General features: G+C 37.3%; 1 protein-coding gene across 7 annotated transcripts; it reads right to left on the reverse strand.

Moving 5' to 3' along the window:
* Nucleotides 1-2697: 2697 nt before the first annotated feature.
* DOCK9 (dedicator of cytokinesis 9) lies at nt 2698-115867 on the reverse strand. Of its 7 annotated transcripts, XM_050979969.1 has the most exons (55): nt 115605-115867; nt 77906-78022; nt 70221-70310; nt 68394-68476; nt 67232-67301; nt 63155-63250; nt 62414-62548; nt 58657-58831; nt 57307-57374; nt 53411-53485; nt 53178-53318; nt 52614-52814; nt 52357-52479; nt 49885-49967; nt 49314-49436; nt 47627-47706; nt 47352-47539; nt 47168-47233; nt 46539-46631; nt 46167-46290; nt 45667-45788; nt 44214-44300; nt 43502-43591; nt 42115-42230; nt 41911-41980; nt 41647-41772; nt 41435-41506; nt 39009-39155; nt 38242-38325; nt 37489-37600; nt 34954-35132; nt 34037-34153; nt 33223-33343; nt 32605-32737; nt 32098-32137; nt 31798-31971; nt 29386-29500; nt 28442-28508; nt 26987-27034; nt 25108-25244; nt 22262-22377; nt 20423-20560; nt 19928-20110; nt 19157-19270; nt 18801-19016; nt 17058-17115; nt 15262-15368; nt 11855-11977; nt 11385-11498; nt 9753-9899; nt 8771-8981; nt 7817-8007; nt 6536-6636; nt 6196-6334; nt 2698-3922 (listed from the first exon to the last, which is right to left on the reverse strand). In XM_050979969.1, the coding sequence occupies exons 1-55, from the start codon at nt 115716-115718 to the stop codon at nt 3800-3802; spliced, it is 6483 nt and encodes a 2160-aa protein (XP_050835926.1). In that variant the 5' UTR covers nt 115719-115867; the 3' UTR covers nt 2698-3799. The 7 variants fall into 7 exon arrangements, with proteins under 7 accessions (XP_050835926.1, XP_030089845.1, XP_050835199.1 ...); XM_030233985.2 differs by lacking the exons at nt 25108-25244; nt 31798-31971; nt 32098-32137 and adding an exon at nt 24549-24592 and having other exon boundaries at nt 32604-32737; XM_050979242.1 differs by lacking the exons at nt 31798-31971; nt 32098-32137 and having other exon boundaries at nt 25108-25175; nt 32604-32737.
* Between the last annotated feature and the right edge of the window lie 28312 nt (nt 115868-144179).

A 144179-nucleotide genomic window follows, 5' to 3' on the forward strand; every position in this document is an offset into this window, starting at 1 on the left:
CTTGGCTTCCTGCTCCGTGCAGAACATGACAGACTGGTCAGCAGAGTGATGCAGTCGAGTGGAGGGCTCTCTGCTTCGGTCAGTCCCCAGATCCACAGACCCTCTCCTCCCCTCAAGGTTCCCAAGTAGGGCTTGGTAGCCAAACATCAGCCCTGGCAGAGTGTTAAGCTGTGTTTCTGCCATAGCCAGGACATCCTTTTTTATCAAACATTTGATCATCTCAAGATCCTGCACTTGACTGCCAGAGGTGACAATCCTTGTCACCCGCCCGTATTCTCCCACATGCCTTGCTACCCATGACCATTCTGCCTCGGGACATACCCCTGTGTGATATTCTTGAATTAACCTTAGGAAAAGCTGGAAAAATATACTTGAAACATGCCAGTAGGAATATCTTAGTTACCAAAGAGTATCCAATGTACTAAAGAGTTATTGTAGAAAGGGAGAAAACATCTACCCCACAAAGAAAGAAGGGGAAGGTGACATTCTTTCTTTCATTCACCAAGTGGTTCTTGGAAAAGGGAAAATGTCTAATTGTTCATTGTCCTCATGAGATTGTTCCCAAAATGCAGGAGAAGGCAACAATGCAGGGCCATATACCAGTTTAGGTTCAAGGCCAACTCTTTTATCATAGTTCTCCCAAGCAAAACACAACCAAATGATACCCTGTAAAATTCAGCCTTCAACAAGCTCTCAAACGGGAAAAAGCTCTCTCGTACAAGGAAAAAAAAAAAAAAAAAAAAAAAAAAAGCATGGCAGCCATTAGATAAACTAATACTGTGAACAAGTAAATCTAAACCATGACCAACAACTGTAAAACCGATAATAATTACCAGTTCCTTCTATAACACACTGTGGTCAAATCTGTTATCTCAAACCACTCAAGCCTGACACTGGGTGCCAAAACAGGACTGTTGTGATTCAACTTCATCCAGCTGCTCCCTCAATCCTCTGCAGCAGGATAGGGGACACAATCAGAAGGGTAAAAGTGAGAAAATTTATGGGTCCAGACAAAAACAGTTTAATAAGTAAAAAAAACAAAACAAAACCAAGAAAAGGAAATTATGCAAAAACCCCTCAATTGCTTGTCAGCAGTTGACCAGCCACTCCCTGAGCAATTGCTGCTCTGCTCTGGCAAATTTTCTCTGCAGTTTTTATTGCTGCACATGACACCTATATGGTAACAGGACATCCCTCTGGTCAGTTGGGGCAGTTGTCCTGGCTCTGTTCCCTCCTCTCAGCTCCTTGTGCACCCCCAGCCTGATCACTGGTGGGGTGAGAGGCAGAAAAAGCCTTGACTCTGTGCAAGCACTGCTCAGCAAAAGCTACAACATCCCTGAGTTATCAACAATGTTTGCAGCACAAATCCAAAACACAGCCCATACCAGCTACTGTGAAGAAAATTAATCAAAAACCTGCACAGAGCCCAAGTCTTTATAAATAAATTAACCCACACTGGATAATTAATTTATATGCTACAGAAATAACAACAGAGGAGGGTACAGCTGGTACAGAAGGAATTATTCAGGAGGGAAACACCCCCAGTTATTACTATGTATAAAGCCTAAACAGTAGAGGGTGTGTTCCCTCATAGAAACGCATCACAAGAGATTAAGTCTATAGACATGTCATTTATGGGTTAATCATTAATGATTTAAGCTTGTGTAAACATACAGCAATGTCAACTACAGTTTGCTGGTTTTCATAGGCCAAGGTTCAGCAAAGCAGTTACACATATATTTAGATGCATATGTGCATGTGTGTGGGCATATATACACATACATATATACACACACACACATACATACATACATGCACATACACAGATACATATTCACTTCTGAATACACAGGACATCTATAGCTTAGTTGTCAGATGCATCTTAACCCAAGAGAGGTCTCAGTGCAAAAGGGGAGCTGTCAGTTCTGGTTCCAAGGCAAAGCGGAAAAAGTCAGAAAAAATGAGGCAATTGAAAGAAGCCATTGTGATATACACAATAGCTCTTAATACATGGATACAGAAGTCTTCCTGAGTGGCAAAATAGCTTTACAGGATATTTCTATATCCTCCCAGTAATGAAACACCTTTTGAGGTAGGTGTTTCTACACCCATTTCCACAGATGAACAGAAGTGTGAAGCATTTAGGGCAGAGGAGAAGAAAATGCCTGTTACAGCATTGTGAGTTCACTGTCTAGAAGTGTATGATTTTTTTCCTCTTTAAGGGAAAGAATTTTAAACCATGAGAAATTTTGTTTCAGAAACATAGAGAAAGCAGAGTATATGCAGCATTTTACTGCCAAGATGAGCTGCTTTAGAAAAAACCTTTGATGAGTAATGGCAACATATGTGTTTCACACTGTGCTACAGAAAAAATGACAGCAAACCTTATGTCATAAAGAAAAGATGATTTCTACTGTCATGTGATGAAAAATTTTGAAGAGTTCCTAATATTAACTGTTCTGGTGAATAACAACCTGCAGTTACAGTAACATGGTACTAGAGTCAAATGCAAGGGACTCGAAACTGGTGTTTCAACCAATAATTTAATTGCCTTTACTGACAAGGAATATGAAATAAGACCTACAAGTGTCTGCATCTCCCATGCAGGATGCAAAAAGCCGTTTATTAAATTCAAGCTTTCATTTTTCCCAAATATCAAGGGTGAATCTAAAACAAAAAAACGCAGCACACAGTAAGAAAAGTAACTACCTTTTTTCTTTTAATATAGATGTAGTACAGAATGTTTAATTACAGCAGGACATTGCTTCCAGTTAAATAAAATTAAAAACCTTTATTTTCCCCAAATATAAAATTACTAAATTAACGTCTTAAAAGAATAAGAATATGGAAAAAGCTTTAAATTATACCACCATTTACCACAGTAACCATGATTACCAATTACATACTCCATTGCTTTGGCAAAAAAGGTTTTTCTTTTAATAACTGCATATAAACCTAACATAGCAAAGACTGTATACATCTTTATATTGCACTTATTTATATACAGGGATAAATGAACTGTAAAGTCTGCATATACTTGGAATGAGCAAATTTTCAAAATAAACTGAAAGAAGTATGGTAAGAGCAGGTATGAATATTAAAAAAATGCTTAGAAATGTAATACATTTATGTACAGACTGTACGGACTGTATTAACAAACAATATGTACATAACAATTTACTACTATTGATATTTTAGTATAACTCAGTGTTCATTAATACAGACCTTTGGCTGTATTTAGTTGTTTAGTAAGATCCAAGCTCACATACCTCCAAAATGCAACAAGGTATAAAATAAAGCACAACAATTTGCCAAGTGGTACAAAAACTACTATTGTCAGTTCCATTAAACCCCAAAAACTAGTGTCTCTGTCTAGCCCCAAAATAGTTCTTGTACTTGGAATCTCTATGTGCCATACACAAAAAGAACACCTGAATGTTACATATCTGCAAAATTACATCCCACAACACTTTTTTTTGTAATGTGCAATTCATTTTAATAATACTTTCTAATGAAAAACAGAAGCTAACTTCATAATTTTCCAACACGCACTTCTGCAATGACATTGTGAACACTTTTAAATTTTATCAGCAAGATTAAAAAATATATATGTGTGCCTCCCTTACTCTAAAAGACTATTACCAGTAACTGCTATTTGCTAAGTGTGCTCAGACATTCGTATGAACTACGCAGTTTGCATGTGCCCAACATTTAGCTTCAAGGTCATCCTGAGTTTGCACACAATGAAGCAAATCCACAAACTTCAAAAGAAACAAACATACTTTCCTTTACAAAACAATCATGCAACTGAAGAAGAACTGGGCATCCCGTGAACTGTTGTGCTTGTTGGAGTTCCACTTATGGCGTTGAAAATGTGCAGTGAGTTGGGCATGACACTGGCCTTTTCTTCCACTGGAGTAATCTTAAAATGAAAGACATGGATTTACCAAAATGTTTCAAAATGGCACAGGCATGTCTAAAACAGCTAACCAATTTCTTGATGTGCTGCTTATTGACTCAACCTCCCAGTACTTTTTCAACTGCACAAAACTTTGGAAATGGTTACTCTTTTCAGCTTCAGGAGAAGTTACTTCTCCAATATCAGCTCTCCTAACTCAGATATTACACTGTCTTCTGCAGAGATTGCTTGGACAGTTTCTATCATTCCTCCTGTTAACTTTCAAAAGGAGTTTCATAGTGACAACAAGCTAACTTTTTGCCCTTTTTTGGTTGTCCTTTTTTTGACTTAGAGGTATGATTTGAGCATTTCTTACAAAAAGCTATCAAAACACCGAAAAGATTTCATTCTTAACAGCTATAAACAAATTGATGCTAAAATTAGACATACCATTAAAAAAGGAATTACATAAAGATTAGGCAAACTAATAGAACAGAAGTAGAGAAAACTAATTACCATCCCATCTGATCATATTGGCAAGCAGCAGAGGAGAAAAAAAAAATCTGTTAAGATGCTTTTATGCATTTTTATCACAAATTTTTTGCAGTTGTTAAGACCTTGTATGGTTACATTACAGCTAATAGTTTATTCAGTGATGCAAAGCTCTTCCCCCAAAACAGCAATAGGCAGATACATAAAGGAGACATTTAAAAAGATTTAAGTGAAGACCTTCATGTTTTTAATTCCTTCAGGGGAATTATTAGTCTAATTGAAAAAAAAAAAAACCAAAACCCTAAAGCAAAACCACTAACAGCATGGCATGTTTTAATTATGTACAACTAATTACATTTGTATAAGAACACAGTGGTAGGCTTATAGTACATATTACTGCAGTCAGTGCTGTACTTTGATATTCTGCTCAGTATCTTATGCACAGTATCTTACGGATATCAGTTGTTTGTCTAAATGTAAACCAAGAGAAGTAGGGGCAATGTGATTTACTCCTGAAGTTTCAGGACATGCTTTTTCTTATCACCAATCTTTGGAAACTCACACACATCAGCATTTTAAAAACATCTAGATCTTCCATTGAGTTCAAAGTACTTTTTCCTCTGTACAAATTTTCATTATATTCTTTTACTTTTTCCTATGCCAGGGAAATGCTAATCTTGCATTTATCATTAAATTCTTTGACCAAAATACTTGCCTCTCCTTTCTAAAGGGGTATTCTGTATAATTGTCTAATTCTCTCATGTACTTTGTTCATCTCAATCAGCTTTCCAGTCAGTTATCCTCCATTCCAAATCCTCCTCTGCTTATCAATAAATCACACTGAAATATAGTCAAACTGTCCCACTTCTGCTAGCTAAGCAAATTCTTTTCCTGTTCCACAAAACATCTTTCAAAACTGTTTCCTTCTACTACTGTTTTTTATTAAAAAAACAAATCCAACCACATATTTCTGGAATGGTATCACTTCCTATAAATTTTGGTTCACAATGTCCTCTATTGATGGTAGTTAAAAAGAGTTGTGTCATAAGCTTGTCTCTGTGACAGGATATCAAAACAGGTGAAGGAAAATAAAGCCAATGTGCTTAATCATAATTATATCACAGAGATATCATTTTATATATATATATATATATATATACTCAGAATACAGTACCTGAGAAACCACATTGGGAAATAATGGAAAGCAAGAAAGCACGTGAAGTGAGCTTTAGACAAGTGGCACATTTTTGAATAGAAAAAAAGTTCCCATAAAAGTTTTGGGTACTATCTAAGCAAAGGTTGAATAAAGGCAAATCTCTCTTAAGAATTATAAACCATTCAGTGCTTCTGGGGAAAGGTTATAAAAGTAACAGTGGACAAAAGAAAAGGGAGCTGAAGTGATGAATACGATAAAAATGTCAAGCATGCAGGGATTGAGCACTGAACTTCAGCTCTTCCTGTCCTCCTGGAAATAATATCTTTGCCTTTGATGTCCTGAGATATTTCTACCATGGAACCCAGATGCAAAGGTTGAGTGGTATATCTCACTCCACAAAAGTTCCTTCCTGGTTTTCCTTTCCTCTGTATTTCTATCTTGTCAGTATTGGACTTCTCTCAAGAACATGTATTGGAATACCTCTTGAAAGACATTTAAATCTTTGATTTCATGACAGGCTTATACTCTGATAGAAAGAATTAAAAGGAACAATACTTTTGTGTAAGGCATTCCATACATTGCTCCTATTCTTTTCACATTATAGCTACATTCTGAATGATAGTGTGTGTAACTTTATTTCAGCACATACTTGTTCATGCATTATTTCAGAAAGCTCTTTTGCCATTTCTCTGTAGTTGGCCTTCATTTCTTCTTGATATTCCAACTGATCTTCCTTTATCAGTCGTTCATTTACACCCAGAGCATGCCCACAGGCTTCAACAAATTGCCTGATACAGAGAAGATAAGAAAGTTCTCAAACAGAAATCCAAATGATTGATTTAAAATGTCAGCTTAAAGTATGTTATTAATGAATCAGAACACTTTAAAAGTTGAAAGTTTCAAAAAGAATTTTTATGAGTCTTGGGAAAAAGGTCTATTTTTTTCCCTCTACCCCATCCCCAAGAAATCCCAAACCTTCCATGCCATACCTAAAAACTTCTTTTAGGAGCTTTACTTTATTGTCTGGATATCTTTTGGTGTTTGTGTCATCTAAGAAAGCTCTTGCATATGCTAATGGACCAGCATTAACCTAAAAAGAACAAGAATTTAAGAACAGTCAGATATCTGCCATACTGTCTTAGCAATAACAGGTGCTACAGGTATCTATTGGATTTGATTTTCTTATGAGAATACATTGATTTCAAAAAAGCTGGACTAGTTAAACAAGAAAACTGCTAAAGGTGGAGCATTAAAGCAGGAGAGGTCTCTCCAGTGCTGTAAATCTGTCCTGGCACAAAGAAAACATTTCAATGATGTGGCAAAGGAACTGCAGATATTGCCACTCTGTCATCTCTGTTATACAGTTGGGGTGGGAAAATGAGCTAACCTACTACTGTTTGGTCTGTGTATCTATTGAAAACAGATTTCCAAGCTGAGGATTCTGCAAAAACCTGCAGAAGTTTAATTGTGCTCCTAGGGCAGCTACAGGAGAAGTGGTTTCAGTGACTTATGACTCATCCTTATTATTCCTTCATATTTTCAACAAGAGCCTCTCCCTTCTCATCCCATAATACTAGCTTACAACTTACTGACCCTGGAACCTTGGTTTGGTTTTTTTCCCTTTTCTGCTGAATGAGACAGCTGGTCATGTCAGGTGATTGCGTTAACAGCTCCTTTGTTTCCAATCAATTTAAAATAAAAGAGCAGCACATTTGTCACTGCATTTTTTGAAGATCCTTTCCATACTGACTTGTACATGCTACACCTGCTTCAGGTACCCTATTCTGGTGAATCTGATGGCTCCTTTATATACTCCACTTCCTGCCTGCCTTAGGCAAAAAGGCACACACAATGAGATTTTCTATGGTTATCTTCTTCCTATGTGTTATCACTCTTTATCTCTGCAGGCTTCTTACAAAAATATCCTAGACCTACTGTGGGCAGACCTACAGCTGGGCAAAATATGCTAATTTATCTTCAAATTCATCTATTATCTTCTAGCAGTTGCAGCTTTTCACCAAAATCTGCTGGGGCTTGGAATGCAACATATTCCAGAGATGAATCTTAATTCTTTTGTGTAACTGTCTCTGACTAGTTATTTATATTAAATACTTTTATTTCTTTTCCTATTCAGGAAATAACTGCAGACAGTGAGCATATTTCTAATTTAGGACACTCCTGAATGTGCAGAATAGAAACCAACTATAAAATGCTACTTATATAATTTTTTAAGGACAGAAGCAAATGAAACTGCATGGCAAAGCTCTTACCTGAACACTGACACTTCCCTGTAGCTTCAGCTGCAATTTGATCATATCTACTTCAGCTGAAGAGCAAAGCTGCCTAAGCTCTGCAACTTTTTTACTCATTTCATCAATGGCTACTTCAATTGGGTTTAAATCAGTGTGGTGCTGGTACATCACTGGAATGCGCTTTTTCACGTATGGGAAACAATGTATGGCTGTGGACAGAAACAAGTTTAACTTAGTAAGGAAAAGATTTTTTAATCAGGTATGCTTTGAGAGAATCTTGTGTTAAAATCTTACTTTGATGTAATCAGCTGCCCAATTTAATAACTTATATAATTAGAAATATTACCAAATAGACGGGGAAGCAAGACACTGAAATGTAAATATGCACAGTGTTACATGCATTACAGCAAAGAAAGATTGCTGTCATTACTGCTGCTAATAACCACCAAGAAATAAACCACTGGAACTTAATTTATATGAGAACGCTGAAAAGAATTGCTTAACATTCACAAATCTCAAAGAAAAGAAGAATCAAAAACAGTGAAGCTGTATTTTCTATTTCCTCACAAGTACTGGCTATGGACAGCTATAAAGTCACTTTTTATTATAAAGTCACTTTTTTATTATAAAGTCACTTTTTTATTATAAAGTCATTTATTTGTTTATACAACTATATTAATATAGAAATTCATACTTAACAGAGACAAAACACAAAATAGTCTTTTTCTAAGAAAAAGGAAATCCAGAGTCCAGATTCAGAATTCTGAAAGCTTAAGGAAAAGAAGATAACGATATTGAGGATTCCTCATTGAAGAAATCAACCTGCAAAACCTAGTTGTGGCCAAAAATATGAAAAGGATTTTAGCTGACAGCTATAAAGGACTTGGTTAGATGAAATGAAAAACCCATACAGAACAAAATTAGAGCATTTGAACTAATGCTTCCAGTGAAAGCATTCCATTCCACCAGTACCTGTCAAAATCGTCCTTCGTTTACATTGCTCTTCTACTCCTCCTTGTCTTTTGCCACCTTGAGTAAAAGGCATCTCAAACATGAAGCGACGAATGTTATGAGTCCTTTCAAAATCTGTTTTTCTTTCCTGCAGCTCCTTTTCTTCAAAGTATGGAATTACATGTGTAACTTGAATATATGCATATTTTGAATCTAAATCCTTAGGATTTACCTTGAAAACAGGACAAAAAAAAAAAAAATCAAGTAGCTACATTGTGGATCTAACAGTAGTCACACAACTTCCAGAAATTAAATTAGGTCTCTTAATCTCTAAATTATTGAAAACATGGGAAATGTTCATGCTTTCACAGGGGTTTTCTGTATTCAGTTTTTAACTATTAGGAAGAAAGACTGCCAGATGCATTACAGTGCACTGTGGATTTTTTGGTTTGTTTGGTTTTTGGAGGTTTTTAACCACTTGCAGTCATGAAACCCAGCCCTTTCATCAAGTCTTCCTTCCCTTTTAAAGTTCAAATATTGAAATGCCCACCATTGCTGTACTTTAAGGCCAAAATGCACAGAAATTTTTGAATCAAGGGTTAGAAAGGATCCTTATCAAGGAACAAAAAGAGCCATGACACTATACCCAGAGGAAATCACCATAAAGTCTAAGGGTGAGGTGTGGAAAAGGGGAGAACTTCCAAAAAATGACTGTGCATGAATGGGCAAGAAATATAGCTAAAGTTAACACAGAATATGATCATAATACAAATTTGTTCTAACATACAATTACTGTTTTGAGAGGTAACACTACAGAAATTAAGCTTTTTGGTTGCTCTAAAAGGCATACTTAGTAGGAGATAATATTCCTCTCATGCCTTTCCAACAGCAGAGCTTTTAGATGTTTGTGTGCCAAATGAGTAACAGCCAGTGATGCCACAGTATTTCAAGTTAACTAATGAAAGCACTATATTAGATTTTTTAGAGAGAATAAAGATCATACTTTGCCAGAATCCTGAATCATTTTGACATTTTCAGCTCCAAATTTGTCAGAGTAGAGTTTCTGGAGTCTTTGAGAAATTTCTGAAAGAGGTGTGAGTTTAGGCTCTTTATAGATATATTCCTTTCCATCTTCATCCTCAAAGAAACCCTGTAAAAAATAAAGTAATCAAAATCTTGGGGAACAAAACAAAAGGGAAATGACTAAGATGGACATAATGTGTGTGGCTCAAAGGAAATATAAACATTTAACATTAGTATTCAAGCAAACATAAATAGACAGAAATTAAAATACAAGTAAAAAGATTTTCTAAGAGAATAAAAGAACAACAGAAAAATGTAATTCTCTACTACAATATGAGCGAAAGATAATGGAAACACAGAGTTTAAATTTTAAAAGTTTGTAGCAATTCTATGATGTGACAAGCCTTTGAGATAAGTTTCCTTCACTTTTACTTAAAAGTGAACTTGCAGCACTGTTTCACTTGCCAAAATTGGTAGTCTTGCCCAACAGGACTATCTGATTTACAAGTGACTATTTTGGCAAAAGTTTACATAAAAACAATCTCAAAATTTTCCTTAGGTAGTTATAAAAAATTAATTCCACAAGATGAAATATAATTATGCAAAGATCTTAATTTTATGATGTACTACTGGTATATACTTCTTTATTTTATTACACACAGTACTGTTTTTAAAACCGAACCTAAATGCACATGGAAAGTGAAACAGTTTGTTGGTTTAAAACAACAAGCCATGTTGAGTTCATGTTTGAAACCAGAAAATAAATATTTTTGTCATAAACGAAACAGACAAAAGAGAAAAGCACAACATATCATGTATAAACACAGGCTAGATTGACAAAAATACCCACACCAAACTGAGGTGAAATGCAGTATCTTGTACTGCATTGCTTGCTTTGTAAGCAATTACTGTAATTACCTCAACATCTGTCTCACTGTCTGTAAACTGGTATTGCTATAAAGTCATAAAAGACAACAGAATACATGTAAAATTATACTGCTCAGAGGATTTTACAATTCTCCATGCTCAGCTGGACAATTAAGCAACTGGGCTATGCATGTAGAGAGTGTATTACTGGATACTGCGTGATATCATAGGGATACAGAGGCATTCTAGACACGTACCAGAGGATGTGAAGCTGCCCCATACACAGCCAGAACTTTGGTTGGAAGCATGCAATACTGATGCATAGAAAAGAGTGATCTGTTCTCTAAATGGAGCTTGATGTTACTTTTTGACTTGCAATGGCTATTAATGCATACCAATCTAAGAAGCAGCCTTGCAAACCACACCGTAGCACTACAGACATTGAGTCAATGCATTGCTAAAAACTGACATTGCAGAAAACTTACCGCTGCCTTAAGGTAGTAAACAAAAGAAGAAAAAAGGAAAAAAGGCAAAAAAATTTACTGAGGAAAATGATAAGAATTTTACTGGAATTGATAAATGTTTTAAAAATAAATTACTGATGGTGTTTCTTTACTTCATACAGAACACATTCCTTGTGCTTTTTATGTCACGGTATTAATACAGATGATGAAAGAATAAACCTTGTAAAATAAATTCAGGTTTTTCTCACTGCATAGAGCAGGCCAGTGAAAGGAACACTTACTTGTCCAAAGAATGCTACCCTGAAATAAGTCCCCAGCAGCCTCTTGCCTGTATGCATAACTTCAGTAACTTTGCTGTATGCTCGATGAAGGGTGTCATATAAATGAGCAAGCCTCTAAAAGAAAAGAAAAGAAAACAATAATGAGGGAGAAGAACAAAGCACAACTTTCCTATCTTAAAATAACAAATTATGTCCTTGTAGCCAGTAACAACTGAAAGCATTATTTTATTGAATGGTAGTATTAGGTTTAGCACTTGTATCAGGATGACAATATGTAAGACTAATTTTTAATTATTTATATTTAAAGAAAAGAATTTAATTATTTAAAATTGAAACAAACATTTCAACACATTCACATTTCAGTTACAATTTTATTACTCTGATTATGTGATGTCCAATATGTCATGCAGTTAGACTTGAAAATTCAGGGTTTTTTTCTTGCTCAAATTTACTTTTGATGAATGAAGTACCTCAAAATCTCTCCGTTTTTCATAAATGGGAATTATAAGTTTGTATATATCAGCAATGAGTTCATAGCGTTCTGCCTTCCAGAGTCCATCAGCACACTGCTCCAACAATTCCATCAGCACATCCTAGATTTGGATACACATTTGAAAGTGTAAAACAATTCAGTACTCATCAAAAGCACAGCAAATAATTGTACCAAAATCTTTCGCTGTGAAAAGGGAAATTGCCTCAAAACAGAATTATGTACACTTTGTAATTTAAGTTATTGTGGCAATCAAAAATTGCTAAAAGGAAATAAAACAAGACAGAATTGTCTCAGTTTACACACATACTCCTGGTATTTACAAACAGCATGTATCTTTTAGATATTCTTGAAACCTCTATGGACCTTCTTTTATCACTCTTGCATCACAGTGGTGAAGCAAGAAGCTGAAAAAAACTCCTTTCATACTTAGAAGCTACTCTATTCCACCTCATTTTTCCCTTTGATAGAGGATTAAGTCAGCTTAAAGACATTACTAAGAAAATAAATTTTTAACACTGCAAGCAGACTAAAAAATGGTATCCTTCTCCATGTGCTGTAACAGACCTTAAAACATTTCCTCCTTTCCCCCACTCATTATGGGGCTGTACAGACTCCTCAGTACCTCCACTCTCAGCAGCCAAGTGGTGACAAGTGACAGACCAGTGTCACTGCTGGACCACAAACAGTGGTTTGTGACACAAGTCTTAATTCAGACGCCAGAGGGCATCCAGGTGTAGCAAAGTAAAATTTTGTTTACAAAAGGAAAAGAACATGAAGAGCACAAGCCTCAAGAGCTGATATGAAGGAGCCAAGGAACACAACATTTTTTGAGCCACATGTCTCAATATTTACCTATTCTCATGGGAAAAGTTCTTTTCCATATATGCAATGTTTCCTTTGACCTGTGAGAACAGCCTCTTGCTCCTAGTGGTGCTTTTCTTGGAAAACTCTGATTCTGAACTGGACTTTTTCCAGTTTGTTGACACCTGTCTTGACTTTTGGGAGTCAGTGCTGGACACAAGGTTAGAGATAGGGTTCCACAAATGCCAGCAGAAAAGGGAAAAACTCCCTTCCCTCTGCTTCTTGAGTCAATCCTCTCAAATACAACACAACCTGCACTGGCTTTTGTTTCCACAAAGCCACACTGATGATTCCCATTCAACAGGCACTCCACTAGAACTTCCAGGTCTTTCTGCAGAGTTGCTGCTTAGCCTGTACTGAGATTTTTTTGCTGATTTTTTTTTTTAAAGGTGCAAGGCTTTGCACTTGTCTTTGTCCAGCCTTAGAGGACACTGTGTTCCTGGAGGCTTCTTCATTTACCCATCTGCAACCCAGGACAATGCCTGTCATGGAATGTCACAGGCAAACAACTGTTTTGATGAAATGGACACAGTAGCTTCATTAAAAAGCAAAATCCCAAACTAAATTTTGTTTCTTTTCATCTGGCTAGCTTAGACAACCCTGGCCTCACACAGAATTCTTTTAAAATGAGAATTAAATTGAGAATCCCAAAATTTCAATTTTTAAAAAATGAGAATCTATGTAAGTCTTAAGAAAAATCTGACTTAATTAGGAATAGGTTTTATAAACTGAAGAATATGAAAGACATTTGACCCTTTTAAAAACATGAAGGGATACTCTCTGATCTTCCAATACTTGTAAATGCTCCTTTGGAATTTAACTCTAAAATAACTAGCAAAAAAGGACATCACAAGTTTTAAGGGAAGCAATTCCACATGGCTTGTTACCATGTATAAGAAGAATTCTCATCACAGCATCATTTTGCTAAATAATAGTAAAATACAACTTGAAATACAACTTTCTGCTTTTTGACTTCTGCACCCAATTGATCTCTTTTTTTTCTCAGACAATACAGTTCTGCTTACTTATGAACACACTGAGGAAACACTCCATTTATGAATAATGTTCCTATTTCTGTTCCTATTCCTGATGGGACAGGGCTACCTGTTCTGAAGCACTTCTGGAATTATTTTTATTCTGGTAAAGCCAAACAGTTCTTCCCTTGTTATTATTATTATTATTTCTCCCCTATTATTACTTTTCCCATGTTTCAGATGACTTTCAGAAGTTATCTGAAAAATAGTAACTTTTTTCAATATTTCATCAGTTAGAGTACTACATGGTTAAGTTTAGAAAGGGTTGCATGCAGGGAGAAAATGAAATTTGGCTTGGTTTGATCCTTCTGCAAGCTGTACAGGCTTCTATTTTCACTCTTGGCTTACTTCCGTTCCACGGAAATACTGAGAGATGGAAATAAATTTGTGTAGGGTTCAATGACCCAGAAAAATCAGTATATTCTTTTTGCAGGGAGTGACTAATGAGAAAAAGAAAAAAGACATTCCAATTTTTTTAAAAATGCATAATAATTTAACTCTGACAAATGGTCTGGCAGGATAACAGTGACAGAAATTTCCAACAAAACTTTCCATTAGCAGTAGTCACTAGAATTCCTGATCTTCAGTAACTTAGAGCAGCTTGCATGTTGCTTTGACATGCTACATTTCATGCTGGATCAGAAGAATCAATGATTTTAAAAAGACAGCACAAAAATTGAAAAAAAAATTACAAACCACAAAACAATTTGCACAGTCAAGTAATACTGTCATACAGCTTTCCCATACACTAATGAAAACACAAAAAGAAAAATATTTTTGTTGCACCATTACACTCACAAACTAGAGGGTTTTCCAACATGACTGCTGCCAATTGTGGTCTGCCCCTCTCTGCCACAACTATACCAGCAAATACAGAGTGCAGACACAGCTTCTCAGAAGGAAGATTATTAACATTTTCATATAGTTCATAGGCTGCTTACTAAATTTTACTGTAGAGCCTGCACAGATGGATCAGCAAAGACACAAGGAGTGAAACTTAAGCCAGAAAAAACACATGGACACGAGTCTGGTGTCAGTAAAACTACTTTCATTGTTATGGCATATTTGCTTTGGGAAACTGTAAACAGTAAAAAAACCAGCGAACACATTATTCATGATTTCTGGTGGAGTAATACTCTAAATCCAAGTCAGTTTTACAAAACAACAGATTTTGCTAACTCTAATAAGTAACCCACATTACTGCTCATCCTGTCAACCAGAATAAACCCCCAATTTGCTTTTACTCCAGAAGTGGAATAAAAGTTGAATTGATGTGCTAGCACTATATTTAAAATACATGTCTACAGTAAATTCTATAAATCTAGGACACCTCATAGAATTTTTTTATTTCAGCTTTAGGATACAAATAGCAGATCATAAAACAATCATTATATTCCTTGTATCAGTAATTCTCCAGACTGAAACATAAAATTTGCAAAAAACCCCAGCCCTTCCATGTATGTAAATTTTAACATTTTTGTTTACTTACTTCATTGAAGTGAACATCTTGCATTCCAACATCCTCCATCATTGAAGCCTCTTCATCTATATTTGGTGTGATTACTCTGAAAGCAGTACAGCCTTGCCTGAACATCCCTGTCATTGAAAAAGAAATAGAGACAAATTTCATTTTCTCCAGCAGGATAACATTGGGCTATTTTGTGATTCTGGGTAAAGCAGAAGCCATGTTTAAATATACCTATCACCAAATAAAGAAATAGATCAGCCTCCCACTGCATGGTTAAAATGCAGAACCTTACATTACTGTGAATGTGCAAATGGGTTTTAAAAAACCAAAAAAATGTTAATATCTGGACCCTTACCTACCAAACTAAGTAGTGTCTGAATCTTTCTACTTTATCTTAAATTTGTGTCTAATCTACCCCACCCTAAGTTTAAGGTACTCAAGGTACCTTTACAGTATTTAATTAAACTGCCATGAAGTCATGCTGGAACTGAGCTCAGGGGCAGGACCTGGCACATAATGTTTTCCAGTCTGAACAATATGAATGACATTAACCATAAAAAAATGATCAAGGGATGGCAAACTAGATTATTCAAACACAGAAAAACAGGAAAAAAACTAACAAAATACCAATCTAACTCCCTTTACTGAAAAAAGATACTTAACAAAAATGGAGTATAGAATGTTCCAACATGAAACCCATGTCTTTTACTCTTGCTGTTTAAATATTCATTCCTCCAAAGATTCTTGCTGCTCAGTGAGGAGTTCTGACCCTCAGAGGTTTTATTGAATGACTGCCTCAAATGCAAGGGGCTTTTCTGTTCTTAGGAGTACCACAGGTAGGATTTGATCCTCTGTATCACTGAGAGGAAATGAATTCTATATGACAGTATACAAAAATAGCAGAACACCCAAAGGACTACAAATCAATAGAGACTGTCTCTAGTTCTCAGGTATCATCAGGCTTCCAACTGGACACAGTGATTTGAATTAGCAGCTTATTTCAGATTTGGTCTCAGAGAAGGTTCTGAAATCACTGGGGCAAAGAAAATAGCCTATACACTGCACAGGCATTTGGTAAGAAGCACAACAAGACTAGAGATAAGTCATCTTTTAGACTCATGATTTTACTTCATTTTGAACTGTCAGGCAAAGGCAAAGCTAAAAGGATGCAAACATAAATTTGCCCACAAATCCAAAACACTGTCTCAACATCATAATCAGTTTTAACAGATTCCTGTTTTCTTCAACAGAGCTCTTTCTGTTAATTTAAGTCATATCTCAAATCCCTGACTGAGAATTCTTCTGCTCCTGAAGATGAAAGGTAATTTTCTACCCTATCTCAAGGGTCATCAGAATCCACTTTTACAAACAGCTGCTGGCACAGAATATACCACAACAAGGTGAAACAGCCTGAGCATTTTTGTCATTGATTGAACATCTGAAAATTTGTACAAATTTATTTTGACTCCTCTGGCAATGCCAGGTTTCCCTAGAGGCAGTGAGAGACTGACTGCTTGTAGAAACAAGAATATTCATGGATAACTGCTTTAGAAAGGATCTGATTTGAACTATTAGCAGCTCTGGTATATAATTAAAATTTTTACTTCCCAAAAATTTTACTTTGCCTTCACCTGAAACGCTGCCCCTTAGATATGCAAGTTTACTCTCATGTATGTGAGTTTGCTACCTGGTTAGGTCAGAATTTTTTCCCTAGGGAACACTGAAATGCCTACAACTTCCTCAAGGAAACGATTGATTTTCCCAAACTCTGATAAAAATATATTTGAATACATTAAGATAAGGTTTTGAAATCATACCTTTTCGTGTGAGATATTCTGCAACCAGTGCTGCTACATGGACATAGCACATTGCTGCCTAAAACAGAAACAGTAACAATCTTTTAAAATACAATTAAAATGGGAATGTTAAAAACAAGGTATATAAGGAGAGCAACAGTATGAGACAAGTTCTTCAGTTTTGCTTTTTGCTGCTTTGCAGAGGATATTCTATGACTGCTGCAAGAATTCTCCACCTCATTTATGTAAAGCAGTAACTGTGCAAGTGCACTCACTCCCTCTTAACTAGAGCACTGAGTGGCATGGACAGCAATTCACAATCTAAGAGTGACCCTGGGTCACAAATCACAAGGTAGGAACATCATGCTGTAATAAAAACAAGTGAATCTCTCTTTTGTGGGGAGGTATTTTAAGTGTCCAGCTATTAATGATTCTACTCAACATTTGGTAGCCCTTCTGCTAACCTGTTGTGTCTGCTTTTTAGCTCCTGACCAAGAAAAATGCAGTGACAGGCCATTTGAGAGCAGCAAGAGAGATCTAATCTATGAATGGAATTTGAAGGAATTAGTGCAGTTTGGAAAACAGAAAAGCAAAAGAAGAGGGACAGAATAATTTTCATATATCTGAGATTTTTTATGGATTTGATACTGACCACTTTTCTCCAAAAAAAATAAAAAGATTTCACATCCTTGTTTTATTAAAAAGGCTTAGGCTTTCAGCAAAGTAACTATCAGTTGAACAGCTCAAATATGGAGGCTGCACAGCCTCAAACAATGCAGGTAAAGAAAAAATATAAGAATCTGCCAGAAATTCTTACTCATACTTTGTATCAAGGTGATGATTTGCAGACATCTTCATCTAGCTGTACAGTTAAAGATTCTAGGATTTTACCAAAAAAAATGAAAATCATAACTGAAATGAAATGAAATCATAACTTGTCTTCTCAGCTGGTGAAGCTGTTCAGTCCAAGAGAGAAGCTAATAACACAGCAGTGTGTATGCCTTCTGTGTTGCTACGATGTAGAAGAAGAGAATTCTAGTACCAAGAACTGAGTTTGGAAGATACCTTCTATTTCTTGGAGATCTTTACTTGCTTATATGATGCTCATTTTAACAGATGTTTATGAAGTGCAATGATTTCATACAAAGCAATTTACCTTCAGATGGAAAAACCTTCTAGAAAGAGACTAAATTAATCTGTATCCAGTTAAAGTGTTAATGTCTCGTTAAGACATAACAATCCCCAATTCTGCTTTTTGCTTGGGCTGAGTATTTTAAGAGCACAGCAAAAACAGAAAGCTTCCCTTTTTTTCAAATAACACAAGAAATTATTTGTCAGTTTTAAGAACATTAGTAGTTTTTTTAGTAAGCAATTTGGAATAAAGTCAAGCTAATTCTGTAAAGGCAACTGGAGGAGAATTCAAGGAGTGGCTTTAAGTGTTTAAACAAGTAATAACAAAGATATTTTTAAGCAAAAGGCCTCTCTTCCATGGCTTGCATTGTGCATTCCATTCTTAGTAGTGTGTCAGCTATAGCAGTTAAACATGTTCCTTACATTAACAACCAGAAATTACTTACAGATGTACTTGGGTAGGACAGAAACTTATCAGCTATTGAAACCAATCCAGCAACAACTCAAAAATGGTTAAAAAACCTTATTATGTTACATGCTAGCAACTACATACAGTACATTCCCTTTCTATAAAGGGAAGCTTAAGCTTATTACAGAGCTACAACTAACTTGATTTTTTTTTTTTCCTCTTACCTCTGAAAGATCTCCATTTTTAACATGGATCCTTGCCATGCTGTCTAACCATGTCTTCCTCAGTTCAGGTGTACTTGCATAAGACTTTGCCAAGCTGTACTGGAGGTCTACAAGCATTTCTGGATCATTCTCATGTTCCTTCATCTGAGCTGTAGCCATCAGCACCGTTCGAATCCGCTTGGTTAAATCCTTCACATCAGAAGGGAATGTAGTGTGCTAAAACATGGAAAAGTCAGGTTAGCTACTGTGCTTTCCTAGTCATTGCACAAAACAGTGATAAAGCATAACTGGGAAAGATGCTGTGAAAGAGTCTTCAAGCATCCTTCTACAGTGTGGAAATAGGGATAAAAACAGACCTTAATAATTCTGTCGTTATTGGCACAATTGTTGATGATGGAAAGAGACTGCTGGAATCTAGTTCCTCCAATTCCAACCACATCAGCAATTAACTGGCTTACTGAAATAATAACCTTGACAGAAACAAATATCTTGTTAGTGCATATTTCATTAAATACCCTGGAGATGTACCTCTGATGCAATTACAAAGGAAGTTTTGTTCTTTTTAATTGAAAAATCATTATCCTAAATAAAATAGTGTTTGGGCGTTCTTTTCCAATTACATGTCCCATAACATAGGCAAGATAAAACAGGCTTGTGTAAATTCAAGACACATGACTGACTGCTAGGTGAACTAGCCAGAGGTCATTAAACTGGCAAACTACTGCTCCAAGCTTTGTCAAGACACACAATTTTAAAATTATTTATTTTATTTTAGACTTCAGAGTGCTTGTTGCTGCATTCTTTTCCTTCTTCAGATGCAACAGGATACAGCATTTAACAAACAAAACATCTACAAAACAGAATGTTTGCACTGACAAATAAAATTTATTTCCTACAAAACACAGGGTCATCCAACTGTTTCTAAGTATTTCCTTGTACTGAATATATTTTTATGGCCATCTTCTTACCCTTAGTACCAGCCTTGCTTGAACCCCAAATAAATTACTTTAAGTCTATCTGACAGGGCTTTGCACACTGGTATGCAACTGTGTATCTACAATATTAAAACAAAAAAAAAAAACAAAAAAAAAAAAACCCAAAAAAAAAAAAAAGGGAAATATACTAACTTGCAGATGTGTTCGAACAAAAGACTTCTTCCCTGTGTAGTCAAAATTATTTCTCATCAAAAAGTACAGTAACTGTGAAGCTTCATTACGAATTGAACTCAGCTTGGAATTACAGTACTTCAGAATTTCATAGCACAGTGCAGAACACATATCAGCTCTACCTTCATAAAATGTAGAAGGAAACTGAGGAAAAAGAAGAAAACAAAGAATTTATTCATTAAAACTAGGGTCAGATCTTGATAAAATAAGCATGTCAAGAAAAACACAAATATATTCATATCCTCAAACTGTGGAAAGAGCAAGAGTTAGAGTAGGTCACGACACAAAACAATTTTTACAGCAAATCAAAGGACAAGCATTCCACCCTGTTGAGATCAGATCAGTCCTTATTCACCAATTTAATTTTAGGAAGTTAACTCTTAAATTCTTATATAGTATATTGTTAACTAAAGAACTGGACAAGTACTTGAAGATGAATTTTTTAAAACTTTTTACCTTGTAAATAAGTGCCCTTAAAGCACTGAATACATTTTTCAATGCTGTTTCAGACTGATTCTTTTGAAGGAAGCAGAGGTATACATCAAATACTTTCTTCATCAGTGGATTATGTCCATGATCAGTCAGTAGCTGATTCTTTAAAACAAGAGCAAGGATTTAGGAGTTTTGTACAGCAATACATTTCTACTACTCTAAGAACATATACAGATCATCAAAAAGCAGGACTTTAAAAAAATATAACCTCTATGGCATTACCAAGATGTATAACACACACATATCTGAATTCTAACTAGGTATTTCTAACACTTCATTAATTTTGCATATAAAGGAAGTGTTGCCTTCTGAATAGACTATAGAACATGATTGTTTTTATCAGTTGCTAATGAAATCCATTACTATTAGTAGCTTTTTGAGGGGCACATTCAAAGTATTAACAGACTTTGCTTACACTGGCTTTAGCAGCCTACACTGGGGAATTTTCTCATGGCAGTATCTCCTACTAAAACGTGATTCTACAAGATCCTGCCTCTTCTGCAATTCACCTCAGTGCACTCCACTCTTCCTTGTCACTACTGCATATATACAGGCATATACAAAGGAGTGGAAGAGGCTGGGTTCAGACTGGACATAAGGAGAACTTTTTCTACAGTGAGGGTGCTGAGGCAGTGGGACAGGTTGCCCTGGGAAGTAGAGGATGCCCTTTCAATTCCTTGAAAGGTTTTTTCAAGGCCAAGCTGGATGGGGCTGGCCTAGTAGAAGTTGTCTCTGCTCATGCAGAAGGGTTGAACTAGATGATCTCTCAAAGTCCCTTACTATCCAAACCATCACCTGCCTTTGATTTTATATATTTTAGTGCAGTTTATTGAATAGAAGCTCCTGATTGTCCTGTTTTATTTGGACCTTTGAGACTATTCTGGCATACTCTTGCCTACCTTCTCAATATACAACACAGAGATAACCTTGAAGGATTGTCATTCCAAGCACAATGGGTTGATAATTGAAGGAATAGCGTTCATTCCTCTTTAAATCTTTACAGCTAGTTTATTAATTTTCAATTCTGTAACCAGATCTGTGGAGAGAACTGGCTCTAAACTCTACTAAATTAATTACCAGAAAAAAAGGAAGCTCATTGTAAATAAGCTCATGTTTTCATAACTAGATTAAAGATAAGACACTAAATTTGAATCTTCAAGCAAGAATCTGGATACACTGCCCCAATTAAAGGAGCAACAAGCTAGAGTTATCATCTCTCCTTTTTATGGCTTCAATTTTAAAGTCTGAAAAAAACTCAGAAAAACAGCCAAGAGGGGTAAGTAAATGGGTGTGCTATGTAAAGATTCCACAGCAAAGCTACAGCAACTGATACAACTAAAAGAAGACTTATGGACATATGGAAAAAAGCTACAGAAGAGAAACACACAAATCACTATTAAGGAGTGCATTACTATAATAAGCAGCCAAGTTCAATATGAAAGTCTGAGAGTTAAAACCAATTATGGTTTTGCCATAGATCTTTCACCTCAGATGGCCTTTAAAAGCCACTTTTACTACTACTATTAGGTAGACACTAAACCTCCTAGAACAATTTTTAATTTAGGCTGAGGAAGGAACTTTTCCCACAATTACCTCTAGTGTATGATGTGCAGCTGAAGCCAAAGCATTTTGCTGTGAGATATTATCAGTTTTACATGAAAATAATAAAATACAGTGCTAGAGAAGCTAAAAATAGAAATGCTATTTAACTAGACTATAAAATGTAATTTAAAAAATAGTTTTTAAAAGTGTTTCTTCTCAAAGATACTCAGGGGAAAAGTTAACACCAAGTCATGAACTAACCTTAAAAGCCATTGTAAATAATGATAGAGTGTCCAGAATTGTAATGCAAACTTCGGTGGCAACATTTGCTTCAAGTAAAGACTGGTGAAGGACATCTGCATCTGAATGGCCATAGCCTATAGAAATTCCAAATGAAGTGTAAGTGCTGGATACACTCATTTAAATGTTTCTTATTTCCAAAAGACTTGCTGAACTAGGAAAAGATTAACGAGTAAAAAGCCTGACAAAAGTTAGTATTCAGTACAGGAAAATAATTCATATGCATTTAAATAGTTTCAAATGTGGTCAGACAATTATTCTAACATAATTTGCAAAGGACTATAAATAAAGCTACACAGTTTTATATATATATATATACATACACACACATATATTGGTAAGTACTGCAGAAGGATGAAGTTACAGCCGAGAAGATGCAGTTTTGGCCATTTAGTGATGTTACAGTGGTCCCAAAGTTAATGACAAGTCAACCAGGATAAAAATACAAAATAGTAAGAGTAGAAGGAACGCAACCCCGTACTTATACGCAGTTTATCACCCCAGTAATGAATTCTGCTCTTGTAGCAATACAGTGCAATATCTTCATATTTAATAAAAACATTCTAGCACTTCTAGCTCTACAGTGAATTTTAATAATTTTAAAAACGTATCCTGCATCAGCACTGATAATAACGAGTCACTTATGTTCCCTAACACTGGTCATGAACACCAGATTGACAAACGTGACTGGGCTGCTTTATAAACATTTGGTCTGGGTCATGTTTATATGTCAGAGTTACAAACAACTTAGCATCACTAAATCAATGACAAGGATGACAAACTTGTCGAGATCAAGTGAAGAACAAAAGAAATACCAAACTCCTTTGCAACGACACCTGGCCACTTCTTTCTGCACCTTCTTGCTTCCCTGGCTGAACATGGAACGAATACCATAACCACCAGTTTCTTTAGATGTATATGTTCTTTCTTTAAGCACAATACTACACTGAAATTTCTCAGAAATGAAAGGCATCATAGCTTTCAGGTATGATAGGTATTGAAAAGGTATATATGAACAGGTATTTCAGTTCTATTTCTAGCTTAGGTGGTTAGAAAGGGAGAAAATTAGTTTATAATTTACACTAATAAACAACTATCTTGCCAAAGAATCTTGATTTTAGAAACAAGTAAAGGAACTATTTCCACCAGACACTTCCTTTCTTTATGTATCCTCCACAAAATACCTGCAAGATTATTTAAGCTCTGAATGTTAGTTTGGATACATGATAGAGGCAGACTGACAACTAAACAAAACTGGAAGTTAACAACAACAAGAACAAAGAAATAAAAATCAATTTCATACTTGATGTGGTTTTTACAGCAACATATTTTCGATTTGTAAAACCTTGGTCAATACCATGTGCAATATCCTGATATTTATATTAACTGCCCATTAAAAAAACCCACCTATTATCAGTTTAGACAAAGTTATCTGAATAAGACACCTTCCTTCATAATTTCCTTCAGTGGGAAAAGAATGGAAAGTTTCTTTTTACATAAGCATGCATTTTTTAAAATCTTTCAGCTCATTGTTTCCTAAAAAATCAGTAAACATTGCCAGGTTCTGAAAGCATGAAATCTGTTTGCACAGGGACATGTTATCTGTTTCTCAGGTTTTTTTTTTTAAACCAGTCTTTATTTGCAAAGTATTATACTGTACCAAATGTGTAGCCACATAGTGTAAAGCCTTTCCTTTATGTATCAACAACCATGTAGAAATTATGACAATACAGCAGAAGCAGACTGATTGCAAGGGAAAAAAAAGTAATTTCCACATACTTGTCTGCTTTTAAAAGCAGGCAATTGCATTTCTTACATTGAAACAGATGTGATAATGCATTTATGAATAGAGAGGTTTTGGGGGGTTTTTTTTTCCACTTTTACACAAGACAGTGTGATGAGTCTTCTGCAATTAGGCTAAATTTTGCTTTATAATACAGAAAAAGAGCTAAAAGATTTTAAGGGACAGTTAGATACGCTTTGAGAAATCGAAGAATGAACACAGTGAAAATAGTTAACTCAAGTTTTACTGCACACAACTCTTCAATACCAGTGCTGTATTTTACTGAATTAGTCAACCAGTGTCATTGTTTTTTGAAGCTGAAATTTGAGAAATGGTGCTTTAGAATACTTTACATACAGTATGTTGCAATTTAGAAGCAGAATGTTTAAAAAGATAGGCCACAAGCAGATTTAGTTTTCAATACAGCAGTCTATACAAGCTGACTTCAACCTGATTAAATCTTACCATTGTCTACAGAAATTCCAAGAATACTTGATATCTTTCTCACACTGAAAACAGAAAAATCACTTCATTATTGGACGCTTTTTCACTTCCAGACAAACTAAATCATGGGCTCGCAATCTTTGTAGAAATTCTAAGAAACTTATTTCTCCTCAGGGGATGTCAAAACATGGAGATATGGTCAGAATACATATATTTAATTTGGGACTAGTAATTTATAAGACCACATAGGAGAAAAAAATTGAAGCTTAATAAAACAAATAGAAAAAAAAAGTAAATTTTGTAATTATGCGCAGCACAAGTCTGAGGCGTACGTAACTAAAATAAAATATGAAAATACAGTTTTAAGTTAGACTGTAGCTAACCATGCTCCATGTTATGGCACCACCCAGCAGTGATTGTTCTATCACAAAGCAGAGAACAGACCATGGACTGCTTCCAGCTGTTTGTTTGACCTGGAACAGTAAAAGTCATTGGGATGCACTGGTGTGGCTCTGGGACCTGTCTCTGGTGTTGTGGTACTGGCTGAGGATGACTGATGTTATCATGTCATGAGACTTACTGTGGTTAAAAGTGAGAGAGTTATCCAGGCTGCTCAGCTGCTGCAATCTGGCATGCATCATTCCTGTTCTGTTACGGGAAACAGGCAATGTCTGAGATTTTCGATCATGAACTATGGATCCTAACCCCTCCTGGTTCCTGCAAGATGGGTGAAATGGGATAGAAGCAAAAGTTAGACATGTCAAACTGCAGCAAGACAGGAAGTGCTGTTAGTTAAGCACAAGAAGTTTTATAGAAAGAATTATAATGCAACCTATTCACTGTTTTCTTTAAAAAACAAAAATAGGTAGCTCAAAAAAAAAAAAAGCATCACAGCAAACTCTTTCTTAAAACCTCAAAGCATGAAAGCAAAAGCACAAAAGCAGTCACTCTTGAAGTGCTAATTTTACTTCAGAGCTTTCAAAAAATAGTATTTGCAAACATAAATATTCTGAAAATATTCAGAACCCAAAACTGAATCCTCTATTTTGATTTCAAAAAAATTAGCAAAAAAGTTAGGACACACAGCAGAAAAATTAGAAAGCAGACATGCAAGGGAGAGCAGGAATTAACTGAGACAGTATCATATACTTCTTACCCAAGCAGGAAGGGAGAAGAGCCATAGACTTTGTTAAATTTGCAGCAATCAAATGAAGAAAACAGAAAAGTGATCTGTGTTAGCAATCAGTACAGGCTAACTTCCTACTGTGTACCACCACCAGAGCTGATGAAAAATGAAAACCAGTGCTTGAACTGCAGATTTCCCTGTTCCCTCTCGTTCTCTGTCATTTGTGCATTCTAACAGTACGTGCATTGACTGTGATCTACTTCAGTGTAGTGACAGTGTGAAAGACATGACAGTTACATTTACTAGGAAAATTCACAACACCAGATGCTTTCCACAGCTCAACACTTTCAACATTCACATGCAGCACACAGACCAGGTGATCAGTAAACAAAAAAGAAGTGTAGTAGTGTCCTCTACAAACTCAGCAAACAAAGCAGTTGGAAAAATTTTACAAAAAACCTGAGAATTATAGCCTTCTGTACAAGAGTTAGATGTACATTTGAACACAAAGATTACAATCAAACCCTTTCGAAAGCCAGATTTATTTTTGAGATTTTTACATTACGTGAACCCTTCCCCCCCTCCAAAAAATCTCCAAGGAGATAGTCAAGTCTGTAGAAGAAGATTCACATTATCTAAATTAAAACCAAAAAAAGCTAACATTATAGTTAGAATGTATTACCATCCAAGCTCAGCAACAAATTTCTCACTGAGCTAAAGAGGACCAGTATTTTAACCATATCAGTTTAATTATAACACTATTACCATGTCAACAACTGTGTTAAGCCTAAAGAAATTGCTATCTTTTACTCCATTAAAAACCACTTTGTATTAAAAAAAAAATACAAAGATATTAAAATAAGTTAATACAAGTTTCTGACTCCCACAGAATTTCTTCAGACTCCAAATTTAAAAACAGCAGTCTTGGCATGTTCACTACTTATCTTCAAGTAAAAACACTAAATATATGAAATTTCTAAAGCACTTCGATTTACATGGTTTTATGGCCAACTGAATAAACAAAACATCATAAAATTTCTTTCCCAAAGACATTATTTCAATGAAAAAATGGTGTAAAAGATAGCATTTAAGGGGTGCCTTCTCAAGTCATCATTAAAAAACAGCTCACAGAACATTCTTAAAAAAATACCAGACTTCCAGACAGGATAGAGATTTGTTAATACGGTAACCAGTTACTTACTTCAAAATCTTATGCATCATCTCACAATAACTCTTCTACTTGGGCAATTTGTTTGTTACAGAGCTTCAAGGCATATCTTACCCATGCAATTATTAACAAACAAGACAGTGAAATTTAAATTCCACACAGTACCTGGCTATGTATCGCTTCCCCATGTACTGGAACTGATGTAAGCACACTCTGCAGAGAACACAAGTCAGAGAAGCCACACTTAAAAAGACCTTTTCTAGATTTATGTACACTGGAATTATTCAACATATATTGTTAACTTTAAACTCTTGCATCATAAAAGTTCTTTATTCCTCCCAGCCTTAAAATTCCCTTCCAGACCCCAAGCCAAGAAAAAGTAAATGTGTCAGTTATTTACACATGGACAACAAGACAGGGCAACTAACATGGAAGAGGGAAGCAAAGAGATAACCAGACATCACCTATTTACAGAAATTTTGTAAATTGTCTGTAAGTGTTCAAAATAAGGACAAAACATTTTGCTTCCCCTCAGCCTAGTCTAAACTCACTTGGTTACAAATTGGCTTTTTTTGTTTTGTTGGGTTTTATTTAAGGTCTCCAGATTCCAGGATAATAGCTTCTGAAAGAACTATTTTCAAAAGGGAATATGCTTTACAACAAGACGAGGACAAAGCCAAATTAACAACAAAAAATTTTCATTAAAAAAGTAATCTATATTACTGGTAAGTGCACAGCACTAATGACTAATTAACTAGAAGTCATATTTTCAAATCAAGAGAAGTGGTGTGAGTGGAGCTGTAATACTGATTTTATTTTACTCTTTTCATACTGTAAACATTTATTCCAATAATATGGAAAACAACACAACATCCCTTGTTGCTCCAATAAGATGTTCTAAAAGTTCTTCTTTCAAGTGTAAAGCCAAAATGAAAGCCAGTTTTCAGGCTCTGTCTTCCATGACAGCTGAGAATAAGAGAACAGACTGCCTTACTGACTTTTCAACTCAGCTTCATTTTTTCCTGAGACCTTGAGTAGCTCAGCTGTCTCCAACCTGCCTGGGCAGAATGGTGTTTGCCTTCCCCAACCTTGTCATCCTGAGCACAAAATAACCTCAACTCCCCCTTCTGAGATCTTCTTGTCTTTCAGACTAGTGGACTCATAGTGGAATAGTGAACTCATCCTACACCTGTTCCCTTAGGGAATAACAGAGGGCACATGAGGAATGCTAGGAGCACGGCTCTGAAGTTAGGCAATTCAGTTTTGCTAGGCAACCATGTATTTGCTATTTAACAGCTGCTATTATATGACACAGTTCAATGCAGAAGGGTATCAAGACAGTTGGTTCCTCCTGCATGAGCACTGCAATACTCTGAGCACTGCTTCTTGTTCAAGAACCTCCTGAGATCCCTCCTGTATAGCCTGATTCCAGGGACTATCATGGACTTGGACAGATATACAATTGAGGACATCAAGTTCATGACTTCTGAACAGACCAGAACAATATTATTTAAAAAAAAAAAAAGCCAAAAGAGCATTTACACATACTTATATCCACACTCATGTTGTTCACAGAACAGCAAAACATACAGCTGCATGACAAGCACAATAAAAACTTACTCTGTAATGGTGAAAAAGTCCATGAGTTCGGATTTTGTAGCCTTGTTCCAATAGGTAAACAACGCATCTAGGAAAATGAAGAACAATTTAAAAGATAACAATTACTATCTGAAGTTTTACAGAAAGTTGATTATACACAAATGCACATATCAGTCCTTCAAATGACTCAAATGACTTTCTGCAATATGATATTAATTAATAACCCATAATATTCCCATCCAATTTCATATTTTACACAGTAATATTTGTGTAGCCTCTAGTGCCAACAGTCCTGTAACAATGTAAGACTTCAGAATATTTCAGACTGTTAGTTCTATAACCTGCTTCTCTACAGAAAGGTCCCAACATTTTTTTTATTAAAATTAATTATTTTTTTCTTTGATCACAGATAGGATGATTCCAAGATGTGTGATCCTAACAAACAAGTAAGATGTGCCATTCCTGCCCTATTTCTATACCTATGTAACCTTCTCCAGGATAACATGACTCTTGGAAAAAATTCAATGGATCATCTCACAAACATCCCAGGAGAATGAAGAAGCACTGACATCCCCATATTCCAGAAATGGAAATATATACAACAATCAAATCATTTGGTTCTCCTTGTAATGCAGCAAATTCTGCAGAACAGAGCCCAAGACACTTTTACAGAACAATGAATTATTCTTCACCTCTGTTTTCCAAACCAAACTGTACCATCACACACAAATGTTCACTTCCTTAAAAAGTCCTTTAGTTGACCTCACACTCTGAATAAATAATGAGTACTTAATGCTTACAAGGTTTCAGTCAGAGTTTAATTTGAGGGATCACACATATTTGTAAAATGCAGAACACTATGGTACCTACACCTACATTTTGCTGATTTTGAGAAGTTATTGAAATAACAGGCATAAATCCAGGAAATTACTTTGAATTTATAAAAAGCAGGAGGAATTACCTACCATCTGACATGCTTCTTAATATATGAAGAAAACACATGAGCAGACTTTTGATCTCTGCTTGGTCAAGTTTGTCATATCGAACAACAGAACTTCCCAAAGTGCTACTCTGCTGGTTCTGAAAAGCAAACAGATGTATTTTGGCTGAAGAGTTCTTAAACTGATAACAAACTAAATTGTTTTCAATTGCTTTAATAATTCCTGGAGCAGAAAAAGGATCTCAGAATGGAGGCAAAAATGTTTCATATAGAGACAGGTCACTAAAACACACGTTACACACACCAAGTATACCAAATTAAGCCTCTTTGCTTTGCTTGTTCTTAATTCCTTCTAGGTATAATTTTTTTCCACTAGGAGCAAAAGGAAAAGTCACCTAGGAGTGATTATTGAACAAGTTAATTATACCTAGGTACTCACATTGTAGAAATCAAGCCTGGCCCTTCTGCTTAGATGGAATACTTGAAAACCAAATGCTACTGTTAGGTGATACACACATGCTCCTTTGCTTTTCAAGAGACTTTCTGCTGAACTGTAGACAGGACCACCTCTACAAAATTCATTCAATTTAAAGCAAAATTCAAATATCCTCAAGAAAAACATACATGAAGGGCAATAATATGCATTCTGGAAGAATGACCACTATTAAGTAACTTGCTCTTGCCCTCCCCTCCTCCCCCAACATACAAACAAACAAACCCTCGCCCTGTTTCATTTTTTAATGTAATTCTTACACATGAGGGAAGTTTATCAGCAACCCACAATGCCATTGTCTGTGCAAAAAGAAAAATGCTCTATAATTGGTCTTGCAAAATGTATACCAGCAAACAAAATGGAAAAATAAAAATTGTAAAAATATATAAATTGTACTTTGGGCAGAGACTTGTAAAAGAATAATTTGCACACAGTCTAGTGTTACAAAATCCTCACTCTGAAGCTTTTATAGATATACTGCATAAACTTTTTTTGAAGTATAAATTATGCCCTTTATAGTGCCTAATTCTCACATCCAATATGCCACTTATGCAAATGGAAAATGAACCAGACATTTAATAAGTTTTCTGTAAAGTCAGCAGTCTGGTATAATTGATCTGTGCAACTCTTACTATAAAAAATTTACAAATACAAAGGCAGACTCAAGGGAGAAAAGCACTTGGTTTCACAAACAAAGCAAGAAGTGACATTAGAACAACCTTTTCTGGCATACTCCCAACTGAAAGCAGGAGACACACTAACCATGAAGAACATTGCACAACAAACATTGACTTCTGAGCCCTTTTTATGCATTCTGTTGCATAAAAGAATTCCTGTCCTAAACCAGTCTGTGAATCTGATACCAGTAAATGTGTGAATCACGTACTAGTCATTAAATGGATGCACAGGGAAACAATGTGAAACTATGATGAATGCTAACCAGAAGTTACTGTAATTTAGGAGCAGGTGGACACCTCTGTAAGCCCAATTAATGCAGATTCTAAAGACTTCAGAAACTGTTTATCTTTGAAATCTCTCTGGTGAACAAGGAGGTGCTACTCTACAGCTTTTTGGATGCCATAGCTGGCAATCAATGGGTGACAGAGAACAAACAGAATTGTGTTTCCAACACTTTAGGAAACTGCCCAGAGCACTAGATAATATTCCCACTAAGACTGTTGAAGATACACACAGATAAAATAGGACTATAGCTACTTCATTTAGAATCATGTCAATAACCTACATAAATAAAGTATACACATATTGAAATAGAAACTGATATACTTCCAGTCTATTCTGATTCCACAAGCATAATGCTACAGATTATTCTGAAAGAAAATTAGAACAAAAACATGGCTCTTCACTATAATGATATCAAGCAATGAGCAAAAACTTGGAGATAACATGCACTGAACAACTGATCTACTAGAAAGAAATTTCAGAAAGCAACACATAAGAAACCAGGATTAAGTATTATTTGGGGGAAATATCAACAGCATGCGAAACATAAATCCTCTGTTACCTAAGTTGGCAGACCAGAGCAGAATTTTCAAAGGATGTTGACTCCTTTGAAAACCCTTTTACTTGGTGAAAACACTACACATTAGTAATTAACAACATGACAGCTAAGTAAGAGATGACAGCATTGCCATTTAGCAACAGTGTACACCAAGATATTTCTTTATTACCTTGGTCATAACCAAAGAACTTTCAGTTGTATCAAAGACACCAAGACTCAAATTCTGCAGTTTCTTAAACTGATTGGATTTTTTATACTTAAACTGGATCACGTGCATGTACCCCAGGTTTGACATTTGAAGATATTTTACCCGGTCAAATTGCATATATTGGGTTTGAGATTCAACTGTTGCAAAGAAGCGGCAAAACTACTGACCACACACTTCACTCAGAAGCTTAACTATACCAAGCACAAAAACCAGATACTTCTTGTAACTGAAGAGAGAAAGTAGTATGCAAAATTTTCTCTGGCAAAGCTGGGATTGTCAGAAGTGAAAAATCCATAGTAACACGGTTTTTCTTTGGAGGGTGACAGTTTTCCTCTTCTTCTCCGCTTGGGCGCAAAGCATGAGCAGAGTGCCTTCTGAGAAGCTTCTCTCTCTGCCCCACGAAGGCATGTCAGAGTCAAGGGGAAAAAGTCAACATAATGTGACTTGCACAACCAGAGCTAAGAAAATGAAATGTGATCAGTATTGGCACAAACTCTAGAAAGACAGGACTGAATACCTCATGGCTACCGCAGCCAGAGCTCCTAATTTGTAACAGCCTTAAAGAAATGGTTTAGAAAAGTCAAATTAAGATTAAAGAAATCACCCAGGGAAAGCACAAAAACTGTTTTTCCAACGTTTTAAAAATGTCAAGTATATTGAGCATAGAAAGGGATGGAGTGATGGTCTCCATAAAATCAAAGAAGCTGTTCTAACTGGAATTCAATCCTCTCAAGCAACAATCAATACACTTGTGCCTTTCACTCGCAAGGAAACAACAAATGCTTGCTTTTTGTCTCTAAATTGAAAACCTGTTTGCATTTTTTGTGAAACAACTCTGTAAATGCAATGCAAAAGGAGTTCACAAGATAATTATTTTGCAAAAAAATTATATAAAATACTTCTTTGAAGTTATTCTAGAAAGCCATTCAACATCAGAGAATCAGAGAAGCTAACTTCTATGAGACTTAGGATGAAATTTTAGAAATACACTTTTATGATTTATCTTGGTCTGGTTTTTGTTACCTTGTCAAGAGAATTGCTCTTGTCACTGTGTCTTTCTGGAAGACTGTTTCCTGAGTCTGTGCTTATAAGAGAACCTCTTGAGTCTGCATTCCTCACACTATTAATATTTGGCGTTGATGTGGTGTATGGGGAAGCTAAAAAAGAAAATAATAAAACCACAACCTCAAACAACATAAAAATCTCAAACAATACATACAAGTGACTCCATAGCTCAGACTTTTAAAATCACCATATATTTTTTAAGAAGGCAAATAATTCCATTTACTTATTTTTAATGAAGAAGAACTTATTCTAGAATTTCAGCAAAGTATATATGTAAACAAACACACTTATGTACAACTGAGAGACAAGCATTAAAAACATATGTAGCAACACATACACACTTTCATGAAGAAGCATGTCTATTTAATAAAAAAAAAAAACCCAAACTTTTCCCATTTTTTTAATCTTAATATCACCTTTGACAGGGAAAAAAAGCAGCCCTGCTTCAGAAAATAGCTTTAGTTTCATATAAAAGAGCAAACCTCAAAAGATCCCAAAAGACAGATTTCATGTACAGAGGGAAAAAATAAAACAGTTCCTCTTTAATTATTTCATTTTACTTTTTTTAAGTGCTTACCAATGCCAGAGATAACACCAAACAGATCTTTAGGAAGGTTGTTATCCAATGTGTTTCCTGATTTTTGTGGTGTTACTAACTGACTTGCAGTTGGCAAAATCTGCACATCATCCTTGGTGCTCTGTTTGGAAAAGACAGGAAAATGAGATTATTTTCCTATATTAACGATTTACTGAATATGACATGTCTTCTAGAGAAATATAAAATTTAACTTAAAATTTAACTTCTGTTAAATATGCTCAAAAGAATGGAGATGTTCACATACTTGCATAAGCTTGGAATACCTTAAAACTTTTGATACCTCAGGAAACATTGAAGAAATGAGTATTCTATTGAATTTTAAACACTATTAAACAGATATTTCAAAAAGACTCACATTACTTCAATTCAAACACCCATATATTTATCTCGTTGGAAGAGTTTGTGAGATTTTTTTTCCTTAATACTAAATGGAACACAACAAGATAGGGACAGAAGTAAAATACATGAATAATTAAATCTTAGATTGTGTGTTCAACCATATCAATATATACACTTCATTAATTACATTTTAATTAATTCTCCTCTAGCCCTCTTGCATTATAGGTCTTTCAGAATCACACTCCTTTAGCGTTAAGTTCTTCTCTAATTTCTAGAAAATTACCAATCTTCCTGTGGTCCATTTGTTTCAGTGCTGGACTGCATTGAAAAATTGCAGAATTCTGAAGCTTATGAAGCTCCTTTTTTTGCCAGGAGTATGCAGTGTTTCCTATACAGGTTACCAATAAATTATGATAAAAACAATCCAGAATACCAAACAGAAATTGTCACTCACATTGCTGGAAGGGTTAACAGGAAAGGGAGACACATCTTTCACATTGATCCGCTGAACATTTTCTATGAGGAGACCAAAGAGTGGCAAATACATAGTGGCTATTCTTGCTTGATGGCCCTAAATAGAATTTAACAGTTCATTAAAAAACTACAGTGTAAATTTTTAATCACCAACTAGTTTTAATCTATTCACTCCTAAATTGCAAAAAAAACCCCAAAACAAAACAAAACAAAAAAAACTTAATAAATATTTGCCAAGCCAGAGCTCACATTCATAAATTCATAAATGGTGAAAGCAGTGATCATCACTGTGTTTCATTCTAATTTACAAAAGATCAGCAAGTTTTATTTACTGTCTGAATAAAATGCAGAAAAATTCCAAATTAATGTCATTTCAGCTAAGACTAACCAAGTAAATTAATATTATGTTAGCTCGATGAATTAATTATACCTTTTACTACAATTTTTTTGGCTTCTCCACAGCACTGCTGATGTTAAAAAGAGTCAGAAAATTAAAAATCACTCAAAATTTATCACCATGACTTGTAGTTTTTTTATACCCATTTCATAAATAATAGATGATGGAAGGACAGCTTCAAAATATTAAGAGCTAATATTTTATGAAATGAACATCTTGAAACACACTTGTAAAAATCTGATTACTTTAAGCACAGCAGTTAGAGTAGACTGTGCTAAAATGCAAATCCACACATCATTATATTAAAAGATGTTTTGTCATTTCATTTGGTAAAAAGATGGAATTTGCAGATTGGTCTCAATACAGTTTTCATCACAGTCTGGGCAGAAACAATTTTGCTGAAAATTAACATGGGTTTCTTCTCTGAAAGAAAAAACTTTCTGTAGGTGTGCACACCCAACCTTTATTATTCTGTACTGCTAGCATAGCAATAGACTTACCCTGGTAGCATATCTATCATCAAAAGAATGCTTTATCATCAAATTCTTGAGCACACTGATGGCAATCTGCCTCACATCTCTGAATTCTTGTAAGGCATTGCCCACTTCCCTTAGAAGCAGTCCAACCAAGAAATGATTTTTACAGAATTCATCAGTTAATGAATAGTCCAGCTGAAGGTCTGAAAGTAAAATACAAATTTCACATAAAGAATGGTTTGATTTAAATCAATTTATCAATCAACTTAAGGCTGAAGTAAAACCCAGCACATTAAACACAACAAAGTCAAACTGCTCCCTCTTTAAAGTACCTTTTGTGTAACAAAAGAATCCAGTCTATTTATGTACTGAGTATATGACATCTCTAGAGAAGCTTCAGCTTGAAGGGCTCCTTTATTAGAACATTTATATGTTTACAACATCAGCTGGGGAGGTGTAGAAGAGTTTCTCATGTTCACTGTCATTGCTCAATACAGTGATCAAAAAAGAGACGCTGATCTCAAAGCACTTTCATTTTCCAAAGGATTCTCTCAGTAAGGCAATTTTAATTCAGAAAGAAGCACATCTGAGACAGCATAGACATTCTACAGGTGTTCTTGTAACACACTTAAGAGCTAGCCACATCACCTGAGATATTTTTTGCTCAACACAGCAAAACAGAGCCAGAAACACTTCTCATAAAGGTCATCTTTCCTGGCTGAACTCCTAGCTCCCAGGGAGCATTTCATACTCTTCTTTATTGTGCAATCAGAAGCACTGTCTTCTCTGCTTTTGCTATTTTCTAAGGCTCCCTAAGCCAGCAGCTCATAGTCTCTCTTTTCTATGAAAATATTTATGCAGTGTTATTATCCAAGACACTCCCGAAGGCTGAAAAAGCCAAAGACAGAAAGAAGTTCTAAGCAGCTCCTCAGCTTGTGGTCTCAAATCTTGCTCAACCTTGAGGAAAGTGTTAATTAGTGATATACAACTTTACTAACTAGCAGGGTCTGCTGAATAAATATTTCAGAAAAAAATAGCCTATTCTACAAAAATGTGTTAGTCAGGTTTACTCATTCCTTGTAAAAGCACCTTCCTTGCCTCTGTTAGTGATTTCTGCTGTAGTTCAGTGCCTGGGAGAAATTAATGTGTCTTCACAGCCACACAAGCAATAGCAAACATATGACTTGTTTTGGCACAAGACTGGATGTACCAGGAACCCAGCTGGGCTACACAGAACTTTCATGACTGAGCTCCTGAGCTCCTACACACACCAAAAAAACCCAAAAGCCACCAAACCCAAAACCACCAAGTGGAAGCGAAAATGAGCTACAAAAGAGGAATGCAGAAGTATTCAGGGAGAGTGCCAGGAAAGCCAAAGCTCAGCCACAGCTGAAACTGGTAATGGACATCAATAAAAGCAAGAAAAGCTTTTACCACTACATTAGCATTAAACCCCTGATTAAGGAAAATGTGAGATATTTGCTAAATGGGGATTGTGATTTAGAGACAGTGGGCTTGGGCAAGGCTGAAGTACTCCACAGCTTTGTTACTTTCTCCTTCTCTGACCTGAGTCCCAGGCCTTAACAGTGCAGAGACTATCTTCAAGAAAGACAATTAGCATCAGTGGATAAGGATCAGGTCAGGGATCTCCTGAGAGACCTCCAGTCATAGAAATCCATGCCACCAGATGAGATGCTGACAAAGTTAATTGATATTATTGGAAGATTGTTCATTATCACCTTTGTTAAGCCATGGTGAAATCATTTTTCAGCAAGGGAAAGGAGAAAAGTGTGAGTGGGAATGACCAAAATAAACTATTTACCCAGGGTAAATCATGTTTTAAGACTGGTCTGTTTTAAGGGGAGAAAAGCAGATGTTGACATGGTCATTGTAACCAAGGTGGGACATTTCAGTCTAGGTGAAGAGACACCCAAATGTGAAAAATAACTATGTGGATCACTGGGCTCAAAGTTTTAGGTTAATGGTTTGTACCCTATTTGGAGACAGCTGCAAGAGGAGTTTCCCAAGGACCATCCTACTTAATAGTACTTCATCAACAACCTGAAAGGGGAGATGGAACACACCCTCATGAGGCTGCTGGATAGGTACAGTCCATTTGCTCAAGGGGCAGAGCTGACTTTCAGAAGAATCTGGATTCTACAGAAATGGCAATCAAATTCCATAAGGAATAATGCAAAATTCTGCACCTGGGATGGACAAACTGCCTGCAATGACACCAGCTGTTTAAGGACTAGCACTTCTAGAGAAAGGAAGGCCTGACATGATCAAAGCAGAAAACTGGACTACAGACCTACTCAAGTCCCTTCAAACCTGAATGAATATATGAAAATAAGTTTACCATGTCTCTCTTTGGAAAGATTACTCTGCTACCTAAGCACTTCCTTTAACTTTCAATGAAAGGATTGAAACTTTAGACTTGTATTTAACAATTTCAAGCTTTCTATCATCTCTCAGATCTGGAGTTACACAGTGTACACATGTAATAACAAAAAGCTGACATACAAGAAATATGCCATACACTACTTTGGAAGAAATTACCTTGGTATCTCTGAACTCTGCCTTTTCCAAATGGCATTGGTAGATTCAATGGTATATAGTGCTCATGATTACAGACTACACGAAGAAATTCAAATTTGAATTCAAAAAGAGCCTGCAAAAAGAAAGCATAAGTTAAACAACTGATGCAGTGATTTGAACAACATATTAAAAACAAATTTCTAACACAAAAGAGTGATTCATTTCAGTCTTGCACTATGTTGGATATAGACCTTCAAAGTTCCACACATCAGCACAAAATTAATCCAGAATAACTCATACTTAACAACTTAACATACTTAACAACTCACACTTAACAACTTAAACTTATTCTCATTTATTATTCCCATTGTCCAAAGTTTACAACCCTATTATGTATTGATGTAAGAAAGGTTTGGACACACAGCAGAATCTCTTTGGGCATCTCATACATGCTTTCCCCACTCCAGTAAGTGTAGCCTACAATATTCACTATCAACTCTTCCAACTTCAGACTTCTTCCACTCATGCTTAAATTTCTGCTTAGTGTGGCACCCCCACCCCCCACTACTTCTGTGATTCACACACTCTAGAGTGGCAAAAATTGCACCTGAAGATGGGAATGAAAATAGGAAAAAGTGGTTTGATGGGAAAAAAATGCTCTAGGCACAGAGCAGGGACTTCTAATGTAACTGGGAAAAGACTTAATGCAGGACTTCCCCCCCATGCATCAAGAAGAGACAACACTTAAAAATAGCTTGTTTAAAAACTGAGTACCTTTGGATCTCCTGGGGCAAAGCAGCTGATGTAGTTATTGATCTGCTTGAAAACAAAGCCTCTATCCATAAAAGTGAAACACCTCTGGGGAGAACAAGTAAAAACCAAAATAGAATTGATTTACTACTGTCTCTGCATTCAGCAATTATATTTCTGTATTTAATAAGTTTATTTTTGAAACACATTATTGACATTTCAGTTTGAATATAAAAACAATAAAACAAGCAAACTAAATATATGTATACATAAAGAGAATATATATATTGTGTATGAATATCAAATTTTCCCTTAAGAGTGCTGATCATAAATCACATATAAAAAGCAGTTTGAAAATACTCTTGACAGAAATGAAAATGTCATGCCACTAGAAGTTGTATCTACCATTTCAGTTCCCATCCTTTTTTAATCCTTTGTAGATATTATTGGCTGAAAAATGAAAGACAGTGAAATAAAATGCATTCAAACAAAGCACTGCTGAAAAGTATGGCAGGATTTGAAGATTTGAAGGCAACCCAGATGACATTAAAAACAAAAAAAAAAGAAAAATCAAAATACATTTTGAATAAAATACAAATTCATTTCTTTAACTACCATATTTCTGAATGGAAGTCATCTTGTTTACAGAAGATGCAAATCATATTTCAAAGCATTTTAACATGGACATAAAACTATATTTAAAAGGCTTTATGCAAGATTCCACAACATGCATATAGAAGTAATATTATTAAAAGAATAACCACAGAGTCCAAATCTCTTTGTGTACCTACTTTTATAAAGGCAGCCAGGCTATGGTTTGCATTTTTTGAGGCCTCTGGATTGTCTCTGTACTTCTGAGTGATGTGTGGCATTAGCATATTAACAACTGTTTCCACTGCATGATGAAAGGAGGCAGAAAATCTCTGGTTTCTCAACAGCTAGAAATTAATTCAGATACAATATTAAACATGGTTAATATTTTCTGAATATATCAGAAAATTTATTTATATGGTTAATATTTTCTGAATATATCAGAAAATTTAGATAAGATATAGATAACCTGACAGGGAGAGAGGAAACAGTTTTCCAACTTTCTCATTTTGTAGAGTGAAGGTTCATTTGTTTAAAAGAAAATATTATAACATGCATTAGCATCTCTTACTGAAATTCAAGCAAGGCAGTCTTTGATGACATAAACCACATGTATAAAAGCTTCTAAGTATAATGCATTAATATTTTTATATACTGCAATAAACAACACAAGCTTAAGAATAAGAGGGAATCTTTTCATTTCACCCATCTTCCTCTCCAAAGCAGACACCAGCTGGCTCACATATACTAATTACATTATCAGACAGTCTTTTCTGTCTTGGGAAAAAAACCCCTTTTTTCTGTTCTGCAATTATCTTGGTAATAACTGCTTTCACCATGGAGGAAATTTTCATCCATGCTTCTTTCTTTCTCTTACTCCTCAGCAACTCCAAAATCTCAGCTCTTCAGGCATCAGAACCTTACTCTCTGTGCTTCTAAGTTTCCACAATCAGAACTCCTCTCTCTTGCTTTTTGGTAGTTTGCCAATTAGCTTAAAAGATTTCCTCTTCATTCATAATTTCTTTCTTTCCACTCACCACCTATATTATCTTCATCAATGAGTTTGTACACTCTGACAAATATTGGTCAGGGAGTGCTCTTCAGCTTTTTGGCACTGCAGAGTCTCTTTTACTTCTCTACATCTTAACTCCCTTTACTAAAGATTCTCTCTTTTGTGTGAAGAGACTAAATGACACGTGGTGTGAGGCTGATGACATTGTTTCATTTTGTAGGGTCATTATCTCTTTTCTTTTTGAAAACTGAAATCAGAACACCCATGTCCAAGTACTTTTATTTAAATAGTTTTTTTGAGCTACATTAAGTGTAGCTAATTCCTAACATTCCTAAACAGAATAAGTCATTGTCAAGGCCCCACATAAATCCATGATTACATAATTTGCTTCCTTTGTGTTTGAATTGTGGTCCAAAACTTCCAGCTTTAGTTAAAAAAAAAATAAAATGCACACTAAGGCTGAAAAAGATCCCTTTATAAATATAAACAGTACTCATGCTAGAAGTAACAAATAAGAACTAAAGACTGTGTTGGTGACTATGCCAGTGTCCTTCAACACACTTGTAGCTCAGTCTTTGTTGGGCAGAAATTAAACATAATCCTTGCTATAGAAATAATTTTGCTGCACACAGAAATGCATCTTTTTATCAGATATCATAAGCAGGAAACATCTGAGGGTATGCTGCATTTATTACATTATCTAGTCAGGCACAAAACATCCAGCTAAATAATTTATATTTAAGGGGCTTGTAAATTGAGAAGCAATGTTCAGGGGGTGAGAATACTTGCAAACTGGAGGAAGTTCTTCTCTCTCTTTCACATTACAGAGGAGGTGACAAGGAGGTTCATTGAACTGGGACTCAAACTCTACTGATGATACCACAGAGTATTAAGTGTAGAACTATAAAGCTTTTTTCCTGATCATTGTACAATTATTTTTTCCCTCAGGTACTTCAGATTTCCAGTTATATTCTAAACACAGTGAAAATAGTGATAACAATATCACAACAACCCGATATGTTACTGAGATGAGACTATGTTGTATACTTGAAACTCGTTTCAATCCAGAAGTAAATATACTAAAAAGTTGTCACCAATGCCAAAAACATTGCTCACAGGCTAAGCTTGTAGAAAAATGCATTTCTGAAGTTTTAGCATTCTCCTTCCAGCATAGGAAATAACACAAAATTAAATATTGACACTTCTTACTACATACAGAAGACTGTAAATTTCATAACTCACTGTTCTCAGGGTCATTTACAATCACAGCTACAGTACTGCTCAGGACAAAGCCCACATTTTTTTGGATACTGCTTACATCAAAGTGTTATCTACTGCTCCCAACTTGTCTGTACCACAAGAATTACAAATTCCTAATAGAAAGTCTGATGATTTACACAGACTGCACTACTCTATGGATTTGAAGGGTTTCTATTATTTTATATTAATGCTGAATCCAGCCCTGTAGTTATTTCTATCTAATATTTAAACTGATTTCTCCTGCTGCCTCTTTCTCTCCCTTTCTTTCCAATATGCAATAAGAAACATGTGATTGGAGAAAGAAGAGACCACACAGATCTTCCTTAGAATATTTTTTTGCAAAAGTCGACATACCTTCACTTTAGAGTTTTCTATCAAATGTTGAGCCATTGACTTTATCAGAACTTCAAAGAAAAACCATGAATACTGCAGAGGAAAGAAAAATTCAGTAAGATTGCCACATGTGTTCAACAGCTATTTCAGAACACTCAAGTCCTGTTCTTCAGTTATGACTAGGTAAGAACATACAGTTCAACACATACAAAAAAGTACAGTTCAACACATACCTTAAGCAGTTTGTTGCTGGTAAGAAAGTCAGCAGATGGCTTTAAAATTGTTGTCATTGACTTTGTCAACTCTTCATGTACTGTCTTATACTCAGAAGCAACATAGGGTTCTGCTTTATATGCATACTTTGGGAGGAAAACCAGAATTAAATACAAAATTATGGCATAATACAAAATAATTGAAATTAAATAGATGCAACTGAATTTAAATATATTATTTATCAGGGAAATAAAAAAGGAAATATTCAATTTACTTTTCCCTACCTTCACATAGGACCTCAGGTAGCTATCCAAACCTTCTTCATGACACTGAGCAACAATATGGATAATAACCCTAAACAGAAGTCAGAAAACAAGTAAACCTATAAAGAAAGCTGTGATTGCAACAGCAAAAATGCCACTCAGTTACAGACTGATGTGCTAACCCAGTCATCATGTAGACTCCATGAACCATTTAAAATTCTTTACCTGGTCACGTTGACTGCAACTTCCTCTTGAGTTGCTCTGGTGAGAACTCTGAACAACTGGTTGAGAACAGTTGGCAGGAAAGCTATCATCACATGGCCTTCCATGGCATGAAGGCTCTAAAAGAGAGTGGTAATACTGTCACTCCTGTGAATCAACAGCATTTAAATCACAAATTCTGAAACCAAAAAATTTATTGCAAAAATAAATTTTTCCAAATATACAAACTGCTTGCACCACTTGGTGCTTGTTACCAAAAATATGGTGCAGAAAGCAATTGAGGATATTTTCCAATATAAATATTTGGCAAATGTTTTCTACAGGAAAGTAAATTAGGGATACAAATTAGGTGTTATAACAGCATTTTAGAAGTACTTATTTGTACTTTTCCATTGAAATGCACTCCAGGTAATGATTCAGTGAAAAGTCTCTCCATGTGCCCAACAGCATTCTGAGACTGATATTGGTATATTTTGGTATTTAATCCACCAATGCAGACATCTAGCAAACAGAAGCTCCACAAAAACATGCAGATTTCTTACTTGTGCTAAGTGCAATACTAATTATACTAGTTACTGCTAAACAGTAAACCAGCAACTACGTTAAAACTGAGGATGAACTAAAATCCCTAACTACCTAATGGAAATTGGAAACACTGAATTATTAATGACCATTTCTTCCTGATGTGCCTTTGCATTCCATTACATGCAAAATATCCTACATACATAACCATCCTAACAGAAAAGGCAGTGTATGAAGTTCATCCTACAAATTATTATGCCACAAAATTCCCTGGAATTCAAGGAAATTTGACAAAAAGAATGCATTTGCTGAACGTGCATGCAGATAACAAATGTCAGATGTTTCCATTTAGTGCTGGGTATCAGGCAGCTGTCCTGACTCTGACTGTTTGCCTGCACATCCACAGTATTCAAGAGATAAAACAGTCTTTCATCCTATGTGATCTGTGTCAGAAAAAAATTGAAGTGGAAACCATTACTGATCTAATCCCAAAAGAGAACTGAAGACACAACAATTATGACCTTCTAAGCAAAATTTTAGAAAAATCAAGAGTTGTGATTCCTTACAATTTCCATACACAGTTCAATTTGACTATTTTGACAAACTAAGCCATTAGTGTTTTGAAATTACCATACATAACCAATACTGTCTCATTATTTCTTTGTGGTTTCCTCTTACATTGCAATTGTAAATTTATTTAAGGCAGAAAGTATCTTTGTTTTTTCCACAGCATATTCCATTAATACAAGTCACAGTCACAGTACTAATCCTCACACTGAAAAACGAGACCTATAAAATGTCTGAAGCTCCAAGGCTTTGCAAAAGCATAAATGAATTACATAATCTGTTAGTCACTGCCATTTTATACCTTAAGATATTTCACAAGATCAGTTCCTAGTGCACGAGCTCCAGACTCTGTTTTCTGACAGTACTGAAAAAAATTATGCAAGTGCTGGTCCTGTCAAAGGCAAAAAGAACAACAAATTAAACAACATCTCACATTACAATCTATAATCCACTAAAAATATTTATATGCATAAATACATATCTTTGTCCATAGATTCAATTTTCAAAAATAATAGCTGAAGTCCACTATTCTAAAGACTTATTAATAAGTCTTATTTTTTTAAATGGAATTTCAAGAGTTTTTTGAATACCCATTATACAAAATGCCACCTATATTTGCTTCCTACTGACAGAAAATAGCATACTTAATTATCCCAACCAATCATAATATGTTTTCTATGAAAAGGCCTAACAGGACTCATTGCTCTGCAGACATGCCAGGAAACAGCTTTTACACATCTATGACCTCTCATCTAACTGGAAAATTCCGACTGGAGTGGATGACAGGAGACAAAAGGCTCATGTTTTGAATAGTTTTGAGTAGCTTCCATTTCAGATCTGTTTTTTACATCTGATGTAAAAGAAAGAGACCATGAGAAAAGCCTAAGAGAAAAAAAGAGGTGAGCATACTGAGTTTAAGAATCTTCCCATATATTATATATACATACTATATACATACTATAAACATACATCATTCCTAAAAATTCTATAATTAAATTTGCTTTATAACTCACCTGTGTATACACAGTTGACACCAGATGAGTGGATATTTTTAGCAGCTGTTTGCCTCCATCTACCCACTTAATTTCAGGACCAGAATGCTGCACACACACGGGGGGAAAAAGTAAAATAATGTAGTTGTATATTAAAATTAAACAATTAACAGTACCATTAACAACACTTGTTTCAAAAATAAAAAAAAAGGCAGGTTGAAGAAATGCAGTGTGCAATGAATAAAGTCATAAATAAAGCAAAATTATGCAGGCAATATTTCCGAAAGCATTTATGAAGCTTAAAATGTACTTTACAAGTTCCACAATATTTTCCTTGGTGGCTAACAAAATTGATTCTCTGCAAGTCACAGATTTTGTGTTTCCCTGCAGCTCTGCAAATAAACTTCTGACTAGAAAGAAATATTTACTAGTTTTCTCAGAAAAATAACACAAGGATTTCCACAAGATACAAGGTTTAAATCTTAACATATGTCACTGATAGGCAGCAGCCATTCCTTCCTTCTTACCCCATTTGCAAAGAACTGAGAATGAGAATGCTGACCCTGCTATCCAGCTAGGGAGAGATTTTATTGCCAATCTACCACCAGTCATATTGGTCTAACATTCTACCTATGGGCATGAGCAGAGACAAACAGCAGAGGCATAAAGAACACACCTACAACGTGAGAAGATGGAAGATGTGAGGGAGACAATGGTTGGAAAGCTTACAGCAGAGTTTAAAAAAGAGCAGGTGGTAGAACAGGAGGAGAGCAGCACCTCTTGCTGTTGATTTTAGTCTCTTCCTCCAAAATCAGTCAATTTTGTCTCTGCATTCAAACTTTGTCAAATTCCCTATCACATTTTCATTTTGTATGCTCCTTGGTATGATTTTTATGACCACAATTATGCAAGCTTTCTGCTTTGAAAAATACAACCATAAATTTTACTTGTGAAGTATAGAGATCACAAAAATCAAGATGTGAGAATAAACTTGTTCAGGAATAAAGGACTTACTGAAAGGAGACAGCATGAAATGCTAAAAAAAATTTAGTAAAGGACTTCAGATTATTTGTAATTTTCAGATTATTATATCCTTCATAAACTCAAAATAATTTTAAATGTTTAAAAATTACTGTAACTTCCAGTTAATTATTACTATAGAAAATAAAACATAAGCATATCTCAGTTGTATCAGCTAAATAACAACAGAAGCAAGTATGTAACAACTTTCTGACTTTTACAAGAATCTGTCCTAATACAATTTTTTTTGTCTCCCATGCCTCTTTGGGTTTGCTTGTTTCCTGTAAGTCAGACATCTGACTTTTGCTAAGCATTCCATTTAAGCTATAAAAGAAAATAAACTCTGTTGGAAAATTACTCAAATATTATCAGCAGACTGGGGAATTACAACCAAACCTTCTCTCCACTATGTTTGGGCTCTTTATTAAGATTAGAGCCATTTTCTACAACCTACCTTTCCAATAGCCACTTCTTGATAACTAAGGTAGCCCGAGGGAAGGTTTGCTGACACTGGGATTTGTTGCTCATTGGTGACCACTCTTCCATCTTTTATCAAAGGAAGCCAAGAATACCCAACTACAGAACATGAAAGGCAAGTGAATTTAAATATTATGAAACTTCACATAAACCCTTACAACAAAAGTCTTACCAACACATAGTTCATAAAACAGAAAATGTTACTGTAAAGGCCAAATGATTTGAACTCAAACAAGTACAAAACATTGACAGCACAAAGCAACTGTCACTGATTTTGAAAAACACTGTACATTCAATGGACACTCTAAGCCAAAATTTGAAACATTTAAATGAGAAGAAATATTTCACTAAAACTTTCAGTCAGTCATATGTAATTAGAAAGCATTATAGAGACCACAAAAATTATGGGTTACCAGATAAGCATACTTCAAAAAAGTTCCCCAGTAAATACTGAAAGTAAGGCATTAGTGTACAAACCTTGTGTTTCAACAACATCCTTCTTCTTTGTACTCCCTTTGCTTGAATTATCACAGCTGACATGGTAGAATGTGAACAACAAATGGTGCTTTTCATGTAACTGAGTGGGGAGCTCTATTTTAATCTGAAAGGCAAAGAAATCTCTGCAGAAGTTTTCAGCTAGAGCACTGACATGTGTTACTGGTTCTACATTTAAAAAGCAATTCCAGGCTGTATTTGAAGGTAGACCACAAATCAAAGACACAAAACTAAAAAAAAGTCCTTAGAAAGTAGACCTGATTTAACTGGAACTTTGCAATCCTCTAATATTTTCTTGCATTTTGAAACTTAAATAGTGGCTGACCTGGTTGTTTCCTCAGAAAGGCAGCTTACCTCATCATAGAACTCTGGATTTTGATGGTGATGCAGAACAGCAGCAAATGCACTTCTAGTAAATACTGGTCCACCAGGCCTACCATAGATACACTAAGAATACAGAAAAGGAAAAAAAGAACAAAAAGACCCTGTGATCCTTTTTTATTCTCAGCTTAGGATGTCTCACCCAGAATCTGAAATATTTTAACTTGTGTTTAACTTGGTTTCTTTACATGAAGCTTAGTCTGCCTGCTGTGCAGTAGAGCTGACACTGTCATCTCACTTCAGAAAGTCTCTACATTTCTCTACTTCTGGTCTTCCAGGCACCTTTTATACACTGTGATAGCTCATAAAATGGAGTTTGGATCTGCAGTTAAAATATATCTTTAATGTTTTAACTTACTGGGGAGCAGGTATAAGCTACCCTTGTTTGCAACCAGTTTATTCCTGGAATTTTAGTAAAAAAATATTAAAGACAGGAAATGCTCTGAGAACTCTTTAGAATCTCTTTTATCAGAAACAAGCAAGCCATCCAGATGTTACTCTCAAGCCACCATCCCAAACTAAAACAATTAATCCAGTGCTACTGTTACTTAGCTAACTGTTCACTATTTACCTCTATCAGCCACAAAAATGGAAAGACTGACCTTCAAAGGCAAAGAATCCTCTTCATCAGAATCCTTGAACTCAACACACACTGCAATATTTCTAGCCTAAAGCAGTAGTTAAAAACATAAACCCAAGCAATTAATCATAGGGATCACCACAAAAATAAATATGTAATCTTAACTAAACCTGAGAAAGAAGGTGGAAAAGTTTTCCTCTACTCACCTTTGCAAAAGATTTTTGACTGTCATATTTTAAGTGCTTTGGATAAACATAAAGATGATTGTTGTAGATGGTAAAAGGCTGAGTGCATTTTGGTATACAGGGAACAAACTCCTCTATTTCAAATGCTGGGAGTGTCTTGGTACTGTTTTCAAACTGTTTCATTGGAATGTATGATGAGTTAACATAATCTGAAAATACATTGGAAAAAAAAACAAATAAAGAACTGAAGAGGAAAAAGCCTGAATGTCAATTTAACAGTGTTTGTTAATACTTACTTGGAAAATCTGGTGACACATTGTCAATTGTAACATCCAGATTTCCTAAAATAACAGGAAGTTTGGCCATCTTTTCAGGTCTGTAGGAAGGGGAAAAAAAAACAACCTCTCAAAGTCAGGCTAAATGCAAATCAGATGCCAGTAAAAAAAGATAATAGGAAACAGAGGCAAAAGTAATATCCTGAAATAGGAATATGAGAGGAAAAGTGGTTTGAGGGTGCATGACTGATCTGGTCTTGCTTTTTGCCTAGATATACAGTTTTCTTTTCCTTTAAATTCTCAGGAAAAGAAAAAAAAAGACCTGACATACAAGTGTGTCAAAGGTCACAGAAAAGCATGACTTTTTCTTTCTTTAAATTTAAATGAAACACTTTTTTCAAAATCAAGTTTTGCCAGGTAGTAACTGATGGCAACTATCAGCTGCAGCCAAGAGGGAATCTGTAAGTTTCAAATCTCAGTGGTCAGTGGGAAGGATTCATGACAGTAAAATAAACCTGGGGGAAGAGAAATCAGTAAGTTTCTATCTCCTCCTTTTTCCAGACTAACAATTCCCCTTGCAAAACCCAAGTATAGATGTTATGGTGTAGCTACTTCAGAAACATGAAGTACAAGTATTTTCCATGCCAAAACCATGCAGAACCCTTTATTAGTAAAGACAGTCAGCAGAATGTTTTTTTAAAAATATTGCACAGCAAGTGGATGCAAAGTTTTCCCAAAAAGCAATCCCATGCTGTGTAGCAAACTTCTAGTTGGGGTTGGGATTCTAATTCCAATAGATTCTAATTCCAATAGATGTCTAATGCCTTAGACATTGGAACTCCATTCTTCCTGTATTTCCTGTGAAATACTGTACATGGTTCCACAAACAGGATGCTGAAATAACCAAAAGCACTCCCTTAACTCACAAAGTAGTGTGGCAGGCTAATTTATTGTTTGTTTCAATTCCAGTGACAGCAGTTATGGCAAGGAGTATCAGTATACAGAGCAATTCCACTGCTGTGTGAAGTTCAACAAAACCTCCAGCCACTTGCTAAAAGTGAGCTGAAATATCTATTACAAATCTCCTTCTCAGATTTGCTAAGCAAGAAGAAAGAAACTAGAACCCATTTTGTGCTTAGTGATTGTTCAAGTTAATACAAGCCTTAATACATAAACCTTGCACACAAACTGATGAAATCTTTGAGAATACATTGTAAAAAATAATAACCAATGTTCTGTTCCTTAGGTATCCTGAGACACACACATTTCCAAGGAAGGTGGACTGGATACTTGCTTGAATCCCTTTCCCTGACAGCCAGCATCCCCTGTCCAAGGTCAGGGAACAGATGATTTCTGCTCATACTTGTTTTCCTTTGAGAAACAGATGAGCATATTGTGCAAAAATAACTCCCAGCACAGAGATAGTTCAGGATATGGTGCTGACTGCATGTTACATGTGGGATTATACTTCAGTCCTGCTTACAGCCCCCAAACCATGTAAAAGACAGATCTGCAGCTTGTTGGAAGGCCTTAATTACATTTATACAGATTCTATATTTGATGTGAAAGACATGTATAAATACATACATCAAAATATTAGATGCTCCAGTTCAAGACCATAACAAAATATGGTGTGGCTCAGGGTTAGGAGTGAGGGGTTTTAGGTTGGTTTGTTTCTGTTTTTTACAAGTGGGAAAATCAGACTTACTTCCTAAAATCTGCTAACAATTTCAACATGTCTTCATTTGAGAGTTTATTACTGTCTTGTCTGAAGAGAGCAGAAAATCTTGCATTTTTGTCCAGGGTTCCTGAGGCATCTTTAAACAACGTCCTGAAAGTAAAAATCCTGCTTTTAGCTGAGTTTATGAAAGTGTTGAAATTCATTTCAGGAATTTTTTTTTTATTACAAATCAGAATATCCTGTACCATCCTTCATTAATATTCATTAAGCATTTAATATTTTACTCATTGTAGGTGAGTTTAACATATAAATAGCTCAGTCTAACAAATAAGTGTGAGCCATTTCATCCTTAATAACGTAAAAAACAGTGACAGCAAAAAACAGCTGGCAGTATCTACACTTTGATTAACAATGAATGTTTATGACTTTTTTCCTACTGCAGAGTTGAAGTGCAAGATTGTTGGAAATCTTGGGTTAATTGAAAGCAAAGGAAGAAATCATTTAAATAGCACATTGAGGTTTACAAGAAGGGAGAGTCAGAAAAACACGTTAGAGAAAAGTTAAGAAAAAAATACAGATTGACAAGATTTGTCCTCACCTAGCTGCCCAGGCAAAAGGCATTCTATATTGACCTAATCTCTGGCATGCCTGCTTAGCATTCTTCAAAACTTTCTGTGCAACCTACAAGGGACACAAGAAATAGCCATATTTGAAAAGCTGCATTTTTCTGAACCATTAGTAGAAAATGAAGAAAAAAGAAAAAACCCCATAAAGAAAAAACCCCACATATTGACACAGATATGAATTAGAAAATCTTCTTTGGAAGACTATAGATTAATCCTAAGTATGTGAAGAGAAAGACAATTGATAATGCCTCTTAACTATTCATTTCAGGTTAAGCACAGCCTGCTGATTTCACAGCTTTTCATGGTGAAAACAGACCCATCTACATTTCTGACAAGAAATACTTAATTTAGCATGAGAAACATTATTATACACAGAATACAGAATGAAAGCTAGAGCAAAATTAAACTGCTTTTAAAAATAAAGCTCCAACTCCAAAAAAAAAGAACCAATCAAAATTTCCCCTCTCACTTGCTCCCCCATCTGTATCCACCACTCACCCTGTGTACCAGAACACATTCCTGCATAACAAGCAGTCCAATACTCTGCAAGACCAGTACTACAAAATCTTCCACTACAAAGTCTCTTCCACTCAGACTATGGGGAAGAGCTGTATAAGGATCACATGGACAACCCTGTGTATGGACACTGCAACACTGCTCTCATTTAAAGTCTAAATTCTTGATTTTGTTAACTTTTAAATGAACAAAAAACTCCATTATACAGAACCAACAAATACAACAATCAGAAACTAAAACCCACTGGTTTGAGATGTTCAACACTGAGCTGAACCCCTTGGACATCTCTTTTCCAGGAATCCCAAGTGTTCACACAGAGCAAAACTCTTTGCCAGAGGCAAAACCAAGTACAGGCTAAAACTTCCTGAATATTATCCCTGATCTGTGCTGTTGATATTATAAAGAGCTGATTCTATTAGTGTGTTTGAGAGAACTCTCCATTACCCTTTCCTGTAAAAAAAGGGGAAATAGCACTCGGAAGCATAAAACCTTAGTAAGCAATGATCATTAAATCACTGTATTCAACATTGAAGGGGAGAAAAAGTGATTTTTTTTTTTTAGCTGTAGAATTTGCTGTTTCCATTTTCCCCTTTTCTTCTCCAGACTAGTAATTTTGCAGGGAACTGGAACTCTCTCCCTACACTGACCCACAAGAGGCCTATGTAGCTGGTACTGCTCTATTTTGTTTCAGATTATCACAGTGTAGTCCCTGAGAACAAGAACAGAGAAAAATTCAAACTAAGCATTCATTTGTATAAAATTATAAGTGACTGAATGCTAGAAAGCATAAGTTAATATAACCATGAGCATTCTCATTGTCCACTCCCATCATACAGGGCAGCTACCAGTCCAGAACTCAGCATCAAATGTGGGAACACCTGGGCTTACTTGACCTCCCCACATGGCTCAGGCCCAAGGACACCAAAATCACCTACACTCAGAGCTCAGGCTTTATTTTAACTCAATAACAGTCAACATCAAAACCAGACTCCTAAAATACAAAGCTGCTGTTTTCCAACAATAGCTGGGGGGAAACAAAATAACTCACACATTCCTGGAAAAACAAATCAGTAGGCTGATCTATAATAAGACCAAGTGAAAAATACATGGTTTTTTTACATGCAGCTTAGCCAGCATCAAATTTGTAGGAAAGAACACTGTTGCCCTGCAGAGACTGAAAGTTAACTGTTTCTTCTTAGCTGAAAACAGGCAGAATGTCAAGAGTAGCTGACCCTGCTCACAAAAACACTTCTCTCTTGTTTGCTGCTCTGGCTATTTAAGCATAACTGTAAATCAAAAACAGTGAACCTCTGCTTCTTCACTGACTAACAAGAAGTAGCACCTAACAAAACTTTTTGTAGCTTTGCTTCAGAGAACATCAAAATGTTATGCCATCCTAGAGTGCAATCCCAGAAGTGATATGGGGTTCTATCAAATCTGCAAAGAATTTTATACATAAAACCAGAAGCTTAATGATCTCAATGGTTCTGGAGGAAAAAACCCAGCAGGAGTGCAGATAAAGATCCAGTGAACTACTGTCCCCAAAAAGTAGCACAACAAAACATCAACAATGTTACACTAAGTAAGATGCATTAACTCAGAGAGACATACAGTTATGATCTATATGTAACATTTCACTGTTCCAAAATTTTCAACTCAACTTTCACACTGAGGTCCAATATTCTTTTGTCAAAACAGTTTACTTAAAGACATTCTAAAAATCACATTGTCACAATCATTAAAAGGGAAATAAATGTTTCCAAAAATGTTCCAATGTTCCTTTATCTAGAACGTAACAATAGCTACTTGAAATAATTACAACTTACTAAATCAAATTATCCAGTTACATGAATTTATTATAAAAATAATAAATTCAGCATTTTTAATGCCTCAGAATTTTTTTCACGCCACAGAAGAAAATAACATACCTTTGATGAATCTGAACTTTTCATATATGGCTCAGCACAATGTGTAATACTTCCCTGTAACACCTTTTCTATTCTAGCCACAAGGAAAATGTCAGTATGAGGACATGTGACTGAGAATATTCCCTAGAGATAAAACAAGACATAAATAAAGAAGGAAAATGCACATTTTACATCACATAATAGAAAGCAAATGAGATCATGCAGGAAACTGCAATTTTGCATCCAAAATCCTGCTAGTTCAGGTTCCTAGCTCTTACCTGCTTTGGATATTGCAAGACAGTTTCATGAATGTCCTGAATTCTGTGTAAGCTATCACCACTGCCATTCATCATTTGTTGAGATGCACTGGACAGCATCTGCCTTACTGAGGCATGGTTCAAATCAACGTGGAAATCTGCTGAAATTTTCCTGTTGTTTTTAATATCAAATAGTGACAGTGTGACAAAGAAAGGTTCTACCTAGACATTAAAAAAAAGAAGAAAAAGAATCAAGTGTCAGTGCTGGCATCACTGTAAAAATGTGTATGAAAAAAAGATAGGTAATATTTTCATGAACACATATGGCCATCACCCTAGGAATTACTGACAACATGTAAAAGACAGTGAAAGAAAAATTTCTCTCTCCACCCCCCAACAAAAATATCAGCAGCAAAGTTACTTTATATAGGATTTAGGCCTTCATTTTGATTTAAAAGAGCAAAAATCCCCATAATATAAATTTCTCAATCACAACAAGGAATCCCTGACATTAAGGAAAGTGCCAACCAAACATTAGGACATTTATTTCCAAATTAACAGGAAGTAATTAGATTAATTATTTACATTTGTTGTTGGTCCTTCTTCATTTTCTGCAACGCAGCTTTGCAAATTAAAAGATAAATCATTACACCTCACGAGAATTTTTTTTCCAAATTTCTCTTCAAATGGCTTCACTTCTGGTTCAATACTAGAAAAGTCAAGTTTCTTTAAAAAGAGAAAAGAAAATTAAGGTAAGTTTGCCTTCATCTCAAAAGGATCAACATAAAATACCCCTGCTTCCTTGTAAGAAGTCTAACCTGTGCATCTGGATCCAAGGCAAAAAGTTTAACTCTGCTTTCAGTTTTCAGCTTGATTTCTGCTTCTCTGGTACTCTGTTCAAAATAAGAAAAGAGGTCTTGACATCACACTATTAAAGTGGGCTTTAATTTCATCCCTTTCTCTGTGATGTTCAAAGCCCCACACATTTTTGATTCATGCATTCATTTCTCCCTTGCTGAGCTTTGAAGCTCCTTAGTTTACACTGATCAAACATGACTAAGCACAAAGTGAGAGCCTCTTCTCCTAATGCTTTTTCCCAGCCCTAAAAGTACAAAACCTTATATCAGCAACATATAACCTTCCATGTTCATGAGAAATACACTTCAGTGTCATTTATATATCTGCCTCCTCAAACAATAACTTTCATAATCCTATTTTATTTAAATAAAAACACATAGTATGACTGCAGGTTAAAGCTCAGAGCTATCCTGGGACCATAAGATTGCTGAGGAAACAAAAGATCACCTAAATTAAGAAACACCATCATAGCTTGCTTTCTTTTTTCTTTTTGTTGGTAGCTTTTTTTTTTTTAACTTTTCTTGAGCTCTACAGCCAAAGAAGTGGTTTTCCTGTGGGCAGCTGGAGAAAACCCAAAAGGTTCCAAAAGATAAACCCCTCCCATTTAAAAGGTACTTTGCAGAGTTCACTGGGATTTGTAGATACCTATCTTTTAACAGCAAGACAAAAGTGAAGTGGAACAAAACAGAATGTGAAGACTGATGGTATACATAGGTTACCTTTGTTTGAAAAAGGTATTATTTAAAGAGCATTCTATGATTTTTAAAGTCACAGGACATGACAAATGAACAGATGCATGTACCAAAATTACCCATGCAGGAGAAATGCCATTCTTAAAGTAGCAGCTGGCTAAACAAGGATACAAAATATGACATTACAGGCAGGTGTTTCTTTTTGGATCAGCCTGTATGGGTTAAAAGAAGTTATAAACCCAAAATGCTCATCACTGACCATCAGCAGGAAGTGATCTACTGTCTACATCTGCTTTGCTGGAGACTGAAACAACTTCTACTATGTCTCAAGAGAAAGAAAAAAACAAAACAAAACAAAAGAACAATCTCTAAGAGCTCATAATCATATTTTTAGGTTGATAACAGGAATTAAAAAATAGAATTCGGCTCAGAGGATGTATTACAGAAGAGAAAATTCTGAGGTGCCATTTTGAATATAAATGCTCCAATGGTTTTCATTTACTTTACTTTGTTAGCTTTAACACAAAAAGAAGAAAAGAGGAGAGTTGCTGTGAAAGAGACGACCCAGATACTCAATACCAGCAGAATTAGCTTGTTGACCAACTGGTATAATTGGGAAATACAGGAAATGTGAAAAAGTTTAAGGATGGCACGAAAGTTGTGTGCATGTTTTATGTGCAAGGTAAAATTTAGTGGCAAGCGCTGAGGAGGAAGATTGCCTCGGCACAGGAGCCAGACAGAAACTGCTTCAGCTAAAGCAGCTAGAATAGTTTTAGATTCTTTAGTGTTTTGTGCACAGATGATTATATGCATTTCTGACTGACAGAACAGGGGCAGTTGTCAGAACTCAAGAACTGAAAATGCATGAACCTGTTACCTGTGACCATGAACCCTGCCTAGAGCACATCAGTGGCTCTGTGATTTTATTTCCTCATCTGTAAAACTGAGACAATATTTTCCCACCTCAAGGTATTCTGGGAGCAATAATGGTTAGGGAGGAGCTTGGGCACACTGATCATGACAGTCACAGCTGCTTCAGAGGTATAATTTATTTTAAGATTAATAAACGCAACAAAAACAAACAACCCCAACCAACCACAAAAAAAAATCTACTACCAAACCCCTTCATTCACTATTGGTAGTTAAATTACAGATAAATGGAACATGAAATAGGTAGAAAGACAGACTGAGACAGATGTGTGTGCATCTATGCACTGAAGTGCAAACTACCATCTAATTTAGTTTATGTTATAAACTAACAGCTACTGATGGAAAAATGAAGGCTTGGAGATGTATGTACACACAAGGGTTAAAGCCTTCCTAGGAAATCTGTTTTTTCCCCTACTGTCAGGTGCTCTGCAATCACCCCTGAAGGAATTTCTCTCTCCTCATAAGGATATGAGGTCAGCTATTGTGAAATTTTCCTTCTAGAACCAACAAAAATAAAAAAGCAGCTTTAAACTCTTCTAAAAGAAAGCCCAATGCCCTGCAAGGCTTCCACTGGGGAAAAAAGAACCAAATCCAAACAACAGCTGAAAAGACAAGGCAAGAGAGAATAAAGGACAAAAAATCCTCCAAACAAACACCATTTATATATAGCAATCAAGTGAAGACACAAAGAGTAAAGAAAATGGGCAGAGTTTTCCCAGTAATTTTCCTCAGGAAAAAACGGGCTACAAAAATACATTAGGGGAAATTATTTTGAAAGGCAATGTTTAGGAAAGGTGAATTGGAAGGGGAAATTAAAAAAAAATATTTTGAAGGAAACATAAATGTAAATAGGTTATAACAATGGAATAAATAATAATAATAAAACATGCCAGTGCTTAAAGAGCTGAGCAAAAATAATATTCTAGCAAATAATGAGTTTTAAGAGCTGAATGCTTCTGATGCAAAAGCTATGGAAACAGCAAGAGGCAACTGGAGTACTAAAACGATATGCAGCCCTGAAATCAAGCCCCTCTGTAAGGAATATGGACCACAAGCATTATAATAACTGACTGGGAAGAAAGAAAAATCTTCCACAGAATTAGAGCATCTAATTCCATATTTATTTCTGAAACAAATTTTCATGGCCTTATGCAAATATCCTATTTGATGCTTACAGCCCTTCCTAGGAAGCTTTGATTATATGCACCACAATCCACATTCACTCCTGAGACAACCATAGCTGGAGCTAGATTATCACAGAACAGCTTTTTGTGTACATGTGCTAAATTGATTACAGAGCAGTAACAGAAAGAATTAAGTCAGCCAACCAATTTGGGCGCTAAAAGCTTGTTAATGTAGGCTGACTTTGATATGTTAGCTACTGTAGTAAATAGAATTTGGTTTGCTTAATCTCAGTTCATAAGCTGCACTGCTTTCAGGAGGAGTCAGACAGATCCTCAGGAAAAAAAGGGAGAGCATTCCAGAGAATGGTCAAGCAGAAAAGTTTCAATATTCCAGGCTGTACCACACAGAAGAAAGAGTAAGGAAGTCACAGGAAGGAGTTTGCATTCTGCAGCTTCAATAAAAAAGGTCACCAGTTTAAGTTCTTGGGTGATCTAACAAAAATTTCTCCTTTCCAAAATTCACAAAACCAACTCCAACACAGAATTCACTGATTTAACTGAAAGTCTGCAAATGGGCTGAGGAAGAGTTTTTGTTATTTTCTATTTGGTTCCATTTTATTTCATGCTTGTTTATATCACACTTCACAAAGAAAAAAATTGAAAAGCAAGAACCATAGCAACACAGGAACTGCCAGTTCATTATAAACACAAACATCTTAAAATACATTCACTTCATCACTGCTATGAAGCTGCTCTGGATTTTTAAGTCTAAAAATAAAAATAAAACTTGACTTTAGTATAACTAGATTTCTATACAAACACTTGAACACTTACCTGAATGCAATAAACCAACACGAAATATAATGAATTAATAAAATAAGACATGCTGAATTTAAACAGCATATTAAGATTTATATATGAAACTTCAAGACATCTTTTTCCTTCCAAAAGCAGAAAATCGTGAAGCTCAATAACCACACCTAATAAAAGAGCTTCTAAGCTTTCCAAGCACCACAAACTACAAGCCAATGCCTTACCTTTACTGAAAGTTCATGTGGCTAACTTGTTTTATACTTTATATCCCAAGCTGACATTTAAAATATATTTTACCTTGGCAATTTCAGGATAGTAGTTATCAAAACTACTTGATGAGCTTTCCAGTTTGGTTTGTTCATCATCTGAAATTATAAAACTCATTTTAAAATAAATATAAAAATTCCAATGTGCTCACAAAACTCCATAGCAAAAGAATTTCATCTTTTTCATCTCCTGCCCTCTCAAAAATGACAGCCATTAACATAAATAGGTGGTTGTGGACAACTGCATCATTTTGATGCAGTGATTTCTTGAAAGATGCAAGTAGTTACAAAAGTCATTAAAATAGCAGTTACCTCTAATCTTAACAGAACACATCTTTAATTTTAATTTAATATCTGCATGAGGCAAGCAGATACTCAGTGCACAAACTTACATTACTCTTTCCACAATGCACCCTAACTTGATTTCAAAACAAGTTCCCTCTGTTCATTAGGTTCCCAGCTCTACTCACCAGCAGTTACTGGATTTACAAAGCAGCCATTCAGAGTTAGCTATAAACATCTTGCAGTGCTAAGGTCAACTAAGGACCACAGACTAAAATGTCTTTCCCAGAGCTAGATGCTTCTCCTTTTCAGATTTGCTTCTTTTGCAAACATCACACTAAATTCTGACAGTCTTTGAAGACTGTGATTTCTCATTTTAAACTCTTAATGATCCCTTTTGGTATTTTGTACTATCTATAAAAATACAACCTTCTATAATATCCTCCAGGTTCTTTTGGATATGCATACAGTTGGGTTCACACCAGTTTCCCTCTCCATCCACCCTCAAGAGGAAGAGTGAATGAGAGGACATCTGGATTATCCTTTTGTCACTGAGATACTGGTGACATACACTGCACTCCTTACAGATACCTGGCTGACCTATTCTTAAATGGCTCCAACAGAAAGGATTCCACACCCAAGCAGTCTATTTCAATACTTGCAGGAAATATTCGTGGTCAAGGGAATTAAATTTAAATTTAAGCCCAACACTGTAACCACCATTTCTACCTACAGTGGCCACAGAACAGATTATTTCATTTTCAGCAGCATTTTACACATTTCAAAACAAATCCATCTTAAGTTTCTTTCCTTCCTTAACTGCCTCAGTCCTGATTCTACATTGTGGGTTCTACTTTTCTAGACTTAATCAGTCTCGTAATTATCTTCTGGACTTGACTCAACTGGAATCAACACAGAACAGTTCTGTTTTAATGCCCACAAGGTTAAAATGCTCATCAGTTGAAGTGGACAGTAAAAAGGCCTGTAATTTTTATGCCCAAAGAAAACAAACAAAAAAAAATGTAGCCACATGAAAGCCCTTCTTTCCAAAATGCATGAAGGAAGACAAAACATCAGCCTTGCTGGAAACCCGGCTTACCTTCGTGGGACTCGCCATTTCGTTTTTCTTGCATTGCAGCCTCAAAGTTAAGCTGAAGGATTTTGTTCAGAGTGTTTATCCACTCTTCCATTTCAAGTTCACTGTCTGCAGCTAAAAGGAAACTACTCTTGTCTTGCATCTTGAGCTCAAATGCGAAACGTCTGACTTTATTGTTCTATAAGAAAATAAAAGACCTGTGTAGCACTTCACATACTGTCTAGCCACTATCAAAGGAAGTTACACATATTTCAGATATTCTATACAAAAATACAGCTTGATGTTTTGAAAAAAGGTGTCATAATGACACTTTTTGCTCTCTGACATTTGACCTTGTGAAGTTATTCGTAGCACTACAACAAGTGAAAGTAGGAAAGAGAACAGCTTGTTTTACAGTTTCCAGTCATCATTCTGCTTGCAATCATTTTATAAAAACCCAAAAGATCCCATTTCCAAATCTTTATGTACTCAGACCACCTAGAAATGAAGCTATCTAAGGTCTACTGAAAAAAAAAAAGAAAACAAAAAGCATGAAATGCTATTATATTTGAGTGACAACCATTTGCAGACTGGGATTTTACACTGGAAGTAAAATTATAACCAACAGCAACCCCAAATGCCCTGATATTGTTAGTCATATAGATATACACAAAGTTGTGAATCAGTTCCTCCTTTTTTCCTCAACCATTTCTGTCATCCTTCTCTGCACAATTTAAACCAGGGTTTCAAATGTTACTTAGCCTGACTCATGTTTCTGGGAATGAATTCAGAAATCTTAAATGAAAATTCTATATTATCATCAATTTAGTTTTACATATTGATAATGCATTAGATAAACATTAAAATTAACAGTAAGGCAGACTCAATGGTTGGGGGATTTCTTGTTTAAGTTAAATGCCAAATTACATTCTAATTTCACTGTAACTCTGATTCTTCAATTAACAGACTAACTACTTGTTGACAAAACAGTCAGCTTTCTACCAAAGCTGAGTTTCTGTCCAGCATACAAAGAAAAGTGTGGACTTCAGACAGACCTAAGGCAATCTTACCAGCTGAAGTCAGTGCTGAAATAAATGGAAAATCCTGAGAAAAGTAACCTCTGTGTTTCACAGTATGAAACCTTGACACAAGCAGTAGATGGCACAGATCTCAGATTTCACAAAACACTGAATTATAGCAACTACACCTACACATATGGCTGAATGTGTGAATAGATACACTGCATATATTATGTGTTCCTCATCTCTGATCAGAAAAGTCTCTATATGATTTAGTATTAAAACAAAAACCCCAACAAAACAAAACCAAATCCGAAAACACCAAACAGAATTCCAGGAATTCCAGTCTCTTTATTTAAGTTTGGGGGGAAAAAAGAAATCCATCCAAACCAAATACCCCAACCAAAGAAAAACCCCCTATTGCACAAATTCAGCATTCCTCTTGATACAAGTTCTGATGAAGCAGCATATTCTGGTCTAACTTCATGTCTATAAGTGAAGTCAGTATTTTTCTCTCAGGCATCTACTGTCTTTGAGAAAACAAGTAAACAAATGCACTGAATGAATTTGGACCAGGGGAGTGTTATAGCAATGCAGTAGGAACTAATCTCCCCTCACTGAAAAGACTGACTCTGAAACAAGTAGTCTCATTCCAAGAACAAAATCTTGTAAGCATAACTACCAAAGAAAAACCATTTCTATGAATTCCATGTCAGACTACTTCAAACTAAGATGGCTGGGGTCCTTACACATTTTTTACTTTGTTTTCCTCTTCTGTTAAACAGAAGTGCAATTTCTACTGTGTAGATACCACTTTTTTCCCATATGAGTTTTTAAATGCTAATTCCACCAGTAAGGAACAGTAAAACAATAAGGTCAGCCAGAAAGGATACAGGACATAATATAAGACAATAAAACTACAGGTCTGGAACAGGGACGTTATGGATAATATTCGATAGTTTAAACCAGCATTTAGTTGCTCCCCACCAAAAATTCAAGTGAAGAAAAGAGTTATTTCCAAACCCCTTTATTCTAACCACTGAATAGCTACTTGGCTTCTTGGAAGTGAGCATTAACTGGCTTTGATTTTGCACATGATGCTAATTCATAACTAGTGTCAAATTTTCACATACAGTTTTGAAGACCAGGTACCAAGATGAACACTGAGGGTACTGCAAAATACAGTAGAGCAGCAGAGACTTAACCAACTATAAATTTTAAAGCATCCAAAGTACAGTTTTACTTAGAGATGACTGTATCAGCCCTACTTGCAGAAGAACAAAAGAAACAGTAATACATTGTTTGTTTTAAAGAGCAAGCTTCTGGCAGAGTCTGAGGAAACTTGAGGTTAATTGGATTGAACTGCCGGAACAGAAAGTATGGAACAGTATGAAAGTATGTGTGAGGAAAAGAGATTTTCAGGTCTTAAATCCCAAAATGAGAGAACAGTTAGAGGTTAGAAGGGGCCTCTGGTCGTCATTTCATCCAACACTCCCTCCTCAAGCACAGCCAATTAGAGCCATTCTGCACAGGATCGTGGCCAGGGAGCTTTTGAACATCTCCAAGGATGGAGACTCCACAACCTCCCTGGGCAACCTGTGCCAGTGCTCGGTCACCCTCACAGTGAAAAAGCATTCCCTGATGTTCAGAGGGATGCTCCAGTGATTCAGGTTGTGCCATTGCCTCCAGCCCTGTCACTGGGCATCACTCACCAGAGCCTGGCTCTGTCCTCCTTGCACCCTCCATCAGTATTTGCATTTATTGATGAGAGTACAGACATGTTTAGGAACCACTTTTGTGTTTGTTGGCTTGTTTTAAAAACACAAATTTAGTTCATTTCAGTGGAGCTGGCCAGAATTGTATCTCTAAGGCAAAATAATTCCTGTAAATGATATATATAACTTGCAATATGATAAAATTTATTACAGTTATAAGATTTTCATAGAAGTTACCCATTAAATGTGTACTCAAAAGACAATATTACAGTATTTGGGTAGAAAAAATCCTCTGTAAAGCTGTTTTATCTCTTTGTGTAAATCTCCAAACAACTTTATGTTACAAAAATATTATTTGAGCAATACATTTTTATTAAACTTTGCCTATTTCTTTATTTATTGTACAAGTTAATAAAAGCCCCTAAGACTCATGGGGTTTTTCCAGGTATGCTGTGCCTAACAGAACAGTTACATGCTGTACTATAAATACACAGCAGAATCACCAAAAAAAAAAAAGAAAAACAATCTTTTCTTTGGCACTTGCTACTGACAAACATTTTACCAAAGCTCTTAACTTTTCAAAATAAAGAAAAGCACAAAAAAGTAACATTAGAAAGGTCAAACGAAAGCATCTGGAAGGGTGTCTGAATTCAATACAACTCCCGCAACAAAAATCCCACACAAGAAGCTATGAAAAACATGTTACAGCTCATGCAAGCACAAAATCCAACTGAAATAAACTTCAATTTTATGCTGTCATTACTTTGCCAAGTTTGGGGTACTTTGTGCATTTGCCTTAGAATTTGGTTTGCTAAATACTTGACATCAACCAGTAATTTATGTTCTTTTCAGAAAGATTTCAAAAATTCAGTCTCCTGCCCTTTGAAATCTTGCTCACTGCTTTGGCAAGATGCAGCCTGTCTACTTGTTTCTCTGCATAATATGTACTTATCTACATTCAACAACGCTAATCTATCCTTTAAATAAAATTTCACTTGCTAATAAATACAGAATTAATTGGCAAACAGGCAGAATAATTATAATTACCTGAACCACGCCCATGCACGAATCTAGAAATATTGATCCTTTAGGTTCTTTTGATATTTTTTCATCTTTGTAGAAATTGAGATTATAGGATCCATCACCAAGCTGGATTAAGTGGAAAAATCTTCTTTTAAATGACTAGGGAAAAGAAAGAAGGGAAGAAGAGCAGTGACAACACTAGTGTTAATTAGCTTCACATTATATATTCATAAGTGTTATTTACATAGTAGGTAATAGAAAAAAAGCTTTTACTTATAGATAACATAACCAGTATCTGCAGAAAAAAAACCAGAAACCATTAATTAAAAAAAATTAACTTATGATATCTGCAGCAGGACTGTGCTATATCATTTGACAGTATTTTTGACCTATTGAAAGGTATTTAAAACTGACTCTATAGTATACATAGGAGGCACATTAAAAATTATAGTTTTATATAAAATACAAACAAATAAACCCCCATCAGTATTACCCAGTCCCTTTTCCACTGCAATCACACAAGGGTACAGTTAGGAAAATTTCACTCCTCACACATACTAGATTTTTCATGGCTTTTTTTTTCTGATTTACATAAAATAAAAGCAATGTTTCAGATCTATGAAGTACATACAAGCTTTGCTCTTCCTTTTCATATGATTTTTTTTAGAACTAAACCACATACCACAGCTTGACCTCTCCAAGGCACAGGGATATTGAACATCAGTGCTCAGGTTTTTGTTATATGTAAGATATTCTTAAACTTACTCTCATTGTCACACTGATTGCACTGTTCATGTTGCCTTTGTACAGCCATCCTTGTTTTGTTATTCCACCCTTCTGAGACCCAAGAGATGCTGCATCCTGGAGATGAAGAAAGGAATACAGGAAGAAAGAAAGAAAGAAGAAAAAAGAATAGGTAAGTGTTTGCATCACAGTCCATGTAGTACTTATCAATAATTTCAGGAGTAATTTTAGAAGTTGGAATAACTACAGTCATAACATAATAATGATAATGTACCATGAGTCCCTGCTGAAATTTTATAGCTTTTCCATTACTTTATTTAAAGACCTGGCATGAGATTGACCTCATCTAACTTGCACTATGTAATCTGGCCACTTCTACAGGCTTTATCTACAGCCAACAGGATGATCCAGCCTATAGATAGCTACATGTTAGTCAAAACAAACCCCACTGAAAAAGGGGAATGAGCAAACAGTCAAAACTTAAAACATTTGCTTACATTTACCTCGTAACCTTTTCAACAGAGTGTTAAGAATTTTCACCAATTTCTATTGCCAAAAAGAACAATGCAAACACATGCTTATCCAAAACCTCAATCTAGATTTCTCAAACCATTTTGCTTTACATACAGTTCTTCAAAGACATTACTTTCTTAAGAATTTAGAGAATTAATTCCTGAATTGGGTCTGCCCTTTTACAGATCAGAATCAAAGCTTTGCAGAGAGAACAACAATGAATTTGGCAGTGATGGCAAGTTCACAAACAGCAGATCCAATGCAAGCATCACACATCACACCCACTGCCTGTACCCCACATCCATCTGCCAGGGGAGGGAACTGAATGACTGCATCAAAAACCTTAGGATGCTAACAACTACCAAAAAGCAGCCCTCTGCAATCAAAACAGATCAAAAAGACAGATTTATAACTGCCACAGAATAAATATTAAATCACCAGTTCCAAGTAATCTTTTAGAGTACTACGAGGCTGACGTTACCATGGTTTCCAGTTGATACAGCCCAGTTGATTCCAGTTGATATTTGGAAACAAAACTATTAATGAGTTAGACATGTAGCAGGATTTTCATCCATATAAAGGAGAAATACTCCTCGTAATATTTTTTACTGAAACATTTAGAATTAGTTGAGCATCCAGCTGAAAACAAAATCACAAAACATCCTCGAGTACTTTTTCTAATTCCTTTTCTCGCTGTTAAAGAAAACATGCAACAAAACCTGATTATATAAGGGGGAGAGAGTCACTAGTTCAACAACTGAACATTAAACCAAATCTTGGAATAACATGAATTTGTTTCTGGAACTGAATCAAGGAACATTCTGTAAAATGTTACTGGGTAATTTATTTACAGATTATTTAGTCTGTCTAGCTTGCATACTCGTAAGCATATGCACATGTGAACTTCAAAAAACTGTGAACAGAAGGCAAAAGATGCTTCAATCTGACCTTTTAAAATTCACAATCAGCTTGGTACTGTTGAAGTTAGGCCCAGTAAGGATGACATGGTCATCAATTATCAGAGCATGTGATATAAGGGCCCAAAGGCATAGACCAGAAATACTCTGTAAATTTTAATGTGCCTCAAAGAGTATCACTGTCCATGCAAGACACTTTTCTTTTTTCTTTATTTTCAAGTCATTAGCCTCCACTGCTGTTCTATTACCTAGATAATTCTTTTTCTTGTACAAGAATATAGATACAGACACAACTTAAGCCACTGGGTTTCCAAATATGACTCTATATGACTCTTCACCTCCCCTGGCATGAGTTATCCCCAAGGAAAGGGTGGGCTTAAATCATCTTTACAAGTGTAAGGCCACGAGTAGATGATGAGTTACTGCCAAAACTTGGCACAAAACAGCCAATGCTTTTCTGTAACTGCATAAACCATGCATAGGATCACCTCATATGGCTAAAATTCATTTAACCTGAGTTAACAAAAATTAAGATTTAGCTCTATTAAGATTCCAGTTCCCAGTCTCTGAGGTGCACATTTCCCAACTCTGTTGAGCTGCGTGCTGTTTTCTAGCAATAGAACTGAGAGTCATTTGGGCCTCTCTAGTTACACCATTTCTTCTGTCAGGCAGAATTCCTGCCTAGAGAGCCAAGAAGCTACTGAATCTTTCCAGCTGACCATCTGTTAATACAAAGGAACCCAGGATCCAGTTGTTAACACACCACTCTCACGCTGAAAACATACTTCCTGTTTCCAACTGGTAAGGTAATTTCCTCACTTTTATCATTAGTGCTGCACACTGTGCTGCACTTTTTAAAGTGATCTTTCCCACAAACTTGGCTCCAAAGTTTACTTCAACAGCAACTGTTTCAACAAAAACAATCCCCTATCTTGATCCCATACCGGATTGAAGAATTCCATTTGCAAACATCAACCTGATGGCCTGATAGTCTGAATTAATTTTGGATAGGTAATTTTCTCCTTTTTAATGATGCATGATTAAATTAATATGTATCTGATTCTCCTCCCTTTTAAAACCACTTTTAGCTTTTTGTTTTCTATGAGTCTTCTAACAAATCAGCTTTCTTCAAACACAAACAAAAGTGAAACAAAAAGACCAAACAACCTTCAATCTAAGGTTTGCATCTGTGCTTTTTGGCATAGAAAGATATTAATATCTGAAAGAAACACCTCTGGCATTAAGTCTCCCCTTGATGAAAGAATTTATGGTCCCCCCACTCTATTGTCCCACTAACTTCCCTTTTCCTCCTAGCATGTCCTTTTCTTCTGTTTATTTTCTAAGTTCCTCAAAGAGCAGCAGACGTGTGCTCCAGTGATTGGACTTCTGAACAAGACACCTTCTTACAGGACACAGGCAGTTCTCTCTACCTACATTTCCTAGTAAAACACATACTACCTGCTAATAGCCAAATTGTATTTTTTCAGTGTTTAGCTAACTCTACCCATAATGTATTTCCTGGTAGAATTATAGTCAATTATACATCCATTTAATTTTTTAGCGTTTAACTCACTATTTTCTAATACACTTCTGTTGTCAGAAATATTATCAGAGTAAATAATGCCAAGTCTTTCAAATGTCAGTATAATAGTAATCATAATTATTCCCATCCTACAAATAGGAGGTTTTGGATAGAGATGCATAAAGTTATTTGTTCAAATATCACAGTGCAGATTAATAGCAGTGCTGGGCAAACGTCAGCCTGGGACTCTCTGCTTGGGAATCTATCTACTCAGATGAATTCCCCAAACAACTTCCTCACATTTAATCTTTTCATTTCATATGCAGCAGTTCTGTGTAACAGGAATTTAGAAGCAAAGTAATTGCCAAGAGGTAAAAACCACAAAAAAGAAAAATTATTTTGCTTTAATTCTTGTTTGAGATGTAAGAGTTCAAGTAACTGTAAGAAAAGGTAACAGCAGCAGTTAAAAACGTGTTTTGGAACAGGGTGTGGTAAAAAATAAATAAATCACAAAAATAACAGAGGCAGTTGCTGAAAAAAGTCTTTGGCATTTGAAATACACTTGAAAATTGCTTGACACGATACATCTCTCCTTTCCTTAAGTCAATGACACAAGAGAAAATATCTAGGAGTTTTACTCAATTTTTAAAACCTTTGTTTCCATGACAGCTCCTCAAGTCTTATCCTATACTCAAATATGTGATGAATTGATTTTAGCTCACACTGTATGCTATACTGTCATGCATGCTGAAGTGTGTGTGCTGTTGTTGTGCTGGAACAGATTCACCTATGATTTTACTCAATTCCATGACTAAACTGCAGGAAACACTTCTCTCTGGAAACTTGCCTACGTAGACACAGCATAAAACAGATTTTATGACAGCTGAAGGATTTTATGTCACCAAGTACTAAAACAGTAATTTTATTATCTGTCAAAACTTTTTCTCGCTTACCTGACAGATCTCCAGAGAACAAGGTTATTTGAAAGGAGACAAGAAAAATAACTGATTTGTTTCCCAATAAGGTGGTTCAAGCTAATCTCTGTTTTCATGTATTGACATCAACACTTAACCAAACTCAAAACCTCTACACACCCAACATTATTTAATGAAAACAAGAGAAAGTAAGGAATTGCTATTATCTCACCTCATCTTTATCTGCTTCTTCATCCACTTCATATAAATGAACAGGAAGCTTGTCTGGCTTTGTCCCTTTACTACAAAAAAAAATAAAAAACCTTCTGAAGTACTAGGAACTTTGTGATTAGTTATATATTTTATTGATGCAAAAATTAAGACATTCTTTTCCTACTGAAGAGGAAAAAGCACAAGAATAACTAGGTAAAAGCATGTATTTTTCATTAATTCTATTTCTTAGAAAGCAATTTTCCTCCTTTGTACATCTGGCAGCCATGTCCTTTTTGTTCTGATTGTTACTGTGCTCAAGTGCAACTGAAGAGAACAGATGCCTTCTCATTCACTGCACTCCTAATATCTTATCACTAAGAATTCATACCTGCAACCAGTGGGTCCTTGCAGGACAACACATTTTTTTTAAACTGTGGTTTCTCTTCAGGGCAAGTGAAAACCAGGTACTGACTTGTACAAAACCTGTGAGTAGATCAGAACTCTCCAAAGGGCAAGGTAACTATTTCTGAGCTGATAGAAGCAGAAGAGAAGTTAGGGAAGACATAGACCTTCCACAGTTGGGGTATTCAGAGTATTTAGCTACTCTCAGACATTCTGAATTAAGATTCTAATTTCTACATAGTCTTCCTACAAAATTTTGAAGAAGTGGGAAAACATTTCTCTAGCAGATGGTTTGGAAAGTTTGTAACAGATGTCGGCTAGGCTTGTGCTTTGAATCATCCTTGTGAAAACCTGCTCCAACCAACTCAGTTAGGTTCTGTTCCCCACGCTCCTAAAGGGAGTTCCAAAAGCTGCCTTTGAAGCAATGAAAACAGGATATTACCATTTTAGGTTCATCTAAACATTAGCCTGTTTTAGTTATCATACTTAAAGTCACATTGTCAGTGACAATGCCTTGTTTTGACTTCCCTGTTAATAAGGCAATGTTATGACAGTACCTTCCCAGCAAATGGTTTAACATGATATTACACATTCAAGTTCATCAATTACATCCAACATCTTTATCATCTCTACTGACCATTAAACATGGATATAGCATATTTCAGTTTAGATATTATACATATGAATATACTTTCTAATAAATAAGTCTATATTAAATGCAAAATTCCTTCACAATTTCAATTTATCATACCACTAAACAAACTAAATAACACACTTACTTTGGAAGCTGTCGAAACTCTCCTGAGTAATCTTCATATCTATAGTTAACAATATGCCAGTCTGAATTGTAGGTTTTGATGCACTGTTTAAATGAAAACCAAGTATCAATATTAACTGGAAGAGGATTAAAGGCATTCAATAGAAACAGCACAAGAAAAGCTCTTAAGATATGTCTGTTTATGAACTATTATGGTTACATATCAATCTCTGAAAATTCTGTACACTTCCTTTCTTTTGCAATAGTCTAATGCAATATAGGTTTTTGGAACAAGTTATATGTTTCAATGGAATGTTATCATCCATGCTAGACATGTATTTAATAAAACCAGAAAATGATGAATGCACTCAGCATCTGGAATAACCATCTTCAGTCGTCCAGAAAGTTAAACCAGCTTTTTGCTGCAGCTGAAATCATGGCCAAGTCTTTAGAAAACTCTGCTGAAACTGAAAATGTGACAGAGCCCTTAGACAACTCAGCACAAAACCAGACACCTTATTAAAATAGAATCTTCAATTGTGCACATACTGATACAGAAAGCCAAAAACATATTTTTCTGACTTTATATTTCCAGTGCAATTAAATTAATACTTAAATTTCAACTGTATGCTTGCAGAGGTTGAAAAGCAATTATGTCATTAAGTTCTGATCTAGATCACAGGAAATACCATTTTACTCCACCCATATTGTTACAACATAAAAGTACTGATTTATCTTGGCTTTGAACAAAGTAACATAAAACTGACAAAATCTGTTGACAGAAACCATTCCATAAAAAATTTTATGTTACACAATAAACCTACATATACACAAACACAGCATCCAATAAATCGTAAATATTTTCTCTGTATTTCAAAACACGAGTTTAATACTTGCCAAGCAATTGTTTCAGCAGAAACTCATTAAACTCCATGAACCTCTAACACTCTACCTCTAACACTCCTCCCTCCTCTTGTCTATCCTCTTCAAATTTATCTCAGAAATGTTTAAGGTTAGGTATTAAGGGTATTTATCAGTGTGGATAAAACACTTTGATGTAGATTCAGCTATGTGGAGCTCCTTCAGTTTTATTAGAGTTACAACAGACACTTACTTGTTTTAGATGTTAAAATATCAGCTTAAAGCATATCAGTAGAAAACCAGTAGATAATACCCAAAAAAAAAAAGAAGAAAAATTGAACCTTTAATTCTTTAAAGGCTTCAACAAGATAATAAATGAAGAACAACCTCACAAAACCAAAGGAATGCCAACCTAAGCAAACAGTTCTGAGAAACTTTAGGGTTGAGGAAGTTTTTTCTACATATAGCATACAAGCTGAACAGTCACAATGAATTGTGGCCTCCACAAGTGTTACAGTTCTGGATACCTCTGTTCCAGCAATCTGTACAAGACTATTAGAAACAAAGTAAGAATGGCTGGTGTGAGAGACTTTATCAGAAAAAACAAGTCACAATGATTCATTCCAGATTTACTGTAGATCCAATATTATGCATTGAAATCACCCACATTCATCTGGAAAAGCCAAAATCATAATGAAGTGGAGGAGAAGCATCTGCAAAAGCCAATGACGCAAGCAAAATAATTAAAGTCTATCCTGTAAAACTTCTTTTCCAGCCACCAATGGAAAAAAAATACTGGGTTTTAATACTGGGTTTTCTTGGAAATTTTGCCTTGAAATAATTGACAAGTAGCAATAAATATTTTGTTCTTTTTCCAGGGCTTATTTTTCTGGTTTTTTTTTTTTTTTAAATGGCAAATGAAGGAGAAGAAAAACAAGTCAGGTATCATGTTGTTATTGCACACAGTCACATGCAACTGCAGTATTACCTCAGTTACAAACAGGCTCTGAGCTTCCTTCTCTGCATTTTCAGGAACAGTTGAACGAATGTATCGACTCTGCCGCTGCAACAATGCTGTCTGATAAACAACAAAAGCAATTAATGAAGCTTGCAATTAAAGGGGAGATGACACACCATGGCCACACTCAGTTACACCACTACAATGAAGAAAAAGCTCAGCAGAAAACATCCTATGAATATGATGTTTCAGAATAGCCAATTAGGGAGAATTTGTTTTCATTCAAGCAACATGTTCCTTCTTTCACAGTAAAAGTAAGACTGGAATCAGTTAGAAATAGATGCCATAGGACAGTTTTTTCCACTACATTGTCAACATGGGGAAGAAAACACTAGAAAAAAATAATTCCACCATGACAACACAACTCAAACATTCTGAAGACAGACATTAAGGTAGTGTTTTTGCTACACATAAAAACTATTATTCAAGGAAGGTAAGAAAACCACACCAAAATAAAAGAGTCATTTAACTGCAGATCTCAAGTGGCAAAAAATGAGACTAGCACTGTTTAACTGCAGGCTTAGAGAGAAGGTGTGAGTCACTGAAGTATATACACTTCAGCCTACCAAGTCAGAACTTATTCCTATCCTATGCCAAAACTCAGAGAGGCACAGGAAGGTTGCCAGAGAGCAGGAAATATCTGTGTGACCATGAAATTCTGCTTCTCAGAACCTGTGCTGAAGTAAGCCTTAGGATACATTTGTAAAGTGAAAAATATGAAAACTTAAGAAAATCTTCTTGACCACAAATGAAAATGACCACACAGCAATAGAACTTGGTTTTGCACTATATGGAAAGCTTAGGCCATCAAAGGTGAGCAAGAGAGTTTACACAGCCAGGGTCTGGAATGAGGTTGTGGTCCCTCCCCTGTTAGTTACAGGACTCCACACATCCAGGAAGGATCAGATAAAAATGTGACAAGAAAAAGCTCCACATGTTATGTTGAAAAACAAAAGTTATGCATAAGTATATTAGCTTAACTTATCTCTGTTGAGAGTCTGATCCATAAGGTGATTATTATCTTGGTCATTACCAAAGCCTCACTCCATTAACTGGGGAGGGTATTTAAGTAAGAACATTCAATTACAGTAAAGATTGAAAGGGGAAAAAAATAATCCCATAGTCATGGTCAACTAATTCATCTAGTCTAGAGCACTAAAAGAGACAATGCCAACTTCTTGGGTGGGAGAGGTGGGGAGGTATGAAAAACAAATACCACAAACCCCAAAATATTTCCTGGGACCAATAAATCTTACAAACTACAGTTAAAAAAACAAAAAACCAAACAGCAAGACAAAATACATTAATATGCTAACAGCATTTAAAAATGAAGTTTTCTTAATTATAGAAATATCTTCAAACCGTAATAGATATTTGTTTTTACAAGCTTTGGAAATAAAAACTTCTATTAAGAGTAATAAACTTCCTTAAGACCAGAATTTCTAGATACTATTCCAATGAAATAGTCTGCTATTTGATGAGAAATTATTTATACTTTATATAATGTATAAATATCACATGCAGTATTTACATATATTCTACAAGCATACAGTTATACTGTGCTTTCCCAAAAATATATTATCTTAAGAAAAACCAGAGACTAAGGTGACATCTTATCAGGCACTTTTCATGGGAAACCCATGAACTCATCAATCAAATTTTAACACTGTAGCATAATTTGGTAAAATTGAATTTGCTGAACATACTTTTAAAATGTCTGCTGCTCTTACCCTGCTACATAACTATCAATTCAATACTAAGGGCTTTTTTTCTAGTTGTTCACACATAATAAGATTTTTATCTTAGTGCTGTATCATATCAGTGACAAACCAGAAGAATCTGACTTGTCAGTTTTGTTCCTAATTGTCTTAATGCATCGTCTCCTTCTCAGCACATCCATCAGCTGCAGTAGGGCATCAAAGAGCCAGCAAATGCAAAGAGTGAGGTATTGTGATTTAGAGCAAGCTCCTAAAAATAATTACTTAAGCAGCACCATGATATTTTAAAAGCAAGCATGCACATAAATACAAAATAAATTCCAGAAGAAAAAATAGGAAAGGAATTATTGTCTTCTCAACAAACTCTCTTCACAATTACTTTGGCTGAACTGTTTTGTAGAAATGAAACTTTTCAATGCTCTGGGTTTGAGTGATCATTTGATTTATGGCAGCCTCAGGAACCATAAAGTGTTTGTCTCATGCTCTCAAAGAAAATTAAAAACCCCTTTCAATTAGTCTGCTGTCAAAACTAAGGAAGGCCACTTTTAACAGGAGCCAGGACTCACACACACTTATTGAGGCACACAGTTAACAGATTTTACTGACACAACTTCCTGACTGAGTCCCAGGGATTTAGGATATGTTGAGGTCTCAGAATAGAGAACAGCAGCAAGAACATTTCACCAAGTCAACCAAGGAGTCCCCAGCACCCAAAACCTGATGGAATATGGATTGTGAACCTGTCCACAAGGAGTGCAGACTGCAATGGATGCTTTTTCTGTCCCAAGGTTGTGTTTGCCAGTGAGACTGTTACCACAGAGGCTCATGTTCCAGATGCAGAGACAGAAATTGTTCTAGAATACTCAGTGGAAAAGAGGGCAAGCTGTGAGATCCTACCCTTAAAACAACCATGTGTCAGAAGTGACTTGACCTTTGCATGGGAAGTGTCAGATCCTTTGTATGGGAAGTGTCAGAACCTGTATTATAAAGTAATTTCCAAATTAAATTGATTTACAACAGTTTGCTAAAGACTTAAGGAAAAACACCAAATAGATTTGAAAGGGAAAAAGTAATAGAGAAATTACTTTGAACATTTAAAAATTAGTTATTTGAGGAGTTTAATTTGTGCTCTCTAAAATAAGGACATTACTTGGATATTTTTTTGCTTTTCCTCTACTGAAGATATGCCTTCTCATAGAATGACCTGGATTTAGTTTTACTTCTGCAAAGTAGGCACAAGATCTATTTTCAGAAGTACTTAACTCGCATTAAATAAAAGCTGAGAGCTTTAAGTGAAAGTGTGTTAAATCCAAATGGCTCAAACCCAGAAATAACAAAGGTGAAATGATGTCTAAGCTAGAGCACCAAACTGCCTTCAAAATAACACTGGGATAACTTTGCAAAGACAAATTTAACATGGGTAGGAATGCACCCACATTTTATTTGCTACAAGCAAATTTAGCCTGAATCTGCATTATTTGACAGGACAAAGGGGAATGGATTCAAACTGAAAGAAAGAAGTTTAGATGAGATATTAGGAAAAAGTTATTTACTGTGAGGGTGTTGAGGTACTGGAACAGGCTGCCCAGACAAGCTGTGGATGCTCCATCCCTGGAGATGTTCAAGGCCAGGCTGGAAAGCAAACCCGACCAAACTGGTCTAGTGGAAGGTGTTCCTGACTGTGCCACGGGGTTAGAACAAGATGATCTTTAAGATTGCTTCCCACCCAAACCTTTCAATGGTTTTATGATTTCCTTTAAAAATTGAGGTAGTACTCAAAACTTATGTATTTTGAAAGGAAAAAAAAACAGGTATTTAGATAAAGGGTGACTTACTGCCAAGCACACACTACTACTGCTTTGGGTTAAGGTTTCTTTAAATAATTTATCCACTGTGCAATTAAGATAAAAATCACCAATTCTGCAGTCACTGAACATACGACTTTAACGTGACCAACACCACCATGAAGGTGGCCTTTTTCAAACTACTGCTATTTTGTTATGAAGCCATTTCATTACTGAGCAAATCAATGAAATTCAGGTGAGAAATTTACAACAAGCCTTGAAGAGGCACAAGCTTGGATACAAGAGTATCCAATGGATATAGTAATTTACTGTTACAAAGGAATGGCTCTTCCTACCAAGAGGCTAGGAGAGGGATAGCCTTGAAAATCTGGCAGCATTGCTGTGACTGAGAGAAGCAAGAACATGAATAGAGATGTTCCAATGGGTGGCAGGAAAGTGGTTCTATCACCATAATTAACAAACACATTGTATAGGCACCAAAATGGAGGGCAAAAATGCAGCTAAAAATGAACAGACTACAAAGCATAAACAAAGTTTAGAAACCCCACTTACTAAGAATGAAAGCAAATTCAGTGATGCCAACAGCAAAACATGTCTCCAAACACAACATATCTGCCCCTATAAATTTGTTGAGAACAAAGGAGGGAGTCACCTGATAAGTGAATACAGGGCAGAAAACTCAGAGCTTGAGCTTGTGAAAAGCAGCTGAAACAATCTTCAAGTGGTAAATTTAAAAAGACTCAATATATGGAGACAAAGTTGCCGTTTAAGAGCTCTTCTGGTAACTACAGAAAAGCAAATCTTGCTATTATTTAAATATAACAGCATGAAAAAAAAACAAAAACTTGAAAGAAAAAATTACAAGCCTACTTCTTTTTTGGATTTGAAGCTCTGCACAAAGCAGAAATCATGTTCTCATGAAAAGTAAATGAACTGCTATCAAACATATATAAAAAGAGAGAAAACAGGTTTCATAACCTCAGCTAACCACACTTGGGACAGTGGCAAATGCAGTTAAGTGGAAATCTGGACAGGTTCCTCTAACTGGATAGCTAGCTGAAGAAAAATCCTTCCAATTTTATGAGTTGTCCAAGACTGGAGCATTTTCTTGCCCAAATGTTTCTTGGGTAGTGATTTGAGTTTTTAGAGCTGCTTCTGACAGCATGTTTAGAAAACAGTTATACCTGAACAGAAAAAGAGTTATTTTCCCCCTTGGTGTTGTTTTTTCCCCCTTCCCTCACTAGAAAATTTTAATCTGGAGGAAGAGAAAAAGAGAGGATGAGAGGAAAGCTATACGTGATCTAAAAAAGGTGAGTTGCTGTGCTTTTTAATTTCTGATACGGACCAAAAATTATTATTGGTGCTCCTTTAATACTACCTCCTCATACCTAACATATTAAATGTCAGTTATCTAACTGCATTACCTGAAAAAATCCAAATCAAGCACAAATATTTTTCCAATTTCTCTCTAAATAATTTAAACTTTAACATAAATTCAATGGTGGTATCATCAATGGTGCTTTTTTGAAAACATGCAGCTTCTTCTGTAATCTTCCAAAAATTCTAAAAGTGATATCTAGTACTTCAAGCTAAGTATTTTCCATGCCATTTTAAGTGCTAGTTTTAGGGCCATGCTGAACAAAAAAGCCTTACTCTTAATGTCATTATAAATTAACACTGCTGGGCTTCCTTTCCAGGCAAGGGTTTTTACATTGTAATCAATTTAATCTAAGTGTGAGGAAGAACTTTGCAAAGATAAAAACTGAATGCTCTGAAAGGAAATAGCTTGAACAGGTTTCTAGACAATGGTAGGCATTTCCACCTATAAACAGTCCTAAGTGTGTTTACAGGTAGTTCTAAATGGTCTAGCTCAGTATTTTAAATTTTTCTTGAGTGGGATGAGGCCAGTATCAAACATTTGAGCCACAGCTTACCCAAGAGCTACTCATACACTGAGTGACAGCCACAAAATAGAGCAACCAAAAAATACATGTGAAGCTGAATGGCAAACACAGATAATATGCCTTAATATTTTTAAATTATTCAAATGATACTGACAACTATATAATGAATAGTGATTTCAAACCTGTAAATACGGCTATGAAAAACTGAACAGGGTTAAACGGTTTAGGTTTCAAATAAAAATAATAAGCACTGAAGAGTTCTCTGACTTGGGAATATTTCCTTAATACATTAAATGACAGATTTAAATGCTTTGTGTTGTTGTTAACAAACTAGATAGATCAAAGTAGTGCAGAAGAGTCATGTGTAAACAAAAATATTTGGAGTTAGTTTGTGCCAGAAAGTCTTCGAAGGAAATAAAAGTTTGACAATACAGTTTGATAGCACAAACCTGTCTTCATGTAAATCACACATAAAATGAGACTCTGCCAAAACTGGGAAACCCAGAAAACTTGTTCAGATATTGTACTGATGAGGGATAAAGAGAGAGAAAAAGTGACTATATTCCAAAAGAGTGACTACTTGAAGGAAATCTTCCAGTGTAACACACACTTTAATGCCTGCCTGGATGAAAATCTGACCACAGAACCCAAACAAAGGATGACAAAAGCCAATACCATCTATGACAAAATTCAGTCTTTCCTTTTGAAGGATGAGACTGAGCTATGGACTAGCCTCATTCATACAGGCCCAAGGATAAGAATTGCAGGAGGTCACTAGAAATAGCAGTTAAACACTTCAGCCATACCCCCAGACTGCTCAGACAAAATGCCTGAGGATATTCTTAATGGGTTTGCTTCCTCTCCACTGATATTTCAGAGATGTTCAATAGAATGCCCCTGGTAAGTGAACCAGTCAATCAGATAAGAGCACACTTAGCAGAAGTAACCTGGATTCCTCTTGATCTGTGCTACTGAGGAGACACACTGCAGAAGGGGATTTTAGTGGTGTAGTCCACTCACATTTTTCAGTCCCAAAGCCAACACCAGGTGCAGGGTATCATCCTGAGAGAGTCTCTATTTGAAACTTGTCTTGGTACAACATCTTTTTCACAAGTCTTACTCTTATAAACTTCCATGTGTGGCTGGGAACACATGAAGCCCAAATTCCTCTCTAAATAACTGCACCTTCCCAAAGCCCACATTCTTTAGCTGAGAGTGGGAAGACTCCAAGTAGAGTTATTCATGTCAGAATCAAAGAAAAAGAAGCCCCCAGACTGTATTAAAAAGAGAGTCCAGCTGCATGCAGGCAAATACTCTAATAGGCCAGAGAAAATTCATTAAAAATTCAAGATGTAATTTATAGGATTTTAAATGTCCTTCTGTAGAATATACCAACTTACCATTAACCTTCCCTACAGTAAACAAACTTAGCTTCAACTACTTGGTTGAATAAAATTAATTTACAGACTGTTCAGGAGTCTGCATATTTTCAAATAGACATTTTGAGTGCAGGTATGGGCATGTGGACAAGAGACTTTCATCACTATTTACTCCAACTCCAGTGTCTAAGATTCTTAGCAGTTATCCTAACAAGATCTACAACAAGATTTTTTAAAAAGTGTACTGAAATAAACTATTTATTTCGATAAACATTGTCATTTTACAAAAAATAACAAGATTATCACTAAGCTTGGTTCAGTCTGGCTTAATCAAGTCAGAAACTCTGTTATGTAAGGGGTATTTTACTAGAACACAGTTTTGGCTGGGCTGATGCAGCTAAGAGTAGAAGACTGCATTTGAACAGGTTCATGTCCTTCACTATTAAAAATGGGGGGAAAAAAATCAGTTTAAGAATTAAAGAAAGCAGATGCTTTTTTTAAACAGTCATCACATAATTTCCTACATTGGAAAGGGAGGGGGAATCCTGAAAGTGACTGATTGCCTACTTCAAAAGGCAGCAAAATTGTTGAGTTGCAGTAGACTTTATAATATGATCAGATGAGGAAATTGTGCCATTTCTTCTGTACCCAAAAGAGTTAATCAAGCAGGGTAATGGGACTCACAGCAAAGACTTTGTGCAGATTTTTGGAGCTAAAGAGAATTAAGAAACAAAGAAATAGGAAGCTATCACCTCATGGCTCCCACTACTAAAAACCTGGGGTAAAAAAACAAACCAACTCCAAACAAACAAAAAAACTCCACAACAAAACCAGGGTGGATTAAATTACCTGGAAGTCATCATAAGGGAACAGTAGCATCTCACGTAGAGGATCATTCAAAATCTGTGTTTTCCTCTGAACAATGACATTTTCATAGTCTATTGGTTCTATAAGTTTTGGTTTTGCCTGCAGGAAAAAAGAAAAAATCAAAATAAATTTAGATATATTGAGGGAAAATTAAAATTGTTGACTTATTCTAGAAGTTACTCTTTAAAAGATTGGCAGGATTATATTGCATCTACATCAAAAACATAGAGTGTTCAAAATGCAGACTTTGTCATGTTACACCATATGGGGAAGTGCAAGTGACAATTAGAGATAAGCATGCTGACTGCCTCAGAACTATTTCACAAAATCCAGTAAGCCAGAGCTTATTAACATAATCACATATGTATTCTCACTGCAAAAAAATTATAAGAAAATTACTAGTCTCTTATGTTGCCTTTGCCTGATACAGCCCAAAAAGCTCTGATCTGGGTTTAAGAGGAATGAAAACAACCTCAGCTCAAAGACTGAGCTGTGTTTTAATTCAGCAGTAACCTGCAGCAGGGGCAGGTTAATTGACATTCCTCCTTCTTTCTACTTTTTTTTTTTTTTTTTTTTTTTCAAAATTCCCATAGGCCATCTCCTTCCCTCTTAATTGCACATGTAGCTTTCCTCAGTAACTGTGCATTGACTCCACATTAAAACTCCTTTCCACAAATGAGGCATTACAGCTGCCCCTGCACAATCAGACAGAGAAAAACCTTCACCCTGCCAAGCATTCTCTTAAGTGGTCAGATGGCAAAAGCAGGTTTAGACAGAGCTCTGAACAAGGCACCTCTGCCTTGGAGTGTGCAAACTAATGCAAAGATGGGGTTACAACCCAGCTTGAACTTTCTGCAACTAAAATCCAGCTTCACAGTAACAGACATAAAATTACATATTTTTTCACAAGCAACTATTACAAGAGACTTTAAAAATTATACTTTCTCAAGATCAGTGGTACTAATTTACAGGTAAGGTACATTAAAGATAGTTGTAGCAATACCAGCTTCTGTCATCATTATAGGTAAAATGACAAGACAAGCCTTCCATATTGTTTTGTATAACTCATGATAATGACCTCCCAAATTCTAATTGTCCTACACAGAACAAATATCTCTATCAGTAACTGCTGTTGATCACTAGTATATTAATAATATTCCTGAGAAACCCTATAGTTGTTTTCTTCAACCAAAAGTGAATCAAATAAATTTTTTTGTCAAGGAATTAGGAAAGCTTTGGTCAGAGAAAGTTACCAAAGTTTTCAGGGTTACTCCACAGGCTATTTAAAAGCTATCTGAGATTCCCTCACATGTACCACACAGTAGTTTTATTGGCAAGAAAAATGTGGGAACATAATAAAGCATAACAGCTGAAGAGGCAAAAAAAAAAAGCAAAGTCTAGAAAAATCTACCAAAAATTATGAACAAAATGTGGCTTTGTTAAGAAAAGTAGCTAGCATTTACAATCATACAGGAAGGATTTACTAGAAGTTCATTGGCTATGCAACAACATACTCAGCACAGACCAATACTTCTAAGAGCCATGATTATTATGCTGTGTTTGAGATTTTTCTGCTCAGATGAGATGGGAAGGGCTGTTCAGTTCACTCCATATTGTACTCTGACACATTCAGAGAGCTTCTCACCTGAACCCCAGCTACTGCCTCATTTCTCCTGTCATTCATGAACATGAGTTATCACAAAGCCAAGAACCAATGTCAGTGTCCATCAGAAAAGGCTTAGGTTAATGTTCATGCACCCTTCTGCAGTTGAAATGGTTGGACAATTTAGCTCAGAAAAGCATAAGGCCAACACAACCTAAGAGAAGGTTACATTTTTTCTAATGTACTGATTACACAAAATATTTTGGTTGCAAGTTTGCATTTGACTGCTGCAGTGAATCCCAAACTGATGAAATTATGTGCTCCACACTTCCTTAACACCTTGTCCACCCAACTATTTGAAACACTTCCTATATACTGACACTGCAAAACTACCCCTTCACAAAATTTCAGATTGAGCAGTCCCACTCCAAAGGATTGTCATAGCCTGTTCTGATTCCAAATAAACTACAGTAACTTCACCTCTTCCAACTCATTCACTAGGGCAATAACTGTCCATTACAAATTTTCTTCCTTAAGTACAGAGAGATAACAGGACACCAAGAGCATTTCAAACTTTACTGATCTATAAGTGAAGTACAAGGCAACACATCAGCCAGAAAACAAAACACCCTTTGCTCACCTTTCTCTCACTTTCAGTGACAGGTCTCTCTCTACCTATGCAGGCAAGCAAGATGCCCACCTGCCAACCACTGAGCCTGAGCTCTTATGGATTACACTCTTTCTTACATTAAAGAAAGGTTTAGAGACGACTACAGCAATGTGGCCCAGTCACTCCTTTTGGACAAGTCTGCCTTTTCCATGTGACCCCTCCTTCTCAAGAGTTTGTCATGAGAAATTATACACAGAAATTATTATTGCTGTGGTGACAGGTTGGTTTGAGAGTGGTGCAAGATGACTGACCTTTAGGAGAAACACAAATAAATTCTGCAAATTAAACTGTGCAGAGAAGGACCATTTGATTTGTGTAGACAGTCTTTGCAGTCAGCTGAAAAGGTTTGGCTTCACAATTGCCTTAAAGCAACTAAAAGCAGGGCTGACACCAGAAGGACCCTTCCCCTCTCTCATGGCACGTTTCTGAGAAGTGTGGCCTTCTCACACAAAAACCAGCAACTGAGCCAGAGCTTTTGTGACAGATGAGGAGGTGATCTGGCTTGAGAGAATTCCTTCCAAGCAGGGGCCTTCCAGTCAGACTGTGTCTGAAATGCTGATCTGACGCTGTATGACCACTTGTGGCAATTTGGGGAGCTTTTCAAAGGAAAGAATAAACACATGCTTGGTCAATATTGTCAGAAAGCTCATAAAGCAGGACAGTTATTATCTGAACTAGCAAGTGGATAGATCACAGCCCAATTCCAGAGCCTGGTAGCAAGGGAAAGCTGTCATCTCAAATGGGTAAAGAATTTTGACCTGGTGTTGCACATGATCAGAACTCTCATCCACTTCTGCCTGGTGCTGAAGAGCTATGTCCATCCTCCTGTTAATTCTCTAGGGAAGGTGACAGGTGAAGACTGGAAGAACCAGTCCTCCACCTGGAAGAAAGCTAGTTCTGGCTTCTCTCATTTTACCAGCAAAACCAGGGGAAAAGGATCACTTTTAAAGAAAATGCAACTAAAATTCTTAAACGGGCATGCAAACACACACTTGTCTAGCACAGCTAATTCAAAACCCAAAAATGCAGCTTTAAAAATCATCCAATTAATTGCAAATGCCTCTCTTTGCCCTGTAGTCACAAAACTGGCTTGCCACAACTATAAAATTCATTAAAAGGAATCTTAAAAGAATATAAGCTTTGCTTACATTTTGTTTGCATGCCATAAACTCAAGATTAAAAAGAAGTCCTCCCTCATGAGAAGCTTTTAAAGAATCTAAAGCTCACTGGAGCTGAGGTCTTAAATACAGACTTCTCCTATTTAATCAGTGAGGTACTTGATTTGCAGAAATATCATTTATGTAAAAATTAATAAAGAATTTGCTTCCTTGGGTTTCTCCTAAATGTTACTCATTTCTTTCTTAGTCATTTGTCAGAATCAAAAGGAAGAGGATGTTTTATCAGTTTGGACCAGATATGAAAAAAGAAAACAATAAACAACACACTGATACTGGCATGTAGCCAGACGTAAAACAGCGAAAGGAAGCAGATTCTCTCTCAGGCTCTTCTACATTATTAAAAATAAATCTGGTCTATTACTTCATGTAATATAAAAGAAAATATGATGGGTAGTTACACGATTGTTAAATATGATTTATGGACCAGCAGACACAGATAAAACTCAGCCCAGTTAAAACTGCAACATCAACTTTATAGGCACTAAAAGTCAGTCTTTACAATAAGGCTTAACTTTTCCTATTAATCTGCAGCCAACAACATTTTTATTTCTGTAATCTAGGAAAATGCACAAGAGCACATGTTCATGGCTGGTCTCAAGCCAGCCAATGCTATATTTTTGAAAGATAAAAGAGCAAATTTTCTGTCATACCATTTTGGGTTTTGCCTGAGTATTATAAGGATGGAAACTTATCAGAAATAGGAAATATTTCAAAACAGCAGTTATGACACCCACACAGCAAGCATTTTAATCTGTCAGAATACAGTATATATATTTGGACAAGCAGTGTCAAAATTCATCAGATAAAATAAATTTTAAGCTAAGAGTTCAGTGATTACCTACACTACACATTCCAGAAAAAAACCCACAGGACATGTTTTTCCTGCATCCTTAAATTGAGACAATTATTATTGTCCAATTCTCTTCTCAGAAAACAAAAGATGGTAAGGCTAAGCAGACTGAATATTGTTAGCCTCCTGCTACAGAACATGATTTCCCTTATAAAAACATGTTTGGCTTATACACCTGCAAATTACCAAGTTCCCATAAGGAGTAAAATGGAGCTACAGGCACTAGCAGGAAGCAGCATATAAATAGATGAATAGGTGTTATGCACTTCTTAATAGTGGCCTGAGGAAAGCCACTGTGGACATACAATAAGATTATTTAATACTAAACATGGGTAACAGCTCCATGTGTCTTACTATCCCATAATAAACTAAAAATAAATTGCCCAGCTTGATGTTTTAAAAATTAATTCAAGAAATTATTTGCATTCTAGAGCTTACTTTTAACTATTACATTTTATACTGCCAGCAAGTTTCCAAGCAGAAAGATGACCTCCAAAAGATCCAACTTCTCAGAAACATCATCTGTTTTGATAAGCAGTTACTACTTGTGACTATCAAAAGGCAGCTGGACAGCAGGAATATTCATCCAGTAACTTCTGCAACAGCTAGCACAACAACAGCAGCTCATCCCAAGCAGGGTTTTGAGGCACCACCTGGAAAATCTAAATGCTTTTTCCATGGGCTTTTCTTGCTTGTTAACCTCAAGGGCAAAGTTATGACACAATGTAATTGAAATCACAACGACACAAAGGAGCACACACACTGACATACTGACACTGAAAGCAGCAGATGACTCTGTGAACCCACACACCTAATCAGGAAAAGTTAATTCTGGCACAGCACTCAATCAAATAACATTGGTTCAATAACACATGGGATGCTTCCAGTTATAGATACCCAGCTCCCTCAATACTCCGACAGACTCTCAGTGAGCTACAGTTAAAAAAATTAAATTAATATGACATAAATTAATATCACAAAAAACCTGTTGCTTCCTGACAGTTGATTCTATCTCATCTTTATAAAGAATACTTAAATTGAGTGCTAGGCAAATCACATCATATTTGCACAAAAGGAATACATCCACACTTGAAAAAATATTTCAGACAATAGTCAATGAGAAGTATTGCTAGAGTAAACCAGAAGCCTACACTTTCATATGCTCTGAGGATTGCTATTTAATGTAATTCCCAGGGGTTTAACCCAGGAAACAAGAATTTCTGCTGTTTAGAATTTGTTACAGCAACTAGCAACTTTGTCAGTCTTAGTTATTTCCTCACTGCACGCTGCACCAAGCACAGGGTACCTACCTTCACTGCGCCAATAAAAACTGACTGCAACATCACAGCCCAATGAAATAAAAAAGGACCCAAATGTCAATGTCAAATGCAACAGACCTTACTTTTTGCTTTGTGCCTGGCAGCACACTTGCTGCAGGTTACTTGCATCCCTTAATCTAGCTTTCCCCAATAACTAGACAATAGGGATCTATAATTATGCTATATATACACTTGTATATATATATATATATATATATATGTGTGTGTGTGTGTGTGTGTGTGTATGTAAACAGATTAAGAACAAAAGAGTAACTGAAACGACAGTGAAGACATTTTTAATGTGACCTATGCAAAACCTAAATGTTCTTCCCTTTAAATATTGACCTTTGTGTTGAATGCATGCACTTCACCCAAAAATGAAAAAAAAGAGAGCAAACACTGGAGGTATATTATTCCATTAACATTAAATTAAGTAGCATTTGAAATATTATAAAGAGGTACTTAATAAATGGTGATAAGTAAACACAATATTGTGTTATACTTTTTTTCCTTCTTAAATAAGTACATGTGCTTTGCTGATTAGGTGCAGTACTCCAAGTATTTGCAGAAACACTAATATCCTCTCTGAGTATTCATGGGGGAATAAAAACAATTCTAAATAAAGTTAAACATTCCAAAGGCAGGAAAGCACACAGAAGATTAGCTCATATTGTACTGATGAAAATCTGGACCAGAAATCAGAACACACCCATCCAAAAAAATCCCACATTCTTATAACAACTCTCTGAATAGAACAAAACCAAAAAAAAAAAAAAAACAGTGACAAGGAAAAGAAAGTCTCTCTTACTAGCACACAAGTAAGCTTTCAGTTATATACAGTAACAATTCCCAAAAAGTTACAGATGAGTATTACTAAATGCAGATGGCCGAAATGTTTTAGTTCAATTCTTAAATACATAGTGTGAAGCTCAAACAAGGTGGGGGGGGGGGCACTACAATTTGAGGATCACCCCACTAACTTCAACTACAGGCAGACAAAGAGAGGACCATCAGCAGCAGCAATTAAGCATGAAACAATACTAAATGAAGTTGAAATTTTAGTAAGAACTATCAAAGTACTTCTTTCTACTGATATACAAGTACTAATTTACCAATTTTCCTTTGAACAGAATTAGTGGATTCATTACTATGTTCTCTTGCTGTACCATTAAAGTTCCAACAGAACTAAGTGTCTAGCAGTGTTTCAGACAAAATAGTTCTTATTTGATTATTTCCCCCACAGACAGAAAATTTCCCTTTTACTTCACTGGAAGCTATTTTAAAACTTTAAATTCCTAAATAATTTGCATTGAAAGAATTGAAAGATAAGTCCTTTAACAGATAGATAGATTCTTTAACAGAAGTAGTCATTAATTATTTAGATAGTTCTTTGATCATTTAAGTAAAATTTAACTGTTACACACACACTTTAGGAAGTTCAAAGATACATTAACTGGAAGATATGCTGGGCAGTTAAAAAACAGAGGTGCTAGAAAGAGTTTTAAAGCATATCCAGTTTTCATGCTAGGTTCACAGAGCTGTATAAATATGCTAGATAGAAGAGGCTGAAAAGCAGCTAGTCTGAAAGCCAAATTCCAAAGTCACACTCAAAGAGAACCAAAGACCTGGTAAACTAGAACAGTAAAAATCAATTAAAAAGGCAGACAACACACAGAGAATCAAACCTAAATCCTAAATGCAAATTATTCACAAGTAAGAATGCTGGAACTTCTCATCTGCATCAGATTTAGAAGTTTTTCATTGACAGAGAGAACAGGAATTTTTAAAGGGAAGAGGCAGCTTGTTTAAAGAATTCTTACCAGCACAAGCACAGGACTCTCCGCTTGCACTTCACAAGGACCTGCATCCTTGCCTTTCTGTGGAGATTCTACAGTAAGCTCTTTCTTAGGATTTCTGTTTGTTCTTGCCTGCATTCTTTCATTGAAAATACAGACAGCAGCAAAACTGTATGGTTTTTGGCATCAAAGTAATCCACATGCCAGTGATTCAGTGAAAACAAAAGCTTTTTCCCTGGCACAAGCAGCACAAAGTACAAACTAGTCTAACTTCTCAGCTGCAGTTTGCTAAATCTGTTATGGTGGGAATGCATGACAGACAAAGGCCAGCCCCTAAACATGCTGTACTCCTCTGGGGAAGGAAAAGAAAAAAAAAAAAGGTGGATCCATTTTAACGCCTTAATGTTATGAGCCAAACACAAAAGAGAATGTGCATATCTAAAATTACTGTGTAAAACTGGCTGAGTATTTTACAGCATGTATAAAATCAAGCTTTGAATAATTCAAAAAGATTTTTAGGGTAAGAATTAGGCACTTATTGACAACAGGAAACCCTAAGGATTGTGCTTTTTAAATTTTTTTGCATTAATGTCACTTACTCAGGTGCTATTAACAATCCACCACTAACCAAGGACATAAGGACATGCTCCCTGAACAGATACACTGCTCTTTTGTGGGGGTAGAGTGGGCATGACCTTTTTTATCTAAGTGCTAAATCCGTATTAAAAGTTTCACTTAACACCAACTTGCCTTTAGAGTAAAAATCTTACATATTCCACAAAGATACTAACTCAAAATAGAATTCAAAAAACTTAACTCTTCAACTACCAATATCCCTCTGCCTCTTTCCTCTCTTCAGGCAGTTAGCTCACTTCTGTACTGCACATTATTTGTGCTCATTCCTCACTCCTCACAACCCTTCAACACTGTAGGTGTCCGTGACTGATCAGCATCCAAAAACACGGAGATGACAACACAACAAAATCTTCAAACATTTTGAGAGAAGATGCTTAGGAAGAAGACACTTCTGCAGCCATGAAGAGCAGCCAGCCATCACTCGCTGCCCCTGGCCAGTACAAAACCCTGCAGGGTGTCAGCCTTGTCTTGTGAACAGCTTGCAGAAGTGTCTCTTGGCCTCAGGATATCCAGGCTACAGCAGCGCTCAGTAGTTGCTCTCTTCATTCCAGTCCTTAATTACAACATCAACTCAATCACAGAATTCACAGAATCACAAGGTTGGAAGAGACCTTCAAGCTCATCAAGTCCAACTCATACCCCAACACCTCAACTAAGCCATGACACTGAGTGCCACATCCAGTCTTTTTTTAAACACATCCAGGGATGGTGACTCCACCACCTCCCCAGGGAACAAGTCATGCTTCAACTTTGCTTTTTTAACCCAACCTACTTGCTTTACCATAGCACTACTTACAGCCACTGTCCAGCACGCACATACAGTGGCAAATAAGAAGCAGCAATTTTATTGGAATAATTTTTGAGCAATTGCAAAGGAATTTTGTATGCAACCTAGCTGACATTTTTGGAAATTTTTAAGGTTTGACTACTCCAACTTCCCCACATAGCAGTTTCAGCTAAATTCCTAAAAAAAAAAAAAAAAAAAAAAAAAAGTGAATGGTGATGAGCAGTTTTCTCCAGGTTTTAGGTTTTGAGAGGAATATTTTGGTTCTCCCTTTGTTTCTTTTCAACACTAATGACTTGCAACCTCCAAGTTCAAAAACCTCAGTAGCTGTATTTACCAAGCAAAAATACATCTGAGAGAAAATTCAGCTCCCTGGAGAAACATATCCTTATTTTAGACTCTCTGTCTACTAAGAAACCAGACAGCTGTGGAAACTAAGCCACCACCTTCATTCAGTTATCAGTTCTCTTGGGACAGTTAGTTATCTCAGTTCAATATAATTCACATCCTAAATTTAATTTGGCATGAGCTTTTTTTCTATTCTGTAATAGAAGAGAAAGTCACCTTAAACTGCAGAAAGCAGATGAAGTTGTGGAGAAGCACAACTATTCTACTTTATTGCTAGCATTCTTAAGAAGGCACCACTTGAGGCACAGGTTTCTTATTCTTCAGACCTAAGACTTTGATTTCCCGTTCTCTTCCTCTTCTCTCCACTCTCACACTTGCATAACACACTCCTATTTCAGCCTGCACTCATGAAGTTGAGTCTGAACAAGTCTGAAATTGTGTCCACAATGCAACTGCATTTCTAAAGAATGGGCAAAAGAAATAATAACATTTATTTATTGTCCAGACAATAATGATTGTTTCTGACTGTTTCTCTAGGAAATACAAGTTCAATCCATGTACTTTTTAAGCTGCCTCTCTCATACTGAGAAACCAAACTCCAGAAAACAGTTCTTTATGAAGCTTCATTAAGAGTTAAGAAGGAAACCAGCAGTTTAGTCAAATTTACAAAACAGATCTTCCTGTGTATAAAGCAAGGTACACAATAGTTCAGGAACATTTAGTTACACTTTTTATTTTGCACCAGCCCCCTTTGTTTTCAGAGAACGGAAGCACAGAACAGCTTAGACTAAATTACACCATTACTTGAGGATGCAGCTGCCAAACAGGAATTTGTTTCATTGAGATGGTCTGCAATTATACTTAACTGCAACCAGAAATGCACAGCCCTATTATGCAAAAGGCATTTGTGAACACTCACACTAATAAAGACTTAAAAATTATATACACTGTAAGTAGTATTTCTTCTGCTTAATTCAACAAAGGATTCTTCTTCTAAATGGCAGCATTATTTTACCCTACTCAGGTACTTCTCCTGAATGCATCTGGATTACTTTAATTCAGTGTAAATGTGATTTTCTTTCCCTGCCATTCTTCCTATTCTTCTCCAAATGTGATGAGGGACAAGAAGAAAGCCAACAGGCTAACATTTTTTACAACATCAGTTTAAAGATATAGAAGCTATTTTTCCTTATGAATGACTCATGCAGTTTCTAGCTTTCATTTCATTCACAGATATACCATTAGAAGAGGTTCTTTCATTTAACAAAACCAGAAATGTGAGGCAATACCTCTGCATCTGTATCCTGCATGAAATAGACCTTAACTGCCAAACTGATGAGTACTTCCAACAATTTAATTAATTTTAAAATACTTAGGGGGGAAAAACAAACAAACAAAAAACCACAGCAAAAATATCAAAGCAAACCAAACAAACAAAATCCCAAGAGATATTGTTTTCCAGGCATCACACAATCAAAATATTTAAGCTACTTTAATAAAGACATGTATTGAAACAATTTACCAATAATACAGTAAAATTCAAAAAGTGAAAGATGAAAAAACCAGAACTTTAAGACATGATGAAACTTTTATTATCCTTTTACATGACTTGGAGTTTTGACCACCTTAACTGCAATTAAAAAAAAAGGTAACTAAAAAAATACTCTGTCGCATCAGTCAGTTAGTTACCTCAATAATGATCTACAGAAAATCCAGGAATATAGTGCACACACAGAAAATGGCACTGTGCAAAAACTGACTGCATTTCCAACATGGCTCTCAAAACTGGAGGAAATGACTAGCTAGAGACCTATCTGCAAAATAACTCACACTGTTATGGAAACAATGCAGTTCATCTTTTTGCAAGCATTGTGGCTTGAAGGACTTCACATGGTACTTTTAGGAACCATAGTTTTCACACCACTTCCAACAGCCAAATATTTGGCTCTCTTCTTGCATCACACAGTCCCAAGGAACAGCCTAAGTAATTACAAAATTACATAGGTAACAAAGTTCTCAGGAGTGCTGGCATACCCCAGTGATTCATCCAGCCAATCTGCTGCCCAAAAGACAAAAAATTTGATTCTTTCAAATCACTTTTCACTTCAAGAACTTACTTGGCTAATGCACAGCATCACATAATAAAAAGTGAATGATGGTAAGGGAACAGGCAACATATGAGAACTTCCTCTGAACTTTAATTGAAGAAAAGATAACTGCCCAGCCTCTGTGTAGGAACAGCCTAAAATCTGAGTAGTTTGGTTTGATGGCACTTCTTTTGCTTCAAGTCCAACTTGAAATCTGCATCAAGGTCACTACCTACTACCTATAATTACAGGCACCAAACTTGTCTCTGTAAGCTGTTCTAGGGAAAGAACTGTCCCTAACCTATAGCAGTTGGGGGGAGAGGAGTTAGAACAAGAGAAGAAGGAATAATGTTACTGTAGTTTGCATGTCCTGTATATGGGAAAAGAGAAGGATTTTATATTATTTGCTAAAACCGAAACCTGTTCTCTGCTCTGCAGCTACACTCTACTTTGTGTCTCTAAATTCCCTGGCAACTCACAGCATCTCTTAAAAAATAATTCAGAAATGAGAAGGATAGGTAACTGGAGGGGGGTTGATGCTTTGTTTTGCTAAGGCTTTGGGGGCTGGGTTTCTTTGGTTGGTTGGGTTTTGGTATGGGCTGGATTTTTAAGGCCATAGCTCATCTGAAAATATGGACCCACCTTAGCAGTGTGACAAGGACCATTACAAGCCAGTACTTCTTGCTCTCATCTGGAGGAGACATTCCAGCACTGCCCTCCCACACTTGGCAGCCTGCCTTGCAGCTGTATTCAAGGCTAACATTTCACAAGTCAGAGGAAGATTCAGTGTTGCAGCTATACATATCTTAATGCTGCCAAGTTTCGTAAGTGACCAACAGATAAGTGCTTCCCTGGAAGAACATATCCACAAGTTCAAGAAAAAGGCTGATAGCAGATGGAATGCAGCATGCAGTTCACCTGGAAATTCCCTGCCATCCATGCTACACTCAGATGAAACACAAAAAGTCACACAAAACTCAGGAAGACTCCTTCTATGGCAAACACTGCAAACGTGTAATTTGCAGTCCCACCAATAAGGAGAACATTCTCAGCTGGAAACAGGGATGAGAAAAGAAAATGTGTAGGACATTTAGAATAGGTAAATAAGAATAGGTAGGAGTGTGCTAGACATTATGCAACTTCTCATATTCACTTTCTTTGGCAAAGCAAGAAACAAGCTTATTTCACAACAGGGAGAGCAACAACCACTTTTTGTAGAGGTATCTCTAAATCAGTACGAATGATACAATCTTAAATTTTGCATTGCAGGGAAAATTACTCTCAAAACACTTTTTAGGGAGAGAGTTAAGTAGCCTGGATAGGACAGAAATGCTGAGATACTGCACAGAAGAGATCTCAATCATGAGTAGGTTGTATCAATGAGAAAAAGTAACACCAATGTGGGGGTCTGTACTACCACTCAAGAAGCTGGACTAAAAACACCTTTCTTTTAGCAGCAGTATAAAGTTAAAGGATCTTGCAGTGAGCATCTCTATTGGATCCACAGTGATTCTGCACAATGCCTTTTTTAAAAGCTTTATTTCAGAGAATAAGAATTTGGCTAAAGCTGTCAACACAGATATGGCATATCTCATTATACAGTAGCTTAGTTTGGGCACTCTTACACTGTGACAAATAAAAATCAAAACAAGTGTAAAATCACAGCAGAGCTAAACAAAATACAGATTAACTTTTGTCCATGTCACATATCTACACACCATTATCTATGAAGTATCAACTTGTGATGCAATAATTTCATACCATCTTAGTGGGAATGTTTTTGGGCAAAACCAGACTTCCTTAAGATCCCAGAGGAAAAAATAAAAGAAAATAAACAAAACAAATAGGAGATGTCAAGATTAAAACTGCACTTCTGAATTAACTGTGGTTCTGACATATGTCCTTACAGACAGGACATGCACAAGCAGACGGACAGTGGGAACAGTACTGGAGTAAAGATGGCTTTTTTCCTAACTGGACAGGACCTTGTGACTATCAGAAACTAACAGGGCAGAACAGACACACAAAAAGTGGATCAAACCCCCAAGTCTGACAATCTCTCAAAGGGAAGTAGTTCTGTAGTTCTGTGTCAACAAGCTTGAGGATGGGGGAGGAAGGGGAGGCGTGGGAAGGTGCCTGGAGGTGTTTGAGCCCAGGTTGGATGGGGCTCTAAACAACCTGCTAGGGGAAGGTGTCCCTTCCAAACCAAAGGATTCCATGATTTACTTCAGTTGCATTTAATTTCATGACAGAATAGGGTACCTACATCTATAGATTAGTCAAGTAAGCATTCAGGCTGTTCCTAAAGCAAGTGGATAGAAGTATTAATCAAGAAAGAGGAGCAGAGATGTGAACTCCTTTCCATATGCTCATGAAGTCTAGACTGTAGCCTTAAAAGCCCCACCTGTGCAGCTTCTCCACCACAGGAGTCTTCTTCTCATTCCTTAAATCCATATAAAACTTTACAGGGGGGTTTCAGGAGGTTTTTTTGTATGGGTTTTTTAGGGTGTTTTAGGGATTTTTTTGGTTGGTTGTTTTTTGTTTGGGTTTTTTTGTTTGTTTGATGGGTTGTGCTGCTCTTTGGAGTTTTTTTTTAGCTCCACACATTTTGACTTCTTTCAGCACAAGATACCCTTCTGCTACATTCAAAGGGAACATGTTTTCCACCTGGATGTAAACTGGGGCCATATTTTTGGGCTGGATAGCACATATCCTTCTATGCTAGTCCAACACATTTTGTCACGGATGAACAATGGATTACACATGTAGACTTGACCAACTATCCTGATTTTATCCTCAGGCCTGAAGACTTTTTTCCTGAAGATAAAATGCTTAATCTTATCTTCTGCATGCCAGGGCACTGAGTATTTGCCAGCCTGTTTCTGATAGCCCTCTCATGCATCTTTCAAAGATGTGTATTTGATGGAGGTACTACGCAGTTGGTGAATATGTGCTGCAATTTCCCCTGCTGAGAGGGCAGAGGGATATGAGGAGATGGACATTTGAGTATTCTTCCCAAAGGAATCTAATGAAAGGTCAAAACAAAAGAAGTCTACAGAAACCATCAGGAGATTTAGCCAAATCTACAAGTCAGCACATCAGACGCCAGGGTTTTATTCAGCCAGAGCCGTAAGATGAAAGGAGATAAAAGGAGTGCTCTAATTCAAGTGACCCATGAAAAACCCCATGCCACAGTTAGATGCTGTACTCATACATATCTGTTTCTTCCCCATTAAGAGGCCTAATGAAGCCTAATGCTCCCCTTCTGATGAATAAAAGCCACTGGTAATACAGTTACAAGTTGAAGCAAGTTATGAGAGTGTAACAACAGACTAACTCATACAAATTGTCTGCACACCATTACAGAATTGCTGCATAAGCTGTTTGAGCATATTAAAATAAAACAACTTCCACTTACTCAGCACAATTACTTCCTCAGAACTCTCTCCTTTTATGTATTTCTACTAAACCTTTCTACCTCATACAAACAAGTTGATATTCATTTGCAAATTCAGACAGCAAGAACACACCTTAATATAAGCTGTTCAGTAAATGCAGGCTTTAAGGCTTATTTAAAACACAAAACATTAAATTAAGAAGAATCTTTTTTTTAAAAATTATACATATATAGTTTATTTTGAAATCAAAATATCTGCAACTTGAGTGTCTCCTGTGGAGTTATTTCCAGAATGATGTAGCTCACGGCTGTCATTAGTCAATCTTCCCACATGCCCAGACTTCGGTGTATCTTAAAAGATGTCACAGTTTATTAATAAACCAGATGAGTCATGAGCAGCACAGGAAGAGCAGTCACCAAAAAACCCAGGAACATCTAATGATGATGATGCTGTCAAGTCAACTGGCGACACAGACTAAGACACTGCCGCTGCTAAAATGCAGCAGGTTCTGCTTCCAGCCAACACCTAAACCTACCCTATTAAAAGCTGTACATGTACTATTTCAAAATGCCCCACATTTCTTTTCAGAAATTGTGTAAGAGAAATTTAAATATCAGGTATTTTCAACACCAGACAAAACAAATTTAAAGACTACTTAAAATTATCAGGCCCCATCTTGCACAAGCTACAGCCATCATACTAACTTAAGTAGGCTTACCAAACTACAAGGTTCTAAAGCTTGATGAGAGAAATGCCAGTGCTGGATAGGCCATTAGAAGCAAACTGAGCAGAAAGCATGGGAAAAGAGGAGTTGTTTTCTGCAATTTTCAGACAAATATGTTAAAAAAAAGTGAATGTCCTTCAGTGCAGTCTGTCTCACTTCAGAATTTTCTAGCTCTTCCATAGCTGCCGGTAGCCCACTTACCCCAGCTTCTTCCATCACCAAATACTTTAAGGGGCTTGTTAGCAAGCCTCAAACTTTTTAAATTTCGCTAGTTCTGTTATCACCACATCATTTACCCTTGCTCATTTTCCACCTTTATCAGCCACCCAAAACTGTTTAGGACCTAGCTTGTACACTAACATTTGACTCTAAGATAATGTTTGCTTATACAGTGATAACAAAAAAAAAAACCCCAAAAAAACCAAAAAAACCCCAAACAAAACAAGAATATGAATATAAAAAGAAATAACAAGCACTATTGTTCTGAAGATTAATTTTTTTCAAATCACAGGAAAATTTAGAAAAATTAAGCAAAGTAAATAAGCATTTAAACTAGTATTCTGAAACTATATCCTTCAACTTACTACAAAATTAAGCACATTAAAATGTTTTCTCAACACTTGCCAAAAAAATTATGCCCAAGATGGGCATTTGGGGAAAATTTAATTTCATTAATTTTGGTGCAACTTTTAACAGCATCTCAAACTAAATTTTTAATCTTTTATTAAAATAAAGATCCTTATCCATGCAGACCTAAAGACCCTACAAAACCCCATGTTCTAGCAATACAGAGTGATAGGTTAGAAATATGCCTGAAGCTAAGCTACACCATTTTCATTGCAAGTTTGAATGACATTAGATGGACAGAAATAAACTGTACTCCCCAGAAGCCATTCTCACATGGGCTTCATTTTATCTTTCCTTCAAGCAATCAAAATAACAGGTCCTCTTAAGATAAAATTTAATTAGATTTAACTAGACTTTAGATTAAACCTCCTGACATCTGGGTTAAAGGGTAAATAAGAAAAACATACTGCCTCTGCCTCCTTACTTTCTTCTCAGAGGAGGTGATTTTCTTCTTCAAGTGGAGCTACTTCCTGAGAGTTTCCTTTTCACTGGAAATTTTCAGGTTTTCAACATCGATTTTACAAGAAGATCACAGTGCTGTTAAATGAAAGGACTCCCTGAATTCACTGGTGTTTTGACAATAGCTCTGTGTCAGGAGATATTTGATACAAAGTGGCTAAGCAGACCTGATAGGAGCTACAGCCAAAGAGGCCAAGCTAAGACATTGCAGCTAGGATATGTTACAGCACAGACAAAGAGATGAAACCACACACCCACTTGCATCTGTTGCAACAATCACCAAAATAAAAAACAACACAAGCAAGTGACACTGCCTTTGGTGTCACTCTTGGTCTTGGCCATACAGGTTCTCTTCAGAGATGAGATTCCTGGAGCCTCCACCTCCGTGCATAGCTTCTCCACAAGAAGCAACACAATTTGTCCCCCCGAAAGCCACCACTCTGGAAGGGAAAGACCTAGACAAGCATACAGACATTATGTAATTTAAGAGATACATGTCTTATATAGTTCAATAAGTTCCATAAAATCACTTGTCACTGTTGCCAGGATTGCAGTATCTTCCCTCTCCTTGCCGTTTTTCAGAGAATCCCTCCTTCCCAATCTTCAGGGCTAAATCAGTAGCACCTGCTCCCCAGCCTCAGACAACACCTAAGAAAGCAATAGCCAGCACCAACTTTGATTATCAAGAGCATGACCTTTAAACAGAGTCCTGTTTTTTTCTTATAAAACCCTGACTTTTATTTGTCTGGACTACACTGGTCCATTACAAAGAACAGGAAGTCATTCCGACTCCTTGATTCCGCACACTCCTTCATACTAATATTCAGGTATTTTCCCCGGAAAATTTCTTATCTTAATCCACTACTTCCAGTTAAACCAAGCTACCAAAGCCATACAGGAAAAGTTAAAAAAATAATTCCATTATTTAAAAGTATCTAGACATATTGGAGTTGGAAAAAATCCAACCCCCTAAGAGACAGATGTAAAACTTCAGTTGCAAATGGCAGTTTAAGCACATCTTGCCAGTTTGTACCAATTCTGCAGGACAAAATTAAAGAAAAATTGTTGCTGGAACAGTACCATGTGAAACGAAGGAAAAAATATATACAAAAACATTTCACTGCATACTCCAAGTTACAGTAAGTCATATTACATTAAAAAAAAAAAGTATTTCTTCATTCACCCACCTAACTACATGTAGAATTCCAGGCCAGTAAGGGTGTTAGGTCTTAAAATTCAATGTATTACCAAAGTAATTGAAAGTCCTCAATACACAGAATTTAACATATTTCTAACAATATTCTATATGAGGCTAACTTAAAAATGGCTAACAGTGTAAAAAAGCTTCTAATACCCAGAGGAAGCCATTTTATTTGTAATATCAAACTATATTAAGCAAATGCAATGCTATCATGAAGGGTAATATACATACTATAAGTCACTTAAAGCATCTGAAGACAGTTCAGATTATTCTGTGTTCCCTCCTAGAAGCTTGTGTGTGTATCCATGAATAAAAATTTACATATATGTGTGCATACATATACACACGTGTATATAGATAGATTCACATATGTGCAACCACACACCTTTTTTTCCCCTTAAATTTCAGTTCAGCAAAGAAAAAGGACCTGAACAGCACAAAGGCAACAGAAGCTTTATAAAATTTCTAAAGACTTTCCATAGCTGCAGTTGCATAGCATGGGTATGCCAGCAAGATAACAAGCTCAAAATCTGTCCAGCTATTTCAGTGCACCACGCCCCTCTCATCCCAACTACTGAGCCAGTGACAAAGCAATTAGCAAGTCAACTCAAATTGGTTTGAATTAATATTAAAATCCTTAACTAGCCCAATTGTGAAGCAAGTTATGCACATTAGTTAGCTCTTGCAATTCCACCCCCTCAAGCCTAAATGTAATACACCTGACGCACGAACACGTCACAAACCTGGGGGGTACAAGGACCACAGTCTCACTTTAAATCCTGGTTCCTTTACCTCAGGAAACACCTAGAAAGCCTTTCAGATCAAAGCAGGCTCAGGAAACAGTTATTGCTACCTTTAACCATTTTTTTTTCCTTCTAGAATGCTCCTGTATGCCTTTCAGGAAGTTAAACAGAAATAGAACAGTTAAACCATTTCAGAGGGGAAAAAAATGCACTCGAATCCATAAGAAAAAAATAAACCTTAAATGCTGGGTTACTGTTTCCTCAACAATGCCTTCCTTAGTTTTTTCAAATAACATAACCATCAGTTGTTCCTCAGTCCAAGTGCCAAATACATTCCAAGAGTATGTTTAGAAAGATCTAAGAGCAGACAATCTTGTACAACAATTACAGAGTGGAAACTCTTCAGAGCTATCAATATAAATCTAAATGAGATAAGGAATATGAATCTTAAACTTTAACATTACAGATGCATGCACACATACATAACATGCCACATACATGCACTAAATCCTACAACATCAGGACAAGATACACATCCATGTCTGTACACAGCAGATGTTAAATAAACATGCTATTCTGGTTTTAGTTTAGCTTTTAAATAGCAGATAAAATTATTAATGAAACATGTTTTTATTTACCAGGAATGAATGAATCAATATTTCTGAATCTTCATCTGTCAAGCTGAATGCTGTGTATTCAAGGGCATTGTTTTCCCCTTGCTGTTTGCATATATAGCCACAGTTTCTCTCAAAAACTGTACGAATGCCTTTAAACAGAATCACGCTTGTGGTGCAACCCATTCCCAATCTGTTGAATTTTGCATTTCTAGCAGCCCTGATTGCATTTGCAGAATGTCTTCTTCCGTTGCTCGCCTCGAGTAATTTTCCTGTCCTTTGCAGAAATATTTCTTTGTACAATCCTCATTATGTCCCACATTTAGTATGTTCCTCGACTAGAAACCATCAGCTACTGAAATGTAATCCTATTTGCTTGAGCCAAATACTGCCAAAAATCCAGCGGCTGAAGACAAAAAATCAGAGGGCGATGAAAAGCAAAGGATACCTCAGCTGCAGAAGACAGGAGGCTTTCAGCATGTGCTGCACTCCACCACAGAGATGAAAAGATATTCCAAGGGGTTATGGAAAGAGCTCCTGTATTCTGAGATCCTCAGAACATAATCAAAGATGAAAGGAAACTGCAAAGATACTGCTGCAGTTTCTGCTGCCAGCCACAAAGAATCCTCATCTGCTGCAAGAAAGCAGTCTCCCAGAATGCTTAGCACAGAGTTCGTACTGGCAAACACTTCTTTACTTGACCTACATGTGCTTTTTAATGTCTGAAACAAAAAGCTGCAATATAAACCACTGAAAATATGAGGGCGAAATTCTTAAATCACTGCTGCTATGCCAAGAAAACAGCATGCTATATGCACTTCTTTCAATCAAATCTCTATGTCAGAGCATGCTATTATCAGTTCAGGCAAACCACAAGGGAGCTGAAGACTGCCTTCACTTTTCCCTTTCTTTCTTACATGCAAAGTGATCTGTCAGTTCCCACCTGCTAAAAGCTGAACTAACTAGTCCTTGATTGCAAATAATCAATAGTCACATAAGGAAAAAAAAAAAAGAAAGAAAAATACTATCTAGTTCAGATCAACATCCACCTCTAAAACAAAAATATAGAATGAAATTTAAAATACATACATTTCTTGGTTTTATAGTAACTCACACCTGTACTGACTGAATTTATCACTACAGGACACTAGTTCACATGCTGCAACAGTATCTGTTGTACAACTGACACTGAGAAGAAATGTTAAATTTTGAAAACTACTTTTAAAGGCAAGCAATTTGCAAAACATAGCTGTCCTAATCCACATCACAAGAGTGCTGTATCACCCTGTCAGAGAGTGCTGGGGAGTTTTATATTTCTGCTAAACCGAAAGCACTTATTTACTTAGCAAATTGTAAAACTGGATGAAAAAGTGAACTTTACAGAATCACAATTGTTGCAGTGGAGTTAAAGCAAGCTAAATTAAAAGCAGGAAGGGAGGGAATAAGCAGATTCAAGATGTCAGCTACAGATTTGTCCCCATGAAAATTTCCTTCTCAAGGAAATATTTGCAAACTATTATGATACTTCACAAGAAATATTTCAGACTTAATAGCATTTTCCCCTAACATCTGCCTAGCTAACACATGTCAATATGTTTCTCATTACATTTCTAACCTAGATATAACATAACAACATGCAGACACATCAATAAAAAAACCCCAAAAACCCAACAATACTTGACAGTGATCCAAGTAGTTCCTGTCAGTCCCATATTCAGAAAGTCAGAAGTTAGACCATTTCTCCTACTGGCAGAAACACCAATTGTTTTAAGGCCGTTCTGCTAATAATGAGCAGCTTTATCATAAGGGAGAACAAAGAAGGTCATGGTGAAGAATTTGGCATAAATGTTACTATGAAGGACAAAGATGCTTCATACATAACCATGAAGCTTGCACAGCAACGTCTCCCTACCTACCCTACCCTCTTTGAAAAGAAGAAGTAGGTCAGTGAGGGAAATGCAGGGCTCCATTCACTAAGGCTGGATAACAACATCCTTACAAACATGCAAGGGAAAACAGTCATGGGAATTACCACAGAAGGCATTCCCCAAAAACACATTCAAGTTAACTGTTTCTAGTACAGAGGACCACTTTGTTCCAATCTGAAATGTATAATTAGAGACCTGACAAGGTTCAGGTTACAAAAACGGTATCAAAAGTGAAGAGATCATTAAAAGGAAGCACTGATTAGATGGTTTTCCATGCAATTTCAAAGACTTTATAATAGCAAATGTCTCTAGCAAAAAAAAAAAAAAAAAAAAAAAAAAAAAAAAAAAAAAAAAAAAAAAAAAAGAAAAAAGTAGCTTACACCTTAAGAGAGTGCAAGAAAAACAAGTCAGTTAACAACAAGTTATCATGCACTAGACAGTTCTTCCACATGTCTAGAAAATTACCTGACTTGTAAAATACTAGCTAGGTTATGGAGAAACAGAAAGACAAAAATATTTAATTTAAAAAGGCAAACACCAAAATCTAACTCAGGTTGGAAATGACCCTGGGAGGTGTTCTAATTCAAATCCAATTAAGAGAAAATTTAATTTCAACTATAGCTTGAATAAATTTAGCATCAGGTTTCTACAGTATTTTAGAAACAGCAGCTGAAACTGACATGGATCAACACAGTGGTAACACCACCATGAAAAGCATCCTAGTCAGTCTAGAACTTCCTCATGAGGGGAAGGGCAGACACTGATCTCTTCTCTGGACAGTGACAGGACTGAGGGAATGGCCTGGAGTTGTGTCAGGGGAGGTTTAGGTTGGATATTAGAGAAAGGTTCTGCCCCCAGAGGGTGTTTGGGCCCTGGAACAGGCTCCCCAGGGCAGTGGTCACAGCACCAGCCTGCCAGAGCTCAAGAGGAGTTTGGACAATGCTCTCAGGCACATGGTGTGACTCCTAGGGACAGTCAAGTGCAGGGCCAGGAGTCAGACTTTATGATCCTTGTGGGTCCCATTCAACTCAGCTTACATTCTGTGATTCCAAACAAAGCTTGAAAGGGAAATAATTATGGGGACATGTGGGATAGAAAAAAACCACAGGGAGCAGGAGAAATTTGAATAGTATACAATGCAAAGAAGTCTGCCAACAAGCAGACTTTTTATTAATTTGGTGCAAAGTGGAAGTTTCCAGCTTCATTAAGGAGATTCCTTGAATTGCAATCAGCAACCACACTGCACAAGCAGTGGCCATCCAGGCAGCAATGTGACACAATGCAATATTACTCACTTCAGTTTCACATCTCAAAGTGAAATGGCGTCATGGCTTAGTAAAGGTATTCCCCAATTTAGTGTCCCCACTGAAACAATCCAAACCATTGCCATTGAAACACTCCTCATTCACTGCCCCATGCTCTTCCACAATGTGGGTGGCTGGAGAACCAGAGGGACAAAGATCACAGGCTGAGATAGGAACAATATACTGGAAACAATATACTGGAAACAATATACTGGAAACAGCAATTAAATAAGACACAGTAACAGCAGCAATAGTAATAACAATGTACCAGAAAGAGGTGAACAATTGACACAATTGCTCACCACACACCCCTGGTAACACCAGAACCACCATCACACTATCCCCACTGCAAGAGATCCCTTCCCATGTCCCCAGAAAATGACATAAGGTGGTAGAGAATAACCTCTGGGGACTAGCCATGCCCCCTCCTGGTTACTGCAAATATTAACCCTGTCCTGGCCAGAATCAGGACAAATGGGAGGCTGGAAAAATGCTTACAAAGGTCTGACAGCACTTTGCCCACTGAAGAGAGCTAAAAGACAGCCCAAGGTAGGTAAAAGTCTTAATCCAATGGAAAAAATTCCAAAGCACAACAAATCAATATATGAAGAAGCCCAGACTGTACATATGAGCAGCAAACTACCCATTGCAAACTGCCTTTAGCCGAGCCTGTGCTATGGAAAGGTCTTTTTTCCATAGGGCAGGGAGTGGAGGAATGTAAGGCTGTAGGGAGGAGACAACACTAATGGCTGCCTTTTCTTGGTTTATGCAAAAGGGCCTACACCAGAAAGCATGCAGACTTACAAGCTATTTGTGTTAGCACACATTGCAAACATTACACCCCTAAGCCAAACCACTCATTTATATGGGGAACAACAAGCTCCTCCCTGCTATAGACTACATTCAATCTACACTGACTGCACCAGGAGGACAAAAAAATTATTTAGCTGTGTTAGCTCCAGATTGTTGATTCATGTGTTTTTGAGACATGTTCTTTTGGAAAAGTAATAAAGATGTTCTAGTTTCCTTCCAAAAATTGCTTTAAGGGGCTAACCACTCCTCTGATTACAGTAAATTACTAATAATCACTTTGCACTTGGGAACTGGAGGATTTCAAATCAACATGTTAAGCAATCCTTTGCCAACCAAATGTGTTCCAAGAAAGTATAATGACACAGGTACAAATTAAATGTGTGTTAGCAATCAGACAGTTCTAAACAATGTTTACAAGTTTCCATTTGATGATGCTTAATGTATAGGAAGGTTAGGGATTTAACTTGGGTTGATATAAAATCAGCTCATCCTATAAAATTCTCAGTATCAAAATGAGAACTTAGAGACTCCTAGACAGAAATTGAACAGTTAAGAGGGTAGGGATCAAACTAGGGAGACCTTCCAATGGTTTACTACAAAACATGCTTCTGTCTTCAGAAGAGCCACTACTAAAGGAAAACACTTCATAAAGACACAGCCCTCTATCTGCAAGAGAACATACTTCAGGGAGGATTCAAGCACCTAAGCCCTAGCATAAGGGCCACAAAAACATCCTTAACCTTTTGAAACATTAGAAGCAGGTACTTGTATTTTTACCTACAAAGTTGTCCATGACATTTAAAATGCCCAGACTAATGCCATCTTGACATGACTGAACGTCTGCTTCCTTAGAGATCTTACACATCCTGACTGAATTCCCTGCTTTTCACAAAACATGACAGCATTTGTAGGTGGAGGAGCACTACCTCTCATCTAGCAGCTGCCTGTACATTGGCTCAGAACACTAGAGATGGGGCCCTAAAGCCTCCTCAGCCCAGAGGTGAAAACCAGCTTGGCATATTTCGAGTGCTTTAACAAGCCAATGACAGTATTTCAAAGGCAACACACTCACTTCTGCCTGAAAAAGATGTGCTGCAGAAAAGACCTGAAGATCCAATAGCCCTGCAATAGTAAAAAGTGTATATAAAAGACTTCATACTTAATAGGAATGTTCACAGAGGACCAGAAAGTTCAGATTTTAGTTGGTTCCTTTTGCAAATATTGTTTCTGTAATGACTCCTGCATGCAGATTTCATAGAAGAGTTTTACCAGGTAATTCTCTTCAATAAGCAAGGTTACTTCAGAAAGAAGAAACTATGCTGAAAGTTTCCTTGTGGCCACAACAGGGAGTTTTATTTTGTCTTGAAATTCTTAAGCACTTGATTTGTCAAAAACAATGCAGAGGACGTGTTTAAATACGGATTATCATCAGTTACCCTCATATTTGCTCTCCAAAATGTTAAGGAGGTTATGGAAAACTACAACCTGGTCAGATTAACTCCAATCTCCAGGAAAATTATGATGCAAACCCTCCTGGAAGCAATTTCTTGACGTATAGAGAGTAAGAGATGTATATCAGTTCCAAGCAGACCACATGGATTTACTCAGGACAAATTATGCCTGACCAGCCTGTTTGTCTTCTGGGATGTGATGGTTGGCTCTGTGGACTAGGAGATAGCATGGAATACTGTTAGTGAAAGAATGCTTCTGACAGTCTCCCATAGCATCCTTGTACCCCAATTAGCTAGATGTGGTCTGGATGAGTGGATAAGGATGGATGAGGGGATAAGGATGGATGAGGGGATGACATCCTGCTGAACACCAAGGTGAACATGCTGAACAGGCTCCTCAGGACAAGAAAGATATTGATATATTGGACTGAGTCTAATGGAGGGCCATTGTGGTGTTTCACATATGAAAAAATCTAAGAGATCTTCCACAGTTCAGCCTTAAGTGAAGGGTAAAGGGAAATCTTATTGCTGTTGCAATACCTAATGGGAAGCTAGAGAGAAGAGGCAGATTCTTCTTGAAGATACAGTCACAGAACAAGAGGAAACAGACACAGAATATTCCATTTGCATAAAAGGATTTATTTACTTTCTTTTTAACCATGAAGACTGACAGCTACTGGGGTTGAAGTATTTCCATCTTTGTGGGTATTAAAACCAGACTGTCACAGTGTCTGAGCAACCTGCTCTAACCAGACCTGTTTTGAGCAGGGGATTGCACTAGGTGACTTCTAGAGATCTGAATTTCAGGCAGTGCATTTCCATGATTCTGTGGTGGTACACTGGATAGCCACACACAAACCACTGAAACAGAAAGACAAAAGCTTTCTCCAAGAGAATTTCATCCTTCAGAAGAAAGCCAGCGTAGTTACTCCAGGAGCAGTCTTGAGAACAGCATGGTTAAATTCCCAGTAATTTTGACTGAGCATCTATGCACTGAGCAAGACCCTTAGAAGAGATTTTCATCCAACAGAAACAAAAAGCTACCATGACATTAGAAATACTGAGCATAGCACCGGGCTGAAGACCAGAGGTAATTTATCTTTTATACAAGATGCCATGAATGTCAAAGATCACATCAAAAGTAAAAGGAAATGTTTATGAAAATTGGAGCAAGATTTAGTCTGTCCTACCTGTACAAGGTATTTTTTGTGTCTATTATACCTTTTATATATTTAGAGAAGTGAGGAGGCATAGATCAAGAAATGCTATTTCAAATCTTACATACACATAGGACCAGAACTACATAAGCACTGATAGAGAGATGCACACAGATTTCTAGCCCTGCTAGTTACAAAATGCTAAATATCTTAGCCAATAGCTTTAAGTTTCATATTTGAGAGCTGCAGAAAGCTCAGTCTTCTCACAGGTCCGTTCTTACATGAGTAATACACTTTGATTCACGGATGAGCAATGGGATCTGCCAGTTCTGTACCTTAAGTTCAAATTTAACTTAACTTGGATAGACATTCCAAGAACAACCCAAAGAACTTTGGGAAGTTGACCAAACCAATCTAAACTGAATAAATGAGCATTTATTGGTAAGCATGAGACACAAAACACCTACCCTTTCAACACTTCAATCCATAACACAGGATTTCTGATATTGAAATATGCTCAGTGGACTCCATCTAGTGGTCACAGAACTTTCAGCTTTCTGAAGTTAAAGTGATCATTCTGGGATTTTAATTAGCTGATACAATAACCACAAGAGAATATTATTTCCATTAGAGAGCTACAACAGAGTAATTTCAGGATATTATTTTAGGAACACTGATGAAACCATGATGGAATAAATAATGGTCAACAATACAGCAGACTAAGAAAAAAAATTAAAATCCATTTTTTTTAATCAAGCTTACTGTATTCAGGTAAGAGCAGCAGAAACTTCAGACTCAGACATCCTTTTTTTACTCTTGATTTGCCTAAGAAGGTCAATCAGGTTCAGGTCTTTCTCCTTTCCTTTGTTCCGAGCTCTGCCAGGAACAAGTTCCAACTTCCCCTACAGGAGATGAATTGCTGCCAAAATATTATGCTGGATGTATTGTCCCTTGAACTTTTTCAGCAAGACTGCATACAGCAGGATTATTTGATTTTTCTTTCCTAATAGGTACCCCATATCTAATATGAGGAAAAACTATTGGATCATGTTGTATGCTCTGCCTGGGAAGAAATTAACATAACAACCATATTAAGCCATATACAATACCAGGCAAATAACTCCAAAGTGATAACAAGCCTGGCAAGCAAGAATCCCAGGACAATTTCTGAAGGAAACTAGAATAGCATCCTTCAAATAATTATGATGTGTGTCATCTATTCATTAACCTGAATGCTCTTTTTAAACTCACTGACGTTTGAGGACCAACACAGATTTAAAATCCTTTTGGACTAGCAAACAGTGAGAGTGTGGCCTCCTTGAACATCCCTTAAAGACAAACATACTACTACAATTTTCACATAAACCACCGACCACATCAGATGACATGACATTGTACATATAAGTGCCAGTGCAAGTGGGTGAAAATATGCCTAGCACAAAGACATCTGAAATATCACTTGACAACATCACTTACTGGGAAAAATGAGACATGGGCTAGGTGAGACCACATTCTATCTTATTTTCACAAAGCTTCAGTTCTGTACCATTCTGCTGCCTGGTAGTCCCTTACCAACATGGTTACAAACAAGCCCAGACAGGCATGAAGTGAAGGGCAAGCATATTCTCAGCCAGAATCAGCACCCTGGTGAAGGACAGGACTTCTTCTGAAACCAAGGGATATAAAGATCATTATGCAACATTAAAGAACAGAGTGTGAAATAGTATTGCCAATGTGATCAAACTGGAAAATGGATAACAAGCCTTCCATCACCTTAAAACTCAAGCCTCTTTTCTGTACGTTGATACCCACAGCATTCCTATTTGACTTTTGATTTCTTGACAAACCTGTTAAAATGAGAACAAGAATTATCTTACTGATTCAATTCTAATTCAACTCTCCAGCTCTTTCTGTGGAGCATCCATACCTTCTCATTGATGTACGTTTCAACACTCCTTCCAGCCTGTGAAGGGCAGCTGTGCATTGGGTAACCAGTAAGGCAAGCAAGATCATACATCTCCATATCAAAACTAAACCATCCAAAGACAGTGGAGGCTCTGGATTTGCAGGCTGAAACCAAATTTTACGTCTACAAACTCAGTCACATTGAATTCCAGGCTCCTGAAATGAACTACTTTACAATCTGGGCATTATAACAAGTGAAATGTATTACATCCTGCACTGATGTAACCCGATCTTTAAACGCTTTCTCTACTTCAAATTATGCAAACTTTATCTATTCTGATTTAAATTCTCCCACTCTGTGTTGGGAGAATAATTTTATAGTAGTCAAAATATAAGCTCCTGTCTTATCTCTGAATTCAACAAGCAACTCCTCCCCACCCACAGAGTACCTGGAAGCACTAAAAACAGTTTCATCTATGCCTCAAATTTCCAAACCCAGATCAGTATCTGTCAACATGCCATTTCTTCTTAAGTCAATAGCTCCACCTGAGTATCAAAAAACACACAGAAGTACACAAAGCAGCAGCTAAGGATTATTTATTTACACTGATGGATCTATATTACAGGCTTCTCTGAACCCTAGCAGCTATGGATCAGCATTACTCCTTCTCAGGTTTGTTGTGACTACATTTATGTGTTCATCTCCCATGTTTTTTTTTTTTTTTTCATTTTGGGTGGTTTGGCATTGTTTCTCTTGCTTTATTTGGGTTTGGGGAAAAGTTTTATTTTAAAGCATCTAGCTAGCTTAGCTAATTTTATGTGAGGTCACTTGATATTTCCACAGCATGAAAAAAAATATATCTCTCAGCAGAATAAACTACAGAAGGGACTATTTAATTTTAACTTGTAAGGACTAACACTGTTCATTCTTCCCTGAAAACTTTAAACAAGTTTAGAAGAGTGAGGTACCATTTGAAAAGTGACTACTTTTGTAGAGTCAGTGTCCTACATTTTTTATTTTCCAGTATTCTTTCCTAGAATTGTTACTAGAAGAAACTTTCCATGACTACTACAAATACAGTCAGGAGGAAAAAAAATAGTCTAAGTCATGTTTCCTTGATTTGCTCAGAATTATAAAGTTGGCACTTTCTTTCTGAACTATCATTACTGAGAATGTTGCACAAAACAAGGTCTGCTTTGCACTTAACCTTTCCACAGAAATACTGTGAATCTGATTTTTTAGGCAATGTGCAGCTACAGCTGACTTATTTTTTCCTCCTCCCAGTCTTCAGATTGAAAAATGATGCAGAACTTTCATGTTCTGTTTGTTTGGGGTTTTTTTTACACAGTTGTTGCAGGGGTTGAATTACAAATGTTGTTCTAAATGTACCCGGCATCCTTTTCATCTGCTACTGAGCTGGAGAAAAATTCTAGCTGGTTCTCTAGTGGAATGGACCTTTCTATTCAGAGAGGGCCTCAACCCAAAACTTGGCCTGGACCCAGAGGTTTAAAACTAGAATTGCAGAAAAAGCCTCCATTAACATTGACACCAACAAGTACTCCAGTCTGAAAGAGCCTGCAATCTGCTTGAGCCACAGATGTACTGGAGAGAGCACAGCAATGGGCCATAAAGATGATTAAGGAACTGGAGCAGTCAGAGAGCTGTCAGAGAGCAGAGAGCTGGCACTGCTCAGCCTGGAGAAGGCTCAGGGGATCCCATCAATGTGTGTAAATTCCTGCAGGGAGGGTGCAAAGAGAACAGAGCCAGGCTCTGCTCAGAGCTGCCCAGTGACAGGGCTGGAGGCAGCGGGCACAACCTGAAACACAAGAGCTACCTCTCAACATCTGGGAGCACTTTTTCACTGTGAGGGTGACCAAGCACTGGCACAGGTTGCCCAGAGAGGTTGTGGAGTCTCCATCCTTAGAGATACTCAAAAGCTCCCTGGACACAGCCTTGGCAACTGGCTCTAAGTGATGCTGCTTGAGGCAGAGAGGTGGACCAAATGACCTCCAAAGGTCCCTTCCAGGCTCAGGCAGCCTGGGACTGCGTGACAGAACCATGGCACTGCTTTGCATTCCATCCCTCGGAGAGATCTTACCTGCTGCCCCTTTTTTCAAAAAGTTCTGGATATTCACTGTCACCGACATGTTTTATGAAAAATCCTTTCCTTAGGATTTTTCCCCTCCTGAGAAACTGAGAGGCCTCAGGAACAAACTGCAAACAATTCTTATCTGCTGCTGTGGAATGCAACAGGGGGAATCTGTGATTGGCCTCATCAGGCTGTTTCCAATTACGGGCCAATCACAGTTCACCTGGCCGGCCGGTCTTGGTCTGAGAGAAGACCTTTGTTATTCATTCCTTTTCTATTCTTAGCTTAGCCTTCTAGTGAAATCCTTTCCTCTATTCTTTTAGTATAGTTTTAATATATTATCTATCATATAATAATAAATCAAGCTTCTGATATATAGAGTCAACTTTCTCGTCTCTTCCCTCATCCTGAAACCCCTGTGAACAAGACCACAATTCACCACTAAGCCCAAGGTAACACTGCCTAGTCACAGAATGGAATGGTTAGTTCCACCAGCCTGAGGTGCCAGATCCAGACTTTTTAACAAAGACTTTTGGCTTCTTCTTTCTCATTTTTCCCCTCAGGTGCCAGATCCAGACTTTTTAACAAAGACTTTTGGTTTCTTCTTTCTCATTTTTCCCTTCACTTGAACTGCCAGGAATCTCTGGACCCAGCAGGAGAATGCAGAAGACAGTACCTGGATTCCCCATTCCTCCTCTTACACCTGATCCACTGGGCACAGATGAGGAGATGACAAACTGCTGTAACAGATGCAGCCATCCATCCTTGGGTCACTAACAAAGAATCCCATCCCTTACTCTTTGCAGTCAGTTTTTATTTTCTTAATGTATCTGCAGCTAAGCTGCTATTTCTCCCAAATGGTCACAATGGGTAAGCAGAAGACAACACCAGCAACAGATGTTGAATTTCTCTGACCAAACCTTTCTGGTCCACAAGAGTTTTCTTCATAAAACCCCATTCAGAGTTTCTGTTAAACTTTCTGAAGACCTTCAGATAACCTAGCACACGTTTTTTCTAAAGCAGAGTCCATTCTACCAATGGAACTCTAGCCTTTGCTTAATACAAGAAATCCAGTCCATAATGTTAAACGGATTAGGTTTCAATGTGTGTTAATTTACTGCATCTTCAGTGCCAGACAAAATCTCTATTTTGAGATAATACATGCTCACTTTCATTGGCACAAAAAAACTTTACTTACAGTAAAATAAAATTTAAAAAACCAAAAAACATAGCTTTCTCAAGATGCAATAGCTACCACTATCTCATAGATCATTAAATTTAAGAAACCAAAGACATCAGTGCCTCTGGACTAAGACAGAATATAAGACACCTTTCACAAATCTATCTACCCATCCATCCATCCACCCTCTAAATTTAGGTCTTGAATAAGCTACCTGACCAGAATTACTGGAGTATCTTCTTGTCTTTAGAAATAAGTTATTTCAAAAATACTTCAATGAGAAGTGTTGTGTCATTCATGGACTATTTCTGCAACTTTTCTGCCTTGCATAATTAATGCTCTCCATGGACACAGACAATCTTAGGAGGGGCTAGAAAAATGGATTTGTCTTTACTCACATAAAATGATGGAGCACCCAAGCCCAATGAAGAACTTGAGAGTGTTCAATTTCAAAATAAAAATAAACACTAGCTAAAGAATGAAGTTTTACTTATATATTATTTTAATACATATTATTTTTTATACTGATTGCATTAGTAAGTTCTTCAGCCACCATCAGAAACTTCAGGTCTAAATGAGAGCTCCCTGAACACCAGCACAAAAGATGTTACTGCACCTTTTATCTCCATAAAGAACCAGTGGCATCAAACCACCTCTAACAATTACAAAAATTCTTAAATAAAAGCAATACATTTCTCAGGAGGCCACAATCAAGCTCCCTGCTGTCTTGAAAACTGACCTCCCCTTGTTTGCTTCAATAACTTATGCATAACCCCTAAGTATTTTTAGAGCAGACCAACATGAATTTGTCAGAATCTCCAAGTTACCTCAAAAATACAAATACCTGGCAAAATTGACAAGCTCACAAATTACTGATCTTGCATACACATTCATATCCCTGATGGTCATCTAATCTCAGGTACACTACTCACAAGAGAGCCCAATGACCACACATGCTTAAAAGTAACTTGAGCATTCTCACCTATGCAACAGAAAAGACAGTTTACACTAAGGGTACACTAGTTTTCAAGATGAGTGGTTTCAAACCTTTTCGAAGCATTTGCACTGAAGCATGATGTAGCATAACCAATGACTTTAAGTGAGATACATGCTTTTAAGTTTATTGCACAAGATCTTAAAAAAACCAATAATCACAGAGTTGTGAAAGTCCCAAGTTTAAATGTAGGTGTAATGAGTTCTACTTCCATTGAGATAGAAACATCCTGATTGAGGATTAAAGGGCATGAGTAGGAGGAAGAGAGGAAAGATAAGGTATACTGTGGTATCCCCTATTGAGTAAGATGGAAAACCCAAGCCAGCATCAGGTACATCTGACATTTGCTGTATTAGAAACAACTACTTATATAAAGCACCAATTCTTCTATCTTAAACATAATTATCCTTGTCTAGCAGGAAAGAAAAAATTCCAGAAAATAATAAAGAAAGAAATTGCACCTTACAAGAATGATCTAATGTTGAAAGTTTAAACACCTATCTGTTGCACACAGAAACTCAACTGTCCTGTATTTTGTCTCTCAAATTGCCTTCCTGAGCAAGAACTCTAACATTCAAATAAGTTTAATGGTATTTCTTAATAGAAACTTTAGTACTGTAGTCCAGCCTCTGAATCTTTACAACCACAGAAATGTCTATCACACCCAGTGTGTCCTCTTTGCAGTATCAGCTTTTCCAGAAGTAAGAGTTCTAACTATTATCTTGTATTTAATAAAAAAAAGTTTATATATTGCACTTTGCAAAAATAAAATAAGCATCTTTATTAAAAATATCTTATTTTCTGAGAATTTTTATTTCCTTTACAAAAGGTAAGCAGTACATACCATAAACTAAAATAATTTCTTAGGGTCAAGTACTAGGCTTCTTCCCCCAGGTAAAGAAAGTTCAGCAGTTCAGAGTGACTGAATTAGCATCACCATTTTTAGCAGATTCCTACAAGATGAAATATGTTATGGTGATGTTCATTGCCAGCAATGATTTTTCCTTTAAAATCCTGAGTGTCAGTTCACATCTCCCTGCTTTCACTCATCCATTCATAACAATTTGCTGCTTCCAAATTCCTTATGTATACAATTTCACATTCCATGTACAGAAACCTCAAGCTTCATCCATGTTTCCAGCTTTTCTGTACCCATCAGCTCTAGAAGATCCCAGTCCTTCCTCATCCCTTTAGCATTACATACCCCTTTTGAATTCCCACTTGGCTAAAGGAAGTCATCAACCCTCTTTTCTAGACACACTACAACTGAAATCTGGCACTTAATGAGGATCCAAATACTCTGTTCATCACATACAGAGAAGCTGCTGTGGAGAGAAGCACACAAGCCCTCTGTGCACACAGCATATGAAATTATACAGGAATCAGAAAGGAAAATGACAACCCAAAATAAATACTACATAATCCTCCCAGTATTTCTGGGGACACACTGTATTAAAAACTTGGCAATAATACAGCATAGAGTGCACCTCACCATCTTTTCTTATGGAGTTGAGATTCACAGGAAGCAGAGATCAGGACTGGAAGGACCAAGTTGACATAAGTTTTCTTATAAAGAAAGAAAGAATACCAATGAATTTGAGATCAAAGACTCAGTAGCAGATCCAAGCATTGCCTTTGTGATATACTGATTTTCTACCATGTCTGAAAAGCTGAATTTCCAGAAGTTTTAGAACTCAAGAGTTCCATCAGGTATCTAAACTTCACCTATGAAGCCCAAGACTGTCTTAAGATACAGTTCTAGCCTTTAAATAATTAAAACCTATTTTACATATCCAAATCAAAAAGAAGAAATGTATAGAGAAATTTGGGAATCTCTCAGATTTCATCTTATTTTCCCATATCACAAAATTCTTCTGTATAATATTAATTTTGACATGGGGGAAACAACTTTTGCTGCATTATTTGGCATACTTAATCATTTTCATTATCTGCATATTTGACAAAGGCATTTTATTCACAGCTAGGCTAAAGCAGATCAAATTGCATAGGCCAAACATTATCTTAATTGCTTATTATCCTTAAATGTCAGCTCTAATATAGGTATATTATTATAAATAAGCCTAATGTAGAGTAATTTTGTCACTGAGTTATCATTAACATACTACTGAACGAGACACTGATCTGTATGCAACATGCTTGGAGTAACTCATCATCACTTAAAGACATCACTTTCAATTATGCATAATACTAAAACTGCATTGAAGACTGCTCTTGGCAAGATTGCTGGTTTAAGAGACACACTTGTCATCCCCATAATCTTCCCTCTCAGACATAAATGTATTTGGGTGGCCAGAGGCATCAAATTAAGTCATGTGACAAGTCTGAAGTCAAAACAACATCAACAATGCACAAGAGGATATTCAGCAAGGATGCTACTGTCAAGCAGAAAATATAAAAACTGAATCCAAATAATCAAGAAATACATTATGTGCCTTACAACACAGTGAAAAGCTGATTGCCAAATAACAAGATTTCCTTTCAGCCAACCAAACTGTACTTGTTGGTTCAGCAAACTATATCCAACAGAGAGAATGCATGAGATGTCAAATGCTGACAAGACAGCTTGCTTCTTTCTGTGATGAAAACTAGCTTGGCAAACCACATCTGCTTCGTGTTTTTTTACTACACAGTCAAGTTATTTAGTCTGTCAGCTGGTTGAAAGTCTCTGATTTTTAAATCCAATGAAGAGCAATCTGAAAATTTAAGATATACTACACTATCCCGATGACATGCTGTTTTCAGTTCTCTTTCATCAATATAATCTCAACGACATTAATAAAATGGAAAAAAAAAGTATATTTTAGTAATGTGATATAATAAACCTCATTTAAATATGGGCAAAGCTCTTCTTTTTCCCTTTTGAATCTAGCCATACATTGTTGATTGAAAAAATGGATGGAACTGTTAAACAGTAGCCACAATAGCAACTTACAGAATCTACTCCAGCTCAGAGTAGTTCCCATTTATCTGCTACTGCAAGTAATGACTGGATGTTTTGCATCACTGCTCAGTACATTCTGCTGCAGAGATGTAAAGTCCAAAGCAATAGCTGGTTGTAAAGTTCTGGACAGATCATCCACCTGGAACTACTAGTTTGAATTAATTCCTTCCTACCTCCAGATTCTACAGCACGACTAGTCAATGGCCAACAGCAGTTTTTCAGTACTGGAAAACCTCAGCACTTGCTCATGAGCACGTGATGACAGTAAGATCCCTTTAGTTACCAGTGCTGAACCATGGTTTTAGCAAGACAATTTGCTGACAACTCAGTTGAAAAAATCCTGGGAAAGTGCTATATCAAAGAGCTTTGAGAGGCAGCTTTGGAAGGAAAGTGGGTCTCCTTTACTTTAAAGTCCCACATCGGAACAGAGCATTCCACAACTACTCCAACGCTGGTAAGACTTGTATTTTCACCAGGTCAGCCTAAGAGATTGTTCAGATAACAAAGCCCAGAAACTCCAACAGATAAGAAACAGGTAAACCTGTAAACTTGAAGATGCAAATTTTTTTAAAGTCTTCTATAGCAAAAACCAGTACTATCCCACCAAAATTTCTCCTTTAAAAAAGTACTATTTCACTCCAAACATCAATGTTCAACAAAAAGAGTTACAGTATATTCACAGGAGGAAAAAAATGCAAATGTAAACTTGCAATTACTAGCCTTTTATTTCATTATTTAAACAGTGTGTGCACAAGAACACTGGAGTTCAGTGATAAAAAGAATAGCACTGATAGTAAGAGAGACATAGCAGCCTGGGTAAAATACAGCTGAAATAGGAAGGTGAACTTCAGCACAAGACTGTATGTGAGGGAGATGGGGATTCAGCATCAAGCTAACATAAAAGGATCAAAAACCTGACATGAATGTTAAGTCACCATGAATGGTAAGTCACCCCTTCTGCTCTCTAAAATGCTGATGAAGACCTTATCCAGGATAAGATCAAGACATCACTCCGCACCATCAATTCTTTAATCTCCATAAAATTCTGCAGAATATGCTGCTGTGACAGCATAAAAACACCTGGGATATTAGTGCCTATCACCCTATTATGTACTTAATGATTTAATTAATCCAGGTTCGCCATTATTATGGTCAACCTGAATTAATTAAAGATGCACATAAATATTTTCCAACTCACTGACACTAGTCATGAGTGAACGAAGGAAAAACCTTCTAAAGGCAGAGGAGGGAATGGCAGGGTTGCAGACTACTGAAAAAAAACCATTTATGTCATGAAAATACATAAATCTTTTTTTGTGCTCCCCCAGAACGAAAAATATTTTAAAATACATATACTCTATTTCCATGGTTCCCAAGAAATCCTTGATCCCTGGAGAAGTGTTAAGATATTTGGATGTTCACTCCATGTAAATGTGCTAGCACCTTGTGGAAAGCTGTCAGTATCCAGGAAGACTCTGAACTCTGCATATGTTATAAATTCTCTGATGTATAGATAAGTAAAGAACAATTTAATTTTAGAGCTGTCATCTTTTAAAAAAAGGTATTTGTCTTTCAATCACAGCTACAGCATTTGTTACTCTCAAAACACACACCTATGACAAGACACTGTCCCAACAGGAGGTTTAAAAAAAGACAAGATCATACTTAGCAAGAGCAAAGAACAAAGGACAGATCAGCTTCCAGTATTAGGAATCCCAGCACCAAAACTTCTTCACTTACACAGAGTTAAATGCTTACTGAAACATTCCCCTTGGAGATAACAAAACCACAAAGAAAACAAATGCATACCATGAATAAGAGTCCCGGGAGAGAAACCCTGGAAAGTCTTACTGAGGCTGCTTAAGATGTCATCACCTGCTGCCTCAGTACAGCATCTAGCAGAATTAAATTCTTAGGGTTAGAAAGGGCTCCTGGAGATCATCTAGTCCAAACCCCCTGCCAAGACAGGTCACCTGCAGTAGGTGACACAGCAACACATCCAAGTGGGTTTCAAATGTCTCCAGAGAGGGGAAACTCCATGACCTCCCTGGGAAGCCTGCTCCAGTGGTCTGGCACCCTCAATGGAAAGAAGTTCTCCCTCACCTTGAGTTGGAAATTCTTGCGTTTATGGCCATTGCTCCTTGTCCTTTTACTGGGCACCACTGAAAACAGTTTGGCACCACCCTCTTTACACCTGCCTTTGAGATATTTATATGCACAGATGAGATGCCTTCTCAGCCTTCTCTAAACTAAAACACCTGGTTTAGACAACTATTTACACAAATTCACTTTCAACAGTTTAAATTAAATGAACGCGCCCAACTGTGCACTGGAGAGAGCAGCAACCATGTGCGAGCAGGGTACAGGACAGCGGCATAAACAACACACTGAAACATTCCTGCTGCACTTGCCAGCGCTTATCTCCCATTCCGCACGACACAACGAAAAACTGCATCTTAGTTGTAAAGAGAGCAGGGAGCAGCGAGATGAAAAATCACTTTCGCGCCGCTATTCCGACACACGCGAAAGCGACCGTGTCCCGTCAGGCCGAGCACCAGCTGCCCGCTCCACAGGTGAAGTTTGCGGGGAGCGGGCGGAGCGCCCGGCCGTGTCCGCCGGGAGCCGCATCCCGCGGCGGGCGCGCTCCCCCCACGGCCGGCAGCGCCCGCCCCGCCTGCGGCTGCACCGCACCTCGGCCCGCCGCAGCAGCGCCCGAGCGGCCGCACGCCCGCCAGGGATCAAAGCCCGCCACCGTGACAGCCCGGCGGGGATCAAAGGGCCCGTCTGCTCCTCGGGGGCCACCGCCGCAGCCCCGCCAGGCCGCGGGCCGGAGCCCCGCCTGGGCCGCCGCCGCACTCACCAGGAGGACGGAGCCGCGCACCACCTCGGAGACGCTCTGCCGCAGCTCGGCCGCCGTGCCGGGCTTGCTCAGCGCCCGCGTGAACTTCCGAGTCTCCGGAGCCACGAGTGCCATGGCTGCTGCCTCCGCGCTCCCTCCCTCACTCGGCGCGGAGCCGCCGCAGCCCTCCCGGCGCGGCCGCCGGACGGACGGACGGACGGACGGACGGACAGCCGGGGCTAGCCGGGGCTGGCCGTCGGGGGGCGGGCAGGGAGCGCGGCCCCGCCGCCGCCGCCAGGAGCCGCGGGCAGCCCCTCCCTCCCCGCTTCCCTCCCTGCCCCGATTGGCGCGGCCGCCAGCGGGGCGGGGGGCGGGGCCTCGCCGTGCCCACCTGTTCCCGCAGCGCCCTTCTGATTGGCAGGCGGGTTACCTGCCCGGCTGCGGCTCCGCGCCCCCATTGGCCCGGCGCGGACCCGGGGCTGAGGCGGGGCGGGGCCGGCCCGAGCCGGAAGTTGCCGCCTGGCGAGCGGCCCCGCCCCGGCGGGAGCGGCGGCGGTGGCGGCTCCGTCGCGGAGCCTCGGCCGGGTTCTGCGTGCCCGCGCTGTGCTCCGGCAGCGGCCGCCGCCGCCGCTGCTGCTGCTCCTACTCCTGGTTGTACCTTCACAGGGGAGGGAGGCATCCTGCCCCTCTACTCTGCCCAGGCGGAGCCGCATCTGTAGTGCTGTGTCCAGTGCGGTGCAAGGGAGTCCTGGAGCGGGTCCAGCGGCGGGGAACAAAGATGATGAGGGACTGGAGCATCTCTCGTGTGAGAACAGGCTGTGGGAGCTGGGCCTGCTCAGCCTCGAGAAGAGAACACTGAGACAGGATCTCATCAATGTCTATCAGTGTCGGAGGGAGGGTGCCAAAGGATGGAGCCAGGCTCTGCTCGGTGGTGCTGAGCAGCAGGACAAGAGGCAACGGGCAGAGACCGATGCACTGGAAGTTCCGTTGGAATATAAGAACCTCTTTACTGTGCGAGTGACTGAGCACTGGAAAAGGTTGCCCCGAGAGACTAAAGATTCTCGTTCACGGGAGATGCAAGAACCTCGTGGACACAGCCCTGCTTGAGCAGGGAGGTTGGACCAGACATCCCACTGTGGTCCCTTCCAGCCTTGTCCATTATGTGATCTGTGCCTGTAGACACACGTGCACATGGAGCTGTTTAAGTGAAAGAGTTCAAAACCTTGGGGAATGGGTGCTGGAGCTGCAGCACCCACGGTGTGGTATGAGCATGTGTGCTGCTCATGCATCCAGTTTTTCTCTGAGGCTTTCCTTTTTACATTTTTGCCCTCACAAATAATATCTGTTTGTAGGTAAAGTTGCACTTGTCCTTATTTGAGTAAGGACCACAAAGGTGATGAGGGCTCTGGAGCATTTCTCAGGAGGAGAGGATGAGGGAGCTTGGCCTGTTTGCTCTAGAGAAGACTGCATATAAATTGCATTAATGCACATAAGTGTCTCAAATGCAGGTGTCAAAAGGATAGTACTAGACAATTCATGGTGCCCAGTGACAGGATGAGGAGCAATGGCCATAAGCACAAGAATTTCCACCTCAAGACAAGGGAGATCTTTCCATTGAGGGGCACAGACCACTGGAACAGGCTGTCGAGGGAGGTCACCTGCTCCAGGTGACCCTGCCTTAGCAGGGGGTTGGATCAGATGATCTCCAGAAGTCCTTTCCACCCCTAAGGATTTGATTCTGTGGTTCTGTGAAAGTGTGGATGCCTCTAGCATGTTTAATTACCACGAATTCCTGCTGAGAGCCTGGCTGGCAGCACTGCTGGAAGGTATGCAGGCATCAGACACGTTTAAATGCCTGGAGCATTTGAGAGCATTAGAGCTTGTGCACCTTTATCTTCTTAAGCACCTTTTTATATAAACTAGCAACACTTCTCAACAACCCTAAATACACAGCTTACCACTGATGGAGGGAGGGCGGGACTGAGTGCTGGGGACAAGGGGTAAGGGGGCGTTCAGGTGGAAAAAAAATAGCACAAAGCATTTGTGTATGAGGATGCACACACTGCTGGATAAAGGGCCTACTTTTTTGGCTGCTTCACAGATACATCTGTAACTAATAAGATTCCAAGTAATTGAGGTAATTCCTTCAGAAAGGAAGAGGATAAAAAAATGTTCAAACACACAAATGTGTATCTTACACAGAGTTCTTGTCCTTGAAGGATCTTTCCTACAGATACTCTGCAGACCTGCCTTAAAGGCTCATTTATTGAAATACACAAGCTGGGATGTTTTAGTAGGATGTCTGTCACAACTTGAGTGTTCAAATTAGTTTATACCTTAAGAAAGACATAATGTGCAGAGAGTGTGACTTGCCAGGCTCAGTGAAGATCACTGAGTTTCTGTTTTCACAAGTCCAAGACCTGGTGTGTTTATGAGTCAATGTTTAGGCTGATAAATCAGAAAATTGCATACTGGTGAGAGAGATTATCTGAATACAGAACTGGATGAGCAGTTATGTAAACATTTAGATAGAATGAGTTATCTTATGATTATCTTTTTAATTTTTGTATCTCAATCTGTAGGATATGTCTAAATCTCCAACCTCCACAAGTAAACATGCCCTAGATTTTATATAAATAATAGATTATTATTTTCTAAAATTAAATAATTTGTTCTTTTCAGAGCTCTCAGGTTCTCAGGTTAAATTCTGACAATTCTGACCAATATAAAAACAGTTTAATGTAGAGATTTTAACCATTTCTTGAATGTAAAATGGCATAACTTAACTATGTTTGCATAATTTTACTGTGTTTGTTATCTATAAATAATTCTCACATATGTTATGTATTTTCCAGGAAAAAGACAGTATTCCAAGTATGAAAAAACTCTGAATGACACCTGTATAGGTAGAGATATGTAGGAAAATTGGTAAATGATAGTTTACTTAAGAAAACCTTACAGGATACCCAAAAAATTAGGTTCTGACAATCATCAGAGTTTCTTTTCACCTAAATACATTTAGTTAAAGAAAGGCAAAAGAAAGTGACAATTCTGTGTATAAAACAAAAGGAAAATATGAAAGCTGATAAACAGAAATGGTAAATTACAGTTGTGAAACAATGAGAATGACTAATAGTAGCTAAATATAGGAATGAAAAGTCTTGGATCATTGCCTAAAGGGCAAGGGAATAATTTTTTTTAAAACATCAGGATAAAGAAAGAAAAAATCTAGACAATGTCATGGTTTCCCTTCTACTTTGAAATACTCAACTTTCAGTAACAATGCCAAAGCATAAAAGGATTTGTTTTTTTAATAGAAACCTGGGTAATGCAGTAATACTTCATGGATGTAATGGCAAATGTTTTATTCAATCAGTACTTTCTAAGGATGCTAAAGACCAACTGGTAAAGGTCAGAACATTTAAGACCAACTAAGTCATAGCACAGAATTTTATGGGATTCTAAATCATTCATGGTAAAATCAACCTGTGTTTTTTCCAGAAATGAAGAAAAGAAACTCCTTTGGTGTCCATTAGAAGTGTAAAACAAAGGGGTTTTGAAGCTAAAATAACATAATGAGACTTTTTGGCAAAATCATGGAAGTCAAAAGTAAGAACCACGTGTGGAAATTAAGGAATTACTGAGTTTCTAATATCAACAAGATTTGCTGAAATTTAGGCCTGTTCCTTAATGGGATTAGTATCTTACCTGGCAAGGGTCACTGTATAATTATGGGTTTCTATGAAGATATTAATGTATATTCTATTGAATGCTAATATTCTGTTAAAAATATTTGTATACAAAAATTGCAACATAGCTTTATCTGAGAAAAAAATAGATGCAGATATAAACGTTTACAGGAAAGAAAGGCATCTAAGTACAAAGAATATTTAAAAGTCAAATTATAGAAGTGTTATAGTGCGGTTATGAACAACTCAAGAAGATTCATGCTTATGGTACAAACTTTGGATTTAAAAGTGAAGGAATATTAAGAAATAGTAATGATGATGTTATATATGGCATCCATCAAACTTTTACTGAAATAGTAGTTTTGCACTTTAACACAAATGATTGACAAACTGCAAAAGCCAGGAAAATCTGCCTTGCAGTGAGAGAATGCAGAAGCATCTGTCTAGCTTATACAAAACCTTGATCATAATGTACTAGGATTTATAAGAGAATTTCAAATATTAAAAGTCCCTTTAATCTGTCAGCCAAGATGACAGTGAGAACCAATAAATGGCAGGTGAAATTATACTCATGTAGCATAACATGCTTCTTTTTTAGCCACAAGAGGAGTTATTTGGTATTATCCCTAAGGACCCACTAAGCTCTATTTCCCAATTTCTAAATTAAGATTCAATGGCTTTTCTAAATCCTGTGATCTAAGTCATCCCTCAAGTTATGGACTCAAAGCAAAGCTCACATTATAAAATGTCTTGGCATTTGTTGCTGTGGAGGTCAAGATGATCATAACCTTTCTAACCTGAAAATCCTTTCAGCTGGGAAAGGGCTGTGGAGCTCAAGGTCACCGAAAGTACCAATCTCTTCACTCTTGTGACCAGGAAACAGCATGAAGCTGTGTCAGGGGAGGTTTAGGTTGGATATCAGGGAAAAGGTTCTTCACCCAGAGGGTGATTGGGCACTGGAACAGGCTCCCCAGGGCAGTGGTCACAGCACCAGCCTGCCAGAGCTCAAAAAGCCTTTGGACAATGCTCTCAGGCACATGATGTGACTCTTGGGGTGCCCTGTGAGGAGGCAGGAGTTGGTCTTGATGATCCTTGTGGGTCCCTTCCAACTCAGCTTATGATATGGCTAGAGTAGGCACTAAATGATCAGAGGAAGCAAGGGTTAACTCACTAAATATTAGCTAAGCAGACAGTCCAGAGGTTTTATAAATAATAAACAACTTAAAAATGGATGTTAAAATCCATAGAAGATGTAAGGGGTTTTCTGGGTTTTTTTTTTTTTTTGTTTTGGGGTTTTGGTTTTTTTTGGATGATCTGAAAGGCAACAGCATAAAAAGCTACCTTTTGATAGCATTTTGTCAGTAATTTAAAAATACTTACTAGTTTTCTATACATGTAAAAGTTAAATTAAAACAATACTGCTGATAGGTAGGTTTTTTAGCATCTTCAAACATACTAACCCATTCAATGTTGTGCTGGAGTAGGTTCATTTGAGCTCCTTTTTAAAATTCTGCCAAAGCCTGAAAAGAATAATGGAGTGTTTTTGCTGCATCTGGCTAAGACTGACTTTGTCCCAGATACAGCTAATCTACCCTTCCAAATATTATACAAGCAGTACACACAGATATTTCTGAATAGCAGCATTTAGTTCTTCCCCACCACCCCCAGAGGAACATAAGAGCATGCCAAAGTTTATGTACAGAAAGGTACAAGCATTTAAAAATTACTTTGATTATACAGCACTGGTCTCTTCTCCCCCATGAAATCCAGAGTATGTCTTTTTAAGATAACACCTTTTTTTTTTTTTTTTTTTTAATATCAGATTGTCTCCAGGTCTGCAAAGTTCATCCTTAATGCAAATACCTGAAAACAGCTGGTTAGTGTAAGGTAGAATAAATATGTATTTCCACTGAGGAGATACACCATAAATTACGTTGAGGTTGTCTCCTTCAATTATATTAGTTAAAAAGAGCACATACATGTTTCTGCTACTCATAAATGGAAATGAAAAAATTAGTTTAGTTTATTCCCTACCTGGAAATCTGGCTATATCATGAGGTGAAAGGAAGGAGCATATAGTGGAAGTTTCTCTGTAATTTCCAACATGTTACTGTTCAAAAGGCTACATCCACTGCCTGCTTTGCAGAATGATGTAATTAATTTCAGTGTAACTCTGTGTTTTAGGCTTAGTTCTTGTAACCCTGCCAATAGAAACTTGAGGAAGGACCAAGTAAATATTACATGATCTTTCTACTCATTCATGTACAATTTTAAAAGCTCATTTTTCCAATTTTATTTCTCACGTTCAGAAGTACTACAGAATTAATATAAGCAAACAAAATCTTTCTCTGCACTGATGCACAGCACAAATGTACCTTCTTTTTTTCTTAAAAGCGGAGGTGGTGTTACCTCCCATGATCTGGCTGAACTCCAACCAGGGAAACTGTAGTTCTATGTAAATATATTCCCATGCAAGTTCATGAGGATACAAAATAACTCACTTTCTGTCTTTCCTACTGACTCCTAAGACAATTCTGACACTCCTTTCAGTTTATCAGTCAATCAGTTTCATTCAGGCTTCTGGCATAGTATTCCTTCTTCAGCATTAGTTGTAAGACTCTACCCATGAGTATTGCTGACATCTTTTGGAGAGTTAGTCATGCAATATGAACTGAGTTCTACATAATTTTCTTCTATATCCAATGGAGGACAACAACTGTGTGATTTTAAACCTGATAGAAAATTGATGCAGGAATTCTGAGTGGCTGCTCTGATTTTGTTTTATTTTATTTTGGTTTGTCTAAACTCAGTTTTGATAGTTTTTGTTGGACCAAGTTAAAAAAGCCTACACTTAACAAAAGTAAAAATAGTTGCATCATGTTTTGTACCAATAAACTCATATTTTTTAATTATTTAGAGTTTAACTTTTACCATTTATAATGTTTATTCACCTTCACAGTTTTCTGTGAACTGTTGTTTAGGATTGCTGTGTACTTTTAAGAGATGCTTCATGTCGTGCCATGCCACTAGAAGCTGCTTAAGAGCCTACCATGGGATACATCTTTCTTTTATCATCAGCATAAGGATTGTTGAAACCTTTAGGAGAGGATTTCTCTTCTCAGTAGGGATGGAGATTTCCAGCTAAGCCAGACCATATGCTGATTCCCGGATTTCTTATCTGTAATCAGTCTTTCTTTGATGTTGTCAAAGATGTTTCCACTAAAACTGCAGAATAATTCTGGTATTTCACCAGTGTTCATGTGCCGTATTTGTTATTATGAGACTACATCCCTTACTACACAAATCAGGAATACATTTCTTGCAGTGTTAATGTTTGTGATTCCCCACCCTCTTTAAACTCAGAGCACCATAGAGGAGATGGATGATAACCTCTTAACACATTAAAGTACTGCAAGGCCTCCTGCAGACTGTGTAATTCAAAGTAGTCTGTGTGAACACAAATCCTCCATTATTGACTTGCCTGCTCATTCCCTTAGTCTAACATAGCTCACATTTCTTCCATTCTGAGTAGGTAACTTCTTCCTACTCAAAGAATTTTAGGATAAGTGTTCCTTGTTTCAAGGTCAGTTTAGATACAGTTCCAAGACATGATCTGAGAAATAAGTAATAGGAAATGATCTGTATTCAGCAAAGCGTCTGAGCAGTGATTGTTTACACTATAGGTGAGTCCTAAAGCTCACAGTTCTTACCTCCATGGCAGAGGAAGTGATGCAGCAGAGATCCTTGCTGGCACCAGGGAACAGCTTTCACCATATGTTGTTCACAAGAAAAAGAAAACACCTTTTTTTTCCTGTATATTGCATGCTTGTCCAGTATCTGCTCAAGTAGTGTATTTAGGAGCTTGTTTCTCTGGTATAAATATATACTCTAAAATGCTAGGATTTGGTTCCTGTGCCCTCTTCCTTGCCAGTTCTTCTGGCTGTCAGCTATAATAAACATAGCAACAATAAGAAACACTGTCTCAAGTGTCACAAATGCAGTACACTGTCATAAAATAAAATTACTATAGAATATTTTATTGTAAAGATTTATATTTTAATACAACATACAGCTATTAAAAACAGCTGCAGAATTGCTAATTTCTATTGGCTAAGGGTTTGGTTTGGAAGATTTTAAAACTGCTTGCTAACTGCTTGCTGTGGTTAGCTTACGTAAAGTAACCCTGCAGAATCAGTTTTTAAACTTTTTAAAGCAACATTTAAATAGCTGCAGGGCAATCTTAAAACAAAATTAAACAAAACAAAAAAAAAAAAAAAAAGCCAAGCAAACCTGAAAAACAGTACATATCCAAAACCAAAAGAAAACATTTAAAGGGTTTGAAAGTTTCCTGTTCCTTTATAATTTTTGCATATTTGTAGTCTATGATGGTATACCACAACAATAAGCCCTATTCACATGGGGACCCACAATGACACTACTAGAAATAATCACATGAGGAACAGCTGCAAGAATGAATTTGTGGATGTGGTATAAATAAGAAAATTGTAAAATGGAATGCTGGAATTTTCATGACTAGTACAGAATAGACAGAGAAAAGTCAGACATCTTTCTAAGAAATATAAATACTAAGGAAGTTAAATACTTCATAATCAATTCTGGACTATATAACAGACTGAATTTATAACCTGGTGCAATACTACCTAAGAATAACATCTCCTAATCAAAATAATAATTCAAATCCTTATTTGAAAATTGTCAAATGTGACCAGTGATCAATGATACTTAGGATAAAAATCAGATTTCTTAGAAGAACAGTTGAAATTTGTTTAGTTGTTAAGCACATTGGCCTTGGAGGAGGATCCCTGAGAGTGAATGAATCAGATTCCACTGTCTCCTATTTTCCTATGAAACATGATGAATGGAAGCTCATGGACATTTGTCAGCCTTCCTTTGCAAGGACAAAGGAAAAAGGTCATTTTAGGTTTGATTTCTTAGATTTTCCTGATATACTGTTTCATATGTATTTATGTTGTTTCAAAAAAGCAAGCAAGCAAACAAACAAACAAACAGAAAATAAATTTACATTTAAAACTGATCTTGCTTGCTATATAGGATTTGCATCACTTAAATGTTACTTCTCTGTCCCCCAAGAACTACCAAACAGGCCTTGCATTTAATTTTAATTGCATGGCTGTTCAGAATTAGTTGTCAACAAAATGATCAGGTTCAAGCTGTCTGCTTGAAAGCTACATCTGTCTTGTTATGTGTAGTAGTATCTGTAGCAACCATAAAACCTACGAGCCTTCCAGAAGCCTATTAAGCAATGTGAGTAATACATTTTTGTTTGGGTTTGGTTTTGGTTGTTTTTTTTTTACTCATGGAAAAATGTGCGTCTGCTGGAATGTTTTGGCTGCTTTTTAATAATACGTATTCCATCCATTCATCCACCAATATACTATGTTGTTTACTTTGGTTAGACAAGAGAAATTCACAGAAAAAAGGCCTCCAGAGCCTGTGGCGTAGAGTAGGGAAGTAATTGCTGGAGATCCCTGGAAGGCTCTGTCTCCTCCATCGGAAGTGTTTTTCTCTGTAGAGAAGTCTCACATGTCAGAAGATGGAGCAGCCAAACCCAGATTTATTTTGGGGCCATGTTGTCCTTAGGTTCTCTCCTAAACACTTTGCAGCTGTCCTCTAAACTGGTAAATCCTTCAGGAGTTAACATGGCTTATATTCCAACTACAAAAGCAGCTGTAAGGAGACACAGGGCCACAGATTTACTGGCACGTTCCAGGGGCTCCAGAAGTGATAGACTGTAAAACTCACATTTGTGATGCAAGCAACCATATAAACAAATATGCTATTTTTATATTTTACATTTATAATAAGTAAGCAAACATAAAGCCTTGTCTTTGTTCTGACACAAATTTTGTTTCCATTTCTCAGCATTGTTGCTCAATCCTATTACAGCGAGTAAAATTCCACTAAATGAAAATGCTCCTGCTTTCAACAAACTTTGCTTTTATTTTCAGAAAAACCCCTAATGTGTTGGACAGTGTCTTCAGCCCTTATCCTCTCTCAGATCTATGTTCCAATAGCAGACAGAGGGGATCAAACAGTCCTCTGTCCCTGTGGCTCATTCAGTCAGCATTCCAGCTCTGCCCTTTCTCACTTTCTCACTTTCTAACTTTCTCAGGGTCATCTCCTTGCATCTTAATTTAAAGAAAAGGGGTCATGTGAGTTTGCAGAGCACAGATCTGTTTGGGATGCCATCTGTCCTGAAGCATCATCCCTAGATTCCATGTTTGAGAGACTTATTAAATCATGCCGCACTTTCTTTCAATTTTCTGTTATGCTCTAGTTATCTTCACTCATAATTTTTAACTGTCTAAATCACCATTTTAAGAAAAATCCCTATATCTTTCAATTGAATCCTTCCAATATCTTCTTTTCTACTCTTCCTTTAGTTTATGGAATGTATTTCAGTTTCATTTCCCTGAACAAATGCTATTTTTATTGTTCTTATCACTGTTTTTTCTGCTTACATTCTCTTTTTTTATTACTGGCCATGTAGTTAGGAAACCTAGAAAGGAGTAGAAACCATTTTTTTACCCGTTTCAAGAATTGGACACATTCATAATAAATTTGAAATAGAAGGTGGCATAACCTGAAAGGATTGTTGGAAAATGTTGCTTTAGGTAGATAATCCACTGTAAGGTGAAAGGAACAGACCAAAGAACAGTTAGAGGTTAGGATCCCATCGAGAAAACAAAACAATAACCAAGTACCAAATATACTAAAACAATGTAACAGAAAAGGAAAAGACACAAAGTATTTAAACTAGCCTTAGGACTAAGCATAAGAGGAATGGTGTAAAGGAAATTCTGACTTCCAGTTAACAATCCTGCTGCTGCAGTTTTAACTTCTTGTAATTGTAACCTAAGAGTTTCCTGGAAGCTGCTAGCACGGAAGCACATTCAGCCTACAGAAAGGCAAGTTTTGCAAGCCAAACTTTTTACTTGCTGTTAAAATGAACTTGAAATCTGAATTTGAGCCATTTTTTTTATAATCCCACATCACAATGGGTATTATAAAGCTCCAGTGAATCAAGGTAAATGGTTATAGTACTCGTGCCCTGTGTCACCTCTGCTTTGAAAATTAACTCTTCCCTTGTCCACAACTCTTTATTGGGTTGGATTGGAAAGAATGAATAACTTTGATTTAAAGAGCAGACTGAGTGTCCTAGAAAATAGGCTGTGCCTTTCCACACATATTTTGCTCCAGCAGCCAGAGGAGCTAATGAAACCTAGTGGGATGTGAGCTTTGCTCCAGGGCAGCCCCACAATATCCTTCCCCCCAGCAATACATGGCCCCCAGCTGCCACCACAGCATGTCATTCCCAGACAGCTCTCCAGCAGCCTTTCCACAGGCTGAGCTTCCCTTAAGCCATACCTTGTGTCATCTCCAGGTGTGGCAATGCCAGTGTAAACTGTGGTATGGAGAAGTCAGTTAGGTGTGCAGCACCCCATGGAAGTGGCACGGGGTTGTGCCAGACAGGTGAACTGGTGAAAAATGTAAAGGAGAAACTATTGTGGTGGTTGGATGCTGCAAAATCTGAACTTCAGACATGGCTTCTACCACAGCCTAGGTGACTTGTCTTCATACAAATGAAGAAAGCCTGTTATAGCTGTGATTTTCATTACCATAAAACTGTTTTCAGGTGGCAAAGGGTTGGCAGAATGCCCTTGTCACACCCCATCAGAGTATCCTGAGAGCAGCATAGTCAGAGACCATCTTGGCTATGGCAATAGCCAGGAGTATGTTAGAAGGGGTGTGAGCTTATTTGAGTTTGTGCTGAGTCCTGGAGAGCTACATTTGCTTTCTAGAGGAAGCTGCAAATTTCCAGTAACCTTGGGATCCCACCATAGGCTTTGCATGTGACTTCCATGGGGCAAAGGCCTCAGTAGATTAGGTGGCTTGGTTCTGTTTTCAAAACAATGCAGACACTGAAGTTGGGGTACATACAATTCACCATCTAAATAGTTGCCTAAACCCCATCACGTAGATAAAAGGCAGCAACAAGTGTCTCTAGAGGGCACTTTGTTGGATCTACTTCAGCTGTCTGCCTTGGACATGAGCTGCTCTCTGCAGGTGTTCCTTTCTGACCATCAGTGCTAAAGGAAGCCAAATGCAACTGGAAAGATATGGACATTCATCTTTTACGTACCTAACTTTCCTCCCCTCCACTCTCCTATATAAGATTCCCTCCCAAGCTGTAGCCTGAGGAGGACAAAAGTGTGAAACTAAAACCTTGGCAGGGATACTGATAGGACATGCTCACATCATGCAATCAAAATGAATCTTAAAATCACAGGGTAGCTCCTCTTTTTGATAAAGTTGTGTCAATGAAGGCAGGACAGTGCATGTAACCTGTGCTCCTTACAAAACAAACATAGGATTGTGATCTGCACTCCTCCTGTATAGTAATTTCCTTTGGCACTTTAAATTGGTTTTTTCTGTGCTTTCCATTTGGAGATGCCTAGTGGAATAAACTTTCTTCTGTTTTATACTCAGAAATACACATGAACATCACACCCTTGCCGTGTAGTCTTTGGGAGTCCTTAGATCAGGCCTGGATTTCATCCATCTTTAGAAAGGAAGGGGGAAGAAAAAAATGTAGGAAAGTTACTCAAGCTAGTATTGAATTAAAAGAATTCTGTGGATTGTTGACATATTTTCTACAGTTTAATTAATCATTAGGGTCTAAAGTATTTTACATGTACTTCAATTATTTGACTGGTAAAATGAAACAGGACTTCATATAATACAGTTTGTTGTCAATAAGCTTTTAACAGAAGTGTCAAAGAATGACTTTACTCAGAACTAGTTCTGATTCTAATATATAAAAAATTTTACAGCACTTCAATTTACAGTTTTTAACATAACATTGGAAAATAAACTGTAAGTTATTACATAAATGAATGAGAGGTCATATAATGTTCACTGACATCTAGCAGAATCAGTGATTTGATTACTGTTAAAGTCTATCTTAAGAGTATTGCCAGTTTTATTTGCCATAAGAAGCACTGTGCTTCTGAAAAGCCCCCTTAAAATGAAAATTTTTGTTGGAAAATATGGTAAGAATCCTAAAACCTGCAAAGTTTGGGTCTTAAAATTGCTAGCAGAACCAGACTTGAGTTAACATTTTATGTACAAATATAAAACAAATTAGCTATTCAAACACTCTCTTACCAACAGATGATGCACTGTAGTCATCAGACACCAAAGATATGCAAAATGCATATTCAATTTAATTTCTCTAGATATCAAAAGCACAATGATTTTTTTAAAAGAACTGTTTTTTGTAGACAGGTTAGTTGGGATACAGTGGGCACTGACACTAAATTTCAGGGGATATGTGCTGTGATAAGAACAGCTACTATTCGTACTGGAAAACTGGTTAAGTGTAAGCTCGTTTAGAAGTCATATTAAATATATGCTTAATTCTGTCAAAATAATTTCTTTCAGGCTGACCAAGCCTTTGCTTACACCCTTATATCTAGCTTTAATGATGCTTTTCTAACCTTGTCCTTGTCAGTGACATTCTTCCTTTTGAAAGTCTTTATTACCCTCAGTACACTTTCTCCCTTCTCATTGATTCAGCTGCTCTTAGGGTTGCCGTAACTGTGGCAGTTCAATTACTTTATTTCTGCCTACCTATCTCCTTTTCTCCTTAAAGCTGAGCATGCAGCTTTGAGAAGGAGCTGTTGCAGCACACTCCGTGTAAGATGGTACTCAGAGGTATGAATGAAACAGCTGACAATGGTGATAGTCCTTGTGAAAGCTCTGCTTTGATGCCTGAAAGGCTGCAATGGCTTCTTATTTGTCACTACTTTTGTATTGGCTTGTTGCAATTGGATCTTTAAAATGCTATGTGGTTTGGATCCCGTTATTTACAATGCCACTTCCATCCCAGTGACAGCTGAGACAATCACATCTGCTTTGGTTAGCAGCTCTGATATTAGTAGGTGACTAAAATGGTAAAAATAGAAAAGGAAAAAAAAAAGCAAGAAAGGCCACCTCCAGACAGGTGTCAGGTCCTTGACTCTGTCAGCAGTTGATACAACAGAGTCCAAGGGTATATTAAAGAAATTAATGTAAGTGTGGTTTAAAATGTTTGCTGTCATACTTGTGATAGCATGAGTTTCGACAGGGCTTCATGGGACAAATAGTTTTGTTTCAGGCAACATTGGACAGAAGCCAGGGCTGGTCACATCCACAACCAGATGAAGTCAGAAAAAATATCCGAAAGAGTTATTTTGCTTTTCTTGCAATAACTGTGAGTCTTTGAAATGCTCTCCACGGATTCCATTCTTGGGATGCACAGTGACTTACAAAGGCCACGTTTATCCACTGTGCCTTGTAGGATGTGTGTGGATTGTCTACTCAGCATGAATGAAGACTGAGCCTGGCCAACTCAGTGCCTTGGGATGCAGAGCCAGTCTGGATGGCTACAGGGCCTGCATGGATTAGATACACAGTGCACAACACATGGTTGGCTGAATTGCGGGTATGACTTGTGCACTTTATCCACTTAGGTGCAGAAGCTGCTTACTGACAGTCCCCAAGAGTTGCCAGCTGCTATGAAATACAGGAAATGCCACATCTTGCACAGAGTAAAGCCAGAGATCCTGTGAAGTCTGCAGCAATCCTAGCCCTGGCTGAGTAGCATCACTGAGGTCTTGGACCTGCCAACATTACTGTAGTCTCACCAATCTTGATAAAAGCACCTTTCTCGTGGCAGGCATTTTATGCATTTCCCTCTTGCCAGAAGTAATCCTGTGGTTTTCCAATTTTGGAGTCAGTCCCTGGATGCCAGCCCTCTTGCCCACCCCCAGCTTTGCAGATGCTTGCAAAGCCATCAGCAGCAAGTAGGTAAATTCCCTCCAGGAATCTGTGGTCAGTCTTACCGAGGTTACTGAACATTTCTGTTCAACTAGCCTGGCTCCCAATTCGCCTAGACAGAGAGTGAACAGCAAAAATCCATAGACACACCACTCGTCTCCTGCTTAAGGCCTTTCAGTGTTGCAGTCCTTGTTGCAAGGAGAGGGACTTGGATTTGCTACTACCATCCTATAGTCGTGGCTGGGTCTCTGCCAGGCCACTCTCCTCAAGGCAGTGCCTCCCTCTTATTGATGACCAGCTAGCCAGGGTGTGGGCAGATTTTTTTCCCTTGCCAACCTTTTACTGCTGGAGATGTTCCCAAGTAGCAGTGGCCTTTGGTATCACACTGGCTCACACACCTGAGTGCAAATATCCCATTTGTTCTCCGAACAAAGCTTCCTTCTTTCCTCCCTTGCTCTGCTCACTCATTCATTCCCCTGGCATGCTGTATAGCACAAAGCATTCCTGTGAGCCAGCAGGGCTGCTGTCATCCCTCAGAGCTTGCTGAGAGCAACCTGCCACTGCTGGCAAGCTCTTGCTGAGTGATGTAATCCTGGGCAGATCTTACGCCACCATCCTGATGCCAGATATTGTGCTGGCTTGTTGTTTGTTACAATGTGTATGGCTCCTTAATTTTTTTCCCCCCAAAAGGCTTTGAAATTTGATCCATGCTTGTCTTTCTGATTCTTGGTTTTTCTGTTGGAGAGCTCTGAAATTTCTGTGTCTGGCATCTGTGGAAGGCTCTTGTCCTTCCACTTGTATGCTCCAGCTGGGCTAGGTAATTTCCTCTGTTTTACAAATTCTAGTTGTTTTGTTAGCATTTAACCCAAGACTTCCAGCTTTCCAGTCTTATGTTCCTGATCCAAATAGCCTTCTTTTGTTTGAGTCAACAGTTCAAAACAGTCAGCCTGAGATCAGTCAACTTTCTGTCTTTTACCCTCTTTACCTACCTCCTGATGAAAAGAGGGTTTTTAAAATGCTTAACTCCTGCATTTTTACATTCTGTAATACCCTTTCATGATTCATCCCCCTGGTTTCATGGAACAGTATCAAAGGTACAAAGTGCTTCAGCTCTTGCCAGAAACAAAGCCAAGACCTGGCTGATTTCCATTTTGCTGCAGCTGTTAAATTGTTACAATCATTATCTTTCAAGTACTGAGTGAGATAAATTTGTAACAAGAAAGGTAAAATGCCTCTCATTAGTCTGACTTTTTTACATATACCTCTCTGATTTCTCTGCTCAGATAAAGGTCAAAAATGTCCCTGCTTATCCTCTACATTTCCTGACATTTCAGCATTTAGGGACAATATGCCGCTTCTCTGTCCTGCTCAGACATTTTCCTGGTTTCTTCTCTTCACTACAGTGTTTGTTTGCTCAGTGATGACTCAGAACAGAAAACTATGAAAGAGGTAAACCTATTCGTTTCCCTCCCACCTCCTAAAGGTGCAGTTATCCACCCCAACAGGAAATTCAAGACTTTGTGAATAGATGTTGTAGAGTTATAGCAGCAAGAGAAGTCACTGTGCCATAGCCTGGCATGTATGCAAGGTGACTTGCATAAGCCAAATAAATTAGATTAATTGAGTGGAAGTAAAAATCTTCCCTGAATTAAATACACTGAAAAGAGAAATAATTTACAGACTGTCCTGCAAGGAACCCCAAAAGATTTTTCTCCTCCTCCTGTCCCCTAAAACCTGTGCACTGACTCCTGGAAGGAGCTCACACAGGAATCCTCTCACCAGGTCCATACTAAACCCTAATAGGTTAAAAAGTTGATGTTTTCAGACTTTAGGTGTTACTAAATGAGACAATATTAACAATATTACAACTTGGTAGTTGCTTTGTAACATGGGAAAACACAGAGGTTCCAGTTGAGTTTTTAAGAAATCTCAGACACAGCAAGGCCTGAATAGTGAGGCATGCTGCAGAAATGACTGGAATCTCCCACATCTGTCAAAATGCAATCTGTGGATTGGGATCAGCAGAGCTCATTGAAGCAGATGTGTGCATTTCAGGATTTTACAACTACCCTTCAACTGCAAGGTTACAGTGTTGACTCAACCTCCAGTTTACTTCCTCTCGGATTTCCCCATCTTCAGATTTTGTTTCCTCTGTCTATTGTGGGAGTGAAATGTTACAAAACAGGCATTGAGATATAAAAATAAACATTGCTTTTGAGTAAAATTATGGATTAACATAGCATTATAAAATGATTATAAAATGATTAAAATCAGTTTTATTGGTAATTATTGGCAATAACTGAGACACTAATCTTTTTTTTGAGGATTGACCCTGATTTCTTGTTCATGGATGGAAGACATATAAGATCTTCATTCTGTGCTATTGACAGCTCTTTGAAAACACTCTCTTCAGGATCATACACCTTACCATCAATATTCCTTTCTTGCAATCTGCTTCATGATTCATTAGAGTAACAAAAGTCAGAATTATTTGACATCCAAGGAGCAGCCACTGGAGAAGTGATGAGTTTCAGTTTCCTCACTCTTGGATGAGATATGGAGAATGGTGAAAGAAAATTTGGAGCAGCTCTAATACAGAACAGCCAGGAGAAGAAGGACTTGGGGGTGCTGATGAATGAGAATCTCAACATGGGCATTGTGTGCTTGTAGCCCAGAAGGGCAACCATATCCTGGGCTGCATCAAAAGCAGCATGGCCTGCAGGGCAAGGGAGGTGATTCTGCCACTCTACTCTGCTCTGGTCAGATCCCAGCTGGAATGCTGCATCCAGCTCTGGGTCCCCAAGGTAAGAAGGGTGTTGGAGCAAGGACAGAGGAGTACTGCAAATGTAATCAAATGGCTGGAGCATCTTCTGTGAAGACAGGCTGAGAGAGTTGAGGCTGCTCAGCCTGGAGGACAAAAGGCTCCAGGGAGACCATGTAGTGGCCTTCCAGTACCTAAAAGGGGGTTCAAGAGAGCTGGAGAGGGACTTCTTACAAGGGCCTGTAGTTATAGGACAAAGGTGAATAGCTTTAAACTGGAGGAGAAGGGTAGATTTAGATTAGATTTGAGAATGAAATTCTTCTTTCTGAAGCTGGTGAGGCACTGGAACAGATTGCCCAGAGACATTGTGGAATATTCAAGGTCAGACTGGACAGAACTCTGAGCAACCTGGTCTTGCAAAAGGTATCTCTGCTCTTGTCAGGGCATTGGAACTTAATGATCTTTAAGGTCACTCCCAACCCAATTTATTCTATGGTTCTAATATTCACAAATACCAAAATCAGACTTTGAGAGTTTCAGCTGCTTTGTCTATTTCATTAATAAATCCTTACATGACTGCAACTGAGTGACAACCATGTGGGGAAGGAGAGGCAGAGCAACTTGCCTGTGGCAGCACAAGTCATGGGTGGAATGAGGATGATGAGACAGGATTTCCTGCCTCCCAAATCTCTTCAGGTTCTTCCAGATCAGGCTGCCTCCCAAGCAGGTAATTACATGCATATCAGTCATGCCTCTTATAATTTTCTTATCTTTATTTATGAGCTGTGATTCTCCTACTTAACTCAATTGTACTTCACTGCATTAATTAGCTGTGCTTAACAAAACAACTTGGAGAAGTATTTAGTTAGTGTGTTCTTGAAGTCAGTTCCAAGAGAGGTAACTAAGCTTTTAACAAGGCTAGACAAAAAAAAAAAAAAAAAAAAAAAAAAAAAAATCAAAAAACCCCAAACCCAATTACAATATATTTGAAAGTGCTTATTTCTCTGCCAATCAAAGGTGGTAAAGACACTTAATCACCCACAACTCTGAGGGTGAATTAGTTGCAAGGAAAATTATAGCTGCACATATTGTTTGTGTTCAGGAAAGAGATTTGCATGCCTAAACAAAATGAACTTCAACACAGTTAAAAAACTCACACATTTTGTGAGATGGTTTTTGATAAGAGGAAGCTCTATCTTTTCTCAGTTTTGGAGGAGGGAGAGGGCAAATCCTCAACTGCAATAAAGTGATTTTGGTTTAAGGCAATGAATGGATGGAGTTAGATTTTTTTAATCCATCTAATGATCTACATCAAATATATGACACTTTCAACTCTGAAATTCATTTTGACGGGTGGGGAGAGAATGGCTGCTTTGAAAGAAATCTTGCCTACATATTAAAGAGACTGTTGGCCAGTTTCATTAGATTTGTTGTTTTGTTTCATTTTCTATGTCATTGAACAATTCTGCTCTCTGTTCCAGCCATGAAGTATTTTGTCCTGTGAGGCTGGTGGGTCTGTTTTAAAAGTACCTCATCCTTTTGACATTTTATCCAAAATGAATTGCTTCATAGAATCACAGAAAGAATTATAGAATATTCTGAGTCAGCAAGGATCCAGAAGGATCCTTTAGTTCAACTATTAAGTGAACAGCCCCTATAGGCATCTTCATTGTTTCTGAAGGGTTCTTGCCTCTCTGTCTCCATTTAAGAAGGGGCACACAGAAAGCAGGATGTCAGCTGTGCACACCAAGACAATGGCTAGATTATATTGCCCAGAATACCTAGAGAAGTGAACATAAAGTCGAGCACAGAGTTTCTGCATACATAGGCTACTTTTAATGTACACAGCCACAATTAATTTCTTATAATTAATAATTTTCTGGTCTGCTGCTTCTGACTTCTTCTGATGTCCCCAAAGAAGAGCTGTGTCAGTTAGATGTGTTTGAACATCACTATCAGTTTGCCCAAGAATTTCAAGAGAACAAAACAGAATCATTGCTCTATCCTTTGCATAGCTGGTCTGAGTGAGAGAGCATTGCTACTTTTACAAAATAAGGGTAGTAATGCTTTATAATTATTATTTTTGGTACAATTGTTTGCATAGGTGAAGTAGGGTGGAGGTGACCCTACAAAATACTGCTAATTGCATTTTCCAAAACACATGAGTAAGCCTCCAGAGATAATAAAGTGCCTTTTATTAGCTTTAGTGTTTTCTTTCTGAATCTCTGGGCCAAACTTGAATCACATTTTTCAAATCTTTCTTTGCAATGTCAAGGCCTCAAAAGCCTTTCCTTTGGAAACATAAAAGCAGGAATTCTCTGAAAATATCTGGATTTCACATAAAAGAGGATCACAGAAGGTACTAAATCTCATAATAAAGGGATGCTGTAATACATCTGGGCTGCTTTTCCATTTTGCACTGCCTGCAGTACTGAGGTAGAATGGCAAAGGCAGGTACTGAAACATGTACTGCTACCAGCTTGTTTGTACATGTTCTCCAAACAAATATTTCTATGCTTCAGGGCTCTAAGATGAGATGAGCAAAATACATGCATATGCGTATATGTGTGTGTGTGTGTATATATATATATATATATATATATATATATATATATATATATATAAACACGCATACATATCAAAACAAAATCTAAAATCAAATTAACAAGAGAGGAGAATCAAACCTTTACTTTTGTGTAATTTTTGAGTACTTGTCTACCTAAGGGACAGCCAAAACTGAAAAGGAAGTACAATCAGCACATAAGCTAGTCATGGGGCTAACAGACAAGGAGAAATTCTCATATAACCACCCAAGAGGTTGACCCAGGATGCAGAAATAATCCCATCATGGATCATGTAAGACATGGAATAGCTGCGCAGGACAGCACCACAGTGTTTGACTCCTGTGCAAGGTAATGCTTCTCTTGGAGGTGGTATTGATGGAGCTCATAGTGGGCTGGGTGAGTGAGCACTTTAGCCCCACATTTGATTTCCACTTGTAAACTTGGGCTGGAGAGCAGCCTCTTTACCATCACTGCCTTGTTCCCAGCAACTTCTCAGGTGGTGAGCACAATTTATGAAAAATTCTTTACATGTGTTTACATGAAAGAAAAGTCTGAAAAAACAAGTGCCTAGAAAGATGCTGTGCACCAAATGATAGTGTTGAGTCTCTTGCTGGCGTTTTTGTGTGCAAAAGTTATTCTGTGTTAGATTATGCTAAACCTCAAGACAACTTTTCTTGTAAAATAGAAAAGTCTATGCAGAGGGCAGATATTAAATGATTGTTAAACTCTAATTATGTCTCATAGCTATTACACAAGAGTTTCCACACAGGAAGTCTTGAAAAAAAGTCACTTGACATGGAAGGAGAGTGGATGAGGTATTTGGCCCCTGGCACTTAAGTCATAGAGCATAGAATCATAGAATCATAGAATCATAGAATCATAGAATCATAGAATCATAGAATCATAGAATCATAGAATCATAGAATAGTTCAGGTTGAAGAAAAGCTCCAAGATCCTTGAGTCCAATTATTAACCCAGCACTGCCAAGTCCACCAGTAAACCACATCCCTAAGTGCCATGTCTACTTGTCTTTTAAACACCTCCAGGGATGGTGACTCAACCACTTCCCTCGGTAGCCTATTCCAATGCTTGACAACCCTTTCTGTGGAGAAAATTTTCCTAATAGCCAACCTGCATGTTTCTTCTACTAGCTGTGCTGTGCTGCTGGCAGCCATCACCAGAGAGATTGTAACAACCTGCTGCAGGGGAGCAAGGGAGAACAGTAATATTAATTATGTAATAGCCCATGATGGCACTCAGGATGAACTTTTCCATGACCTTCCCCAGCACTGAGGTCAGGCCTGTAGCTCCCCAGATCCTGCTTCCAGCCCTTCTTGCAGATGGGTGTTACATTTAGTAATTAGGGCATTCATTTGCTGACGTCCAGTTAACCAGGACCTCTCCCCTGAGCCAGGGCTGCTGGTAAATGGTGAAAAATGGCTTGGTGACAAGTTCCACCAAATCCCTTGGTGCCCTTGGGTGGATCCCATCCGGCCCCATAAATTTATGTGTGTCTAAAGTGGTATAAGCATCTGAGGTCACACCTCCATTTTCATTCTTTCGAGCCCACACAGTTTAATTAGGGTTCCCTGTTGCCAGAGAGCAGCATGGCTGATTGAAAGACCAGGTACCTCTGCAAAGAAACTGTGACAGAGCCGTGTTAGCAGCCTGCTCTCTCATGTTTGGGCAGTGGGGATATGCAGAACCAATTAGTCAAATTATGAGAACTGTCACAGCAGGAAAGGATTAAATAATCCCTGTTGCGTCTGAAGACAGTTTGATTATGAAAGCTGTTGGCAAAGATTCCTAGGCCTAGAAGTGATCTATCAGTCAGGCTACCCCATTTTGTTATCATGCTGTGAATAAAAACCAAGACACTCATTTGTACGCTATGATTTAAGGGGGCAGGGCTATTGGTCAATAAAGCTTTATAGGAGACAAAGCTTTATTGTTGTTTAATCATCTTCTCAAATAGGCCAAAATCTAGAGATCTAGAATTCCTTTTAAACATACTTATTTTTTTTTTCCTTGGTTAATTTATTATTTGTAAATCAATTCTCTTTCATTCCTCAGATCTGTGGGAAAGCCAATCGGGGTGTTGACAGAGGGACCACAATTGCTGTGGTTTAGCCAAGACAATACTAGCATCTGGAATTTGGCAATGTTGTCCAGTTTTTTTTCATGAATTCAGCTTACCTCTTAAATGTGACAACCCAGGAAAGAGAAAATACTCCACCTTTACTTCTACCCACTGTGAAAGTCTGTATGATTTTTTTCTCCACACTCTAATTAAATCCTTGAAGTTCTTAATTGTGCAGTGACTAATCTACTACCCCATTGAATCTCAGTTCTGTTCTCAAAGTCTGAAGCATTCTTATCTTGAATCCAGGCCAATGTCTTTTTAATTATGGCTATGTCTGAGAAGATCATCTTTGTTGTTACTATATCAGCAAGACAAAATGAAGAAATCTAATACGTGATGAAAGACACACACCTTTTCTAATTTTCCACGTCAATAGTGTTTCTCAGGCCCCACCCCACATTCTTACCATAGCTGGTTGCACAATGTCACTTGAATTAAGTGATCCACTTACTGATTTTCTTCCTTGCACTTCTTTAAGAGAAGGGAGAAGCCAAGTTTCATGCTCCCTGGATTTAGAAAGTATTCGCCTCTTACTTGCAAAGAACCTTGAAACTTCCTTAAGAGTGCTAGTAGTAATCACTCAAACATCAGTGAGTCATCAAATTTCAGTTCAAAGTCTATAAAATTGAGTTTTAAATTATATTAGGATTTTTTTTCTTACATACCACAATGGGATCTTGTCCCATTTTCTGTTCATGTCAGGGAAGGGCTCATTCTCATAGGCTGAAGCTGCTGATGGGGCTTTTTGGCATGTGCCATGACTATGATATAGTCACTGATCAGCCCAGGTTTTCATTAAGTGTTTTCTGTGACAGAAGTACCAACAGTAGACAAAATTACTTTTTAAACTGTAGGGGTTTTTGCTGGAGAAGTACCCTGATCTCTTTAGCAGCCCCCCAGCACCTCCTTAGTTTAGCTTGCAGATTATGGATTGTGTGTACTGCAGTTCTGTGTGGACACACATGAAACTTTTTTTGGCAAGTACTCTCCAAGAAAAGTTACTTACCTGCACATTACTTGGAGGGTTTTGCTGTGTGTTGCCTACACCCACACTCACAAGGTCCCATAATATTTGCATTTTACACTTTTTGCACTTCTTTTGTACCTCCTGTGGAATATGAAGCTACTCAGAGTACAGAACACCCTAGTTAGTGCAGCTCAGAAAACCCTTTTGTTGCATAACTCACAGAAAAGAAGGAGACACTGTGGATACCACATACAAAGCAACCGGAGTTCTTCAACATAATTCAGTTATGCTGCTTTTAGTATTTTTCTTTATCTCGTTTTCTTTTTCATCTTTTCTTTCTCTTTTCTTTAAGTCATCATGCCACCCTGCACAGACCACGGGCTCCATGCTATTGGTGTTACCTTTCCTGACAATCCCCCCTACAACTTCTCCTCCTCGGAGCTTTTTATGGATTCCTCCTCCGCCTGTGTCAGGGGTTAAGACCTGCCAAATTGCACAACCCCAAGTGCGCCTCTGTTTTTTTCTCCTGTCTCTTGCTCCACCCTGTGCTAATTCCGCACATTCCACCCAGCCTTCCTCTCGAACCGCTCCCTTCCTCTCTCTTTTTGTTCTCGCCTCACTATCTCCATTCATGCCATGGCCATCCATGTAGAGCAAAGGCGGCCTCCCGCTGGATGTCAGCTCCGTGTCTTCCCGCTCCCCTCTCAGAACAAGGCCGGAGCGCGGCTGAGCCCATCTGCTCCCTGAATCATCCCGGCTGTGACGGCCACTTTCCATCTGCCCCAGCTTGCTGCTGCACTGTCTGCGGTTTGGAAATTTAAAGTGCACCCATCTGAGCCTAAGTCTGCTGAAAACATAGCAGGCTTCTGGCTGATGAATTCAGGGCACTGTGAATCAGGCCATAAATCACCTGGGGCTGACATGATCTTTTTTTGTTGCCTTTTTTTTTTTCTTTCCTGTTTTACAGCAAAATGTACTGACGCATCTCAAGTGTTGCATCAAATGCAGATACTTAAGCCCCAGATTGGTGTTAAGCCCCAGATTGGTGTTTTTCCTGAGCATGGTGTCAGTCCACAAAACGTCCTTCAGAAGAAAGCAATTAAGTTACAAGCAAGCAAAATTTCCGGGGTTAGTGTGAGGCAACCTAGGATACAAATGGGTAATTTTTGCCTCCAAATGTACGTGTCACCAGCAAAATCATTAATGCTGAATTCAGATGAAAAGCTGCTTCTCCTGTATACACAAACATATCAGCTCTTACTTATATTGACTGCACTGTAAGTTCAAATCATTTTTCATTGAGACCTCAACAATGCTGTTGTGGAAGATCTAACTAATGTAAAATCTGCAATCAAAACCATAGGAGAACGGCTGAGAAAACTCTCTTCACAATTTACATTCACACACAAAATTAATCAACAGCAGTGTCCCATCCAGTACTCATGAAGTATGTGCACTAACCCTTTCTTGTCACCTGTGTAACCTGGCTTATATGGAAAATATATAGTTACTAGTATGAATACTCAGCAAATACATACCTAAGGAACAAATGCTGCAGTGAATACATGTCTGGTATGTATAAATTAGTGTATCGACTTTGCTGGTTCATTTTTCTCCCACTTGAAAAGTTTGCTAGCTTAGTTTACAGTAGGGACAAAGCAATAAACTTGAGCTTTAGTATGAGCAGATTTAGTATTTAATTACTATTTCTTAAGGGCCAAAAATGGCCTCAACCCTTAGCACAACTGCCAGATCAATATATGAGCCAGGAGGACATGTCTGGGCTCCAGCTACCCAGCTACCCAACACTGCCTGTGCTCCCAGAGGAGTCTGTGGCAAGAGCTCCAACACATGTAAAATAGAAAATATTAAAATACTCTTTAAATAGGGCCTTCCAGTTCCTCCTCTTGCAATGAATTCCCAATTGCTGTCTCATTTTTCCTCAGTGCAGCTGCATTTGCTTAGAGAAGCCACTCCAGAGCAGTGAGGCTTGCAGCCCAGGCTGGTCTGTCCAGGCTGAAGGCCATGTGGGAAGATTCCCTGGAAGTTTCATCACCCAGACATTTTGGGGTGTACTTTGAAAATTGTGGTGACACGAATTGTTTTCTGCTTTAACACCCCAGCCAAGTCTGTCCTGGGAGCTCAGCGGCAAACTGCTCTCTGGTGCCAGCTGACCTGAAAGTGACACTGTCCCACCTCCTGGGTGAGGTGAGGAAGAGCCCAGAATGGCAGCTGAGTGAGTCATTATGTCAGGAAAGACTTCTTTGCCATGTTGGTGATTTCTACTACAACTAGCCCCACAACCACAGATTTTTATAGTACCCCAACTTATAAAGCATTAGGTATTTTTGAAATGTATTAAATGTTTAAAATTGTGTTCAGCGAGTCAAGCAAGAAATACTTCCTATGTGCAGAGAAGGCAATTATGCAGTAAGAATGCCAGTTTTTGCATTTAATGAGTTTTATATTTCAGTCTCTGACTAGATCCAATCTTCAGTTTTAGAAATGTACCCAGCATTACAATGTCAGTAGCAAGAAACAGATAATGGTCCATACTGAAAAGAACATAGCAAAGAATCAAGAATAATTGTAATAAACCATATTTTCTGTGATTTTAATAGAATATAGCCCTACTATACCTAAACATTATTTATGAATACACTGGTTTTTACACATTGTTTTTACAGTAGTTCCTCTTTCTGATAATGAAAAGCATTTTGATTTTCTGATGGCGATTTAAAGGATCCAGCTGGGCAAAATTTTACACTTTTGTGTGCTAAAGCTTTTTGACACCTAACTTTGCCATTACCAACATTTATGGAGGAGAAAAGAAAACCTGGGAATGCTTATTTTCTGAAGGTGTACATATTTCTACTGCAAATATTGTGCAAGAATATTGCTGGGATGAACATTCTTTTGCAAGGTCTTCTGAGACATCACTGTATTTCAATAAAATTATGTGAACACAAACTTCTTCTGATTTCAGTAATTAGCTGAAAAAAAGACAAGACTATTCCTTCACGTTCATATTTAACTCAAACACAAATGAGATAATGAGAACTGCTTAAAATTTTATTGGTTTTTTTAATCTCTTAGCAGTGTTATGCTACAGGCCTGATAACATCATGATGTGGCTCATCAGGTATTCCCTTAAACACAGATTTGCCTCCAAGTGTAAACATAGGTGATTAATAATCTTTGCACTGTGTGGAGATACACAGACAGCATTACAATATGGATGTGAAGCAAGAGGATGAGGATATCTGAGAAATATGGGTAGCTATCAGGGAGAAGGAATGCCTTTAAAAACCTTGTAAATATCTTCTAACACCTGATTTTCAGAATAGGCAATTTCAGCGCAGTTGTACCTGTGTGGAGCTGTGCAAATAATTTTCTGCATCTTAAAGGCTCTAGTGGTTTTGCTATCAGTGGTAGTTATCTTGGGTAATTTAGCATATGCTCCAGATCTCAAAGGTACTCTGACATAAATTCAGTCTGAAATAGATGACTGGTGCTTGATCTCTTGTATGCATCGGAGAACACAGATATGCAAAGTACATTGTGTTATGCAATGCTATACATAATTATTTGCCCTCCTAATGGATTCCTTAATTGGGTCTTCTGAGCACTATGCTTAAACATTATCATTTTGCTAATGCTTACCATGTTTCACAATTTACTTTGCAGTAAATTAATGGCCTTCAAATGAGTGATGTAAAATGCAGCGACAGCTGCTCAAACAAGGGCAGCCAGACCAGTGCATTTTTAATTCTCACAAGAAGTTTCATCTAAGTGAAATAAAACATGAACATAGGCAGATTGATTCTGATGCCTCTTAATTGCTGATTTTAATCTGAGTTTTTAATATTCTATCTTAACCTTGCTTTCCCAATATGTTTGTATCAGGACCTGGCTCCTGGTTATGCCTGCCATATGTTCTTGTTTTTCACAGGATCTCAACCTTTTATTGAAATAAATTTATTGAAAATAAATGTGACATAGAATTTAAGTATCTTTAGGCAGTGTTTTACAAATACTTAGAGACTTGGCTGCTGATCAAGTGCTTGATGCTGCACCTTGAACACAGAGATGCTAACATCTGGGTGCATTTGGTGCTTAGGATCACATGACTGATTGTTAAAAGGGAAGTGATGGTTCAAACCTGTAGTGTAAAAGTGCATGTGGCTCAGCTCCAGATAAGCCAGTACCTTAAACAGTTACTGCTCTGTCATTGCCTGCCATTCAGGGGGTCCAGCTGAAAAACAAGAGAGTGATGTGCTTGAGTTACTGAAGCAATATCTGCCCACATTCTTGTTACCAGATGCTGACATGGCATTCGGGTTTAACATGGCATTTTAAGTTTTCCAAAAAAATCTCATGGCTAGCACCTTAAATAATGGAACACGTTTGAGTATTCTAAATTTTTTTATAATAGGGTGATGCAAAATCAATTGTAAAAATAACTGATAAAGCCCAATATTCCTTCAGCCTATTCCATTGCTCCTTACTAATGGCACACCCACCAGCTCTACATGTTAAAAACTGAGCTAGAAAACATTCTGTATCTTCTAGCTCCAGTAAAAATCCCCAAAACTATGTAATACAGTGATCACACTAGACTTTAAGAGGACAGGAGGTCTGCTGAAGTATAAAGTCTTGTTCACTTCTGAAGGAGTGAAGAAATTCACTAATTTTGGAAAGGTACAGGTCAAATCAGTCTGATTTCAGCAGAGTGAGTCTCTGCCTTCTGTCCTTCTTCCTGTTCCTACGCAAGCTGCTATCAGCAAGCTGCACTGCTGCTGAATTTTCCACTGCAGGGCATGTGTGCTGCACAGCTGTTTTCTTTAACATCTTCTGTAACTGAACACAAAGGTTAGAAACTGTAGGGAGAAGTTACTGAAATCATTAAATTTAGCATTAACCTCTCTATGTATCTGTCAATATTTCAGGTAATTGCAATAACTGCAAGAGCTACTATGAATGCCATGGAAACCCTAGATTTCAAATAGACAGAGAACATTTGCAATTAACCTGCAGAATCATTAACCTGCATTGAATTTAGTCAGAAAATTCCTAAGCAAGGTGTTACATTTCCATCCTGTTTTACTGTGCTGCTAACCTTCATTCTATACACCAGAGGAGCATCTAACTGTAGGAAATTGATTAGTAATTAAGAATTGCTTCAGAAACATCACAAGTTCAGAGAAGAAAGCCACCTAATCATATTAGAAAATAGTTAGAAATCTAAATTCCAGTCTCCTGGGATTTTCTTTTGAGCAGGAAATTTAAATAACTTTCTTTTGACCATACCACATTGACCCCACTAACTAGATGTAATAAACAAATGGGAGATATTCAAGCTGACATTTGAGCAGTGTCAAAGCCTTCTAAGCTTGTTCTGAGTAGATTAGTAGATAAGTGCTAGCCTTCCTATTCTGGGATATGTTCCAAGGCAAGCATGAGGACTGATGATTTCATTTAACTCCAAAATAGTCAACACTGTATACTTCAACAATGCAAATAATTTGCTTCATTCTTATGACACACTACCAGTTGACAGCGATTTTTATCACAGGTCTTGTGATAAAAATACCTCTCTGCTTGGCCCT

The sequence above is a fragment of the Serinus canaria genome, chromosome 1, assembly GCF_022539315.1.
Source record: "Serinus canaria isolate serCan28SL12 chromosome 1, serCan2020, whole genome shotgun sequence".
NCBI lineage: Eukaryota > Metazoa > Chordata > Aves > Passeriformes > Fringillidae > Serinus > Serinus canaria.

Excerpts from the sequence above, each read along its gene's own strand:
- DOCK9 (XM_050979969.1), bottom strand. The coding sequence starts at position 115,718 with ATGGCACTCGTGGCTCCGGAGACTCGGAAGTTCACGCGGGCGCTGAGC. Across the intron at positions 49,968-52,356 it reads AAAGTTCAGATTCATCAAAG|GTTGCACAGAAAGTTTTGAA; the intron begins GTATGTTATTTT and ends TGTCCCTTGTAG. Across the intron at positions 47,234-47,351 it reads GTCAAAAATCTTTTGCAAAG|GCTAGAAATATTGCAGTGTG; the intron begins GTGAGTAGAGGA and ends CTACTGCTTTAG.